This window comes from Bubalus bubalis, chromosome 3 (genome assembly GCF_019923935.1).
Source record: "Bubalus bubalis isolate 160015118507 breed Murrah chromosome 3, NDDB_SH_1, whole genome shotgun sequence".
In the NCBI taxonomy this organism is placed as follows: domain Eukaryota; kingdom Metazoa; phylum Chordata; class Mammalia; order Artiodactyla; family Bovidae; genus Bubalus; species Bubalus bubalis.
The window spans coordinates 43,758,768-43,880,663 of NC_059159.1; the positions used below are offsets into that span (position 1 = coordinate 43,758,768).

The window sequence follows — 121,896 nt, forward strand, 5'->3', positions numbered from 1 at the left end:
AGTTCATCAGGCACTCTATCAGATCTAAACCCTTAAATCTATTTCTCACTTCCACTGTATAATCATAAGGAATTTGATTCAGGTCATACCTGAATGGTTTAGTGGTTTTCCCTACTTTCTTCAATTTCAGTCTGAATTTGGCAATAAGGAGTTCATGATCCGAGCCACAGTCAGCTCCCGGTCTTGTTTTTGCTGACTGCATAGAGCTTCTCCATCTTTATCTGCCGCGCAGATAGCTCTGAGAGACCACACCAAAGTGGCAGTGGGAAAAGGTCAATATATAAGGTTTTGGTGAAGAGGGAGTTCAATACCATGAAACACTCATTTTACAAAAGGCTTTTTGTTAGTCATAAGGATCTGATGTCACCATGAAGGGATTTAGTGCTTCTGTAGATATGAAGAGATGCAAGCATTGAGATCATAAAATCTGTTCCTAAAAGCATCCAACTATCTAAAGACCTGTCCCGCCTGATTCCCTGGAGCACAGGGGGCCTCCCTCCACCCTGCACTCCCTCAGGGGGTGTTGCAGGTCAACAGCTGCAGCGTGGGGCTCACTCTCCGTAGAGGCAGATGGCAAACGCCTTTGTTGGTCAGTCGTTGGCAACGCTCTTGGTAAGTGCCCATTTGTGGTTGACAGCGGTGAGGTAACTGGGAGTCAATATCATCAAGCTTCTGGTTCCAGCCTGTTTGAGGTCTACACGCGTGTGGGTGGCATAGAGATAACTCCTTCCACCTAGTGGAGGTTTCTACATCTGCAAAACAACACAAAGGATTTGGCTCAGAAGATTATGTTTCGCCCCTGAGCAAGAACTAAAGGAACTAAACACATTGACCGTGTTCAATGGCTAAACTATTATCATTTTGACCTGTTCAACTGTTTTCCTTCATTTCTGCACTTTTTTCACTTCTCTGATTAAATTTTTTTCCTTGGACTTGGGGAAGGTCTAGGAGGCTAACTACAGACAGGGAGGTAGGGGTGGGGCTGTTACAGGAAGCCTCCATTGGCCCGGCTCCGTTACAAATGTCACGGAAATTAAACAAAAACATCATGACCACTAAATACCATATCAAAGGTCAACAAAGCTGTGGGGACTACAGATCAGTTACTGAGAGTAATGGCAATGCCTTTTCTCTTGGTTAACCTGAGAGTTTGCTCAAAAGTGGGGAATAGTTAAAGAGAAAACCACAGGGTCAAAATGAAGACACTTTTGCTAAAGTCTTTGATACCAAACCTGGATGTAATACCTGACCTAATTATAGCTTCCACCTTCCCCAGAAATGAAGTCTTAGTCAGCCAGTTTGGAATTTTCTGGTCAGCACCCTGGAGGTTATCTGCCTCCTGGGCTCTCTCCATCCTCAGGAGGAAGAAGCAATCTGTCTGACCTTTTTTTTTTCTTCCCCCCTAAATGGTGTTGAAATGCACACCACAAAGAATTGACCATCTTAAGTATTTTTAACTGTACATACAGTTTAGTGGTGTAGAGTTGACTCCCATAGATGGGGAGCCAACAAGCCACCATGCAGCTCTAGAATTTTTCATCTTGCAAAACAGCTCCTGACCTTTTCTTTTTTTAAAAAAAAATTATTTAATTTTAATTGGAGGATAATTCCTTTACAAGATTGTAAAGCAATATTGCTGGTTTCTGTGTTGATTTCTGCCATACATCAACAAGAATCAGCCATAGGTTTACATATGACCCCTCCCTCTTGAACCTCCCTCTCATCTCCCATGCCTCATTACTGTAAGTAAAATAGATAGCCCCTGGGAATTTGCTGTATGACTCAGGGAGCTCAACTCGATGCTCTGTGACATCCTGCCCTTTATGAATTTTAGACTTTCAAGAATTTGAAAACACAGAGAGGGTCAAATAGACTCAGCTGTGACCCAGACAGGCTATTCTGTGCCCCATGATGTAGAGTGCCTCATTGAACTCACATGAAAACCCCTGGGACAGCAGACCATGCTCCTTCCACAGGTGAGCAAACCGAGGCTGGAAGAGGTGAAGTCATTTCTAAGATCTCCCAGCCAATGAGAATGGCAGAACTGGAGATTCAAACTGGATTCAGTTTTATTTCCAAGCCTGGGTTCTTTCTAGTACCACACGGCCACCTAACCAGGATGGGGGATGGAGAATGATAAGAGACGAGTGGCCAGCTCCCCTCCCATCTCCCCAAGCCCAGAGACACCGCTCTGCTCGCAAAAGCAATGTGCAATGCCCTGCACAACTAAGCAACAATGTAACAGAAAAACAAATGTTCCCAGGGACCTGGAGTGGAAGAAGGGCTACAGCAGAGGAATGGAAATAGTTTGGACATTAAAGACTCCGGAGGCCAGAAAGCGCTATGGTGATTTATCTGGTGCTTATTTCCAGAGTAAAAAAAGGAACAGGTGAACCTGTAGATGCAGGTGAAGATGTGCAAGGGGACTGCAGCCTTACAAGGAAATGGTCCTCTTTTCTGTACAAAGGTGTTGCTCACGTGACTGTTTAAAGACTGCTCAATGGGCATGACTGAGCTGGGGCACAGGCAGCTGAAGCGAAGAGAGGAGAGTTCCAACTCACCTTGAACTCCGAGCTCTGTACGTGGAAGCAGAGCTCAAATGGACCTTCCCTCTGGAAAGGAATCTCCCAGATCCTCTCCTCAGTCCCCCGTTTTCCTTCTTGCCTTGTGTTGCAGACCACATACCTGTCACATTTAAACTGAGGGTTGAAGTGGAAGACAATGTCATTGTTGTTGGTTTGAAAGTCCCCAGCAAACCTAGATGGTGGGAAATCAGACAGCGTGCTGGCTGACTGCCGAGGGTGGGAACGGGAGATGCTCACACTTTGACTGACTGCATCGTCTGGGAACCCACGAGCAATCTACATGGCTGGTTGGTACCATGCCTAGTTCGTTGCCATCACTTTTGTCTACCTAATTTGCATTTAGTGTGTTTTGGGGCAGTTATCACAGTTTGCCCTTAAAGTGTGATTTTTGAAAAATAAGGAGGGAATGAGTAAAGAAATCTGTGTCCAAGATGGAAGGGGAGAAATGTGCCTGGTTATGAAGTCTTTGGGGACAAGTGGCAGTTCACTGGAGGCCAGCTCAGGTCTGCTCAGCTGGTAAAGAAGAGGACAAATAGAAAGAGCAGGTGCATGGATGAGACACCTACAGAGATGGTGTCTAAGGAGACACAGTAAACACGAGGTCTCCAGGTGTTGGGATCTCAGAGTGTGTGTCTGTCCTTCAGAGGAGGCTGTTGTGTGTCCACCTGACCTGAGTGAGGTCAGCAAGCCTGGACCCTGACCCCAGCTCTGCACTCTTGTCACTTGCAGTGACCTTGCTATCCTCAAGCTGCCCCACCCAGAGAGGCAGTGACTGCCTTCCTTCGGGAATGATGACTGAGGCAGCCTGAGTATGCTCCCAAGCAAGTAACATTTATTCTCAACTCTCCTCTGAGGAAGCCCCTCACATCTCAGTGTTCTCTGAGTACAGCCATGACTATAAGAAGCCTGAACACAAAAGGAGCTTCTGAGGGACCTGACGCACCAAGCATGCATAGTCGCTCAGTCATGTCCAACTCTTTGAGATCCTTTGGACCGTAGTCCGCCAGGATCCTCTGTCCATGGGATTTTTCAGGCAAGAATACTGGAGTGGGTTGCCATTTCCTCCTCCAGGGGCTCTCCCCAAGCAAGGGAAGGAACTCGTGTCTTTTGTGTCTCCCACATTGCAGGCGTAACCTTTATTTGCTGAGCTATCAGGGAGAGGGCACAATAAATGTTTGTTTTGCCTTTTTCCAGTTAGCGCTCGCTCATGTTCCCAAATCAAGTCCATCCGATCTGAGTTTCTCCAGGGAGTGAGGATCTGACTTCTACCACCTTGCCTGAACTCAGCACCTGTATATTTTGCAGCTTCCTGGGGTCACTCAGGCTCCCTAGCTAACACACGGAAGTCAGGCAGCATGCCTCACCCCCACGTCATCCCTACAGAGCTAGGTGCTGGACCACACCCATGGGTGGCCCTTGATGGATATTCTACCTGTAGATCCTGTGTTTTGTTTCGGTTTTTATTTTTTGTGGCTTGGCTTGTAAGAACTCAGTTTCCCAGTCAGGGATGGAACCTGCGCCCTCTCCATTGGGGGCGTGGAGTCTTAATCACTGGACCACCAGGGAATTCCTGAGAACCTGTTTGCTTTCTCACTTAAGGCAGCGAGTTCTGGGTGCTGAACTCAACACTGGGGCACTCTGTAAGCACTCAACCAGCAGGCCCCATGGGAGCCAGCTTAAAGCTGAGCCTAGCTGCTCCCTCTGGAAGCACCAAAAGGAAAGGAAGCTCTTGGTGATCCTAGAACAAGAACAAGAAGATCTAAGTTCCTTCTCCTCTTAAAATGAAGAGTGTTTCTGAAATATCTCTGGGGGTTTTCCCTTTACAGTCCCCCAGCTTCATTGCTGTGTTCCTTTGAAAATTCCATCCCCAGGAAGGAGAGAACAACAGCTCCCATCGGAAAGGGGACCCTCGGCGGTAGAGATAGGCTCTATTAGACAGAGTGGGAGTAAAAAGCCATCCTGTGCTGGGAGGAAGGGTCAGCAGAGGAAGAGGGAGAGAGAGGGATGGAAGTTCAGAGTCAAAGTGCGGATTCCCCTGCTGGGAGGGTTTCTGGGGAACTGGGTGCCTCACTTCCCTCTGAGTCCCATAGTCAGTGTGACTGTGTCACCTGGCAGGGGAAGCAATGGCAGAGGAAGTCATCCAGAATCCAGATGCAGAGGTAGGGCTTTGGGGGAGGGGCCTGGAGGGATCCAGAAGGTCCTGAGCCCCACGCAAAGTGATGAGAGGACCAGTGAGGGCAGAAGCCAGCTGAGATTGCACAGAGAGGCTTCCGAGATAGGCCACATGTACAGAGGGGCTCCTGTGGGTCCTGTGGACCTCAGGGTGCAGCCCATGAGAACCCCACCCAAACTAGGCACAGGTCCCAGGCCTCCCAGCCACCCAGAGCTCAGCAGAGCTCCTTGTGAACACCTGAGGACCCCTCCCACCTCTGAGAATATGTGCAAGTTCTTCTCTGTTCCCAGACGGCCCACCTTGGGAAGGAGGGAGATGGGAAACAGAGCTGAGATACTTGAGCGTGAGCTTCAGCAGCCCCCCAGCACTTGCTGCCTCCATCCCACCCCCACGCCTGTGAAGGGCTCCATCAGCCCACCTGGCCAGCCTCTCAGGAAGCTGAGGCTGGGAGAGGCTCCTACTGCAGGGCCGGGCCAGGACACAGGGAGCACAGCAACGTCCTGGGCCCCAGGCTGCTGCCACCTGCCTGCCTCCTCCTCTCCCAGGGCTCTCTGTGGGCACCTCCTTCCTTGCCATCTAGGGACCTTTGACAAGTGGCCTCTACCTCTATAAGATTCAGTTTTATGTATATGATATGGGGATGATAAGGATTTAAGCCAGCTGTCCCCAATCTTTGGTAGCAGGTTCTGGTATCATGGGAGACAATTTTTCTAAGCACGTGGGGATGGGAGTGATGGGGAGTGGCTGTAAATACAGATGAAATTTTTCTAACTCTCTTGCCACCCAACTCCTGCTGTGCAGCCTGGTTCCTAACAGGCCAGAGACCAATACCAGTCTGTGGGCTGGGGTTTGGGGAACCCTGGTTTAAGCAAGGCTGCCTAGGACAGTGCCTTCACAAAGGAAGCAAAAAGGCAGCCATTTGTGCCCCCGCGCAGGGGCACCTGCTTCCCTGACTCAGGCACCCTTGACCCGCCCTGCCTTGCTCTCAGCAGGCAGACACCTCCTCAGGAGGCCTTCCCTGCTGCCTGCAGACTCCTGACAATTCAAACACCTCCATAGTGTCCATGGTGGGGCAGACACCATTCAGGTTCTCTTAATGGACTAAGTCACTTATCTTCCCCCCAGCCCTGGGCAGTGACTGGAGGATTATCCCCATTATACAGATACAGAAACTGAGGCCCAGAGAGGGAAAGTTATTTGCTTGAGGTCACCCAGTTATTAAGTGGCTGAACCCAGGGAGGACTTCTTCAAGGTAAGTACCCTTTGCTGCTATGGTGACTTGTTACTCTCCCAGAGGCTCTGGTTACCTCTTCCTTCATGCAAAGCAATAATAAAAAAGAGCATCTCCTTCCTAGTTGTTACGTAGGTCCTTCTTGCTCCTCTGAGCACCTAGAACAGGAGAGGCACCTGGAGAGAGCTCAGTAAACATATGTCACATGCACAAACATGTGCTCCACACCCACTCCAACCCAGAGTGACACCTGGGAGGCGGGGGTGGGGCAGAAGTCGTGTACGGTTGCCATAGCTGGTGCATCTGTCCTTGCGTTTTCTTTAGGACGCCACCCTCACCCACCCCCCAGTCACCAGCAGGAGCTGTTTCCTCAGAGCCCCAGAGATGCTTCCTGCCCACTGAGGCTGCCCCCAGCCCCGGAACTCACTGGATTCACATAGGCAGCCTGGGTGTCAACGAAGGGCATCTCTCTACCACCTCTGTGCCCACGGCCGCTTTGCATGCTGAGTGATCAGGCCCTGCAAGGAGAGGACTTAACAAGATATAGAATCTAAAATAACTTAGCCGTTATTCAATGGGGAGGAGCCAAGAATAAGATAATGTGGGTTTAGAGAAGAGGAGAAAGGTAGGGAGGAGGGCTGAGGGTGGAAGTGGGTGCTCCTCACCCAGGACCTTTCTCTCTGCTCTCCTCCTGCTCTCTGATCTAAGACCAGATAGTTCATAGAGGTTCATGTATATTCAGAGATCCTCACCACACGCACACCACAGCGAGCTTCTAGAAGACACTGCCCCTGAGCATGTGGCTGTGTCATGAATGTCCAGACAACAAGCCCGAGTGATAGGACCTGCCTGTCTATGGGACGGCAGTGCTTCTGGGAAGGCCTGGTTATACCCATTTTGCAGACAGGGGAACTGAGGCTCAGAGACTCTATGGGTCATGTTCAAGGTCACACAGCTCATTAGTGGCAGCCTGAGCCATATGAGGCTACTTTGGTTCTTAAAGTGGTCTTCCTCCCCTTTAAAATTCTATTCCTCACATATAAACATTATCATGTAGAAAGAAATGTCTTGCAAATAGAAAACCTCGTACTGGAGGTTCCCTTATCCTTGTGTACAATGATGCTCCGGGAGCTTCTGATCCCTCCTCTCTATGAACTTCTCTCTTAAATCTGGGCTTTAGAATGGGGAGCAGAGAGGTCTCAGACATAATACAAAATTTCAAGTGACATGAAGGTGGGTGCAATGTGTTGAATAAACTGCTTTTAATGGGCACCAGCACCTTGTTAAAGGAAATGATTAACTGAAACAGAGACTCAGGATCAGCTGGGTAAGGATGCAGGGTGGGGAGGAAAGGCATGATGACAATAGACTTACGTGGTGTCAAGTGGGTCCCATCGTGTGCTAGAGACAGGGCCCTAGGGTCCAGCCTGGACAGGCAGCTGACATCCTGCAGGCACTGAGGGGGAGCAGGTGTTCCTAGGTCCGCATATGGGTCCGCACCTCTCTCCCTTCTTGCACTTACCTGGGTGCCCCAGAATTTGCAAAGACTGACTTCTTTGAGATGCTCCTATAGACTGAGCCCACTTGCTTCCTCTATCTACCCTCCATCCCCAGTAAATTCCTGGATCAACCAGAATTCAAATGGATTTAAGATGCAGAAGACACAGCTGGAGCAAAGAGGAGGAAAAGGATGCGTTCTTTGCAATCCTCTTTGACGCCAGGGAAGCAGGGACCATTTCCTCATTGACTGGGATACACAGCAACTGGAACTCATTCACTGCAGGTTGGAGTGTAAAATACAACAGCATTGAAAACATGTTGGTGGATCCTAATAAAGTCAAATCTCTACCACTCCTGTGTCCTGGCTCTTCTGCTCCTAGATATTGACCCAAGAGAGATGAGAACATACGCACATGTGCATAACAGCTTCACTCATCATAACCCCGCACTGGAAGCACACGACTGTTTACAAGTCAGAGAAAGGAAAAATGAATGGTGATATACCTACAATGTACTAGCCCTCTGCAATAAAAAGGGACTGGAGATACAGGCAAGGTCATCAACGAACCTCACAGTTGAGCACATGAGCGACACAGCTGAGCACAGGCTGGGAGCGTTTTGATTACATTAAATCCAACAACCAATCAGAAAAGTGATTACTCGTTGTGGGAGCCAACTATGAGAGACCTGAAAGAGTTATCTGGGTGCTGAAAATGTCTAGAGCTTGGTCCGGATGGTGGAGACACAGCTGTTTACAACATAAAATCTCATCCAGAAGCCTAGCTCCAGGAATGTTAAGTGGTGAGGCTGTGACGGGAAATGCAGTGCATATGCCTGATCCTAAGGGCCTCGCATTAAGCTTCTCTTTGCTAAAGCATCCTTTTCAAACAGCTGGAGACAGCTTCAATGCAAGGTGCCAGGCCAGCCCAGCCCATGAAGTTCTGGTTTCTAGAAAACCTTGGGGAACCTACATAATCATGTGAGAGAACCTGAATGTCTCTTCCTGCCCCCTGGCTCCTGCCTAAGCACCCCCACCCTTCAATTCATCTCAGTTCAGTTCAGTCACTCAGTCCAGCTTTTTGCAACCCCACAGACTACAGCTGGACAGGCTTCCCTGTCCATCACCAACTCCCAGAGCTTGCTCAAACTCTTGTCCATCGACTCAGTGATGCCATCCAACCATCTTATCCTCTGTCATCCCCTTCTCGTGCCTTCAATTTAGGACTAATTTCCTTTAGGATTGACTGGTTTGATCTCCTTGCAGTCCAAGGGACTCTCAAGAGTCTTCTCCAACACTACAGTTCAAAAGCATCAATTCTTCAGTGCTCAGCTTTCTTTGTAGTCCAACTCTCACATCCATAAATAACCACTGGAAATACCATAGCTTTGACTATGCAGACCTTTGTCAGCAAAGTAATGTCTCTGCTTTTAAATATGCTGTCTAGGTTTGTCCTAGCTTTTCTTCCAAGAAGCAAACGTCTTTTAATTTCATGGCTGCAGTCACCATCTGCAGTGATTTGGGAGCCCAAGAAAAGAAAATCTGTCAGTTTCCATCCTTTCCCCCTCTATTTGCCATGAAGTGATGGGACCAGATGCAATGATCTTCATTTTCTGAATGTTGAGATTTAAGCCAACTTTTTCACTCTCCTCTTTCACTTTCACCAAAAGGCTCTTTAGTTCCTCTTTGCTTTCTGCCTTAAGGGTGGTGTCATCTGCATGTATGATGTTACTGATATTTGGTTATTATTTGGGGTTCAAGGAACCCCACCCTTGGATCCCAATGAAGGCAGAACTCCAGGTCTGTACTCTCTGCCTCTCCTCTCCACTGGCCATTGTCACTGTGTGGCCCTCAGGCCCTGAGAGTAATAATCCTTGAGCCCCCTGATGATCGTTGCTAATCTGTGTCTTGCAACTGTAAAAAGAACTCCAAGGTCCTGTCCAGCCACAACTTTGTCTCCAGCTGGGGAGACGCTTTTGGGCGCTCCCACCAGTGGTAACGGCCCCCGTGAAGGCCCCAGGTATTCCTGAATGGTTAGCATCACAGTGCATAGGCTGAGATGGATATCAACAAACAGTATGAAGATTCCTCCAAAAACTAAACATAGAATTCCTGTATGATCCAAAAACTCCACTTCTGGGTATATACCCTGAAAAACTGAAAGCAGGGGCTTGAAGAGATATGTGTACACCCGTGTTCATGGTATTATTTACAGCAACCAAGCGATAGAAGCAACCCAAGAGTCTATCATGGATGACTCAATAAGCAAAATGTGGTCTGTACATGCAATGAGATATCATTCAGCCGTGAAAAGGAAGGGAATTCTGGGAATTACTTGCTGGTCAAGTGGTTAGCGGAGAAGGTGATGGCACCCCACTCCAGTACTCTTGCCGGGAAAATCCCATGGATGGAGGAGCCTGGTGGGCTGTAGTCCATGGGGTCGCTGGGAATCGGACACAACTGAGCCACTTCACTTTCACTTTTCACTTTGATGCATTGGAGAAGGAAATGGCAACCCACTCCAGTGTTCTTGCATGGAGAATCCCAGGGACGGGGGAGCCTGGTGGGCTGCCGTCTATGGGGTCACACAGAGTCGGACACGACTGAAGTGACTTAGCAGCAGCAAGTGGTTAGGACTCTGCGCACTTACCGCCAAGGGTATGAGTTTAATCCTTGATTAGGAAACTAAGATTTCACACTCTGTGCAGCACAGCCAGAAAAAAATAAAAATTAAAAAAGGGGAAGGAAATTCTGATACAACATGGATGTTGGGGAAGGAAGAAATTTTCCTGTACCTGACTAGCTTCTTCTGGCTGGTCTAAGAAATGAATTGATATGAGACAGATTAAGAGGAGAAAAATCTAACAAGGGTTTAATAACACATATACAAGAGAGAGATACAGGAGAACTAACCCAACAAAATAGTCAAAGCCCTCACCTTAAATGCCACTTTCAGCTAAAGACACCAGAGACTGTTAAGGGTAATGTTTAGGGACTTCAATGAGGAGGAATTCTATGCACAGAAAAACAAATGTTTGGTAAATAAGTGCTTGCTGGGCACAGAGTTGACGCCAATCTCGAGGCCCTTCCAGGTTCCCCCACCACACCTCGCCCAAGTTCTTCCATAGATATCACTGGTCATGGCTCTATTTCTGGAACAGACCCTTTATCTACATTCTTTCTGGCATTGAGTGCAAGAGGAGAAGGGGACAACAGATGATGAGAGAGTTGGATGGCATTGCCAACTCAATGGACATGAGTTTGAGCAAGCTCTGGGAGATGGTGAAGGACAGTGAAGCCTGGCATGCTGCATTCCTTGGGATCACAAAGAGTTGGACACAACTGAGTGGCTGAACAACAGCAGAAAAACTTTGGGTCTTCCATTTCTGAAAAAGAATCAGCCTGGGGACTTCCCTGGTTTTCCCGTGGCTAAGGCTGTGTGTTTCTGCGTTTCCACTGCAGGGTCACAGGTTTGATTCTTGGTCAGGGGAACTAAGATTCTGCTTGCCCTGAGGCAAAAAAAAAAAAAAATCAGTTTAAATGAATACCCATGGCAAAGCAAAAGCACATATTTTGGGGTGACAAAATTGCTCCCCTACATCTCTCTAAAGGTTTTCCAAGTGGCTCAGTATAAAGAATCTGCCTGCCAAACGGGTGACTCAGGTTCCATCCCTGGGTCAGGAAGATCACCTGAAGATCTGAATGCATTCCAATATTCTTGCCTGGGAATCCCAGGGACAGAGGAGCCTGGTGGGCTACAGTCCATGGGATCCCAAGAGTTGAACATCGCTTAGTGATTGAACAACAACAACACTCTCTAAGCCTCGGTATTTGCTCTTCTGTGAGAAGCAGCTAATCACGGGCCTTATTTTATATGATTGCTGGGAGCACTGAATGAGCTAAAGCTTCTAAGGCACTTAGTTGATGCCTGACACAAAGCAAGTACCCCATAGATTCCATCTGTATCCTCCAGTATCTGACCTGAGAGGCCCTGAGAGGTGTCTTTTCCTTGGATGGCAGGGGTAGGGGTAAGGAGTAGAAGAACTTGCAGCCCCAAGGGATGCAGCACCCTCGATGTCACAATCTGGTTACACTTCCTCCTTCGGGGAAGAATCTGTGTCATATTAGCTGATTAGCCAGGCACGCAGCTGCTTCTGCTTTCAGTCTTTGATGACTCCCTTGGGACCAATCAGCCTTACTTCCCAATTTCCTTTAAATGACTTATTATAGGCATTTTTTTTTTTAAAGGAACCCTGAGTCATGACCATAAATGAAAAACATTACTACTTCCATAAATAAAACTACTGGGGGCCAAAATTTGTGACAGTGGTCACGTGAATTGGATGGATGGTGGGGCACCATATTCAAGCCAAAGCTGTTGACAAATACCCTAAACATCACAAAAATCTGGGAAAATACTATTTTTATTAATTAATATCTTGGCACCATACGACTTTCTTTTTTTGGCCTCATACTCTGCTTCTTCATGTGATGAAGATTGGACATGTTCTCTACAGAGAAAGTAGAAAGATCATTCTGTCTTTCCAAGGACCTGCTTTTCTCCACTGCCCGTGTACTTTGGGTCCCAGGCAACATGGGACATATTCCTTCATGATGCCCCTCAGGCCCTACATCTTTGTACGGGACCCAGGTGAGTTGAGAGTCCCTTGGACTGCAAGGAGAAACCAGTCAATCCTAAAGGAAATCAGTCCTCAATATTCATTGGAAAGACTGATGCTGAAGCTGAAATTCCAATACTTTGGCCACCTGATGCAAAGAGCTGACTCACTGGAAAAGACCCTGATGCTAGGAAAGATTGAAGGCAGGAGAAGGGGACGCCAGAGGAAAAGATGGTTGGATGGCATCACCAACTTGGTGGACATGAGTTTGAGCAAGCTCTGGGAGTTGGTGACGGACAGGGAAGCCTAGGGTGCTGCAGTCCATGGGGTCGCAAAGCGTCGGACACAGCTGAGTGACTGAACTGACTGAACTGAACAGGCGAGTTGGCATAATGGGCAGGAGTATTCTGGAAGCCACTCCTAAGCTGGGGAAAGTGGACTGTTCATGCAATAATTATACTTGCACCTCTGTAGACCTTAGATTCTAGTGCTCTTAATTGTCTTTGTGGTTTTGTCTTATATCTGTAAACTAGACTGGATCCTGAATTCTAGTTTCTTCAAACATCTGACTACGACTCAACAAAGTAATGTTCCCAATTGTCTTTTACCATCTGCTTGGAATCACCAAGAGCAAACACTGCCCTTTAATCTCCTTGGAAGGAACTGGACCAGGTCCCCTCAGCTGCCCAGATGGCAGTTAAACTCTTGAACCTTGGATACACATCTCACAAGTGAAGATGACCCCACCTGCCACCTGTTCCTGACAAGTGCTGGAGACCTCCAAATCAGACAGATAAGGAAGAACAGTAGCTGACATTCAGATAGGCTGCCTTTGGTGGGGATAATGGATTAAGACTTCATATTTTAAATAAACATGAAACCCTTTCTCCTTCTCCTTCTCCTTTCCTTTCCTCTTCTAAGGGGTAAGCATCTTTTAATTTCACGGTGGCAGTCACCATCTGCAGTAATTTTGGAGCCCAAGAAAATAAAGTCTGTCACTGTTTCCATTGTTCCCCAAACTATTTGCCATGAAGTGATGGGACCAGATGCCATGATCTTCGTTTTCTGAATGTTGAGCTTTAAGACAACTTTTTCACTCTCCTCTTTCACTTTCATCAAGAGGCTCTTTAGTTCTTCTTCACTTTCTGCCATAAGGGTGGTGTCATCTGCATATCTGAGGTTATTGATATTTCTCCTGGAAATCTTGATTCCAGCCTGTGCTTCTTCCAGCCCAGCATTTATCATGATGTCCTCTGCATATAAGTTAAATAAGCAGGGTGACAATATACAGCCTTGACGTACTCCTTTTCCTGTTTGGAACCAGTCTGTTGTTCCATGTCCAGTTCTAACTGTTGCTTCCTGACCTGCACATAGGTTTCTCAAGAGGCAGGTCAGGTGGTCTGGTATTCCCATCTCTTTCAGAATTTTCCACAGTTTGTTGTGGTCCACATAGTCAAAGGCTTTGGCATAGTCAATAAAGCAGAAATAGATGTTTTTCTAGAACTCTCTTGCTTTTTCGATGATCCAGGGGATGTTGGCAATTTGATCTCTGGTTCCTCTGCCTTTTCTAACACCAGCTTGAACATCTGGAAGTTCACGGTTCATGTATTGCTGAAGCCTGACTTGGAGAATTCTGAGCATTACTTTACTAGCATATGAGATGAGTGCAATTGTGTGGTAGTTTGAGCATTCTTTGGCATTGCCTTTCTTTGGGATTGAAATGAAAACTGACCTTTCCCAGTCCTGTGGCCACTGCTGAGTTTTCCAAATTTGCTGGCATATTGAGTGCAGCACTTTCACAGCATCATCGTTCACGATTTGAAATAGCTCAACTGGAATTCTATCACCTCCACTAGCTTTGTTCGTTGTGAGGCTTCTTAAGGCCCACTTGACTTCATATTCCAGGATGTCTGGCTCTAGGTGAGTGATCGCACCATCATGATTAACTGGGTTGTGAAGATCTTTTTTTGTACAGTTCTTCTCTGTATTCTTGCCACCTCTTCTTAATATCTTCTGCTTCGGTTAGGTCCATATCATTTATGTCCTTTATTGAGCCCATCTTTGCATGAAATGTTCCCTTGGTATCACTAATTTTCTTGAAGATATTGCTAGTCTTTCCCATTCTATTGTTTTCCTCTCTTTCTTTGCACTGATCACTGAGGAAGGCTTTCTTATCTCTCCTTGCTGTTCTTTGGAATTCTGCATTCAGATGGGTATAGCTTTCCTTTTCCCCTTTGTTTTTTAACTTCTCTTCTTTTCACAGTAAGGCCTCCTCAGACAACCATTTTGTTTTTTTGCATTTCTTTTCCATGGGGATGGTCTTGATCCCTGTCTCCTGTACAATGTCACAAACCTCTGTCCATAGTTCATCAGGTACTCTGTCTATCAGATCTCGTCCCTTAAATCTATTTCTCACTTTCACTGTATAATCATAAGGGATTTGATTTAGCAGTACATGCATGGGATCTTTTGAAGGAGGTCACCATTATCTTCATTACCTCCACCATAGTTAGGCCCCAGGTAAATAGCACGGAGGGAACACAGCCCACCCAACAACAGAAAATTGGATTAAAGATTTACTGAGCATGGCCCCGCCCATTAGAACAAAACCCATTTTCTCCCTCAGTCAGTCTCTCCCATCAGGAAGCATCCATAAGCCTCTTATCCTTCTCCATCAGAGGGCAGACGGACTGAAAACCACAATCACAGAAAACTAACCAATCTAATCACATGGACCACAGCCTTGTCTAACTCAATGAAACTATGAGCCACGTGTCTATGGCCACCCAAGATGGACGGGTCATGGTGGAGAGGTCTGACAAAATGTGGTCCATTGGAGAAGGGAATGGCAAACCACTTCAGTATTCTTGCCTTGAGAACCCCATGAACAATATGAAAAGGCAAAAAGATAGGATACTGAAAGAGGAACTCCCTAGGTCGGTAGGTGCCCAATATGCTACTGGAGATCAGTGGAGAAATAACTCCAGAAAGAATGAAGAGATGGAGCCAAAGCAAAAACAACACCCAGTTGTGGATGTGACTGGAGATAGAAGCAAGGTCTGATGCTGTAAACAACAATATTGCATAGGAACCTGGAATGTTAGGTCCATGAATTGAGGCAAATTGGAAGTGGTCAAACAGGAGATGGTAAGAGTGAACATTGACATTTTAGGAATCAGCAAACTGAAATGGACTGGAATGGGTCAATTTAACTCAGATGACCATTATATCTACTACTGCGGGCAGGAATCCCTCAGAAGAAATGGAGTAGCCATCATGGTCAACAAAAGAGTCCGAAATGCAGTACTTGGATGCAATCTCACAAACGGCAGAATGCTCTCTGTTCATTTCCGAGGCAAACCATTCAATGTCATGGTAATCCAAGTCTATGCCCCGACCAGTAATGCTGAAGAAGCTGAAGTTGAACGGTTCTATGAAGACCTACAAGACCTTTTAGAACTAACACCCAAAAAAGATGTCCTTTTCATTATAAGGGACTAGAATGCAAAAGTAGAAAGTCAAGAAACACCTGGAGTAATAGGCAAATTTGGCTTTGGAATACAGAATGAAGCAGGGCAAAGGCTAACAGAGTTTTGCCAAGAGAACGCACTGGTCATAGCAAACACCCTTTTCCAGCAACACAAGAGAAGACTCTACACATAGACATCACCAGATGATCAACACCAAAACCAGATTGATTACATTCTTTGCAGCCAAAGAGGGAGAAGCTCTATACAGTCAGCAAAAACAAGACCGGGAGCTGACTGTGGCTCAGATCATGAACTCCTTATTGCCAAATTCAGACTTAAATTGAAGAAAGTAGGGAAAACCACTAGACCATTCAGGTATGACCTAAATCAAATCCCTTACGAAGTGGAGAATAGTGAAAGGGAAAACCACAGGCTCAAAATGGTGTCACTTTTGCTAAAGCCCATTATAGCAAACCTTATACTGACCTAACAATAGCTTTGATCTTCCCCAGGAGTGTAGGCTTAATTAGCCAGTCTGGAAATTCTGATAAGCACCCTGGAGGAAATCTGTATCCTGGGCCCTCTCCATACTCAGGAAGAAGAAGCAATCTGCCTGACCTGTTTTTTTTTGTTCTTCCTCTATATGGTGGTGAAATGCACATTACATAAAACTGACCATCTAAGTAGTTTTAACTGTGCAGTTTAATGGTATAGAGTCAACTCCCATAGTTGTAGAACCAACACCACCACCAGGCAGCTCCAGAACTCTTTCATCTTGCAAACGGCTCCTGACCTCCTGACCTTTTTGAATTGTAAATATTCAAAAATTTGAAAACACTGAGAGGGTCAGATAGACTCAGGTGGGGCCCAGACAGGCTATTCTGTGCCTCCTGACATGTATCGCCTCACTGAACTCATAAAAAGACCCACAAGACAGCAGAGACCATGCTCCTTCTACAGATAAGGAAACTGAGGCTGGGAGAGGTGAAGTCACTTGTCTAAGATCCCCCCAGCCGGTGAGAATGGCAGAGCTGGGGATTTGAGCAGGATTCAGTTTGATTCCCAAGCCTGGGTTCTTTCTACAACCACATGGCCTCCTAAGCAGAGTGGGGATAGAGAGAAACAGAGATTAGTGGCCAAGGAGTCCAGGAGACTGAGTGGGTGTCCCAGATAGAGACAGCGACACAAAGACAGGACCAGAGAGCTAGAGGCGTATCCCCAGAGTCACCTGGATAGGAGACTGGTTGACGTCTGTGGGTTCATGAAGCAGACCCTGGGCACAAAGAATGGGACCCCAAATCCAGCCCCAGGGACAGGTATCGGGTGGGCAGACTGACCTGGAAACTTCTGCAGGCCTGGCGCCCATGATGTAGATGGTGTTGACTTCATTGAAGGGCACGTGGTGAAGAGGTCCCCATACACCATCACCTATCGAGAAGTGAGCACATGCCAGGAAGGGTCCCCAGCCAGGTGGGAGGACACCTGAACCTCTGGGATGCCTGCTACTAGAACTTTAAACCTGAGTCTGGTTTTCATGTTTATTCCCTGTAGGTCCAGGTATCAGCCTTCAGAGCTGTGCCAGTTATAGGAACATGCTTGGGACCCAAAGGGCATCCAAATACAATCTCTACATGGATTTAGTTGTTGGCTTTTTAATTCTTCTGGTTGTTGGTTTATCACAGTAGGTTTATCTCTCTAGTCCTGGCTCACCTGGGTTCGACAAATGTTGCTGGGGAGCAGAGGAGAGGTGAGATCACATTGCATGATGAGAGGGTGGGCACATTCGTGTTCACACAAAGAAGCACAGACACAAATGGACTCACACCCCCAACCCCCCAAGCCCAGAGACAGTGCTCTGCTTGCAAAAGCAATGTGAAATGTCCTGTAAAGCTAAGCCGTGAATAACACCTGGATAAAGGCAGCAACAAGGTAACAGAAAAAGTAATGTTCCCAGGGACCTGGAGGGGAAGAAGGGCTACACAGAGGAATGGAAATAACTTGAACTTTGAACACCCAGGAGGCCAAAAAGCACCAGGGTGACTTATCTAGTGCTTATGTCTGGGGTAAAAGTAATAGGTGTGCCTGTAGATGCGGGTGAAGGTGTGTCAGGAGACTGCAGTCTTATAAGGAAATAGTTCTCTGTGCAAAGATATTGCTCATGTGACTAGTTAAAGGCTGCTCACTGGGTCTGATTGCATGGGACAAGCAGCTGAAGTGAAGAGAGGAGAGTTCCAACTCACCTTCAACTCTGAGCCCTCTACCTGGAAGCAGAGCTCAAACTTACTCCCTCCTCTGGAAGGGCATCTCACAAATCTCCTCCTCAGTACCCCATTTTCCTTCCTGCCTTGTGTTGCAGATCACATAGTCACTGCTCTCATCTTCAAACTGAGCGCAGAAGTAGAAGGCAATGTCATTGTCCCCAGTCAGTTTTGAGGTCCACAGCAAACCTGGGGGAGAGGGAAACAGACAGTACATCACCCAAGAGTGGCACTTCATAGACATTCTACCTGTAGATCATGTTTTTTGTTTCTGTGTTTTTGTGGATTGACTTGCAAGGTTTTAGTTTCCCTACCAGGGATCGAACCCTTGTACTCCGCAGTACAAGCATGGAATCCTGACCACTGGGCTTCAGGGAGGCTTCCAGAGCCCTTTGCTTTCTCGCCTAAGGGGATGAGGTTTCCCTCATAGCGCAGCTGGTAAAGAATCTGCCTGCAATGCGGGAGACCTGGGTTGGGAAAATCCCCTGGAGAAGGGAAAGGCTACCCACTCCAGTATTCTGACCTGGAGAATTCCATGGACTATACAGTCCATGGGGTCGCAAAGAGTCAGACACAACAGAGACTTTCACTTTCACTTTTTCACTAAGGGGGTGATTTATGGATGCATCTTGAACACCAGGGTGCTGTGTGAGCTCTCGGCCATCAGGGCCCTTGGGAACTGGTGTAAATTTGAACCTAACTGCTCCTTCTGGGAATACAGAAATGAAAGGAAACGCCAAGTGACTCTAGAGTGAGAAAATTTAAGTCCCTGTTCCTCTTAAAATTGCAGAATAGTGTTTCTGAAATCAGTCAGTTAGGTTGTTCAGTCGTGTCCGACTCTTTGTGACCCCATGGACTGCAGCACGCCAGGCCTCCCTGTCCATTACTAACTCCTGGAGTCCACCCAAACCCATGTCCATTGAGTCGGTGATGCCATCCAACCATCTCATCCTCTGTCGTCCCCTTCTCCACCTGCCCTCAATCTTTCCCAGCATCAGGGTCTTTTCAAATGAGTCAGCTCTTCGCATCAGGTGACTAAGTATTGGAGTTTCAGCCTCAGCATCAGTCCTTCCAATGAACACCCAGGACTGGTCTCCTTTAGCATGGACTGGTTGGATCTCCTTGCAGTCCAAGGGACTCACAAGAGTCTTCTCCAGCAACACAGTTCAGAGGCATCAATTCTTCAGCGCTCAGCTTTCTTCACAGTCCAACTCTCACATCCATACATGACCATTGGAAAAACCATAGCCTTGACTAGACGGACCTTTGTTTCTGAAATATCTGGGTGTAATTTTCCCTTTGCCATTCTCCAGTTTCATTTCTGTGTTCCTTTGAAAATTCCGCCCCAGGGAAGGAGAGAACAGCAGCTCCCATCGAAAGGGGGATCCTCGGAGGTAGAGATAGGCTCTACTAGACAGAGTGGGAGTAGAAAGCCATCCTGTGCTGGGAGGAAGGGTCAGCAGAGGGGAGAGGGAGAGAGAGGGATGGAAGTTCAGAGTCAAGGTGCTGGATTCCCCGGCTGGGAGGGTTTCTGGGGAACTGGGTGCCTCACTTCCCTCCAAGTCCCTGGGTGCACGCAGGGCTCTCAGAGTCCCAGGGTCAGTGTGGCTGTGTCACCTGGCAGAGGAGGCAGTGGCAGAGGAAGTTATTTAGAATGAACATGTGAAGGTCGGGTTATAGGAGGAGCGGCCTGGAAGGATCCAGAAGGTCCCGGACCCCATGCAAAGTGATGAGAGGACCAGCAGGGACGGAAGCCAGCTGGAATTGGACAGAGAGGCTTCAGAGAGAGACCATGTGTCCAGAGGGGCCTCAGTGGACAGTGTGGACCTCAGGGTGCAGCCCATGTGGACCCCACCCATATGGGGCACAGGTCTCAGGTCTCCCGGCCACCCAGAGCTCAGCAGAGTTCAGCCTGGGCTGCGTGAACACCTGAGCACCCTCCTGACTCTGAGAATATGCACAGGCCCTCCTCTGTTCCCAGATAGGTGCCTCGGGGAGGCGGGGGATGGGAAACAGAGCTGAGATATTTATATTTCGAATTGATTTTAAGGTCTTTCCAGCAAACACCTTAAAACTGAAAGAGATTAAATTGCAACTTTGATGACAAGTTTAATTATGTCCAGGTCACCTCAAATGAAGTTTCTGAAGTAGATGAGGGTGGGTATAGGAAACAGAACAAGTTGATGTTTCTGTCACTCTGGGTCATCTTGTACAAAGTTCAGCCCCAGAACTCCGCCTCTGGGCTGGCCTGCTTCCCTCCCTAACCGTGAGCCTCCATCCCTCCGTCTCTGGAGAGTCTGGTTAATAGTGCCCTGGATGCTATGGCGGGTGGCAAGGGTCTTGTTGGCAGGGCCGGCCCTTCCCATCCCCTGAGCCAGGCGCAGGTGCTCAGAGGATGCTGGGTGGACCCTCCTGAGCTGACAGCATTGTGGTTCACTCAGGGGTGAGGCTGAGAGACAACAATTTCCGGTGCCTGTTTCTGTCTGAGGGAAGAACAGTCCCGGCGATGGTGACCCTGTGTCCATCCAGGAGACCCCCTGCTATCCCTGTGAAGGACAGTGGCTGTGGGGAGAAGATGGTGGTCAGTGGGTGTTTTCCCGAAAATCTTCACTTCCATCTCAGGTTCAAAGGATTTGTTAACAAAATAAGCCACTCATTGAAAAGTGAAAGTGAAGTCGCTCAGTTGTGTCCGACTCTTTGTGACCCCATGGACTGTAGCCTACCAGGCTCCTCAGTCCATGGGATTTTCCAGGCAAGAATACTGGAGTGGGTTGCCATTTCCTTCTCCAGGGGATCTTCCAGACCCAGGGATCGAACCCGGGTCTTCTGCATTGTAGGCAGACACTTTACCATCTGAGCTACCAGGGAAGCCACTCATTATATACAATAAATAATACCAATATTTATTAGAGAATTATCTAGCTTACTTTCAATATACTAACATTAAGGGCAAAGAGAAACAGAAACAGCAGAAGATACATCACTCAATTGGGTTTTGACATCCAGACTCAAACAGCGCTGGCAAGTCCTGTGATACAGCACATCTGGAGTCCCAGTTGGGAAAGGGTCCCAGGCAGCATGTCTGCTCCATGGGTGAGAGTTCAAAGGTTGCAGTTTGGGGTTCTCACTTACAATCCCAGGACACAAACTGATACCATCATCAGTCTGTGAGCAAATTGCAGCTCTGGTTTCATGTTAATACTGTTGCTTTATCTTATAAAACTTAGAATATTGTTAAGCCTGTGGCTTGGTTGACCTGGGCTCCTCCAAGGGCTCAACAGTTTCAAGATTTGTCCACTATCTTATCTATGGTGCCACAGGTCTTGCATTCAGAGCAAACAGTCAGGGCACTCACAGTCAGAGCAGTGTCCAGGCAGCTTAGAAGCAAGGTCAGAGGCCTGTTCTGCTCTGTGTTTGAAGCCTGAACAAGACTACTTATATAATTTGCCTAAGGGTGGCCCTGCCTCCTTCTCTCCATCCCCTTCAGCCGCTGGCCTGGTTATTGGGTACCAGGCTAGGGCCCAAGTGCAGCTGTGAACAGAACAGGAGGCTCGGCTCCACGGACCTTCCAGGCCTGGAGTGAGGAAGTTACACAGATATTCTGAGGTTGGGAGAAGGAGCCCCTCAGGCTCTGAGAGGATGTGACAGGGTCAGATTTGTGTAGGGAATAGGCTATGCACAGGCCTGTACTATAATTAACAGGTCTTCTTTGAAAAATAAGAATGACTTTCTCATCACCCCCAGGTGAAGGGCTGGGAGCAGTAAAAAGTACAGCGTGGAAAGACATCTTGAAAACAAGGTGTTGGAGTACTAATGTGACTGATGGAAAACCCTTAGTGACTGTTCCCTTAACCAGAGCCTTGAGGGAATTGCTGAGAAAGGCTGTCACTAGCCAAAGGGCTAAACAAAGTCATGAAAGGCCTGAAGGTTTGACACTGAGGACTGTGCATTGTGTATCTTTATCCCCGATCTGAGATTGTAAAGAACAGATATCTCTAGAGCATGAACAAGGAAGTAGATGTTAACAATAAAAGGCATGCTAGCATTAGGATCTGGGGCTTTTGCCTGCGAATGGCATCGGCCCCCTGACCCCCACCTTATTTCCAAGTCTTCTTTTTCCTTATTCTTCTGTGGCACCGCTCCCTCAGGTCGGTTCGTTGTTGGACTGGTCCTGACATTTGGCAGCCAAACAGGGTCCTTAGGGCACAAGTAGCTTTTGAGGCTTTTTTTTGACAGTGCCAGAAGACACGGGGAATTCCAGCTGGGAGATCAGAGGACACTGGAAGCATTTGGTGAGTACACCCCCGTGGATTTGTCAATCAGGGACACAATTGGGCAATCACCTTCTAAGCATGCTGACTATATTGTGCTTCTAAAAACCTTTATTACGTAGCTCCGGAGTGAAAGTGAAAAAATAGAATTTTTTGGAAATTATTTCAGGCAATTCATAAGCACTGTTACTGGTTGGACCCAGAAAAAGGGACTTTGCGTCTTAATGAGTGGCAAGAAGTGATGTGTTGTTTGCGTAGAGTCTGTCAGTCTGGGGAACGCATTCCTGTAAGTGTGTGATCTCTGTGTAGCCTTATTTATATTCCTTTGGCTCCTTTACAATCTGAATGGTCTGACTCTTCTGACTGAGAACCTGATACTCCCGCTCCTCCTGTATCTCAGGAGTCACCTGTCTGGCTGTTTCATATTTATGAAAATCTGGATAAAGGGAAATATAATCCTTTGGAAGGGGAGAGAGGCTCAATTTTTGAGTCCTAAATCCCATGTTAAACTGGACACCATCTTGAAGCTTTCCCTTTATCACCAGTCTCATAGCCTTCGGCTCCTTGGCCGCAGCCCCTGTAGTTCAGGAACCTCCTCCACTAGACCCCAATACACCATGGGGAGATGGGGTATTTAGAGCCGTGGTCACAATACCAAAGACATTTGCACCTACTCTCTCATCTTTTCAGCAAGCTGTACAAGCAGCGAGGCGGGAAGGCGACCTTGATGCTTTGGATTTGCCTGTTATCATGACTGAGGTGCCCCCTAATGCTCAACTTCCACAAGGTGGAGTACAATATGAACATACTCCTCTCTCTCTTTCAAAACTATTAAGGAGATTAAACAGGCATGCACACAATATGGATCTACATCTCCTTATACCACAGGTCTTATTCAAGGGTTGGCTCAGTCTGGATGACTCATTCCATATGATTGGGAAATGATTGCTAGAACCTGCTTATCCACTTCAGAATTTTTACAATTCTGAACCTGGTGGCAAGATGAAGCCTCTCAACAGGCTCAAAGAAATGCAGCTGCTAATCCTCCTCTTAATATTACTGTGGAGCAATTAATGGGGTCAGGGGCATATCAAGGGATTCAGAGACAACTACAATTAGATGATCAACTTATAAGTCAAATTAGAGTTATTTGTCTTAGGGCATGGGAAAAGGTTAGCCCTCGGGACAGTCTTATTCTTCTTTTGTTAATGTAAAACAATCTAATGGAGAAATTTATACTGATTTTATTGTCCGATTAAAACAAAATCTGGTGAGAACTATTGCTCAAACTGAATTAAGGGATATGTTATTACCGATGCTTGCCTATGATAATGCAAATTCAGAATGTCAAAAGGTTTTACCCCCTCTCAAAGCACGAGGAAAGCTTTTAGAAGATTATATTAAGGTTTGTCATGATATTGGATCAGAAGCCTATAAGATTCAATTGTTGGCTCAAGCCATTACGGGCTTGAAACAACAAACGAATCAGCAAGTTAAATGTTTTAGTTGTGGTAAGAGAGGACATGTGCAGAAAAATTGCAAGACTAATAAAAATATACCTAATAAGCCTACTCCCTTGGAAGGAAAGTTATGACCAACCTAGACAGCATATTTGGAGAAGGCAATGGCACCCCACTCCAGTACTCTTGCCTGGAAAATCCCATGGACGGAGGAGCCTGGTGGGCTGCAGTCCATGGAGTCGCTAAGAGTCAGACACGACTGAAGTGACTTAGCAGCAGCAGCAGCAGCAGCAGTTTAACAAGTAAGAGAGTTCTAGTCCTATTGGGGATTATAGATGAAGATTATGAGGGCGAAATTTCTATTATGATGAAAACAGAGTATCCTTATCAAATAATAAAAGGAGATCGTATTGCTCAATTGTTATTATTACCTTATATCACTACTAGTAAATCTCATATTAAAAGAACTGGAGGATTTGGAAGTACAGGAAAACAGGTATATTGGCAAACTTTTGTATCTGATTCTAGACCTACATTATCTGTATATATTAATAACAAGCAATTTTCAGGACTTGTAGATTCTGGAGCTGATATTTCTATAATATATAAAAAACATTGCCCAATTTCTTGGCCTTTAACAGATGTTCCTATTATGTTAACTGGAATTGGAACTATGCAAAATATTCAAAAAAGTACTAATATTTTGACCTTTTCAGGTTCCAAAAAACAACTTGCAACTTTACAATCTTTAATTGCAGATATCCCTACTAATTTATGGGGACAAGATCTACTGATGCAGTGGGGAGCTTATGTAACAATGCCTACATATCCTGTCAAGCTAAACAAATTATGACAAATATGGGATACAATCCTGTTCAAAATACACAGGCTTTTTAGTGGAGGCCACTGCCGAACAACAAAAAACAGCACTTAAAATGACATGGAAATCTGATGAGCCTGTTTGGACAGAGCAGTGGCCCTTATCACATGAAAAGTTACAGGCTCTTGAACAGCTGCTAAGTCGCTTCAGTCATGTCCTACTCTGCGACCCCATAGACGGCAGCCCACCAGGCTCCCCCATCCCTGGGATTCTCCAGGCAAGAACACTGGAGTAGGTTGCCATTTCCTTCTCCAATCTTGAACAGCTAGTAGAGGAACAATTATCTCTTAATCATATTGCCTCAACTACTAGTCCTTGGTATTCTCCTGTCTCTGTTATTAAGAAGAAATCTGGGAAATGGAGAATGTTAACTGATTTAAGAAAAATTAATGTTGTAATCATACCTATGGGTGCTTTACAACCAGGCATTCCATCACCTTCTATGATACCACAAAATTGGAAAATAAAAATCATTGATTTTAAAGATTGTTTTTATACTATTCCTCTATAAGAATCAGATGCTCTCCATTTTGCTTTTACTGTACCATCAAGTAATAATAAAAAAGCAATGTCTTGATATTACTGGAAGGTACTGCCACAAGGAATGCTTAATAGTCCTCAGTTCAGTTCAGTTGCTCAATCGTGTCCAACTCTTGGCAATCCCATGAATTGCAACACGCCAGGCCTCCCTGTCCATCACCAACTCCCAGAGTTCACTCAGACTCATGTCCATTGAGTCAGTGATGTCATCCAGCCATCTCATCCTCTGTTATCCCCTTCTCCTCCTGCCCCCAATCCCTCCCAGCATCAGAGTCTTTTCCAATGAGTCAACTCTTTGCATGAGGTGGCCAAAGTACTGGAGTTTCAGCTTTAGCATCATTCCTTCCAAAGAAATCCCAGGGCTGATCTCCTTCAGAATGGACTGGTTGGATCTCCTTGTAGTCCAAGGGACTCTCAAGAGTCTTCTCCAACACCACAGTTCAAAAACATCAATTCTTCGGCACTCGGCTTTCTTCACAGTCCATCTCTTACATCCATACATGACCACAGGAAAAACCATAGCCTTGACTACACGGACCTTTGTTGGCAAAGTAATGTCTCTGCTTTTCAGTATGCTATCTAGGTTGGTCATAACTTTTCTTCCAAGGAGTAAGTGTCTTTTAACTTCATGGCTGATGTCTAATAGTCCTACATTATGTCAATTATATGTCTTCCATCCACTTGAATTTATTAGAAAACAATTCCCTCATGCTTATATTATTCATTGTATGGATGACATACTTTTAGCTTCTCCTTCTGCCAAGGAACTTCAACATATTTTCTTAAATACAGAGATTAAATTAAAAGAGTATGGGTTACATATTGCTGTTGATAAATTACCAGAGCAGGAACCATATACCTATTTAGGATATATATTGCAAAGAAATATTATTAAACCAAAAAAAATACAAATTCAAACTGATTCCTTAAAAACTTTAAATGATTCTCAGAAATTATTAGGAGATATAAATTGGTTATGACCATCTTTAGGAATTCTTAATCATTCCTTGACACGGCTATTTCAAATCCTACAAGGAGACTCTGATTTAAATACCCCCGGGGTACTAACCAGAGAAGGCAATGGCACCCCACTCCAGTACTCTTGCCTGGAAAATCCCATGGACGGAGGAGCCTGGTAGGCTGCAGTCCATGGGGTGGCTAAGAGTTGGGCACGACAGAGAGACTTCACTTTCACTTTTCACTTTCATGCGTTGGAGAAGGAAATGGCAACCCACTCCAGTGTTCTTGTCTGAGAATCCCAGGAACGGGGGAGCCTGGTGGGCTGCCGTCTATGGGGTTGCACAGAGTTGGACACAACTGAAGCGACTTAGCAGCAGCAGCAGCAGCATCAGGGGTACTAACAGAACAGGCTAAAGAGGGATTGGATCTTGTAAATCAAGCTATACAGAAAAGACAAATTAAATTAGTAGATTTGACTGTACCAATTTCTTTACTTATTCTTCCTACTTTAGATTCCCCTACAGGAATATTATGGCAACTGCAGGATTGAATGGGGATTTTTATCCCACACTCTTAAGAAAATAATGACTTCTTACATAATGCTTATTTCCTTTCTTGTTTCAAAAATGAGATCCAGATGTATACAACTTTCTGGTTATGATCCATATGAAATTTTTCTTCCTTTCATTAATGATCAAACCCGTAGATTACTTGTTACCAGAATGGATTGGCAAATTGCCATTACTGATTTCGTAGGTGAGGTTCATAACCATTTTCCAAAATCACCTTTGATTACTATTGCTGCTAAACACAAATGGATAATTCCTATTATTACTAAAAAAAATTCCTCTTGCTAACTCCCCTGTGTATTTTACTGACGCAAATAAAACTCTCAAAGCCGGTTATACTGGACCCACAACAAAGATCTGGCAATCTACCCTAGCCTCTGTTCAACAGAGGCTATTGCTACCTTATTACAGGGTATTTTCTGTAGGATTAAATATTGTATCAGATTCTCAATATGCTGTACGGATAACACAAATTTTTGAAACCATAACTCTACCAAGGTCTTCTTCTAAATCATCTATTATTATGCAATATTATCTCAATTACAAAATATAGTAAGGCTTCGTTCTGCCCCCTCTTACATTACACATATCAGATCTCATTCTAATTTGCCCGGACCATTGGCAAAGGGCAATGATTCCATCGACTCTTTGTTAATTGCTTGTCTTACTCCTCCTTATGAATTTCATCAAGTCACACATATAATACACATGGTTTGATGAATAAATTTCAATTATCCAGACAGGAAGCCCAAGGTATTGTTTCTGCCTGCCCCACATGTACTGTTACTCACCATGTTCCTACAACTACAGGTGTTAATCCCAGAAGCCTTTGTCCCAGTGATATTTGGCAGACTGATGTTACTCATGTCCCTTCTTTCAGACATATGGGAGCTGTTCATATTTCTGTGGATACTTATTTGGGCATAATCTATGTTTCTGCTCATCCTGGAGAAACATCTGCTCATGTTATCTCACATTTTTTGCAAGCCTTTTCTTACATGGACCTACCAAAACATGTTAAAACTGATAATGGCCCTGCATATGTGAGTCATGGTTTTGCAAAATTTTTACCTGATTGGAATATTTCTCATTCTACAGGTATTCCATATAATTTTCAAGGCCAGGCTTTTACACACTCATCGTACTCTTAAAAATATGCTATTTAAATAGAAAGGGGGAGAAAAGTATGGCATATTGATGACACCAAAAGAGAAATTAGCCCAAGCTTTATTTACTTTAAAGTTTTTGGATTTAAGATTGGATCATACAACACCAGCAGCAACATTGCATTTTCAGAACACCATTCTTAGTGAAAATTATACTCCTGGTCAAATGATTGCAGATAATACTCCAGTATGGTGGGAAAATGCTATAACAATTGGTGTAAGGGCCTTAGACTTAAGAAAGGACAAGGTTATGCTCGTCATTTCAGATGATGGACAACACCACTGAGTACCAGGAAGACATGTCAAAGAAAGGAAAGAAGAGGACATAGTTCGACATCAACCCTCCCGGAGAGCCGCCAGTGATGGGGAAAACAAGACTGATGATCAGCAACCACCCCAAACCGGTTCCAAGGACCAACAAAGCCAAACCACCCACTTGGGGTCAACTGAAGAAATTGACCATTGAAGGGGAAGAATTGGTCAAAGAACAGGGACAGCCTTTGACTTCGGCTACCTTGTTCCTGGCTGTATTATCTGTGGTAACCACCACATCTGGCAGCCAATCACCAAGAAAGTCGAGGGACAGGACATGGAAGCAACCTAGATGTCTATTGGCAGACGAATGGATAAGAAAGCTGTGGTACATATACACAATGGAATATTACGCAGCTATTAAAATGAATGCATTTGAGTCAATTCTAATGAGGTGGATGAAACTGGAGCCTATCATACAGAGCAAAGTAAGTCAGAAAGAAAAACACCAATACAGCATATTAACACATGTATATGGAATTTAGAAAGATGGTAACGATGACCCTATATGTGACAGCAAAAGAGACATAGATGTAAAGAACAGACTTTTAGACTGTGTGGGAGAAGGCGAGAGTGGGATGATTTGAGAGGATAGCATTGAAACATGTATATTACCATATGTGAAACAAATTGCCAGTCCAGGTTCGATGCATGAGACAGGGTGCTCAGGGCTGGTGCACTGGGATGACCCTGAGGGATGGGATGGGGAGGGAGGTGGGAGGGAGGGGCAGGATGGGGAACACATGTACACCCATGGCTGATTCATGTGGATGTATGGCAAAAACCACCACAATATTGTAAAGTAATTAGCCTCCAATTAAAATTTTTTTAAAAAGTTGAGGGACAACAACAGCAATTAGCAATTATCGCTTTGGTTTCTATGATCACCAATAATCACCAAAAATAAGCTTCAAAAAATAAAAAACGGAGATATATAGGGAATGTGCTATTCAGGCCTGTATTATAATTAACAGGGCTTCTTTGAAAAATAAGAATGACTTTCTCATCAACCCCAGGTGAAGGGCTGGGAGCAGTAAAAAGTATAGCGTAGAAAGACATCTTGAAAACAAGGTGTTGGAGTACTGATGTGACTGATGGAAAACCCTTAGTGACTGTTCCCATAACCAGAGCCTTGAGCGAGTTGCTGAGAAAGGGCGTCACTAGCCAAAGAGCTAAACAATATCCTGAAAGGCCTGAAGGTTTGACATTGAGGACTGTGCATTGTGTATCTTTATCCCCGATCTGAGATTGTAAGGACAGATATCTCTAGAGCACGAACAAGGAAGTAGATGTTAACAATAAAAGGCATGCTAGGATTAGGATCTGGGCTTTTGCCTGCAAATGGAACCAGCCCCCTGACCCCTACTTTATTTCTGAGTCTTCTTTTTCGTTACTCTTCTGTGGCACCGCTCCCTCAGGTTGGTTCGTTGTTGGGCTGGTCCTGACAGTTGGCAGCTTCTAAGAGGAAGAAGTTACAGGAATGGATTGGCAGCTGCTAAGAGGAAGAAGTGGCATGTGCATAGCCCTGAGACAGGAAGGAACCAGGGGAGTGAGGAGGGTGGCTGGACCCCAGCCCAAGCTCCTATGAAGTCCTCAAGCCCTGGCTGGGGATTCAGGGGGCCCCAGGTACCAAAGGGAATCCCACCTGTTCTCGAGGATAAACCTGCTCACCTGAGCAGGCCAAGAAGAAGTCATCCTCCCCCTCCTGCCTACCCCACCCAGAGAACAATGGTGACCTTGACCTTTGCCCCCCCCCACAGCCTCAGAAAGTGCCTCTTCCCGGGTGCTCTCTGCAGCCAGGGGGCAGCCCCCTCTTCTGCTCCTGCTTCTGGGCTCCCATCCTTCCTCCAGGCCCTGGGAAGCCTCCCAAGTCCTCACTGGCATCTCCACTCCTCCTGGGCCCCATCACTTTGTCATGTTCTCTTTCCTGAGCCTCTTGAAAGGACCCAGGCTTATGGTGAAGATGCTTCATTTTAGAGCCAGACAACCTCCAGGTTTGAATTCTAATCGTGCTGCTTGTTACCTGAGTGGCCTTGAGAAGCTTGTTTAACTTCTCTTTGTCTCAGTTTCCTCATCTGTGAGACAGGGATAAATCCCACCTTCTGGGTGAACTTGTGATTGAGAAAAATCTGTGGATAAGAATGACGTGTAGTAGGTTGTCTCTCTACCATCCGCTGCTTCCACCCTGGTCCCTCTAAACAAAATTTCCAAATTGATTACGTCTCTACTTGTCAAGCTTCCTTTCAGAATGCCTTTTATCTAACGTGGTTTGAAGGAGGAAATGGACAGAACAGGCTCCATCTTGAAAGCAGGACTCCATCTTGGGCTGGACGGTGGACTTTGAGCTAAATGCCCAGTATCTATGGAAATGACATACCAACTGGAAAACCAGACCCTCCTCCAGATGGGAGAGCCCCAGGTCTCGTACCTAGACTCTCCGTCACCTAAAAGAGTACCCTAATTATCTGTGTAACCAAATAGAATCATTAATTCTATTATGCTTATTGGGGTATGACCCCAGGCCTATTGATAATTGTCCACTGTTAACTATCTAGGCGTAAGGCATACGAATCATGGGTTAGCTTTGTATCTTTCTTTTCCTTTGTTCAGACCAGTTTCAGGGAATTTGGGGAGGTGGGTTTGGGCACCCACACTTAAGGTATATAAGGTTTTCACAAAAACTGGTTGGGGTCCTTGGCTAAAAGGACACTCTGCCTTGGGCCTGCTGGTGTAATAAACTGCACTCCACTATCTGCATTGTCCTTCTGAGTGAGTTTGTTTCCCAGAACGCGTGGCTACAACAGTTTTACAAACTGCCTTCAACACAGTTCTATCTCATAGTCGATTTTCACATTTTTCAAGTTGTTGAAGTCTTTCCTGCCTTCTCCTTTAAGTCAGTTTCATACAAAACTTAAATGCTTAGAGGAGCCAGGCAGGTGATATGTATAGGTGAGCTGGCCGGGTAGGGTACAGTAGGGAGTGGTGGGGACTGCAGCAAAGTAGGCATCATCATCCTTATCGAAAGAGCAGTGTCCACTCAGCTGTAACCCGTGATTACCTTCCAGTCCAGTTGTTGCAGGAAGGCGGACCCCTTCCAGGCCCCGAAACTGGGCTCTTGTCTAACACTTGGAAATGAATTGTCCGAGGAGACACATGTGCTGACAAAGCAAGAGACTTTATTGGGAAAGGGCACCCGGGTGGAGAGCAGTAGGGTAAGGGAACCCAGGAGAACTGCTCTGCCGTGTGGCTCGCAGTCTCGGGTTTTATGGTGATGGGATTAGTTTCCGGGTGGTCTTTGGCCAATCATTCTAATTCAGCGTCCTTCCTGGTGGTACACGCATCGCTCAGCCAAGATGGATGCTAGCGAGAGGGATTCTGGGAAGTGGACGGACAGGCGGTGTCTCCTTTTGACCTTTCCCGAACTCTTCCAGTTGGTGGTGGCTTATTCGTTCCATATTCCTTATCAGGATCTCCTGTCATAAAACAACTCATGCGAATGGTTACTATGGTGCCTGGCCAGGGTGGGCGGTTTCAATCAGTGTGCTTCCCCTAACACAGTGTGAGCAGTTTCCAAGTCTTTAGGAGGAGACAGAAATCTAGAATACTTTTTTGCTGTAAAACTTTCTAATTTGTGGGGCATAGCCTTTATAAGGAGAAGAAAATGGCAACCCACTGCAGTGATCTTGCGTGGAGAATCCTGTGGGCAGAGGAGCCTGGTGGGCGGCCATCTATGGGGTCGCACAGAGTCAGACATGACTGAAGTGACTTAGCAGCAGCAGCAAGCCTTTATAAAGGATTGTAGATGAGTTTCTTTGTGATAGAGACATATCAATATTTGCAATGAGATAATATATCTAGATTTGCTTCAAAATAATCCAGGGGTGGAAAGGGAAGGAGGGTTGGATAGAAGTAAAGCAGATAGGTCAAGAGTTGAAACTGAGGGGTGGGTGTGTGTTGTTTATGATACTGTTCTCTCCACATTATATATTTTCTTTGGCAGCAAATTAAAGTAAACGCTGTGACGGCCAAACAAAAAAGCACCCACAAGCCCAGTTCAGTCCTACCCTGTGTCCTTGAGCCATGCAACCACTCAGAGTCCAGGGAAGCCCCTCCGAGCCCGGTGTGCACAGCCCACCCTGGGAGATAACCAGTGACGCCAGGATCCCATTCAGACAGACTGTGCTCTCCATGCACCTTGGGCAGAGGTGTCTTTTGTGGCCCCCCAGTCAGGTCTGAACTCTGCCAGTAAATATTTTGGTGACCTTAAGCAAATCACAACGTCTCTGCACCTCTAAGTTCTTTCTGTTGTCTGTCCATGTCAGTGATTTTGGAGTTGAATCAGCCTGACACAGTGAGGCTGACCAGCATGGTGCTCTTCCCTGTAAAAGAATCCCCTCATTTGTTGCTTGAAATTCTCTTAAAAGCCTTTGAGAGACAAGGCTTGAAATGCATCCTTCTGGCAGCATGGGCACCTCCCTTAAGCATATTCACACGAAGGTATAAAGAACTGAAAGCACAGTGCGATGGGATGAGGTCCTCAGGGCACAGAAGCAAGGCGGGATGGAGGAAGCCCTGTGTAGATGGGGGCGAGCTGTAGAGGTTAATAAGGAGAGATTCCGCCTAAAAAGTTTTATGAGATTTTAATGTCTTAAAAGGTGCCTTAAAATTCTGAAACACAAAATGATTTCAAATCGAGTATAATCCTAAAGACAAGATTACTCATTGGTGCATTGTAATTGCAAAGAATTGGAAACAAATCCAAAGTTCACCAGGAAGAAATAGTGAAATTGATTATGATACCTGATCCAGTCAAAAATAAATAATTGTTTTTAAAAAGAAAGACAAGGAGGGAGCCACAAACCAAGGCAAGTGGGCAGCCTCTGGAAACTGGAAATGGCAAGGAAACATTCTCCCCTGAAGCCTTGCTAACACTTGATTTTAGATTTCTGACCTCAGAACTGTAACAGAGTAAATTTGTATTGTTTTAAGCCTGAGTGGCCCAGGACCCCTCTGTGCATGTGTGTGTGTGTGTGTGTGTGTGTGTGTGTGATCTTAACAAGAAACAGCAGCACCTGTAGGACTCAGGAGGACAGATTTTTTTTCCTTTCAAACTTTGTATTTTGTATCAGGGTAATGCCCATTAACAATGTTGATAGTTTCAGATGAACAGCAAAGAGACTCAGCCATACATATACATGTATCCATTCTCCCCCAAACCCTCGAAGAGGATGGGTTTTTATGTTGGATTTATGGTCCTACAGCGTGGACTCACCTCCCAGCTCCCCAAGCCGGCAGCTCCGATGTTGACCAAGTCACGTGAACTATCTGCGCCCTAGTTCCCTGCTCGGAACAGCGAGACACTAACGAGGCCAGCCTGGCAGTGTCCTTTAGAGGATTAGGTGAAAGGCTAAGTGGAACGTCCTTGGCTGGAAGGACGTGACAATATGGCAACTCTGCATCAGAAGGACTTAATCCTTCTGCTGGGTCCGAATTTGGTCTCAGCTCCTGGCCATGCCTGGAGGATGAGGATCTTTTCCTCCTCTTTATATCCTTCCAGAAAGAGGAACCAGGCCCTACCAGCCAGGGGTGGGCAGCCCCCTTCTGGAGACCCAGTGTCACAGAGGCTACCCAGCCATACCTGGCTAAGGGGCTCACCCACAGCGGGCAGCACCGCTACCCTTCTGGTGGCCTCCCTTCCGTGTCTGAGTTAGCTCATCTTCCCAACACTGCTGGTCATTATTAGTACCACGTTCACAGATGAGGAAACAGGAACAAGAAGTTTGCCTAACTTTCCCAAAATCACACAGCTGGGCAGTGATACAGACAGTTTAAATCACAGCACCACGCTTTTAGCTCTGACCCGGGCCACTTCTCTCAGTGAAGCCCAGGACATCCTCTCTCCCCTGGACCCAACAGCAAGACCTGTCCTGACTGTGAGGCCAGCTACCCTCCTGGCCCTCTGGGGGCTGGGCCAGATGGGGCTGGAGGGGGTGGTTGAGGAATTGGGGGGAGGTGCTCCTGAGGCAGGCCCTAGAGGCGTTGACTCAGCTGATCAGCTGAGCGGGTGACCTTCCTGACACGCTTTGGAGGAAGTGAGGTCCCAGGCACTGGGGGTCACTGGGTGCCCTGGGAGAATGTGACCATGTTGGGTGTACAGTGCTCTGGGCACCTATGGGGGCAGCACCAGCCTCTCTCTCATCTAGACTCCAAGGCCCTGTTTTGACTCTCTGCTGCCCATGGAAGGAGTTCCCCTCTGATTTCAAATCTTTGACTTTTGAATCCAAGGATTAGAAAGTCATGTCATCAGAATAATAAAGTGTCAGGGCCTAGAAGGGGCTCCGGGCCCCCCATCTGATGGAGAACAAGACCCAGGTGATGCATCCGGTGCCGAGGACACTGGAGGCACCCAGTGGGGAGCCCAGCTTCCTCCAGCCCCACCTGGGTGCCCCCACAGGGAGGATCAAGGAGCACTAGCAACTGCCCAGAGCAAAGAGGCCAAGCCAAGGCCCCTGGGGAGGTGGGCTCGGGTGAGAGCCTCAGCGGACCCCCAGCATCTGCTGCCTCTGCCCCCCTCCTGCCTGAGGTAGGGTTCCATCAGCCCACCTGCCCAGCCTTTCAGGAAGCAGAGCTGGGCCCAGGACATCATGACCATAGAAATGTCCTGGGACCCAGACTGCTGCCTGTCTGCTTCCTCCTCCCCCGGGGCTCACTCTATGGGCTCCTCCTTCCTCCAGGGTGGGGGAAATTTTTTTAATTTTATTTATTTTTAATTGGAGGATAATTGCTTTACAGCGTTGATTTCTGCCATACATCAGCATGAATTAGCCACAGGTATACATATGTGTCCTCCGTGAACCTCCCTCCCATATCCCACCCTTTCCCACCCCTCTAGGTTGTTACCGAGCCCCGTTTGAATTCCCTGAGTCATACAGCAAATTTCCATTGGCTGTCTATTTCACATATGGTATGTATATGTTTTCATGCCACTCTCTCCATGCATCTCACAGGGTTGGGGGATTTAAGGAACCTCCCTCCTCGGCCACTTGCCCTCTGGGGACTTTGGACAAGTGGCCTCCACCTCTCTATCAGTTTCACATGTATGACGTGGGGATGATAAGGGTTTAAGTCAGCTGCCCCCAACTTTTTGGCACTAGGGACAGGTTTCGTGGAAGAAAATTTTTCCAAGAACCAAAGAGGGGATGGGAGTGACGGGGTGTGGCTGTAAATACAGAAGAAGCTTCGCTCTCTCCCCACTCACCTCCTGCTGTGAGCCCGGTTCCTAACAGGCCTTGGATCAATACCGGTCCGCTGCCTGAGAGTTGGGGACCCCGGGTTTAAAGAAGACCCCCTATGACAGGGCCTCCATCCTGGAGGCAAAAAGCCACAGAAGGCAACCATTTGAACCCCACAGTTCAGGAGCACCCTGCTCCCCTTAAACTCCCGAGATGGTCCTTCTCAGACACCCTTGACCTGCCCTGCCTTGCTCTGTCAGCCCTCAGATGTTGGACCCCTGCTCGGGAGGTCTTCCCAGCTGTCCCCCAGACTCCTAACCATTTTAAACACTTTCTGAGCCCCCACAGTGGACCAGACACCATTCAAGCTCTCTTGCTGTGCTACCTCACTTAATCCCTCCCCCAGCCCTGGGTGGTGACTTGAGGATTATTCCCATTACACAGATACAGAAACTGAGGGGCACCTGGAGAGAGCTCCGTAAATGTGTGTCAGATGCACAAAACCTGGGGATGCTCACCTGCGCCAGGCCTGAGTGGCACCAGAGAGACGGGCGTGGAGCGGAAGTTGTGTCTGCCCTTCTATGTTCTCTTTGGAATACCGCCACCCTCCCCACCCTCTGGTCACCAGCAGGAGCTGTTTCCTCAGAGCCTCAGATATGCTTCCCGCCTGCTGAAGCCACCCCCAGCCCCGGAACTCATTGGATTCAGGAAGGGAGCCTGGGGGTTGACGAAGGGCATCTCTCCACCGCCTCTGTGCCCGCTGCCGCTTTGCACTCTGGCTAATCAGGCCCTGCACTGGAGAGGACTTAACAAGATATAGAATCCAAAATAACTTAGCCGTTATTCAATGGGGAGGAGCCAAGAATAAGATAATATGGGTTGAGAGAAGAGGAGAAAGGTAGGGAGGAGGGCTGAGGGTGGAAGTGGGTGCTCCTCACCCAGGACCCTTTCTCTCTGCTCTCCTCCTGCTCTCTGATCCAAGACTAGATAGTTCATAGAGGTTCATGTATATTCAGAGACCCTTACCACACGCACACCACAGTGAGCTTCTAGAAGACAATGCCCCTGAGTGTGTGGCTGTGTCATGAATGTCCAGGCAGCAATGGGGCTGCTTAGGAAAGGCTGTGCGGCAGGGCACTGCCTGTGAGTGGGGTTGTGGTGGTGCTGGGAAGGCCTGGTTATACCCATTTTGCAGACAGGGAAACTGAGGCTCAGAGACTCTATGGGTCATGCCTAAGGTCACACATGCCTAAGGTCAGTGGCAGCCTGAGCCATATGAGGCTACTTTGTTTCTTAAAATGGTATTCATCCCCTTTAAAATTCCATTCCTCACATACAAACATAATCATGTAGAAAGAAATGTCTTACAAATAGAAAACCTCGTACTGGAGGTTCCCTTATCCTTGTGTACAATGATGCCCTGGGAACTTCTGATCCTTCCTCTCTGTGAATTTCTCTCTCTCTCTTTTCTCTCTTGAATCTGGGTTATAGAATGGGGAGCAGAGTAGTCTCAAACATAATACAGAATTCCAAGTGACATGAAGGCGGGTGCAATAAGCTGTTTTAATTGGGACCAGCGCCTTGTTAAAGAAAATGATTGATTGAAAAAGAGACTAAGGATCGGCTGTGTGGGGAAGTGGGCTAGGGAGGAAAGACATAGCGACAATAGACTTCCGTGATATCAAGCCGTTCCCACTGTGCGTTACAGACAGGGTCCCTTCGGCAGAGCCTGGCCAAAAAGCTGGGAGTCGTACAGGCACCGAGTGGGGAGCAGGTGCCCCAGGGCTGCATATGGGTCTGCACCTCTCTCTCTTCTTGCACTTACCTGGGTGCCCCAGAATTCAAAGACTGACCTCTTTGAGATGTTCCTGTGGACTGAGCCCAATTGCCTCCTTTGTCCATACTTCATCCCCACCAGATTCCTGGATCAACCAAAATTTGACCGGATTTAAGAGGCAGAAGGCACAGCTATAGCAGAAAAGACGGTCCTCTTTGTAGTCCTCTTTGACACCAGGGACACAGGGACCATCTCCTCATTGGCCAGGATACAGAGCAACAGGAACTCTCATTCACTCCAGGTTGGAGTGTAAAATACAACAGCATTGAAAACATGTTGGTGGATCCTAATAAAGTCAAATCTCTACCACTCCTGTGTCCTGGCTCTTCTGCTCCTAGATATTTACCCAAGAGAGATGAGAACATACGCACATGTGCATAACAGCTTCACTCATCTAATGCCACACTGGAATGACACAGCTATTCATGAGCAGGAGAAAGGAAAAGCAAATGGAATGGTGATGTGCCTACAGTGGATGAGCCCTCAGCAATAAAAAAGGACCGAAGATATAGGCAAGGTCATCAGTGAACCTCAGAGTTGAGCACAGGAGACAGACACAGGCTGGGAGCATTCTGATTACATAAAATCCAACAATGGATCAGAAAAGCGAATACCTATGGGGAAGCCAACTAGGAGGGACCCTAAGGAGTCAGCTGGGTGCTGGAAATGTCCTGGAGCTTGATCTGGATGGTGGTCACACAACTGTTTACAATGTAAAAACTCATCCAGCAGACCAGACTCTGTGTGTTTAAGTGAAATGTATCTCAGTCAAGTACTGTTTTTTTTTTTTTTTTAAAAAAAAACCCAAATCTCCCAGAAGCCGAGGAGACACAGGCACAGCTAGAGTTCCAGCAAACACGCACTCTGGCATCGCCAGCCTCCTTGGGGCTGAGTCCCAAGGGGTCCAGTCCTAAAGGAGAGCCTAGTGCCCCTCCTCCTACCCTGTAGGGAGGAGCAACAGCCAAACCCAAAGGCCAATGGGTTTTGAGGTGAATAGAGACAGTAGGGAGGCATCTCCAAGACCCAGTGCCTGGCACAGTTGACCTCAGCAGCCTGGCATCACCGTGCAGTCACTGAGACCTGTTTCCAGGCCTGGCTCTGGTCTTAAGGAGGGCTCCTCACCACACCTCGTCCCACCACACCTTGTCTGTGTTCTTCTGTAGATCTCACAGGTCATGGCTCTATTTCTGGGACTGGCCTTTATCTACATCCTTCACAGCACTTGAGGGGGAATAACAAGAAAAACTTCAAGTCTTTAGTTTCTTCCTCCCCACTGAGCACCTAGACCAGTATTTGCAAAGACTGACTTCTCTGAGACGTTCTTATAGACGGAGCCCACTTGCCTCCTCCATCCACCCTCCATCCCTGCTAGATTCCTGGGTCAACTAGAATTTGACTGCATTTAAGGGGCAGATGGCACACTCGGAACAGAAAAGAGAAAAGAAGGAGAGATTCTTTGCAATCCTCTTGGACACTGGGGACATGGGGACTGTTTCCTCATTGATTGTGATCAGATCAGATCAGTCATTCAGTCGTGTCCGACTCTTTGCGACCCCATGAATCGCAGCATGCCAGGCCTCCCTGTCCATCACCAACTCCCGGAGTTCACTCAGACTCAAGTCCATCGAGTCAGTGATGCCATCCAGCCATCTCATCCTCTGTCATCCCCTTCTCCTCCTGCCCCCAATCCCTCCCAACATCAGAGTCTTTTCCAATGAGTCAACTCTTCTCATGAGGTGGCCAAAGTACTGGAGTTTCAGCTTTAGCATCATTCCCTCTAAAGGAATCCCAGGGCTGATCTCCTTCAAAATGGACTGGTTGGATCTCCTTGCAGTCCAAGGGACTCTCAAGAGTCTTCTCCAACACCACAGTTCAAAAGCATCAATTCTTCAGCGCTCAGCCTTCTTCACAGTCCAACTCTCACATCCATACATGACCACAGGAAAAACCACAGCCTTGACTAGACGGACCTTTGTTGGCAAAGTAATGTCTCTGCTTTTCAATATGCTATCTAGGTTGGTCATAACTTTTCTTCCAAGGAGTAAGCGTCTTTTAATTTCATGGCTGCAGTCACCATCTGCAGTGATTTTGGAGCCCAGAAAAATAAAGTCTGAAACTGTTTCCACTGTTTCTCCATCTATTTCCCATAAAGTGATGGGACCGGATGCCATGATCTTCGTTTTCTGAATGTTGAGCTTTAAGCCAACTTTTTCACTCTCCACTTTCACTTTCATCAAGAGGCTTTTTACTTCCTCTTCACTTTCTGCCATAAAGGTGGTGTCATCTGCATATCTGAGGTATTGATATTTCTCCCGGCAATCTTGATTCCAGCTTGTGTTTCTTCCAGTCCAGCGTTTCTTATGATGTACTCTGCATATAAGTTAAATAAACACGGTGACAATATACAGCCTTGACGTACTCCTTTTCCTATTTGGAACCAGTCTGTTGTTCCATGTCCAGTTCTAACTGTTGCTTCCTGCCCTGCATACAAATTTCTCAAGAGGCAGATCAGGTGGTCTGGTATTCCCATCTCTTTCAGAATTTTCCACAGTTTATTGTGATCCACACAGTCAAAGGCTTTGGCATAGTCAATAAAGCAGAAATAGATGTTTTTCTGGAACTCTCTTGCTTTTTTGATAATCCAACAGATGTTGGCAATTTGATCTCTGGTTCCTCTGCCTTTTCTAAAACCAGCTTGAACATCAGGAAGTTCACGGTTCACATATTGCTGAAGCCTGGCTTGGAGAATTTTGAGCATTACTTTATAGTGTGTGAGATGAGTGCAATTTTGCGGTAGTTTGAGCATTCTTTGGCATTGCATTTCTTTGGGATTGGAATGAAAACTGACCTTTTCCAGTCCTGTGGCCACTGCTGAGTTTTCCAAATTTGCTGGCATATTGAGTGCAGCACTTTCACAGCATCATCTTTCAGGATTGGGAATAGCTCAACAGGAATAGGGACAACTAACTGGAACTCTCTTTCACTGCAGGTTGGAGTGTAAAATACAACAGCACTGGAAATTTGTTGGTGGATTATAATAAAGTTAATCCTATACCTTTTCTGTATCCTGGCTCTTCTGCTCCTAGATATTTACCCAAGAGAGATGACATCATATGTACATGTGCATAACAGCTTCACTCATCATAGCCTCTCACTGGAAACAACACAACCATTCACCAGCAGAATAAAGGGGAAAGTGAATGCTCTTTGCAAACCCTTGGACTATAGCCCATCAGGCTCCTCTGTCCATGGATTTATCCAGGCAAGGCAAGAATATCGGAGTGGGTTAACATTTCTTCCTCCAGGGGATCTTTCCAGCTCAGAAGTCCAACCCATGCCCACTGGGTCTCCTGTACTGGCAGGCGGATTCTTTTTTTTTTTTTTTTTTTACCACTTTATTTATTTTTTTACTGAAGGATGATTGCTTTACAGAATTTTGTTGTTTTCTGTCAAACATCAATAAGAATAAGCTGTAGGTACACCCATGTCCCCTCTCTCTCATCTCCCTCCTCATCCCACCTTCTAGATTGTCACAGAGCCCCTGTTTGAGTTCCCTGAGTAATACAGCAAATTCCCATTAGCTATCTACTTTACCTACGGTATTTTAAGTTTCCATGTTATTCTCCCCACTCTCTGCCTCCTCCCCTCCCCACCGTGTCCATAGGTCTGTTCTCTATGCCTGTTTCTCTAGTGCTGCCCTGCAAATAAATTCATCAGTACCACCTTTCAAGGTTCCATATGTATGCGTCAGTGTATGATATTTATCTTTCTCTTTCTGACTTGCTTCACACTGTATAATAGGCTCTAGGTTCTTCCACCTCATCAGAACTGACTCAAATGCATCCCTTTTTATGGCTGAGTAATATTCCACTGTGGTATATATAACCACAAATTCTTTATTCGTTCATCTGTCGATGGACATCTAGGTTGCTTCCATGTTCTAGCTACTGTAAATAGTGCTGCAATGAACATTGGGGTACATGTGTCTTTTTCAATTTTGGTTTCCTCAGGGTATATGCCTAGGAGTGGGATTGCTGGGTCATATGATGATTTTATTCCTAGCTTTTTAAGGAATCTCCATATTGTCTTCCATAGTGACCATATCAATTTACATTTCTACCAGCAATGCAAGAGGGTTCCCTTTTCTCCACACCCTCTCCAGCATTTATTGTTTGTAGACTTTTTGATGATTGCTATTCTGACTGGTATGAAGAGATATCTCATTGTAGTTTTGATTTGCACTACTCTAATAATGAGCAATTTGAGCATCTTTTCATGTTTTTTGTTAGCCATATGTATGTCTTCTTTGGAGAAATGTCTGTTTAGGTCTTTTTCCCACTTTTTGATTGGGAAATACCACTTTCTGGTATTGAGTTGTATGAGCTGCTTGTTTATTTTGCCAATTAATTATTTGTCAGTTGTTTCTTTTGCTATTATTTTCTCCCATTCTGAGGGTTGTCTTTTCACCTTGTTGGTAGTTTCCTTTGCTGTGCAAAAGCTTTTAAGTTAAATTAGGTCCCACTTGTTTATTTTTGTTTTTATTTCCATTACTGTAGGAGGTGGGTCATAGAAGATCTTGCTTTGATTTATGTCATCGAGTGTTCTGCCTATGTTTTCCTCTAGAAGTCTTGTAGTTTCTGATCTTACATTTAGGTCTTAAATCCATTTTGAGTTTATCTTTGTGTATGGTGTTAAGAAGTGTTCTAATTTCATTCTTTTTCACATAGCTGTCCAGTTTTCCCATAACCAACCACTTATTGAAGAGGCTGTCTTTGCCCCATTGTATATTCTTGCCTCCATTGTCAAAAATAAGGTACCCATAGGTGTGTGGGTTTATCTCTGGGCTCTCTATCTTGTTCCACTGGTCTATATTTATGTTTTTGTGTCAATACCATACTATCTTGATGACTGTAGCTTTGTAGTATAGTCTGAAGTCAGGAAGGTTGATTTCTCCAGCTCCATTCTTCTTTCTCAAGACTGCTTTGGCTACTCAGGGTCTTTTGTGTTTCCATATGAATTGCAAAACTTTTTGTTTTAGTTCTGTGGAAAATGCCATTGGTAATTTGATAGGGATCATATTGAATCTTTAGATTGCATTTGGTAGTATAGTCATTTTTATAATATTGATTCTTCCTACCCAGGAACATGGAATATCTCTCCGTCTGTTTATGTCATCTTTGATTTCTTTCATCAGTGTCTTATAATTTTCCATATACAGTTCTTTTGTTTCCTTAGGTAGATTTATTCTTCAATATTTTATTCTTTTTGTTGTAATGGTGAATGGGATTGATTCCTTAATTTTGCTTTCTTATTTTTCATTGTTAATATATAGGAATGCAAATGATTTCTGTGTATTGACCTTGTATCCGCGACTTTGCTGAATTCACTGATTAGCCATAGTAACTTTCTGATAGTTTCTTTTGGGTGCAGGCAGATTCTTTACCAGTGAGCCACAAGGGAAGCCCCTGCAATGGACTAGCCCTCAGCAATAAAGAAAGACCAAAGATACAATCAAGGTCTTCAACGAACCTTACAGTTGAGCGAAAGAGCCAGACAAGTGAGCACAGGCTGGGAGCATTCTATCAGATAGAGTCCAATAATAAGTCTGAAAAGCAATGACCCATGGCAGGCACCAACTAGGAGGGACTCGAAGGAGTCATCTGGGTGCTATAAATGCCCTGGAGCTTGACCTGGATGGTGGTCATGCAGCTGTTTGCAACAAACTTGTACAGCCTACTACCATCTGTGTGTTTACATGAACATAAATAATATGTTCTCAATAAACATATTGAGATATGTACCATATCTCAAGAAAGAACTGTTTAGAAAACACCACAGAACTTCCGTGGTGGCACAGTGGGTGGGAATCCACCTGAGAATGTAGAGAACACAGGTTTGATCCTTGGTCCGGAAGACTCCACATGTGATAGAGCAACTAAGCCCACGAGCCACAACTACTGAGCCCATGGTCTAGAGCTCACGTGCTGTAAATGCTGAAGCCCACACCCCTAAAGCCTATGCTCAGCAACAAGAGAATCCACAGCGATGAGAAGCCCAGGCACTGCAATGAAGAATAGCCCCCGCTCGCTGCAACTAGAGAAAGTTAGTGCAAAGCAACGAAGAACCAGTACAGCCAAGTAAAATACATAAATTAGTAAATTAAAAAAAAAATTTGAAAACCACCCCTAAACTCCCAGAGTCCAGGCAGACACTGGGAAAGCTAGAGTTCTAGCAAACACACACCTTGGCATCACCAGGCTGCTTGGAGGTGAGTCACAAAGAGTCCAGTCCAACAAGGAGAGCCCATGGTCTCTCCCCACCTGCCGGGAGGGCAACAGCTAAACCCAAAGGCCAATGGGTTTCCAGATGAATGGAGACAATAGGGAGGCATCTTCAAGACCCAGTGCCAGGTACCGTTGACCTCAGCAGCCTGGCATCACTGTGCAGTCACTGTGATCTGTTCCTAGGGCCTGACTCTGGTCTTAAGGAGGTGAGAGGCAGCCCTCAAGTTTTATTATTCTAAGTCCAGACACTTGTCTGAGGGTATCTATTCTCTGCATTGTAGATCATAGGGTCTGTTCTAAAAGTGCTGGCCACCTCACACTCTCAAAAAGCCATTAACCAACAAGTGTTGATGAGGATGTGGCAAAAGGAGGCCTTTTGTTTTGTTGATAGGAATGTTAATTGGTGAGGCTGCAGTGGGAAATGCAGTGTGCCTGCCTGATCCTAAGGGCCTGGCATTAAGCTTCTGATTGCCAAAGCATCCATTTCAAAGATCCATATTGAATAAACACATCACCAACCGGATGACAGCTTATAAGAAAGCTCCCAGCTGGCCCAGCCCATGAAGTTTCCCTTTCTAGCAAACCTTGGGGAACCTAGATAACCATGTGAGTGATCTTCTTACCCCCTGGTTCCTGCCTAACCACCCTACCCTTGAACCCCAATAAAAGCAGAAACCCAGGTCTGTGCTCTCACCCCCTCCTTCTCACTGACCATTGTCCTGTGTGGCGGTCAGGACTTGAGAGTAATAATCCTTATTTTTTCAAAGCTTCCTGATGGTTGATGCTGACTATGTCTTGCAGTCATAATAAGAACCACAAGGATCTGTCCAGCCACAGCACTGGTTCCAGCTGGGCTAGTGTCTCTGGGGGCTCCCAGGAGTAGTAAATACCCATGTGAATGCCTTTAGGTGTTCCTGAATGGAGAGCGTCACTATGCATAGTCAGAGACGGACACTACAAAGTGGTGGATCCTCTAAAAACTAAACACAGAATTACTGTATGATCCAGCATTTCTACTTCTGCGTATATACCCCAAAGAACTGAAAGCAAGAACGTGAAGAGATATTTGTACCCTCATGTTCTTGGTATTAGTACAATAGCTAGACAAGAGCTATCCAAGTGTCCATCAAAGGATGACTAGATAAACAAAATGAGGTCTGTACATACAATAATATCGTTCAACCCTAAAAAGGAGGGGAATTCTGACACAGGTTAGAACATGGATGTTGGGGAATGAAGAAATTTTCCTCTAAGCTGCTAGATTCTTCTGTCTAGTCTAAGATTAAATTGAGATGAGACAGATTAGCAGGAGAAATATCTAATAAGGGTTTAGTAACACAAATACATGAGAGCAATCCAGGAGAACTAACTCACCAAAATGGTCAAAGCCCTCATCTTAAATACTACCTTCGGTCAAAGATGTTGAGGGTAATGGTTTGCAACTTCAAAGAGGAGGAAGGCAATTCACAGAAAAGCCAGTGTTTGGTAAATAAGAGCTTGGTGCACAGAATGGACTCTTATCTCTAGGCTCTGTCGGGTTTCCCTACCACATCTCCCCCAGGTTCTTCTGTAAATAGTACTGGTCAAGGCTCTTTTTCTATAAAGATGCTTTATCTTTATTCCTTGCTTCAGTTGAGGAGGAGGTAACAAGAAAAACTTCCAGTCTTCAGTTTCTTAAAAAGAATCAGCCTAAATGAATCCTCATGCTAAAGCAACACATTGTGGGGTAGCAAATTTTGCTCCCCTATACTCTAAGTTTCAGTCTTTCCTCATCTGTGAGATATAGTTAATCACAGGCCTTGTTTTATATGATTGTCATGAGCATTGAATGAGCTGAGGCTTGGAAGGCACTTAGCCTAGCTATGACTGGGCAAACTGAGTCCCAATTGCCTTCTATATTTGAAATCACTAAGAGCAAAGACTCCCATGTTATCTCCTTATAAGGAGATAACCATGTTCTCCCAACTCCCCAAAAGGAAGTCGAGCTCCAGAGACTTGAACCTTGGATGCACATCTCATGACTGAAGAAGATCCCAACTGACACCTGGTCCTATACAAGTGCTGGAGACCTTGAATCAAACTGATGAGGAACGGCAGTAGCTGACAGCCAGGTAGACTGCTTCTGCCTGAAAGGTGGCAGATGAAGTCTTCAACTTTAACTAAACATTAAACCCTTCCTCCTTCTTTTCCTTTCCTCTCCTCTGGCATTGACTTGGGAAGATGTTGCCCCAATTCCTTGCTAAGCAAGGCAATCAGTCTTTCAACCACATTTATCATTAGCAGTTCCAATCTATCCATAACTATCTAGATCAGATTTTTCTTCACTCATTAAGATTCATCCATGCACAGTGAAGCCAGTCTACTGACACCAGGCTGTGGTAAAGGAAAGTGCAGTGTTTATTACATGTATTAAGCAAGGGTGACTCAGCAATAAAGAATCCGCCTGCAATGCTGGAGATGCAGGTTCGATCCCTGAGTCAGGGAGATCCCCTGGAGGAGGAAATGGTAACCCACTCCAGTAATCTTGCCTGGGAAGTTCCCATGGACTGAGGAGCCTGGTGGGCTATAGTCCACGGGGTCAAAAAGAGTTGGACATGACTTAGCAACTGAAAACGAAACAAGGAGTTCAGACAGCTTGTGCTTAATAAAACCCAAACTCGCTGATGGCTTTTAGGGAAAGGTTTTTAAACACAGAGTGAGGGAGAGAATTGTGGGGTGGGTGATCAGCCCAAGGATATCTTCTAATTGGTAGGTGGTGAGGTAATCAGGAGTCAGCATCATCAAGCTTCCTGGTTCTATGTCCTTGTGGACAGCATACAGTTAACTCCTTCCACCTGGTGGGGATTTTTGTTTCTGTAAAACAAGACAAAGGATTTGGCTCAGAATATTATCTGAGTCAGACACAGCTGAGTTAAGAGAGCATGTCTTCATTATCTATAGCTCTTCAGGAGGAACTAAAGGTCTTTCTGTTTAACGGCTAACTATTATCATGTTGTCTTACTTGAACGTTTTCCTTTGTTTCTGCATTTTCTCACTTTTCTGATTAAAGTTTTTCCTTGAAACTTGGGGAAGGCCTAGGAGGCTAAAGGTTTATTATAGACATGGCGGTTAGGGCTCCCCCAGGAAGATGCTATAGGGTGCTGCTTGGTTATAAATGTGTCACAAGGATTAAGCAAAAACGTAATGGCTCTTGAAGGGCTTCCCAGGTGGCTCAGCAGTAAAGAATCCACTTGCAATACAGGATACATGGGTTCAAACCCTGGGTTGGGAAGGTCCCCTGGAGAAGGAAATGGCAACCCACTCCAGTATTCTTGCCTAGGAAATCCCATGGCAGATGACCCTGGTGGGCTATAGTCCATGGGGTCACAAGAGTTGGACACAACTTAGCAACTAAACCACCATCAAGGACTTCTAAATACCACACCAAGGGTCAAAAAGCTGTGGGGACTAGAGATTGGTAGCATGGAATGATATCAAAGCCTTAAATTCTGATTGCGTCTCTTGGTTAGGCTGACAGCGTGCTCAAGAGTAGCAGTGCTGTGCTGTGCATATCTCTCAGTTATGTGTGACTCCTTGCCACCCCATGGACTGTAGCCTACTAGGATCCTCTGTCCATGAGATTCTCCAGGCAAGAATACTGGAGTTTTTTACCATGCTCTCCTCTAGGGGATCTTCCCAACCCAGGGATCAAACCCAGGTCTCCTGCATTACAGGCGGATTCTTTACCATCTGAGCCACCAGGGAGCCCAAGAATACTGGAGTGGGTAGCCTATCCCTACTCCAGTGGATCTTCCCAACCCAGGAATCAAACTGAGGTCTCCTGGATAGAAGGTGGATTCTTTACCAGCTGAGCTATCAGAGAAGCCCGCTTAAGAATAGAGAATAGCTAAAAGATAAAACCACAGGCTCAAAACGGCTTCCGTTTTAAGGAAGTCCACGAAACCAAACCTGCATGTAACACCTGACTTAACTGGATCTCTGACCTTCCCCAGGAATGTAGTTTTAATCAGTCAGTCCGGAATTTTCTGGTCTGAACCATGGAGGTAATCCGTCTCCTAGGCCCTCTCCATCCTCGGGAGGAAGAAGCAATCTGCTTGACCTCTTCCCAAATAGTGGTGAAAAGCACATCACATAAAACTTACCATCTTAAGTGTAATACAGTTCAGTGGTATTAAGTCCATTCTCATAATTGTGCCAACTTCAGCACCATCCAGCCCCAGAGATTTTTCATCTTGCAAAACTACTCCTGACCTTATAGATGCTGGTTACACACTCAAAAAATTTAAAACACAGAGAGGGTCAGCCAGACCCAGGAGTGGCCCCAGCAGACTATTTTGTGCCCTGTGATGTGTATGGCCTCACTGAACTCACATACAAAGACCCATGGAGCTGCAAGCTGTGCTCATTTCAATGCGGAGGAAACCAAGGCTGGGAGAGGTGAAGTCACTTATCTCAGATCTCCCAGCCGATGAGAATGGCAGAGCTGGGGATTTGAGCTGGGTTCAGTTTGATTTCCAAGCCTGGGTTCTTTCTAGAACCACACAGCCCCCTAAGCAGAGTGGGGATAGAAAGTAACAGAGACGAGTGGCATAGGAAGGAAGAGACTGAGTGGGGGCCCCAGGCAGAAACAGCGGCGCAAGGAGGACAGGACGGGGAGCCAGAGGTGTGTCCCCAGAGCCATCTGGAAAGGAGACTGGCTGACACCTTTGGGTCCACACAGCAGGTCCCACACAGAGGCTGGGGCCCTGAGCCAGGGGCTGGGTTCCCTGGGGACAGTCTTACATGGAAGCTGATCTTGGACACATTCACAAGGCCAGCGACTGTGATGGTGTGGACACTGTGCAAGGGCATGCAGTGGGCATACTGCGTGAAGAGGTTCCCATTCACCATCACCTGTCAAGATGAATATACATGTCAAGAGAGTATCGCTGTTCAGGTCGGAACACACCCAAGCTTCTGCATCCCTGCCTCTGGAGTTTAGACCTGTGTCTAGTTATCACATCAATCCTCTGCAGGTCTGGGTGTCAGCTTTCAGAGCTGCAACAGTTATAGGAACATGCTTGGGACCCAAAACACATCCAATCTCTAGGTGGCTCTAGTTGTTGGATTTTTAGTTCTTCTCATTGTTTATTGCCATAGGTTTGTCTTTCTAATCTTAGCTCATGTGGGTGTTATTGAAATATGCATATTGAAATATACAAACAAATGTTGGTGAGGAGCAGAGGAGAGGTGACCTCAGGTTGCATGATGAGGGGTTGGGGACATCCATGTTCACACAGAGAAGCACAGACACAGGTGGACTCATCCCCCTTTCCCTCTCCCCAAGCTCAGAGACACTGCTCTGCTCGCAAAAGCAATGTGCAGTGCCCAGTAAAACTAAGCCATTAGTAAAACCTGGATAAAGGCAGCACGAAGATAACAGAACCAAAAATGTTCCCAGGGACGTGGAGTGGAAGAAGGGCTACAACAGAGGAATGGAAATAACTTGGACTTTAAAGACCCGGGAGACCAAAAAGGACAATGGTGACTTATCTGGTGCTTATTTCCAGGAAAAGAAGCAACAGGTGCACCTGTAGATGCAGGTGAAGGTGTGCAAGGAGACTGCAACCTTACGAGGAAATGGTCCTCTTCTCTGTACAAAGGTGTTACTCATCTGACTAGTTAAAGGCTATTCAGGGCACCTAATTGAGGTGAGGGACAGGCAGCTGAAGCAAACAGAGGAGAGCTCCTGCTCACCTTGAACCAGCTCTCTACCTGGAAGCAGAGCTCGAAGCGAATCCCCCTCTGGAAGGACATCTGCATCTTCCTCTCCTCTGGCCCCCAGCTTCTGTTCTGCCTTGTGTTGCAAACCACATAGCCATTGTCTTCAAACCGAGGGTTGAAGTGGAAGGCAATGTTGTTGATGTCACTGAAACCAATCTGAAAGTTTACTTCAAACCTAGGTCAAGGAAAATCAGACAGTATCCTGGCTTACTGCCAAGGGTGGGAACAGGAGGTGCTCACTCTTTGACATCCATCTGGGAACCTGCATACAACCTGTGTGGCTGGTTGGCACCCACCCCTACTCTCTTCCCATCCCTTTGGTTCACCTCATTCATCTTAGTGTGTTTTGTGCATTTACCACATTGTGCCCTTACAGTGTGGTTTTCTAAAAATAAGGAGGCCCATTTTTTGATTGGGTCATTTATTTTTCTGGAATTGAGCTGCAGGAGTTGCTTGTATATTTTTGAGATTAGTTCTTTGTCAGTTGCTTCATTTGCTATTATTTTCTCCCATTCTGAAGGCTGTCTTTTCACCTTGCTTATAGTTTCCTTTGTTGTGCAGAAGCTTTTAATTTTAATTAGGTTCCATTTGTTTATTTTCACTTTTATTTCCAATATTCTGGGAGGTGGGTCATAGAGGATCCTGCTGTGATTTATGTTGGAGAGTGTTTTGCCTATGTTCTCCTCTAGGAGTTTTATAGTTTCTGGTCTTACATTTAGATCTTTAATCCATTTTGAGTTTATTTTTGTGTATGGTGTTAGAAAGTGTTCTAGTTTCATTCTTTTACAAGTGGTTGACCAGTTTTCCCAGCACCACTTGTTAAAGAGATTGTCTTTTCTCCATTGTATATTCTTGCCTCCTTTGTCAAAGATAAGGTGTCTATAGGTGCATGGATTTATCTCTGGGCTTTCTATTTTGTTCCATTGGTCTATATTTCTGTCTTTGTGCCAGTACCATCGGAGAAGGCAATGGCACCCTACTCCAGTACTCTTGCCTGGAAAATCCCATGGGCGGAGGAGCCTGGTAGGCTGCAGTCCCTGGGGTCGCTAAGAGTCAGACGTGACTGAGGAACTTCACTTTCACTTTTCACTTTCATGCATTGGAGAAGGAAATGGCAACCCACTCCAGTGTTCTTGCCTGGAGAATCCCAGGAACGGGGGAGCCTGGTGGGCTGCCGTCTATGGGGTCGCACAGAGCCGGACACGACTGAAGTGACTTAGCAGCAGCAGCCAGCACAATACTGTCTTGATGACTGTGGCAAAGAACTAAACAGACATTCCTCCAAAGAAGACATACAGATGGCTAACAAACACATGAAAAGATGCTCAACATCACTCATTATCAGAGAAATGCAAATCAAAACCACAATGAGGTACCATTTCATGCCAGACAGAATGGCTGCTATCCAAAAGTCTACAAGCAATAAATGCTGGAGAGGGTGTGGAGAAAAGGGAACCCTCTTACACTGTTGGTGGGAATGCAAACTAGTACAGCTACTATGGAGAACAGTGTGGAGATTCCTTAAAAAACTGGCAATAGAATTGCCTTATGACCCAGCAATCCCACTGCTGGGCATACACACCGAGGAAACCAGAATTGAAAGAGACACGTGCACCCCAATGTTCATTGCAGCACTGTTTATAATAGCCAGGACATGGCAGCAACCTAGATGTCCATCAGCAGACGATTGGATAAGAAAGCTGTGGTACATATACACAATGGAATATTACTCAGCCATTAAAAAGAATACATTTGCATCAGTTCTAATGAGGTGGATGAAACTGGAGCCTATTATACAGAGTGAAGTAAGCCAGAAAGAAAAACACCAATACAGTATACTAACGCATATATATGGAATTTAGAAAGATGATAACGATAACCTTGTATGCAAGACAGCAAAAGAGACACAGATGTATAGAACAGTCTTTTGGACTCTGTGGGAGAGGGAGAGGGTGGGATGATTTGGGAGAATGGCATTGAAACATGTATAATATCATATATGAAACAAATCGCCAGTCCAGGTTCAATGTATGATACAGGATGCTTGGGGCTGGTGCACTGGGATGACCCAGAGGGATGGTACTGGGAGGGAGGTGGGAAGGGGGTTCAGGATGGGGAACACATGTACACCCGTGGCAGATTCATGTTGATGTATGGCAAAACCAATACAATATTGTAAAGTAATTAGCCTACAATTAAAATAAATAAATTTATATTAAAAAATAAAGACAATAAATAAACAAAAAAAATAAAAGTAAGGAGGAAATGGGTAAAGAAATTTGTGTCCAAGATGGAAGTGGAGAAACATCCCTAGAAGTGAGAGTTTTGGGGACCAAGTGGTGGCTCATTGGAGGCCAGCCTGTTTCTGCTCAGTTGGGAAAGAAGAGGACACATGGAAAGAACAGGTGACACCGATGGGAGACCACAGAGATGGTGTCTAAAGGGGAGACATAGAATAAGCACTAGGTCCAGGAGTGGGGACCTCACTGTGAGCCCGTGTCCCTCAGTGCAGGTTGGTGTGTGTCTAACTGTGGGGTCAGCAGGCCTGGATCCCAACCCCAGCTCTGAAGTTTTTGTCATTTGCAATGATCCTGGACTATGCTATCCTCAAGCTGCCCAGCCCAGAAATAGGGTGACTGCCTTCCTAGGAAACCCCCAAGTAAGTAACTCTTTTTGGAAGGACTATGAGTGGACAGCTGAAATTAACTCTTTTAAAATTTTTTAAATTTATTTTTAATTGGAGGATAATTGTTTTACAATATTGTGTTGGTTTCTCCCATGTATCAACATGGATCAGCCATAGGTATACAAATATCCTCTCCCTCTTGAACTTCCTTCCCACCTCCCCACCCCATCCCAGCCCTCTTAGGTGTTCCAGAGCACCAGATTTGAGTTCCCTGTGTCATACAGCAAATTTCCACTAGCTATCTAATTTTGCATATGGTAATGTGTATGTTACTTACTCAATTTGGCCCACCCTTTCCTTCCCCACTGTTTACACAAATCTGTTCTCTATGTCTGCATCTCCATTACTAACTACCCTGCAAAGAGGTTCATCAGTACCATCGTTCTAGATTCCATATACATATGCATTAATATATGATATTTGTTTTCCTCTTGTGACTTCATTCATCTACCTCATTTAACTGACTCAAATGTGTTCCTTTTTAAAGTGAGTAATATTCTGTTGTATGTATGTACCACAATCCTGGTACATCCAATCATCTGTTGATGGACATCTAGGTAGCTTCCACGTCCTAGCTATTGTAAATAGTGCTGTGATGTACACTATGGTACATGTGTCTTTTTCAATTATGCTTCTTCAGGGTATATGCCCAGGAGCCCTCTTATTTGCTGAGCCCATTTGCTTTCTCTGTGAAGGAGGTGATTTCTGGATGCTGTCCTCAACACTAGGGTGCTCTGTGAGGTTTAATCCAGCAGGGCCATGAGGAACTGGCATGGCCCTGAACCCAGCCATCCTCTATCCTAGGAAAAGGAAGCTCCAAGTGACTGAAATGGCAACATCTAAGTCCCTATTCCTAAAGTGGAGGAAAGTGTTTCTGAAATATCTCTGGAAGTAGTTTTCCTTTGGGGGTCCTCCAGCTTCATTGCTGTGTTCCTTTGAAAATTCTTCCCCAGGGAAGGCGAGAACAGCAGCTCCCATCGAAAGAGGGACCCTCAAAGGTAAAGACGGGTCCATCAGACAGAGCGGGAGTTGAAAGTGCTCCTGTGCTGGGAGGAAGGGTCAGCAGAGGAAGAGGGAGAGAGAGAGATGGGAGTTCAGGGACAAGGTCCCCGATTCTCCTGCTGACAGAGTTTCTGGGGAACTGGGTGCCTCGCTTCCCTCCAAGTCCCCTGGGGGCAGGCAGGGCTCTCAGAATCCATGGTCAATGTGGCTGTGTCACCTGGAAGGGGAGGCAGTGGCAGAGCAAGTCATCCAGAATCCAGATGCAGAGGTAGGGCTGTGGGGCGAGGGGCCTGGAGGGATCTAGAAGGTCCTGGACCCCATGCAAAGTGATGAGAGGACCAGCGAGAGCAGAAGCCAGCTGAGATTGGATAGAGAGGCTTCAGAGAGAGACCACGAGTCCTGAGGGGCCTCGGTGGACAGAGTGGACCTCAGGAGAGTTCTACCTGGGATTTGTGAACACCTGAGGACCCCTACTGCCTCTGAGAACATATGCAAGTTTCCCAATAGGCCCCCTTGAGCAGGAGGGGAACGGGAAACAGAAATGAGATATTAATATTTTGAATTGATTTGCATTTTCTAGAAAAGATCTTGAAACTGAAACAAATTACAGCTTTAAGGCAACTTTAAATATTTCCACATCCCCTCACATGAGGGTTCTGAAGTAGATGGGGGTGGCTATTAGAAATGGAGAAGGTTGACGTATCTGCAGCTCTGGGTCATTGTGCACAAAGTTCAGTCCTAGAACTTCTTCTCTGGGCTGGCCTGCTTCCCTCCCTAGACCGTGAGCCTCCATTCCCCCCGTCTCTAGGGAGTCTGGTTAATGGTGCCCCGTCTGCTACAGGTAGGTGGCAGGAGGGGCTTGAGAGAGTCATTTCCTAGGCAGGTTGATAAGGAGTCTAGGGGTCCCCAAGGAGAGAGGGGTCTGGAATTCTCAAGGAGGAAGAAAAGACAAACTTTTTTTCCTTCTCTACATTCCTTAGGATTATATAACAATAATGTATCCTGCCTGAGGACAGTCTCTGGATTCAGGACAGTCTCTGGATTAAACCTTCTGGCTAATTCTGTTATCCTAAAATGTAAATTATGGGAGTAGACCTGGTTTTTACAAGGATTATATAACAATAATGCATCCTGCCTGAGGACAGTCACTGGATTAAACCTTCTGGCTAATTCTGTTATCTTAAAATGTAAATTATGGGAGTAGGTCTGGTGAGGACTTTACAACCTCCAGACATTCTTTGGATTCACTGGAGAGTATATAACTTCATTGTTAACACTAGCAAGCGGGTATTCTTTCTGCCCCCTTCTGATGCCTATGTCAGAAGCTTTCTCTATCTCCTTTGCTGCTGCTGCTAAGTCGCTTCAGTCGTGTCTGACTCTGTGCGACACCATGGACGGCAGCCCAACAGGCTCCCCGTCCCTGGGATTCTCCAGGCAAGAACACTGGAGTGGGTTGCCATTTCCTTCTCCAATGCATGAAAGTGAAAAGTGAAAGTGACGTCACTCAGTCGAGTCTGACTCTTAGCGACCCCATGGACTATAGCCTACCAGGCTCCTCCGTCCATAGGATTTTCCAGGCAAGAGTACTGGAGTGGGGTGCCATTGCCTTCTCCGCTCTATATCCTTTATACTTTAATAATTAAACTTTATTACACAAAAGCTCTGAGCGATCAAGCCTCGTCTCTGGCCCCGGATTGAATTCTTCTCCTCCGGGGGCCAAGAATCCCGGTGTCTTTGCATGATTCAACAACAACCTTTCATCTTGGGGGCTCGTCCGGGATCCTTCAGGACAAGGTAAGGATGCTTGGAGCTTTAGTTCTTTGTTCTCTTAGCGAACACGTTTTCTGCTGTGCTTTACTAACTCTACAGTGTGCTTGTGTGAATGAATGACATGCCCTGCATGAAGCAAGTAAGGAGCCCTGCTCTGCAGTTCCACAGTGATCTCATATGGCTTATGGCAGAAACCTGTCAGGGAGTTATACCGACCTGCCAATGCCAACAGGTACCCAGTGTCTCCTTCGGGAACTGACCAGAAATGGGCAAAGCGTGTGGACCGAACTCTCCTTTCTTGGTCAAACTTTTCGGTCTCTTTGACCATTTCATAACTTCTTGGCAGTTAGAAGTACTAACCTAATCTATCCGATCATAGACTTTCAAGGGACTTGTGATCTATACTGTTACTGTGTACTGTGGCTTAGGTCCCAAACTTGGATTGGTAGTCAAGAAAGCACCTAGCCTCTCTAGGAATCAAAAGTTAGGAAGCTAGATGGAGCTCTGGCTCCAAGAGCATCTCTGAGGTTAAAGGTTACTCAGATTGGGACTGCAATGGGTTTTTTTCTTTGGTAACAACGGCTCTTAGTAGATCAGAGGAGGCTGTTATACTGGTGTGGTGATGCTTGGAAAGAACATCTCAGTTTTATGTTCATGTTGGTCTTATTGTAGTCAGGAAATACTCAGGGTCGTGCACAGGCACTCAGGTGACGAATGTTTCCCCCAGTAGTCTTAGCTTGGGAGGCATTCCGGAAGGTTACTCTGTTCACCCCGGGTGACATCAGAGGCAAGCAAGGTTAAAGGTGAAGAGCTGGACGTCAAGTAGGGATGCTATCAGGTCTACCCCTGGTACATCCTCACCCCATCTCAGTGGTAGAACCGGGAGGGACGCGGACTGCACCTGCGTCGGTAAGGGACAGACTAAGTCTGACCAGGAAGGAAAAGCTTTTGATGTAACATCTGTTTACACCCCCATCTAGAGCAGGGAGGGACGCCTCCGGTAGAAAAATGGCCTTGGTCGCTTTTTTTCTCTCTTACAGATGGGAGCTAACAATTTCAGCCTCACTCCTTTGAACTGTATCCTGAAAAACTGGGATAGATATGATTCCCAGGGCTTAAAGAAGACACACCTGGTCTTCCTATGTGATACTGCATGGCCACGGTATCCATTGGAGGCTGGTGAACGGTGGCCAGTTGGAGGGTCTCTTAAGTATAATACTGTTCTACAATTAGACTGGTTCTGTAAGGAACAATGGAAATGGGTAGAAGTAGCATATGTGTTGCCCCTTTTCTCTCTGCGAAATATGCCAGACTTATGTCCTAAGGGTATAGATTTGGGGGTGAAATCTTCAGTTCCCTCCTGTCCTCCTACTTTGCCCCCGTACCTGGGGCTCCAAGCTGAGCAAACTGAAAGCCAGAGAACCCCCCCTCAGAAGGGTTGCCTTGGTCTCAGTGGAAATCCAAACTGAGATTCAAACTGCCCACATGGAGGTTCAAACAACTCCTGTCTCAGTACGACCTCAGACTACTCTGGTTTCAGTAGAAACTCAGACCATCGAAGTAAGAAATGAGATGGAGGACAGGAGACAAAGAGAAAAAGAAAAACAGGTTTCTCCAGTCTATCCCTGGGATCATATGCACAGAACAGCCAGAGAGACTGAGGAACAGCCACACAAGCTGTTGCCTCTTTATGAAACACCCACTGGGAGAAATAATCAGTCTGTGAGAGTTAATAAGCCTTTTTCTTATCAAGAAATACAAAGAATCAAGGAGGATCTGGGAGACTATTTAGAGGACCCAGAAAAAATATATTAGAGCTTTTAAAGGTGTTACTCTGCTTTATGACCTCACTTGGAAGGATGTGATGTGTATCTTGGGACAAACACTGACTCCCGAGTCAAAGACTCGAGTTTTGGGAAAAGCGGTTGCTTATGGAGATGAATGGCTTGGTAATGAATCAGTAGGGAAGAGGGAGAATGAGATAGCGGCCCTCCCCTCTGGGAACACAGCTAAAGGAAGATGGGATCAGAGTCATTTTGTTAGATGTATTCTTGAAGGACTTAGGCAAGCGCGTTCTAAGCTTTTAAACTATGGCAAATTGGCAGACATAGAACAGGAGGAGAAGGAAGCTCCTGGTAAATTCCTAGATAGACTGAGAGAAAGCCTTCGCAAATTCAGAGATTGATCCCGGAAGTGAAGAGGTTTCCCTGTAAGTGATCTTTAAGTGATCCTTTAAGTGATCTTAAAGGACAGATTTCTCACTCAGTCGGCTCCAGATATCCGCCGTAAGCTATTAAAACGGGCGTATGGACCAAATCAGTCTTTAGATACTCTGTTACAGCTGGCTTAGTCTATTATGGTAGGGAATATGAGGAAAAGAGAGGCAAAAAAAGACAAAGGAAAAGGCAGAAGCCTTCGCCATGGCTATGAAAAACGTTCTTAAACAGCCTGAGAAAAATGCCCAGAAGGGCCCAGGTGAAAAGGGATGGGCTTGCTATTACTGTGGAAAGGAGGGGCATCTCAAGCGGGATTGCCCTCAGGCATCTAAGCTGCCCCGGCTCCATGTCCAGTCTGCAAAGGACCACACTGGAAGAGAGACTGCCCCCAGAGGCGTAGGTCCCCAGGGTCGGACTCTCAAGACAATCAGGACTGAAGGTGCCCAGGGATCCCCACACAAGCTCCCATCCTAATTACACCTGAGGAACCCCGGGTATTAATAATTGTGGGGGGCCAATCTGTCAATTTCCTTTTAGATACTGGGGCAACGTATTCTGTGCTTACTGAAGCTCCTGGCCCACTTTCTTCCCGATCCACTTCCGTAATGGGACTGTCTGGACGAGTGAAAAGGTATTATTTCAGTTATCCTTTATCTTGCAACTGGGATTCTGTGCTGTTTCCACACGAGTTTCTGATCGTGCCAGAATCTCCCTCACCCCTTTTGGGAAGGGATATACTGAGCAAGGTCCATGCCTCTGTTTTCATGAATATGGAGCCCTCCCTTTCTCTCCCTTTGGTTGAACAAAATGTAAATCCTAGAGTATGGGCTGATGGAAAATCTGTGGGTCGAGCACAAAATGCTATTCCTGTAGTTGTTAAGCTCAAAGACCCGCACGTATTTCCACATAAGAAGCAGTATCCACTGAAACCTGAAGTTAAGGAAGGGTTAAAACCCATCATGGGAAATTTAAAGGAGCAGGGACTATTAATTCCCTGTAACAGTCCTTGCAACACTTCTATTTTGGGTATAAAGAAATTGAATGGTAAATGGAGACTAGTTCAAGATTTACGAATAATAAATGAGGTGGCATAGTTCCTTTACACCCCGTGGTGCCTAATCCTTATACTCTATTGTCTGAAATTCCTGAACGAGCCAAATATTTCTCAGTAATTGATTTAAAGGGTGCCTTCTATTCAGTGCCTTTGGCGGAAGAAAGTCAATTTCTATTTGCCTTTGAAGACCCTACGCAGCCTGGACAGTTTTGCCCCAGGGATTTCATGACAGTCCTCACTTATTTGGACCAAGTTTGTCACAGGATCTACAAAACTTTAATAGCTCTGAAGCGGTGGTATTGCAATATGTAGATGATATTTTGCTCTGTGCTGAGACAGAGGAAGCTTGTTCGCGAGCCTCAGAAGATTTCTTAAACTTTCTGGCAGGCTGTGGTTACAAGGCATCAAGAGAAAAGGCTCAGCTTTGTCAACAGTTAAATATCTGGGCCTAATCATATCAGAAGGGACTAGGGCCATAGGCCCTGAGAGCATTAAACCTATACTAAATCATCCCCTACCTATGACTTTAAGACAATTGAGAGGATTTTTGGGAATCACAGGTTACTGTTGCATTTGGATTCCGGGTTATGGGGAACTTGCCCGGCCTTTATATAAACTTATAGCTGAAACTCAGCAGGCCCAAACCGACAAACTGGTTTGGTCTCCAGAAACTCAAAAGGCTTTTAAGGTTCTTCAGACTGCTCTCCTGCAAGCTCCAGCTCTGAGCTTGCCCACAGGGTCAGAATTCAATTTGTCACTGAAAGAAAAGGTATGGCATTGGGAGTTTTGACACAACCCTGAGGGCCTCACCAGCAACCTATTGCTTATCTAAGCAGAGAATTAGATGTAATTTCACGTGGGTGGCCCCACTGCCTAAGAGTAATTGGGACAGCGGCTTTATTAGCACCTGAAGCTTTAAAAATAATTAATGGATGAAACCTTACTGTACTGACTTCTCATGATGTGAATGGAATCTTAAATTCTAAGGTTAATATTTGGATGACAGAGAGTAGGCTTCTTAAATATCAGTCATTGTTGTTAGAAGGACCAGTAACTAAGCTTAAAGTTTGTGGAAATCTAAATCCTGCCATTTTCCTTCCTGAGAAGGAAAATGAAACACCTAATCACGATTGTTCTCAATTCCTAACTTTAAACTATGCAGCTCGGGAGGATCTAATGGATACCCCAGTAGACAATCCTGACATGGGGATATTTACAGATGGCAGTTCTTTTGTTCGGGATGGAAAGCATAAAGCAGGTTATGCTGTGGTGACTGTTGAACAGGTTTCGGAAGCAAAATCTCTCCCCTAGGGAACCAGTGCTCAGTTAGCGGAGCTTGTGGCTCTGACCCGAGCTCTAGAGTTAAGCAAAGGGCAGCGGATGGGCCTGATAATCTATGTGAGTCTACTTCTGCTGACTCCAAAAATCCTGAGTCTGATCCTCAAAACAATGCCTTCCTGTCCTGGGCTCACTCCTACGCTGCATTCCACAATCGGTCTAACTCCTGGGTCTGTGGAGCACTCCCCTCTTCATCAGTGGAAGGCTTCTGGAGGTGGACATCTCCACTTCAAGGAAAAGACTTTCTCCATGTCTGTGAATACCTTCGACAACAATCACATGCAATGCCTCTTCTTCATCTGATGACATTTACCAACCCTAAAATGGACTGGTGCAACACTTTGTACTTTAACTATGGACATAATGTGACTTTTAATTTTGATTATACATTTTCTCGGTTCAATGACTATTTTGCTACATATAAGGCAAATAGGTCTAGATCTAATGGTTTTTTACCTGACGTTTATCAAATATGGGATGAGGTTATATGGCTAACTCCTGAAAAAGGACGTTTAATATCTACTGCCCCTATATGCTGGGAACAAACAGAGCCATCCCCAAAAGTTAGCCAACAACTTAATTACAATGATTGGAAACAATTGGGATTTTTGTCTCAGGAAACATGCAATGTAATCATTCCCATGTTTTCCAATCCCAGTTCAGGTTCTCCCTTTGTCTGGCCAGGCACGAATTGGGACTGGATATCTCAGTCATGCTGGCTTGCTCCAAACGGGACTTATTGGATATGTGGCTCTTGCCTATAGGCATGGCTTCCCCCTGGTTGGATAGGGAGATGCACCCTGGGTCTCGCCTTTACTCACGGCTTTATATTTTCAGAGCTTCCAGAAAAGCCTGCTAATTTACCCCACCTTAAAACTCTGGGCAAGGTCTGTATTTCATTGGTAAGATTATTTGGCTGCAGAGTTTGTTCTTTCTTTGGGAACTACAGATGTTATGTTATGAGTGGATGCTTTGACTAATTTTACTCAACAGGCATTACAAGATTCTCAAAAGGCTATTTCAGCTCTTAATCCTGAACAAGCACAAATTAGAAAGGTGGTTTTACAAAACAGATTGGCTCTAGATATTCTGACAGCTGCACGAGGAGGAACTTGTGCCATTATTCATACCCAATGCTGTACATATATACCTGATATGAGCACGAATGTTACTCATTTTACTAACCACATGCACAAGATGATTAGGGCCGTGGATACTCCTGAAGCCTCAATTGCCTCACTTTGGGAGACGTTAACTAGTTCCCCATGGTGGACAACTATCTTAATTACAATAATTCTGATTGTTTTGTTCTTGCTGTTTGCTCCCTGCATCTGTAATTGTATAACTGGATTTGTTTCTAGCCGCATGAAAGCTTTTAAGTTACAAATGATTGCTCGAACTCCTGCTACTGTTGCAACTTCCTCCAGCTACTGTTTGGGGCCCCTGGATCAGATATCCTCAATATGAGGATTAGGAGAATATGTTGCCTCACCAATTTAGGGACAACGCCCCTTGTCAGCTAGGAAGCAGTTATGGAACAAGAACGACACCCCTTTTCCCTAGGCAACATAATTCTCCTAAAAGAAAAGGGGGGAATGAGAGTCATTTCCTAGGCAGGTTGATAAGGAGTCTAGGGGTCCCCAAGGAGAAAGGAGTCTGGAATTCTCAAGGAGGAAGAAAAGACAAACTTTTTTTCCTTCTCTACATTCCTTAGGATTATATAACAATAATGTATCCTGCCTGAGGACAGTCTCTGGATTCAGGACAGTCTCTGGATTAAACCTTCTGGCTAATTCTGTTATCCTAAAATGTAAATTATGGGAGTAGACCTGGTCTTTACAAGGATTATATAACAATAATGCATCCTGCCTGAGGACAGTCACTGGATTAAACCTTCTGGCTAATTCTGTTATCTTAAAATGTAAATTATGGGAGTAGGTCTGGTGAGGACTTTACAACCTCCAGACATTCTTTGGATTCACTGGAGAGTATATAACTTCATTGTTAACACTAGCAAGCGGGTACTCTTCCTGCCCCCTTCTGATGCCTATGTCAGAAGCTTTCTCTATCTCCTTTATACTTTAATAAAACTTTATTACACAAAAGCTCTGAGCGATCAAGCCTCGTCTCTGGCCCTGGATTGAATTCTTCTCCTCTGGGGGCCAAGAATCCCAGTGTCTTCACGTGATTCAACAACAACCTTTCAGGCTGCGCATTGCTGGTAGGGGCGTGGGGCCCTTCCCATCCCCTGAGCTGGTGTGGGCGCTCAGAAGGTGCTGTGTGGACCATCCTGAGCTGACAGCACCATGGTTCGCTCAGGGATGAGGCTGAGAGAGACGACCATTCCCAGTACCTGTTCCCACCTAAGGAATGAACACTCCCCATGACGGTGATCTTGTGTCTGAATGGAGACCCCCTTCTATCCTCCCAGCGAAGGGGATGTGCTTCGGGGAGGGAACAGTGGTCACTGGTCTGCCTCCTTCTCTCCATCCTCTTCAGCACTGGCCAGGGGCTGCCCTGGGTGTGGGGCAGCAGGCTAGGGGCCAAGCGCAGCCGTGAACAGGACAGAAGGAGGCTCAGCTCCACGGACCTTCCAGGCCTGGAGCGAGGAAGTTACACAGACAATCTGAGGTTGAGAGAAGGAGCCCCTACAGCTCTCAGAGGATGTGACAGGGACAGATTGGCAGCCTGGCATCACCGTGTGTCACTGCATCCCATTCCAGGGCCTGGTTCTGGTCTTGAGGAGGCAAGAGATGCCCCCAGAGCTCCATTATTCAAAGACCCAGACACTTGTCTGAGACTCTCGGTTCTCTGCACCCTACACCGTGGCATGTGTTCTGAATGTGTCAACCCCCCTCACACTCTCAAAAAACAAAAACTGACAAATGTTGATGATGACATGGAGGAAGGAAGAGGCCTTTTGCGCCCTTGGTGGGAATGTTAAAAGGTGAGGCTATGATGGGAAATGGAGTGAACATGTCTGATGCTAAGTGCCTGGCATTAAGCTTCTGATCGCTAAAGCATCCCTTTCAAACACCCATCTTGAATAAACACTTTGCCAGCTGTATGACAGCTTCTAGGTAAGCACCCAGGCCAGCCCTACCCATGACGTTCTCCTTTCTAGAAAGCCTTGGGGACCCTAGATAACCAAGTGAGGGATCCCACATGTCTCTTCCTGCCCTCTGATTCCTGCCTAACCACCCCACACTTGGACCTCAATAAATGTGGAACCCAGGTCTACGCTCTGAACCCTCCTCCCAGCTGGATGATCTGGCTGTGTGGTATTCAGGACTCGAGAGGAATATCCTTGTTTTTGCAAAGCTCTCTGATGGTCATTGCTAAGCTGTGTCTTGAAGTCATAATAAGAACCACAAGGGCCGCACCAGCCACCTCATTGGTTCCAGTTGGGGAAATGTCTCTGGGGATTCCCACGAGTAATAAAGGCTCACGTGTGTCTCAGGTGTTCCTAAACTGATCACATCACCATACATAGGCTGAGAAGGATACTACAAAACAGTCTGGAGTTTCCTCTACAAAGTAAATACAGAATTATCATATGATCCAGCAACTCAACTTCTGGGTGTATACCCTAAAGAACTGAAAACAGGGACTTTAGGAGATACTTGTACATCGTGTTCATGGTATTCTTTAAGATAGCCAAGAGATAGAAGCAACCCAGTGTCCATCAATGGATGACTAGATAAACAAAATGAGATCTATACATACAAAGCAGTATCATTAGTCTTAAAAAGGAAGGGAATTCTGACTCCGGTTATAACATGGATGAACTATGATGATGTTGAGGAAGGAAGAAATTTTCCTCCATCCCTCTAGGTTCTTCTGGCCAGTCTAAGAATTAAATTGACAGGAGACAGTTTAATGAGAGAAAAAGCTAACAAAAGTTTAATAGCATGTATACATGGGAGAGATGCAGGAGAGCTAACTCACCACAGTGGTCGAAGCCCTCTGCTTAAATACCACCTTCAGCTAAGACAGAAGACAATGTTGAGGGTGATGGTTTGGGACTTCAGAGAGGAGGAAGGCAACTCACATGGGACAGAAAAGCAAATGTTTGGTAAATAAGTGCTTGCTGGGTAGAAAGTAAACTCTGATCTCTAGGCCCTGCTGGGTTCTCCCACCACACCGCACCCAGAGTCTTCTGTACATATCACTGGTCACGGTTCTACTCCTGGAACAGGCCCCTTATCTACATTCTTTGCAGCAGTTGATACGGTGGTAACAAGAAAAATTGAAGTTTTTTAAATTTTTTCTTAAAAAGAATCAGCCTAGAGCTTCCCTGGTGGTCCAGTGGTTAAGAATCTGCCTTGCAATGCAGAGGGCTCAGGTTCGATTCCTGGTCTGGGAAGATCCCCCATGCGGTGGAGCAACTAAGCCAGTGTGCCACAGATACTGGACCCACGCTCTAGAGCCTGAGAGGTGCAACTACTGGAGCCCACGTGCCTAGGGCCCGTGCTCCGCAACAAGAGAAGCCACCACAGTGAGAAGCCCGAGTGCTGCAGCTAGAGCGTGGCTCCCACGTGCCGCAACCAGAGAAAGCTCGTGTGCAGCAACAAAGACCCACCACAGCCAAAATTAAAAAAGAATAATAAAAAAAAGAATCAGCTTAAATAAATCCTCGTGCCGGAGTGATACATTTTGGGGTGGCTAGTTTTGCTCCTCTGTATTCTCTAAGCCGCAGTCTTTCCTCATCTATGAAATGTATTAAATAGCTAATCACAGACCTTATTTTACAAGTTCATTGTGAGCACTGAATGAGCTAAGGCTTGTATGACACTTAGAGGATGCCAGGCACAGAGCGAGGACCCCATAGATTCCATCTGTGTCCCTGTGTATCTGACCTGTGTATGCTGAGGCCCTGAGAGAGTCCAGAGAGGAGGCTGCATCTTAAAGTGTCAGTGGCATCCCTTCCATGTATGGCAGGGGTAAGGATCAAGAATTATTGGGTTGGCCAAAAGGTTCATTCAGTTTCCTTTGTGAGATGGCTATAGTACCGCTTAGTGGTCTTTAACTTCATTATAAGCAATTTTATTAGATTATATTGTGACAGCTAGCATATCAGCATGCATTAAAAAAAAACATCAAAATGGGTGAATTTTTGTGTAGCCATTTAATATTGAAGTAAAAAAAGCAACATTTTTGGCATATTATGCTTTATTATTAATATTTCAAGAAAGGTAAAAACGCAACTGAAATGCAGAAAAGGATTTGTGTAGTGTATGGAGAAGGTGCTGTGACTGATTGAATGTGTCAAGAGTGGTTTGCAAAGTTTCGTGCTGGAGGTTTCTCTCTGGATGATGCTCCAGTGTCAAGTAGACCAGTTGAAGTTGATAGCGATCAAATCAGAACATTAATTGAGAAAAATCAACATTACACCACATGAGAGATAGCAGACATACTCAAAATATCCATATGACACATTGAAAACCATTTGCACCAGCTTGGTTATGTTAATTGCTTTGACGTTTGGGTTCCACATAAGTTCAGCAGAAAAAAAAAACCTTCTTGGCCATATTTTCACATGTGATTCTCTACTTAAAAGTAATGAAAATATTCCACTTTTAAAACAAATTGTGACAGGTGATGAAAAGTGGATACTGTAAAATCGTGTGGAATGGAAAGGATCGTGGGCCAAGCGAAATGAACCACCACACACATACCAAAGGCTGGTCTGCATCCAAAGAAGGTGATATTGTGTATATGGTGGGATTGGAAGGGAACCCTCTATTATGAGCTCCTTCCTGAAAACCAAGTAATTAATTCCAACAAGTACGGCTTCCAATGGTGGCTTCCCTGGTGGCTCAGAGGTTAAAGTATCTGCCTCTAATGCAGGAGACCTGGGTTCGATCCCTGGGTCAGGAAGATCCCCTGGAGAAGGAAACGGCAACCCACTACAGTATTCTTGCCTAGAGAATCCCATGGACGGAGGAGCCCGGTGGGCTACAGTCCACGGGGTCCCAAAGAGTTGGACACGACTGAGCAACTTCACTTTCACTTTCACTTTTCACTGCTTCTAATTACCCCAGCTGAAAGCAGTACTTGAGAAAAAGCGTCCAGAATTAGTCCACAGAAAACACACAATCTTCCATTAGGATGACACAAGATCACATGTTTCTTTGATGACCAGGTAAAAGCTTTTATAGCTTGGCTGTGAAGTTCTGATTCATCTGCCATTTTCACTAGACACTGTAACTTCAGATTTCCATTTATTTCAGTCTTTAAAAAATTATCTTAATGGAAAACAAATCTGATTCCCTGGAAGACTGTAAAAGGCATCTGTAACAGTTCTTTGCTCCAAAAGATAAAAACTTTGGGGAAGATGGAATTATGAAGTTGCCTGAAACATGGTGGAAGGTAGTGGAACAAAATGGTGACTATGTTGTTCAATAAAGTCCTTGGGGAAAATGAAAACTGTTGTCTCTCATTTTTACTTAAAAACAGAAGGATCTTTTGGGCAACCCAATACTTGTAGCCACAGGATGCAGCACACTCAGTCACTGGTCACACTTCCTCCTTAGGGAAGCCATGTGAGCAAACATTTAGTACCAGACATGAAAAGGATCAGCGTTGTATCAGGGGATAAATCAGACACACAGATGCTTCTGCCTTCAGTCTTTGTGTGACTTACTTCCCAATTTCCTATAAACAAACCTATACACATTTATTTAAAAAGCAAATGCTATGTCATGACCATAAATGAAAACCATTACCACATCCATATATAAAAACTGCTGATGGGGCTTCCCTGGGGATCCAGTGTTCAAGAATCCTCCTTGCAATGCAGGGGACACAGGTTCAATTCCTGGTCAGGAAACTAAGATTCCACATGCTGTGGAGCAAGTAAGCTCAAGGGCCACAACTACTGAGCCCTCCTCATGCCACAACTAGACTCCTATATGTGACAACAAAGATCTCACGTGCCAGAACTAAGACCCCAGGCAGTCAAATAAATAAATATTTTTTTTAAATGAAGGGCTTCCGTGGTAACTCAGCTTGTAAAGAATCCACCTGCAATGCAAGAGACCCCAATTCGATCCCCTGGAGAAGGGATAGGCTACCCATTCCAGTATTCTTGGGCTTCCCTGGTGGCTCAGCTGATAAAGAATCTGCCTGCAATGAGGGAGACCTGGGTTTGATCTTTGGGTCAGGATCCCTGGTTCAATCCCCTTGGAGAAGGGAATGGCTACCTACTCCAGTATTCTGGCTACCTACTCCAAAATTCCAGGGGCTGTATAGTCCATGGGGTCACAAAGAGTTGGATACAACTGAGCGACTTTCACTCAAGGGCCACAACTACTGAGCCCTCACGTCACAACTAGACTCCTATATGTCACAACAAACATCCCACGTGCCAGAACTAAGACCCCAGGCGGCCAAATAAATAAATATTTTTTAAAACAAAGATGAAAAACTACTTGTGGCTGAAATGGGTGATAGTGGTCATGTAAATTGGGGGGCAGGGGTGGATACACCATACTTGAACCATCAGTTCAGTTCAGTTCAGTCACTCAGTTGTGTCCAACTGTTTGTGACCCCATGAATCACAGAACGCCAGGCCTCCCTGTCCATCACCAACTCCCAGAGTTCACTCAGACTCACATCCATCGAGTCGACGATGCCATCCAGCCATCTCATCCTCTGTCGTCTCCTTCTCCTCCAATCCCTCCCAGCATCAGAGTCTTTTCCAATGAGTCAGTTCTCTGCATCAGGTGGCCAAAGTATTGGAGTTTCAGCTTCAGCATCAGTCCTTCCAATGAACACTCAGGACTGATCTCCTTCAGAATGGACTGGTTGGATCTCCTTGCAGTCCAAGGGACTCTTAAGAGTCTTCTTCAGTATCTCTATGGTAGAGTCAGTGTAGAGGCGGCAACGGCGGAGGCGGCTGCGGGGAGGAAGACCGAGGGCTCGAACTTTCTTACTGGCCTGAGAGCTTTAGGGCTCCTGGGGTCACGATATCAGAGAAAAAACAGCCGGTAGACTTGGGTCTCCCGGAGGAGGACGACGAGTTCGAGGAGTTCCCTGCGGAAGACTGGGCTGGTTTAGATGAAGATGAAGATGCACATGTCTGGGAGGATAATTGCGATGATGACAACGTAGAGGATGACTTCTCCAATCAGTTAAGAGCTGAACTAGAGAAACATGGTTATAAGATGGAGACTTCATAGCATCCAGAAGAAGTGTTGAAGCAACCTAAACCTGAACTGTTTACTAAATTCTAGAACAGAGAACCCAGGATGGGATACCTAAAAATGTTTATTTCATTACCTGCTTTGATTTATTTTTGTTTTTGTAATGCAAAAAAATAAATGTTTTGATCTAAAAAAAAAAAAAAAAAAAAAAAAAGAGTCTTCTTCAACACCACAGTTCAAAAGCATCAATTCTTCTGTGCTCAGCCTTCTTCACAGTCCAACTCTCACATCCATACATGACCACAGGAAAAACCATAGCCTTGACTAGACGGACCTTTGTTGGCAAAGTAATATCTCTGCTTTTCAATATGCCCTTGAACCATAGCAGTTAACAAATACCCCAAACATCACAAAATTCAGGAAAATAATACTTTTCTTCACAAATATCCTAGATATTTAATACTTTCCAGCTTTTTGGCTGCTCTTTGCTTCTTCATGTGATGAAGATTTGACATGTTCTCTACAGAGAAAGTAGAAAGATAATTCTGTCTTTCCAATGTTCTTTACTTCTCCACTGCTCTCGTACTTCGGGACCCACGCATGGGACTCATTCCTTCACAACACACCTCATCGAGTTTTTTCAATCGATCCATAACTATCTAGCTCAGATTTACCTCTACTCCTAAGAGCTGGTTCACACTCAGTGAAGCCAATCTACTGACACGAGGTTGTAGTGAGGGAAAGTGCAGCATTTATTGCATGCAGCAAGCAAGGGGTCCAGACAGTTAGTGCCTAAAGCACAGAAACTCCCAATGGCTTTCAGAGAAAGGTTTTTAAACAGAGGGTGAGGGAGAGGGTTGTAGGGTATGTGATCAGCTCATGGATATCTTCTGATTGGTGGGTGGTGAGGAATCAGGAATTAATATCATCAAGCTTCCAGGTTCTATGTCCTTGTGGGCAGCACACAGTTAATTTCTTCTACCTGGTGGGATTTTCTTTTTCTGCAAAACAGCACAAAGGATTTGGCTCAAAATATTATCAATAGCTCTTGAGGAGAAGTAAACGTCCTTGATTATGTTTAATGGTTTTCACTTTGTCTTGCTTGACTGTTTTCCTTTGTTTCTGCATTTTCTCACTTCTCTAATTAAATTTTTTCCTTGGAATTTGGGGATGGCCTAGGAAGTTAAAGGATTATTACAAACATGGATGGTAGGGCTGTCCCAGGAATCCCCCATAGGGTCCTGCTTGGTTACAAATGTCACAGGGGCTAAGCCAAAAGTCATGACCTCTGGATACCACATCAAGGGTCAACAAAGCTGTGGGTTCTATAGATTGGTAGCTGAGAGTGATGCTAATGCCTTAAATTCTTATTGCATTTCTTGGTTAGACTGAGAGTTTACTCAAAAGTGGGGACTAGTTAAAGAGAAAACCACAGGCATCACTTTTGATGCCTCAAAATGGTATCACTTTTGCTGAAGCCCATGACACCAAACCTAGGTGTAACACCTGACCTAACTGTAGCTTCCACCTTCTCCAGGAAAGTAGTCTTAATTAGCCAGCTTGGAATTTTCTAGTCAGCACCTGAGAGGTAATGAATCTCCTGGGCCCTCTCCATCCCAGGGAGGAAGAAGCAATCTGCCTGACCTCTTTTCCTAAACAGTGGTGAAATATATATCAGGTAAAATTGACCATATTAAGTATACAAAATTTCAGTGGTGTTAAATTCACTCTTATAATTGTCCAACCATCACAACCACCCAACTCCAGAACTTTTTCACTTTGTAAAACTGCTCCTGACCTTTTTAGGTGTTGTAGATTCAAGGGATTAGATCTGATAGACAAAGTGCCTGAAGAACTATGGATGGAGGTTTGTGATATTGTACAGGAGGCAGGGACCAAGACCATCCCCAAGAAAAAGAAATGCAAAAAGGCAAAATGGTTGTCTGAGGAGGCCTTACAATAGCTGTGAAAAGAAGTGATATGAAAGGCAAAGGGGAAAAGGAAAGGTATACCCATTTGAACTCTGATCAGTGCAAAGAAATAGAGGAAAACAATAGAATGGGAAAGACTAGAGATCTCTTCAAGAAAATTAGAGATACCAAGGGAACATTTCACGCAAAGGGAGGGAAGTCACTCAGTTGTGTCCGACTCTTTGCAACCCCATTGGCTGTAGCCTACCAGGCTCCTCCGTCCATGGAATTTTCCAGGCAAGAGTACTAGAGTGGATTGCCATTTCCTTCTCCAGGGGATCTTCCTGACCCAGGGATCGAACCTGGGTCTCCCACATTGCAGGCAGATGCTTAACCATCTGAGCCACCAGGGAAGCCCATGCAAAGATGGGCACAATAAAGGACAGAAATGGTATGGACCTAACAGAAGCAGAACATATTAAGAAGAGGTGGCAAGAATACATAGAAGAACTAAATGTTTGACTGAAACAGAGACCCAGGATCAGGTTTTGTAGAGAAGAGGGGTGGGGAGTAAACACAGCAACTACAGACTTAGCTGAAGTCATGTGGGTCCCTGCCACGTGCTAGAGACAGGGAGCCCAAGAACGTAAAATCAGGAGCCCAAGAAAATAAAGTCTGTCACTGTTTCCATTGTTTCCCCACCTATTTGCCATGAAGTGATGGGACCAGATGCCATGATCTTTGTTTTTTGAATGTTGAGTTTTAAGCCAGCTTTTTTCACTTTCCTCTTTCACTCTCATCAAGAGGCTCTTTAGTTTCTCTTCACTTTCTGCCATTAGAGTGGTATCATCAAGTTCTAAGGTTATTGATATTTTTCCCAGCAATCTTGATTTCAGCTTGTGCTTCACCCAGCCCTGAATTTCTCATAATGTACTTTGCATAGAAATTAAATAAGCAGGGTGGCAATATACAGCCTTGTCTTACTCCTTTCCCAATTTTAGTGCTTTTGAACTGTGGTGTTGGAGAAGACTCTTGAGAGTCCCTTGGACAGCAAAGAGGTCAAACCAGTCAATCCTAAAGGAAATCAATCCTGAATATTCATGGAAGGACTGATGCTGAAGCTGAAGCTCCAATACTTTGGCCACCTGATGTGAAAAGCTGACTCATTAGAAAAGACCCTGATGCTGGGAAGGATGGAAGGCAGGAAGGGGATGACAGAGGACAAGACTGCTGGATGGCAACACCGATTCAATGGACATGAGCTTGAGCCAGCTCCGAGAGATGGTGAAGGACAGGGAAGACTAGTGTGCTGTAGTCCATGGGGTCGAAAAGAGGTGGACGTGACTGAGTGACTGAATAACAGCAACAACAATGGACAGCCTTGTCTTACTCCTTTCCCAGTTTTAGCCGGTCAGTTGTTTCATGTCCAGTTCTAACTGCTGCTTCTTGACTCTTGTACAGGTTTCTCAGGAGACAGGTAAGGTGGGCTGGTACTTCCATATCTTTAAGAATTTTTCAGTTTGTGGTGATCCACGTAGCTAAAGGTCATAGTGTTGTCAGTGAAGCAGAAGATATTTTTCTGGAATTTCTTTACTTTATCTATGATCAACAACTGTTGGAAATTTGATCTCTGGTTCCTCTGCATTTTCTAAACCTGACTATACATCTGGAAGTTGTCAGTTCACATACTGCTGAAGCCTAGCTTGAAGGATTTTGCTCATAACCTTGCTAGCATGTGAAATGAGCACAGCTGAGTCACAGGGAATCCAGTCCAAAAAGAAGAGCCCACAGCCCTCTGCTCCCACCCTGTAGGGAGGGGCAACAGCCAAGTCTGAGGGCAAATGCATTTTCAGATGAATGGAGACAGCAGGGAGGCATCTTCAAGACCCAGGGCCTGGTACAGTTGACCTCAGCAGCCTAGCATCCCCATGCCATCACCACGACCAGTTCCCAGGCCCTGGCTCTGGTCTTAAGGAGGCGAGAGGTGGCCCTCAGAGCTGCATTATTCAAATTCTAGACATTTGTCTGAGGGTCTCTGTTCTCTGCCCTGTAGAGCACAGCATCTGTTCTAAATGTGTCAGCCACCTCACACTCTATGAAAACTGACAAGTGTTGATGAGGACGTGGAGAAAGGAGGCCTTTTGCACTTTGGTGGGAATATTAAATGGTGAGGCATGATGGAAAATGCCTGATCCTAAGGGCCTGGCGTTAAACTTCTGATTGCCAAAGTTTGCATTTCAAAGACCCATCTTGCATAAATACATCACCAGCTGTATGACAGCTTCTAGGGAAGCTCTTAGACCAGCCCTCTCTGCACCCTCTGCCATGAAGTTCTCCTTTCTAGAAAGCCTTAGGGAATCTAGATAACTACATTTCTCTTCCTGCCTCCTGGTTCCTGCCTACCACAGCACCCTTGGACTCTAATAAAGGCAGAACTCCAGGTCTGTGCTCCCTCTCCCTCCTTCCCACTGGCCATTGTCCTGTTAGGCCACAGGACATGAGACTAATAATCCTTATTGTTTCAAAGCTCCAAGATGGTTGCTGCTCAGATGCATTCTATAATAGTAATAAGAACCACAAGGGCCCATCCAACATTTGCACCAGCTGAGGAAATATTGGCACAAGGGGTTAGCGAGGTAAGGGTCTCCCATGGGTAGTAATGGCTAAATTGTTATTTATCTTCCTTGAATGTTTTCCATTGTTTCTGCATTTTTTTCACATCTCTGATTAAATTTATTCCTTGGAACTTTGGGAAGACCTAGTACTTTGGCCACCTCATGCAAAGAGTTGACTCATTGGAAAAGACTCTGATGCTGGGAGGGATTGGGGGCAGGAGGAGAAAGGGATGACAGAGGATGAGATGGCTGGATGGCATCACCAACTCGATGGACGTGAATTTGAGTGAACTCAGGGAGTTGGTGATGGACAGGGAGGCCTGGCGTGCTGTGATTCATGGGGTCGCAAAGAGTTGGACATGACTGAGCGACTGAACTGAACTGAACTGAACTGAGAAGGCTATGAGCTTCCTTGGTGGCTCAGATGGTAAAGAATTTGCCTTCAATCCTTGGATTGGGAAGATCCCCTACAGAAGGAAATGGAAACCCACTCCAGTATTCTTGCCTAGAGAATCCATGGTCAGAGGAGCCTGGCAGGCTACAGTCCATGGAGTCACATAGAGTCAAACATGACTGAGCAACTAACTCTTCATTTTGCTTAGGAGGCTAAAGTTTTACTACAGTTATGGAGATGGGGATATGGATGTCCCAGGAAGCCCCTATACAGTCCTGCTCTCTTACAAATGTCACAGTGATTAAGCAAAAACACTATCATATTACCATGAGTCCATGCTCACTCTGCTCACCACATGACAGCCCAATAAATTTGAGAGACGAGGTACTGAGGCAAGGAATATTACTATTCAGAAAGCCAGCTGACCAAGAAGATGGCAGACTAATGTCTCAAAATGACCATCTTGTTGGGTCTGGATGCCAGGTTCTTTTATAGAACCAAAGAGAAGCAGGGAGGAACCAAAGTCAAAAGGCAGAATAGAGCGGGAGAGGCAATGAGGAAGTAAAGTAAAAGGGACCATAAGTCTTGCAAAATTTCTCTGGGAAGGGCCAACCTTTGGAAGGAGTGTGTTAATCTCTTCTTTTCTTTGTAGCAATTCACAGATGGGCAGGGTCAGGTTATTTCTCTATAAGCTGAACAAAGTCACTTTAGTTTAACAATCAGGCAGAGGGGCAGGGTCCTTTGAGGCAGACCATTATGTATGCTTATAAAAACAACAGCAATGAAAAGCAGGTCAAAGAAACAGTTCCAACATGGAGTCAGAATTGGTTCTTCTCTGCAACAATTCTCCACTGTCAAAGTTCATTCCACAATCTTGTGGAAAAAGGGAGTAATGAGCATTCTGCTTAATCAGATGGATCTTTCTGGGAGTGTCTGCCATTAGTGCCTCTGTTCCAAATGTTTATATTTGTCTTCTTTTTGTTCCTCTTTGGAAAGTGCCTACTTGACACCTGTAGACTTAGAAATACTGAACTTCAAACCCAAGAGGCAGCATTTCAAGTTAAGGAGTTTGGCACTTTTCTATATGTGGGAAGATTTAAGAGTCAGGGCTCATTAAAATTTTGTCCTTGGTATGTGCCTCAGCTCTTTGTGGGCCTGTAATCCTGTATTCTCAGAATTTCCTCAAGGTTCACCACAGGGAGTGGCTGCAATCTGATGCCTGCTAGATGGCAGGTATTCCCCTTCCTTGGGGCTCACTGTCTCACGTTGAAGGGCTGCAATCGCTGATTCCACTTCTCAGGGCTTCTTCTCTTGGTCAGGAAGTTGACCAATATTTGGGACACATTTCACAATCACCTTTGTCCCATGGCACTGGGAGGCTCATCCCAGATCTGGCAAAAATTTTTCATATGCACTCAGGTGCTAAATTTTTGAACAGGCCTCATCAATAATTAAAGATTCTCTGGATTCTGCCTAATTTAATCCAAGAGTCATTTTTCCTTGTTGCTTCTCCCCATATCTAGAATCACACTATTGCAATTATTTTATGTTATAAATGAGATTTTATCAAAGTGTTTAGCCATAGAAGTTCTGTTGGAAGCCTGATTACACACTGGTTACTGTAATCTTATAAATTAGACAGGATATAAGCAATGCTGCTAGTAACATTGATAACGACATAGTGCATCAGGGAGACAAAAAGCACGATTTGAAAACAAAGAATAAATTTAAGTAACGATTATTATAACTAACTATAATCCAGTTGCAATAATCAAGCAACCAAAGGAGCCACACAGATTTTATGAGCTATCTGCAGTTTCATTGTGCCATCCATTCACACTTTATGCACAGCTTAACCTTTGAGACAGCGTATATATTAGCGGCAGGATCAACCAGGTAGAGAGAATAAAACAAATCTATTCATAACTATCTAGATTAGATTAGCCTCCACTTACTAATAACTCATCCATGTGCAATAAAGCCAACCTACGGACAGCAGTGGGCAGTGAAGGAAAGTACAGGATTTATTACAGGCACCAAGCAAGGAGTCCAGACAGCTAGTGCTTAAAAAACCCAAATGAAACCCTGATGGCTTTCAGGGAAAGGTTTTTAAAGACAGTGAAGGAGAGGGTTGCAGCGTGTGTGATCAGCTCATGGATGTCTTCTGATTGGTTGGTGGTGAGGTAACTGGGAGTCAACATCATCAAGGTTCCAGGTTCTATGTCCTTGTGGGGAGCATACAGTTAACTCCTTCCACCTGGAGGGTGTTTCTGTACCTGCAAACAGCACAAAGGATTTGGCTCAGAATATTTTCTATAGTTCTTGAGGAAGAACTAAAGGTCCTTGAGTATTGAATGGATAAACTAGTATTATTTTGTCTTGCTTGACTGTTTTCCTTTGTTTATGCATTTTCTCACTTTGCTGATTAAATTTTTTCCTTGGAACTGGGGAAAGCCTAGGAGGCTAAAGGTTTATTACAAACACGGGGTGTAAGGATGTCTTAGGAAGCCCCCACGGTCCTGCTCAGTTACAAACATCACAGGGATTTAGGTAAAAAGTCATGACCTCTAGATACCACACATGGTGTCAACAAAGCTACAGTGACTATAGATTGGTAGCTGACAGTGATCATAAGACTGCAAATTATTTTTTTTAATTAATGTATTTATTTTAATTGGAGGCTAATTACTTTACCATATTGTAGTGGGTTTTGCAATACATTGACATGAATCAGCCATGGGTGTACATGTGTTCCCCATCCTGAACACCCCCTCCCACCTCCCTCCCCATCCCATCCCTCAGGGTCATCCCAGTACACTGGCTCTGAGCACCCTGTCTTATGCATTGAACCTGAACTGGTGATCTATTTCACATATGGTAATATACGTTTCAATGCTATCGTCTCAAATCATCCCACCCTCGCCTTTTTAAACAGAGTCCAAAAGTCTGTTCTTTACATCTGTGTCTCTTTTGCTGTCTCACATATAGGGTCATTGTTACCATCTTTCTAAATTCCATAATAATATACTGTATTGGTATTTTTCTTTCTGACTTACTTCGCTATGTATGATAGGCTCCAGTTTCATCTACCTCATTCTTTTTAATATCTGTGTAATATTCCATTGTGTATATGTACCACAGCTTTCCTATCCATTCATCTGCTGATGGACATCTAGGTTGCTTCCATGTCCTAGCTATTGTAAACAGTGCTGTGATGAACTTTGGGGTACAGGTGTCTCTTTCAATTCTGAAGACCTCAGATTCTGATTGATCTCTTGGTTAGGCTGAAAGTTTGCTAAATAAGTGGGGAATAGTTAAAGAGAAAACCACAGGCTCAAAATGGCATCACTTTCACTGAAGCCCATGATACCAAACCTAGGTGTGACACCTGACCTAGCTGGTAGCTTCCACCTTCCCCGGGAATGAAGACTTAGTTAGCCAGTCTGGAAATTTCTGGTGAGCCCCCTGGAGGTAATCTGTCTCCTAGGGCCTTTCCATCCTCAGGAGGAAGAGCACTATGCCTGATCTCTTTTCCTAAACAGTGCTGAAATGCATATCACTGAAAACTGACCATACTAAGAGTAAACACATTTCAACCGTGTTAAATTCACTCCCATCACCACTGTCTAGTTCCAGAAAATTTTCATCTTGCAAAATTACAATTGACCTTTTAGATGTTGGTGAAACATTCAAAAATTGTAAAACACAGAGATGATCAAATAGACCTGAGTGTCCCCAGCAGGCTACCTTGTGCTCTTTGATCTGTCACTTCATGAACTCACACAGTGAGCTGTGGGGCTGCAGACTGCTCATTCCACAGGTGAGAAAACCAAGGCTTCGAAAGGTAAAGTCACGTGTCTAAGATCCCCCAGCCGATGAGAATGGCAGAGCTGGGGATCTGAGCAGGATTCAGTTTGATTCCCAAGCCCAGTTTTTTTTAAGTATCCCACGGCCTCCTAAGCAGGGTGGGGACAGAGAGTGACAGAGACAAGTGCCCTTCTAGTCCAGCAGACTGAGCAGATATCCCAAAGAGAGACGGGACACAAGAAGGGCAGGACAAGGGAGCCAGAGGTGTCCCCAGAGCCCCTGGGTAGAAGACTGGCTGGCGAATTTGGGTCCACGTAGCAGGGCCCAGACACAGAGGACAGGGCCCTACACCCAGCCCCAGGTAGGGGACAGCCTGACCTGGAAGCTGATGGAGGAGAGCTGCACAGATTCCGTGACTCAGATGGTGGTGACTTGACCAAAGGGCACACAGCGTTCATATTGCGTGAAGCTCTTCCCGTTGACTATCACTTGCCGAGATGAGAGCACACACCAGTAGTGGTCCCTGGCCAGGTGGGAGCACACCCGAGACTCTGGGACCCCTGCCTCTAGAAGTTTTGACCTCTGTCTATAGTTTTCACATCAATCCTCTGTAGGTCTGGGCATCGGTCTTCAGAGCTGTATCAGTTACAAGAACATGCTTGGGTCCCGAAATGCATCCAAACACAACCTCTACACTTATGTCAGGTAGCAGGATGAGGGGGACATCCACGTTCACACAGAGAAGCAGGGACACGGATGTACTCACTCCCACTCCCATCTCCCCAAGCCCAGAGATACTGCTCTACTTCCAGAAGCAATGTGCAATGCCCTGCAAAACAAAGCCATTAATAACATCTGGATAAAGGCCAGTACTTTGGCCACCTCATGCGAAGGGTTGGCTCATTGGAAAAGACTCTGATGCTGGGAGGGATTGGGGGCAGGAGGAGAAAGGGACGACAGAGGATGAGATGGCTGGATGGCATCATCAACTTGATGGACGTGAGTCTGAGTGAACTCCGGGAGTTGGTGATGGACAGGGAGGCCTGGCGTGCTGCAATTCATGGGGTCGCAAAGAGTCGGACACAACTGAGCGACTGAGCAACTGAACTGAACTGAAAGGCAGCAACAGCGTAACAAAAACTCAGATGTTCCCAGGGACCTAGAGCAGAAGAAGAGCCAGAGCAGAAGATTAAAATTAACTCGGATTTAAGGACCCAGGAGGCCAAAAAAGCACCATGGTGACTTATCTAGTGCTTATTTCCAGAGTAAAAGAAGCAAGAGGTGCACCTGGAGTTGCAGGTGAAGGTGTGGAAGGAGACTGCAGCCTTAGCCTCACAAGGAAATGGTCCTCTTCTCTGTACAAAGGTGTTGCTCACGTGACTGTTTAAAGACCGTCCACGGCACCAGGTGGGGCTGGGGGACAGGCAGCTGAAGGGACATGAGTTCCTGCTCACCTTGAACTCTGAGCTCTGTATCTGGAAGCAGAGCTCAAATTGGCTCCCCCTCCGGGAAGGCATCTGCATCTTCCACTCCTCAGGCTCCAGCTTCTTTTCTGCTTCCTGTTGCAGACCACATACCTGGTGTTTTCCAGCCGAGGGTTGAAGTGGAAGGCAATGTTACTGTCACTGCACCTGGTCTGAAAGTTCCCAGCAAACCTTTGTGGAGGGAAGTCAGACAGGGCTCGGTGTCCTGGCTTACTGCCAAGGGTGGAACAGGAGGTGCTCGCCCACTTTGACTGACACCCATCCGGGAATCTGCATACAACCTGTGTGGCTGGCTGGTACCCGTCTCTAGTTTGTTGCCATCGCTTTTGTTCACCTAATTTGCACTTAGTGTGCTTTTGTGCAATTACCACATTTTGCCCTTAGAGTATCATTTTCTAAAAATAAGGAGAAAATAGGTAAAGAAATTTGTGTCCAAGATGGAAGCGGAGAAATGTGCCTAGAAGTGAGAGGCTTTGGGGTCAAGTAGTGGCTCCTTAGAGGCCAGCCTGTGTCTGCTCAGTTGGGAAAGAAGAGGACAATTGGAAAGGACAGGTGACATTGATGGCACATGAACAGATTTGGTGTCTAAAAGGGAGACAGAATAAACAGTAGCTCTCCAAGGATAGGGCCCTCAGTGTGCGAGTCTTTCCCTCAGTGGAGGCTGGTGTGTGTCTAGGAAGCCCTCTTCTTTCCCACGCCCAGGAAGCCCTCAGTCAGCCCACTTGCCCAGCCTCTTGGGACGCTGAGGCAGGAAGAGGCTCCTACCGCAGCGTCAGGCCCAGCACACGGTGAGCACAGAAACCGCCTGCCCTGGGGCCGTCCCCTCTTTGCCTGTGTCTTCCCACAGGGCTCTCTCTGTGGGCACCTCCTTTCTCCAGGTCCGGGGAATTAAGGCACCTCCCTCCTTGGCCACTTTCCATCCAGGGGCCTTGAACAAGTGGCCTCCACCTCTGTGAGGCTCAATTTTACATGTATGACATGGAGTGATAAGGGTTTGAACCAGCTGGCCCCAACCTGTGTGGCAAAGGGACCGGTTTTGTGGAAGATTATTTTTCCAAGGACAAGGGGATGCGAGTGATGGGGAGTGGCTGTAAATACAGATGAATCTTCACTAACCTGCCTGCCATTCACTGCCTGCCGTGGGGCCCAGTTCCTAAGAAGCCCTGGACCAACACTAGTATGTGGCCTAGAGGTGGGGACCCTGGTTTAAACAAGGCATCCTGTGATGGGGCCTCCACACAGGAAGCCAAAAGGCTCAGAAGGAAGCCCTCTGCACCCCACAGTGCAGGGGCACCCAGCTCCCCCCAACTCCTGAGATGGCCCCTTCTCATACTCCCTTGACCTGCCCTGCCTTGCTCTTTTGCCCCTCAGAGAGCAGACACCTCCTCAGGAGGCCTTCCCTGCTGCGCCCAGTCTCCTAACAACTCTAAACACTTTCAGAGCTCGTGCAGTGGGCCAGACACCATTCAAGATCTCTCAATCTTCATTCAAGCTCGCTTAGTCTTTCCCGCAGATCTGGGCAGTGACTCCAGGATTAACCCCATTATATAGGTGCAGAAACTGAGGCCCAGAGGTAAAGTAACTTGCTTGAGGCCATCCAACTAGTAAATGGTTCAGCACAGAGAGGCCATCTTTAAAGTATGTCCCTTGATGCCATGCTTGCTTGTTACCCAGCCCAGAAGCCCTGCTTCCTTCATGCAAAACAACCATCATTTTTCTAGTTATTACTTAGAACAGTATAGTCACCCACAGTGAGCTCAGTAAACATTTGTCAGATGCAGGAATTCTGGGGATGCTTACCCACTGCAGTCCTAAGCAGCACCCAAGAGATGGTCGTGGAGAAGAAGTTGTGTCTGCCCTTCCGTGTTCTTTTTAGGTTGCTGCTCCCCTCCTCTGTCACCTACAGGAGTTGTTTTCTTAGAACCCCAGAGCTGCTTCCTGTCCACTGAAACACACCCCACCCCCAAGCCCTGGAACTCACTGGGTTTCTGTAAGGAGACTGGGTGTCCACGAAGGCCATCTCTCCACCACCTCTGTGGCCATTGTCGCTTTACACACTGGCCAGGAAGATCACTGCACCCGGAGAACTTAAAAATGTATAGAAACCAAAGCAACTGGACTGTTACTCAATGGGGGAGGATCCAGGAGATGATGTAGGTTTAGAAAAAGGGAGAAAGGTAGGGAGGAGAGGAGAGGGTAGAAGTGGGTGCTCCTCACCTAGGGCTCTTTCCCCTCTGCTCGCCTCCTGTGATCTGCACTGAGATCCAATAGTGCATAGAGGTTCACGTCGGCTCAGAGATCCTGACCACACTCATACTGCAGCAAGCTTCTAGACGTCACTGTTCCTGAGAATGTGGCTGTCTCTTTTGGGTCCAAACAGAAACAGAGCTGCTTGTTGGGGCCCGGGCAGCTGGGTGCTACTGGTGCACGGGGTGGAGGTTGTGCTGGGAAGGCCTGGTTATACCCATTTTCCAGATAGGGAAACTGAGGCTCAGAGTGTTTAAAGGTCATTCCAAAAGTCACACAGCTCATTAGTGATAGCCTGAGCCATATGAGGCTTCTTGGGGCCTCAAAAAGGGGTATGTTCCCTCTAAAATTCTATTCCTCACATAAAAACCTAGTCATGGAGGGATTTCCCTGGTGGTTTAGTGGTGAGGACTCTGTGCTTCCACTGCAGGGGGGATGGGTTCAATACTTGGTCAGGGAACTAAGACATGCATATAGCATGGTCCAGTCAAAATTAAAAAAAGAGAGAAACAAAACAATATATGATCAGATGGAAAGAAATGTTTTATAAATATCAATAGAAAACCTTATCATGAAGGTTACCTTATCATTGTGTTTAATGATGCCCCAGGAGCTTCTGATCCCTCCTCTCTAAGAATTTCTCTCTCCCTTCTTTTCTCTTTTCTCCCTTCCTTCTGGGCTGTAGCTGGGGAGCAGAGAAGATTTAGACATACTAGAACTTTCTGACAGAGAAGGCAATGGCACCCCACTCCAGTACTCTTGCCTGGAAAATCCCAGGACAGAGGAGCCTGGTAGGCTGCAGTCCATGGGGTCGCTAAGAGTCGGACACGACTGAGCAACTTCACTTTGACTTTTCACTTTCATGCCTTGGAGAAGGAAATGGCAACCCACTCCAGTATTCTTGCCTGGAGAATCCCAGGGACGGCGGAACCTGGAGGGCTGCCGTCTGTGGGGTTGCACAGAGTCAGACACGACTGAAGCGACTTAGCAGCAGCAGCAGCAGCAGAACTTTCTAAATGACATGGAGGTGGGTCACTATGTTAAATAAATGTCTTTAATTGGCTCCAGCACCTAGTTAAAGGAAATGATTGACTAAAACAGAGACTAGGATCAGCTGGGTAGCAAAGTGGGGTAGGGAGGAAACGCATAGCAACAACACACTTACCTGAAGTCAAGCGGTACCCTGCCGTGTGCTCGACACAGGACCCTGGGGTCCAGCCTGGATGAGCAGCTGAGGGTCCTACAGGCACCAAGTGGGGAGCAAGTGAGCAGGTGCCCCAGGGCCACACACAGGTCTGCACCTCTCTCCCTTCTGGCACTTGCCTGGGTCCTCAGAATTTGCAAAGACTGACTTCTCTGAGACGTTCTCATTGACGGAGCCCACTTGCCTCCTCCATCCACCCTCCATCCCCACTAGATTCCTGAATCAACTAGAATATGACTGGATTTAAGGGGAAGATGACACACTTGGAACAGAAAGGAGGAAAAGAAGGAGAGATTCTTTGAAGATATCCTCTTCAACACCAGGGATACAGGAAATTTTTCCTCATTGACTGAAATAGGAAGCGACTGGAACTCATTTACCGCAGGTTGGAGTGTAAAATACAACAGCGTTGGAAACTTGGTGGATTATAATAAAGTTAATCCTCTACCTCTCCTATGTCCTGGCTCTTGTGCTCCTAGATATTCACCAAAGAGAGATAAGAACAGATGTACATGTGCTTAACAGTTTCACTCATCACAGCCCCTCACTGGAAACAACACCACTGTTTAAACAGGACAAGGGGAACAGTGAATGCTCTTTGCAAACCCCTGGGCTATAGCCCACCAGGCTCCTCTGTCTGTGGATTTATCCAGGCAAGAATATTGGTACAGGTTGCCATTCTCTCCTCCAGGGGATCTTCCCAACTCAGAGATCCAACCCATGTCTCCTGAGTCTCCTGCATTGGCAGGCAGATGCTTTACTACTGAGCCACCTGGGAATTGCCTGCTATGGACTAGCCCTCAGCAAGAAAATGGGACTGAAGATAAAGGCAAGGTCTTCAGTGAACCCCAGCGTTGAGCACAAGAGCCAGACACAAGTGAGCACACACTGGGAGCATTCTGATGACATAAAATCCAGAAACAGGTCAGAAAAGCAATGGCTTATGAGGGGCACCAAATGGGAGGGACCTGGAGGAGTCATCTGGGTGCTGGGAATGTCCTGGAGCTTGACCTGGATGGTGGTCATACAGCTGTTTACAGCATAAAAACTCATCCAGCAGACTAGGGTCTGTGTGTTTACATGGACCATACCTCAATAAAGTACTGTTTAAAAAACACTGCAGGCCACGTACAGTGGCACCATGCGTGAGAATCCACCTCACCATGCAGAGAATGTGGGTTTGATCCTTGGTCCCACATGCGGTAGAGCAACTAAGTCCATTTGCCATGATTATTGAGCCCAGGTCCTAGAGGCCACCTGCTATAAATACTGAATCCCACACCCCTATAGCCTGGCTCAGCAATGAGAAACCATACATGGCACTGAAGAAGCCCCCCACTTGCTGCAACTAGAGAAAGCCACTGCAAAGTAATGAAGAATAAGCACAGCCAAAGGAAAATAAAATAAGTAAGTGAATTTTTAAAAATTTAGAAACCACCCCAAAACTCTCAGAGCCCAGGGAGAAACAAGGACAGCTAGAGTTCAAGCGGACATGCACTTTGACATCTCCAGGTGATTTGGAAGTGAGTCACAGAGAGTCCAGCCCAAAAAGGAGAGCCCAGGTTCCTCTGCTCCAGCCCTGTAGGGAGGGCCTACTGCCAAACCCAAAGGCCAGTGGGTTTTTGGGTGAATAAAGACCGTAAGGAGGTGTCTCCGAGACCCAGTGGCTGGCACAGCTGACCTCAGCAACCTGGGGTCCCCGTGTGTGCAGTCACTGAGACCCTTTTCCAGGACCTGGCTTGAGGTGAGAGGCAGCCCTCGAGCTCCGTTATTTAAAGTCCAGACACTTGGCTGAGGTTCTCTGTTCTCTGCACTGTAGACCATAGGATCTGTTCTAAATGTGTCGGCCACCTCACCCTCTCAAAAAGCCAGAAACTGACGAGTGTGGATGAGGACAAGGAGAAAGGAGGCCTTTTGTGCTGTTGGTGGGATGCTAAATGGTGAGGCTGTGATGGGAAAAATAGTGTATGTGCTTGACCCTAAGAGACTGGCATTAAGCTTCTGATTGCTAAAGCGTCCATTTCAAAGATACTCATCTTTCATAAACATGGTACCAGCTGTGTGACAGCTTCTAGATAAGCCACCACGCTTGCCCCACCCATCAAGTTCTCCTTTCTAGGAAACACTGGGCAACCTAGATAACTGTTTGAGTGACCCCACATGTCTCTTCCTGCCCCCTGCGTAACCACCCTACCTTTGGACCCCAATAAAAGTGGAACCCCAACCTGTGCTCTCACCCCCTCCTTCCCACTGGCCATTGGGCTATGTGGCCCTCAGGACTTGAGAGTAATAATCCTCTTTTTTTTCAAAGCTACCTGATGGTTGTTGCTGAGCTGTGTCTTGAAGTCATGATAAGAACCACAGGGGCCCATCTGGCCACAGTACTAGCTCCAGCTGGGCTGATGTCTTTGGGGCTCCCATGAGTAATAAAGACCCATGTGAGTGCCCCCGGTGTTCCTGAACAGAGAGCATCACTATGCATAGTCTGAGACCGACCCTACAAAACAGTATGGATGTTCCTTTAACAACTAAACACAGAATTACCATCTGGTCCAGCAATTCCATGTCTGGGTCAAATGGTAAAGAATCTGCCTGTAATGCAGGACACCTGGGTTTGATCCCTGGGTCAGGAAGATACCCTGGAGAAGATCATGGCAACCCACTCCAGTACTCTTGCCAGGAGAATCCCATGGACAGAAGAGCCTGGCAGGCTACAGGCTATAGGGTCGCAAAAAGTCAGACACAATGGAAGCAACTTACCACTGCCAGCAATTCCATGTCTGGCTATATACCCTAAAGAACTGAAAGCAGAGGCTTGAAGAGATATGTGTACACCCATGTACCTGGTATTATTTACAACAGCCAAAAGTAGAAGCAACACGGGTGTCCATCGATGGATGACTAGATAAACAAAATGAGGTCTATACATACAATGCAATATTGTTCAGCCCTAAAAAGGAAGTGAATTCTGCCACAAGTTACAACATGAATGTTGGGGAATGAAGAAATTTTCCTCTACCCTTCTAGGTTCTTCTGGCTGGTCTAAGATTAAATTGACATGAGACATATTAAAAGGAAAAAAATCTAACAAAGTTAGATTTGCATACATAGGACAGACCCAGGAGAACTACCCACCAAAATGGTCAAAACCATCACTTTAAATACCACCTTCAGCTAAAATCACAAGAGGACGTTGAGGGCAATGGTTTGGGACTTCAAAGATAAGGAAGGCTATTCACAGAAAAGTCAGTGTTTGGTATGTAAGTGTTTGCTGGGTGCAGAGTGGACTCTGATCTCCACACCTCGCCTGAGTTCTTCTGTAAGTATCACTGCTCAGCTCTATTTCTATAACAGGTCCTTCATCTGCATTCTTTGCTGCAGTTGTTCAGTTCAGTCACTCAGTCGTATCCGACTCTTTGCAACCCCATGTTGAGGAGGAGGTAAAAGAAAAACTTTGAGTCTTCAGTTTCTTAAGAAGAATCAGCCTAAATGAATACTCATGCCGAAGTGACACATTTAGGGGTGGCAAATTTTGCTCCCCTATACTCTCTAAGTTTCGGTCTTTCCTCATCTGTAAGTTGTAACTAATCACGGAGCTCCTTTGATAACGATTGTCGTGAGCACTAAAAGAGCTGAGGCTTGGAGGGCACTTAGTCTGGCTACAACTCACCAAACTCAGTCCCAGTTGTCTTCTACCGTCTGATTTGGAATCACTAAGAGCAAAAACTTCCCTTAAATCTTGAAAGGGACTGTACCAGATCATCCCAACTACATGGATGACAGTCAAGCTCTTGAATCTTGGATATATGTCTCAGGACTGAAGAAGACCCCACATGGCACCTGGTCCTGTCCAAGTGATGGAGACTTCAGAATCAAAGTGAGGGGGAAGAGCAGTAGATGACGTTCAGGTAGGCTGCTTTGGCCCGAGAGAATGGATCAAGTCTTCACACTTTAACTAAACATGACACCCTTTCTCCTTCCTTTCCTTTCTTTTTCTCTGCCACTGACTAGGAAAGATAAAGCCCCACTCTATAACCCCCAATACATTGCTAAAGAAAGTAATCTTTCAACTGAACTTATCATCAGAATTTCCAATCCATCCATCCCTATCTAGATCCGATTTACCTCCACTCAGTACGATGCATCCATGCACAGTAAAACCAATCTACTGACACAGGGTTATGAGAAGGAAAGTGAAGTATTTATTGCAGGAACCAAGCAGGAGTCCAGGCAAGCTTAAAAAACCCAAACTCCACGATGACGTTCAGGGAAATGGTCTTAAACACAGGGTGAGCGAGAGGGTGAGGGGTGTGCGATCAGCGCATGGATGTCTTCTGATTGGTTGGTGGTGAGGTAATCGGGAGCCAATATCCTCAAGCTTCTGGGTTCTATGACCATGTGAGTACCATAGACTGAACGTCTTCCACACGGTAGGGATTTCTATTTCTGTAAAACAGCACAAAGAATTTGGTTCAGAATACTGTCCATAGCTCTTGAGGAGGAACTAAAGGTCCTTGATGGTGTTTATGGTTGACCTATTATCACTTTGTTTTGCTTGACTGTTAACGCTTTGCTTCTGCATTTTCTTACTTAAATTTTATCCTTGGAGCTTGGGGAAGGCCTAGGAGGCTAAAGGTTTATAACACTCATGGGTCATAGGGCTGTCCCAGGATGCCCCCATAGGGTCCTGCTGGGTTACAAATGTCAGAGGGATTAAGCAAAACAGTCATGGCCATGGAGACCACACCAAGAGTGAACAAAGCTGTGGGGACTGTATATCGGTAGCTGAGAGTGATGCTAATGCCTTACATTCTGATGATATCTTTTGGTTAGGCTGAGAGTTTGCTACAACGTGGGGCATACTTAAAGAGAAAACCACAGGTTTAAAATGGCCTCACTTTTGTTGAAGCCCATGATACCAACCCTAGGTTTAACACCTGACCTAACTGTAGCTTTGCCCTTCCCCAGGAATGTAGTCTTAATCAGCCAGTCTGGACTTTTCCAGTCAGCATCCTGAGGTGATCAGTCTCCTGGGACCTCTCCATCTTCAAGAGGAAGAAATCTACCTGACCTCTTTTGCTAAACAGTGGTGAAATGCGCATCACATAAAATTGACCATCTTAAGTGTACTAGCTCAGACTGTAAAGAATCCACCTACAATGTGGGAGACCTGGGTTTGATCCCTGGGTTGGGAAGATCCGCTGGAGGAGGGCCTGGCAACCCACTCCAGTATTTTTGCCTGGAGAAGCGCCATGGACAGAGGAGCCTGGCGGGCTCCAGTCTATGGGGTCTCAAAGAGTCGGACATGACTGAGCAACCAAGCACACACACAAGTGTACCTACAGTTCAGTGGTCCACTCCTATGGTTGTGCAAAAGTCACCACCATCCAATTCCAGAACTTTTTCATTTTGCAAAATTGGTCCTGACCTTTTAGATGTTGCTAACACAAACTCAAGTACTTTGGCCACCTCTTGCGAAGAGTTGACTCATTGGAAAAGACACTGATGCTGGGAAGGATTGGAGGCAGGAGGAGAAGGGGATGACAGAGGATGAGATGGCTGGATGGCATCACTGACTCGATGGATGTGAGTCTGAGTGAATTCCGGGAGTTGGTCTGGTGTGCTGCGATTCATGGGGTCGCAAAGAGTCAGACACGACTGAGCAACTGAACTGAACTGAATAGAACACATTCAAAAATTATAATACACAGAGAGGGTCAAATAAACCCAGGAATGGCCATGGAAAGGATATACTGTGCACTTCGATGTGTATGGTCTCATTGAACTCACACAACGACCTGTGGGTTGGCTGATCATGCTCATTCCACAGGTGAAGAGACTAAGGCTAGGAGAGGTGAAGTCGCTCGTCTAAGATTCCCCAGCTGATGAAAATGGCAGAGCCGGGGATCTGAGCTGGATTCAGTTTGATTCCAAGTTCTTTCTAGAAGCACAGGGCCTCCTCACCAGGGGGATGACAGAGAGTGACAGAGACAAGAAACCTACTAGTCCAGGAGCCTGAGCAGATGTCCCAGACAGAGACAGCGACACAAGAAGGACAGACTGGGGAACCCAGAACCACCTGGAGGCGAGACTGGCTGGCACTTTTGGGTTCACACAGCAGGACCCACACAGGGGATGGGGCCCCACACCCAGCCCCTGGGGACGGTGCTGGGTGGAGTCTGACCTGGAAGCTGATGTAGGACAGATGCACACCGCCCTTGATGGAGATGGCGTTGACTTGGTAGAAGGGCACACGGTGTGCATAATCCAGGAAGATATTCTTGTCCACCATCACCTGTTGAGATAATTGCACATGGCAGGAGGGGGTCCAGGACCAGGTGGGAGCACACCCGTGCCTCTGAGAGCCCTGCTTCCAGACGTTCAGACCTGTATCTAGTTCTTACATCAATCCCCGTTGGTCAGGGCAACAGCCTTCAGAGCTGTGCCAGTCACAGGAACATGCTTGGGACCCTAAGTGCATCGAAGGGCAACCTCTACCTGACTCTAGTCCTTGGCTTCTTCATTCTTCTGGTGTAGGTTTGTCTTTTAGTCTTAGCTCTCCTGTGGTGTTATTGAATTATACATGCAAATGTTCACGGGGAGCAGAGAAGAAGTGATGTCAGGTTGTATGATGAGGGAGTGGGGACATTCATGTTCACACAGAGAAAAAAGACACAGATATACTCAGCTCCCCTCCCATCTCCCCAAGCCCAGAGACACCGCTCTGCTTGCAAAACCAATGTGCAATCCCAGGCAGAACTAAGTCTTTAATAACACCGGGATAAATGCAGCAATAAGGTAACAGAAAAACAAATATTCCCAGGGGCCTGGAGTGGAAGAAGGGCTACAACAGAGAAATGGAAATAACTTGGACTGAAGGACCCAGGAGGCCAAAAGGCATCACGGTGACTTCTCCAGTGCTTACTTCCAGAGTAAAAGAAGCAACAGGTGCACCTGTAGATGCAGGTGAAGGGGTGTAAGGAGACAGCGGCCTTACAAGGAAATAGTCCTCTTCTCTGTACAAAGTGATGCTCACGTAGCTATTTAAAGGCTGCTTGCAGCACCTTATGGGGCTGGGGAACAGACAGCTGAAGAGAGGAGCGCTCCCACTTACCTTGAACGCGGAGCTGTCTACCTCGAAGCAGATCTCAAACGAACTCCCCTTCTGGAAGGGCATCTGCATCTTCTTCTCCTCCGGTCCCCAGTTTCCTAGCTGCTTCGTGTTGCAGACCACATACCCGCTTCCTTCAAGCCGAGGGTTGAAGTGGAAGGCAATTTCATGGTCGTTGTAGTCCATCTGAAAGTTCACTGCAAACCTAGGTCAAGGAAAATCAGACACTATCCTGGCTTACTGCCAAGGGTGGGGACAGGAGGTGCTCACTCTTTGACTGACATCCGTCTGGGAGCCTGCGTACAACCTGCGTGGCTGGTTGGTACCCATCCCTCGTCTCGTCCCATCCCTTTGGTTCCCCGACTTTGCACTGTGTTTTGTGCAGTTACCACATTTTGCCCTTACAGTATGGTTTTATAAAAATAAGGAGGAAATGGGTAAAGAAATTTGTGTCCAAGGTGGAAGTAGAGGAATGTGCCTAGAAGTGAGTCTTTGGGGCCAAGTGGTGGCTCCCTGGAGGTCAGCCTGTGTCTGCTCAGTTGGGAAAGAGGACAAATGGAAAGAACAAGCTCATTGATGGGACACCTACAGAGATGGTGTTTTAAGGGGAGACACAGAAAAAACCCTAGGTCTCTGGGCATGGGGACCTCAGAGTGTGAGTCTGTCTCTCTTCCGAGGTTGTCCCATGTCCACCTGACCTAAGTGAGGTCAGCAGGCCTGGACCCTGACCCCAGATCGGCCCTGTTTGTCATTTGCAATGACCCAGGACCATGCTATCCTCAAACTGCCCCACATAGAAAAGGGGTGACTGCCTTCCTTCAGGGATGACAACTGAAACGGCCCAAGGGCACCCCTAAATAAGTATCTCTTGTTCCCATCTCACCTCAGGGAAGCCCCTCACCATCTCCACCTCTTTTGGATATAGCTGAAACTATAGGCTGAGGAGGGAAGACAAAGGAGCTTCCAAGGGGCCTAGCTCACAAAAGGGGTGCGATAAATCCTTGTTCTGCTTTTTCCTAGATGGAGGTCATGCATGTCCCCTAACCAAGGTCCAGCCCAAATTATCCAATGGGCATCTCTCTCCCAACACCTTGCCTGAACTCGGTGCCAGTGTGGTTCCCAGTCTGCTGCTTGGGGTCACTCAGGCTCCCAGCTAGCACACAACAGTCAGACAGCACGTGTGGCTCCCATGTCATCACCACAGAACCGGGCACTGCCCCACACCCACGGGTGGCCTTCAGTGGACATTCTACCTGCAGAGTGCTCTGTTTTGCTTGTTTATCTGGGGTTTCTTTTGGCTTCATGGCTCGAGTATCTTAGTTCTCTGATCAGGGATCCAATCCATGACCTCTGCAGTGGACGACTGGAGTCCTGACCACTGGACCACCAGGAAACCCCCAGGGCCCATCTGCTTTCTTGGATAAGGGTGTGAGTTCTGAATGCCATCCTAAATACCAGGATGCTCTGTGTTCCTCTTGCCCCTCAGCCATCAGGGGCAAGAGGAACTGGTGTGTTTCTGAACCCAGCAGCCCTCCCTCCAATGAAAACGAAGCTCCAAGTGACCCTGAAATGATAAATTTTAAGTTCCTATTTCTCTTAAAGTGGAGAATAGTTTTTCTGACATGTCTCTGGGTGTCGTTTTCCCTTTGCAGTCCCCCAGCTTCATTCCTGTGTTCCTTTGTAAATTCTGCCCCAGGGAAGGAGAGAACAGCAGCTCCCATCGGAAGGGGGACCTACTCGGAGGTAGAGACAGGCTCTATTGGACAGAGTGGGAGTAGAAAGCCCTCCTGTGCTGGAAGGAAGGGTTAGCACAGGGAGGGGGAGAGAGGGGTGGAGTTCATAGTCAAGGTCCCGGGTTCCCCTGCGGGCAGGGTTTCAGAACTGGGTGCCTCATTTCCCTCACAGTCCCCTGCAGGCACTGAGGGCCTCAGAGTCCCACATCACTGTGGCCGGGTCACCTGGTAGGAGAGGCAGAGGCAGTGGCAGAGGAAGTCATCTAGAAGCCAGGTGTAGAAGTAGGGCTGTAGGGTGAGGGGCCTGGAGGGATCCAGAACGTCCCCAGGCCCCATACAAAGTAATGAGAGGAACAGAGCGGGTAGAAGTCAGCTGGGATTGGACAGAGAGGCTTCTGAGAGAGGCCACGTGTGCAGAGGGGCCCCGTGGGCACGGCAGACCTCAGGGTGCACAGGCCCCAGGCCTCCATGCCACCCGGAACTAAATATAGTTCAGCCAGGGCTGCATGAACTCCTGAGGACCTCCCACCTCTGGAATATGTGCAAGTTCTTCTCTGTTCCCAGACAGTCCCACTCGGGAGAAAGGGAATGGGAAACAGGGCTGAGTTATCTATATTTTGAATTGACTTTAGTGGGAAAAACCTTGAGACTGAAAGAGACCGAATACAACTTTGATGGCAAGTTTAAATATTTCCAGGTCACTCAAATGAAGTTTCCAAAGTAGATGAGACTGGCTAGAGGAAATGAAGGGAGTTGATGCATCTGTAGCTCTGGGTCATTGTATACAAAGTCCAGTCCCAGAACTCCACCTCTGGGCTGGCCTGCTTCCCTCCCTAGACCGTGACCCTCCATTCCCCCTGTCTCTGAGGAGTCTGGTTAATGGTGCCCCGGATGCTACAGGTAGGTGGTAGGGGGCGCTGAGCATTGTTGGCAGGGCCAGGCCCTTCCCATCCCCTGAACTGGGTGTGGGCAGCTTGGAGGATGCTGTGTGGACCATCCTGAGCTGACAGCACCCTGGTTCACTCAGGGGTGAGGCCGAGAGCGACAACAATTCCCGGTACCTGTTTTCGCCTGTGGAAAGAACACGCCCCATGACGGTGATCTTGTGTCCATCCTGGAGACCCCCTTCGATCTTCCCAGTGAAGGGAACAGGCTGTGGAGAGGAGAGAGTGGTCAGTTGGCCTGCCTCCTTCTCTCCATAGCCTAGGGACCAAGTGCAGCCACGGACAGAACAGAAGGAGCCTCAGCTCCACGGACCTTCCAGCCCTGGAGCGAGGAAGTTACACAGATATTCTGAGATTGGGAGAAGGAGCCCCTCAGGCTCTGAGAGGATGTGACAAGGTCAGATTGGCAGCTGGCAAAGGAAGAAGTGGCTTGAGTACACAGCCCTGAGACGGGAAAGAACCAGAGGAGTGAGGGGGGTGGCTGGACCCCAAGCCAAGCTGCTAGTAAAGACCCAAGTTCTAGCTGGGGACTCAGGGGTCCACCATGGACCAAAGAGACCCACCCACCTATCCTCTAGGATAAACCTTCTGCTCACCTGAGCAGGCCAAGAAGTCATCCTCCCCCTCCTGCCCACTCCATCCAGAGAACTATGGTGACCTTGACCTTTGTCCCCCCACAGCCTCAGAAAGTGCCTCTTTCCCAGGTGCTCTCTGCAGCCAGGGGGCAGCCCCCTCTTCTACTTCTGCTCCTGGGCTCCCATCCTTCCTCCAGGCCCTGGGAAGCCTCCCAAGTCCTCACGTGGCATCACCACCCCTTCTGGGCCCCATCACTTTGTCATGTTCTCTTTCCTGAGCCTTTTTAAAGGACCCAGTGTTATGGTGAAGATGCTTCATTTTACAGTCAGGCATCCTGCAGGTTTGAATCCTAATTCTGCTGCTCATTACCTGAGTGGTCTTGGGAAGCTTATTTAAGTTCTCTTTGCCTCAATTTCTTCATCCATGAAATGAGAACAAGTCCCAGCTTCTGGGTGACATTGATGATTAGTGAGAAAATATCTGTGGGGAGAGATTGGCGCATCCTTCCAGAATGCTTTTTATCTACTGTGGTTCTACAAACTGCCTTCAACACAGCTCTGTCTCCAAGTCAATTTTCACGTATTCACACTGTTGAAGAATTTTCTACCTTCTCCTCTAAGTAACATTTTACAAAGATTAAATGCTTGCAGGAACCAGGCAGGTGATTTGCATAGTTGAACTGGCCAGGTGGGGGACAGTCGGGAGTGGTGGGGACTGCAGCAAAGTAGGCATCATCTTCCTTATCTAAAGAGCAGTGTCCGCTCAGCTGTAACCTGATTACCTTTCAGGCTGTGTTGTCAGAGCTTCCAAGTCTTTAGGAGAAGACAGAAATTTGAGATTTTTCTTCTGTAAAACTTTCTAATTTGGGGGGGCGAAATGCTTTGAAAAGGATTGTAGTAGGTTTCCTTTGCTATAAGAGACATATAATGAAATATTTGCATTGAATTGATATGTCTAAATTTGCTTCAAAACAATCCAGGGGTGGAAAGGAAAGTAGAGCTGGGCAGAGATAAAGCAGATAGTTCATGAGTTGAAGCTGAGTGACTGGTGTGTGTTGTTTATGATACTAATATCTCTGTATTATACTTTCTCTTTGGCAATGAGTTAAAACAAACAGTCTGCAGGCCAAACAACAAAAAATACGCACCAGCTCAATTCAGTCCTAGCCCATGTCCTTCAGTGGTAGAACCACCCAGAATCCAGGGAAACCCCTCCGAGCCCAGTGTGCACAGCTGGCCCTGGGAGATAACCAGTGATGCCAGAACCCCATTCAGACAGACTGTGCTCCTGGACATTGGGCAGAGGTCTTTGATGGCCCCCAGGTCTGGTCTGAATTCTGCCATTAAAAACTTTGGTGGCATTAAGCAAATCACAACATCTCTGCATCTCTGAGTTCTTTCTGTCAAAATCCATGTCGGTGATTTTGGAGAAGTAGAATCAGCCTAACACAGGCTGACTAGCATGGTGCTCTTCCCTGAAAAAGAATCCCTCATTTGTTGGAGTTTGAAATCCTCCGAAGAGCCTTTCTCACCATCAGGAGAGACGAGGCTTAAAATGTATCCGCCTGGCAGCATGGGCTCCTCCCTTAAGCATATTCACACTGGTATAGAGTGGTAGGAGGGGTCCTCAGGGCACAGAAGGAAGGTAGGATGGAGGAAGCCCTGTGTGGATCATGGGGGCGGGCAGTACAGGTTAATCTTAAGGAATGATTCCCCCAAAAAAACTTCATGAGATTTTAATGTCTTAAATGGTGCCCTCACATTCTGAAACACAAGATGATTTCAAATTGAGTATAATCTGAAGACAAGATTACTCATTACTGCGTTATAATAGCAAAGAATTGGAAATGAATCTAGAAGTCCACTAGGAAGAAAATGGTGAAATTAATTATGGTATTTCCATACAACAGATTCTAGGGAGACTTAACAAGAAAAGAGGAAGAAGGGACCACTTGGAAAACTGATAAGTAACATTGCCCTCTGTATTATTTTTCAAATAGGTAGGAATGGCTATATACATATATTTACTTATTATAAATAAAACTTTTCTGGAAAGATTCAAAGAAACAGCTAATATTTATTGACTCCAAGAAGGTTATGGTAGACTGAGTAATTATACCCTCCCCCTTTTCCCACCAAAAATGTCTACATTATAATCCCCAGAAGTTGTGAATATGTTACTTTACCCAGCAAAAGGGACTTTGCAAGTATGATTAAGAATCTCGAGATTGTGGGGGGTTATCTGGAATATCTGCGTGGGCCCAATAGTCACAGGGTCTGCAAAGAGGGAGGCAGAGGAGGAGAGTCAGTTGTTGGAGATGTGACAACAGAAGCAAGAAGCTGCTGCCTTTAGAGAAGGAGAAAGTGAAGAGTTCCCTGGTGGTCCAGCAGTGGTTAAGTATCTGCCTTCCAATGCAGCCACTGAGGGTTAGATCCCTGGTTGTGGAACTAAGATCCCACATGGGCCACAGCTAGAGAGCCCATGGGCCACACTGAAGATCGCTTGTGCCACAATTGAGACCTGACACAGTCAAAAAAGAAAAAAAAAAAAAATCACAGGAGGAGGAAGGGGCCACAAGCCAAGGCAAGCAGGCAGCCTCTGGAAGTTGGAAAAAACAACACATTCTCCCCTGAAGGCTCCAGAAGGAAACAGCTTTGCTGACATTTGATTTTAGATTTCTAACCTCAGAACTGTAAGGAAATACATTTGTATGGTTTAAGCCTGGTGTGGCTGAAGACCCCTCTGTGTGTGTGTTTGTGTGTGATCTTAGCAGGAAAGAGTAGCATAGGCTTTTGCTTCCTATGACCCAGGAAGATGGATTTTTATGTTGGACTTATAGCCTCACAGATTAGGCTGGGCTCCCAACTCCCTGTGCTGGCAGCTCTGATGTCACCAAGTCACGTGACCTGTCTATTCAAAAGCTGGGCTTTTGAATCCTAGGATTAGAGAGTAAAAACATGTCATCAGAATAATAAAATGGCTGAACCTGGAAGCAGCTCCAGGTCCCCCATCTGATGGAGAACGAGACCCAGGTGACACATCCTGACTCAGACCACTGTGGAGGCGCCCACCAGGCAGCCCAGCTTCCTCCAGCCCCACCCGGGAGCCCTCACTAGACGGGCTGAAGGGCATTGGCCATTGCACAGAGCACACAGACCACACCAGGGCTCCTGGGGAGGTGGGCTTGAGTGGGGATCAAGCAGCTCCCCAGCACCTGATGCCCCATGCACCCCCTCCCCATGAAGGGCTCCGTCAGCCCACCTGCCCAGCCTGCCAGGAAGTTGAGCCCGGGAGAGGCTCCTACTGCAGGGCTGGGCCAGGACGCAGTGAGCTCAGAAAGTTCCTTGGACCCAGGCTGCCGCCTGCCTGCCTCCTCCTGCCCCAGGGGACTCTCTGTGGACACCTCCTTCCCCCAGGATGCGGGAAATCAAGACACCTCCCTCCTCAGCCCTTATCACCTGGGGACCTTACAAGTGGCCTCTACCTCTGTGAGCCTCAGTAATACATTTAGGTTGTGGAGATGATTAGGGTTTAAACCAGCTGTCCCAATCTTTCTGGCACCAGGGACTAGTTGCACGGGAGACAATTTTTCCAAGGCTGGGAAGATGTGAGCGATGGGGAGTGGCTATAAATACAGATGGAGAGTCACTAGCTCACAAGCTGCTCACCTCCTGCTGTGCAGCCCAGTTCCTACCGGGCACAAACACCAGCCCATGCCTGGAGGTGGGGGACCGCTGGTTTAAACAAGGCTACCTATGACAGGGTCTACCTAAGACCTCCACACAGAGGGTAAAAATGCCCAGAAGAGAGCCCTTTGCACCCCACAGTACAGGGGCAGCCCCCTCCACCCTCCTGGGACAGTCTTTCTCAGATACCCTTGACCTGCCGTGCCTAGCTCTCTCAACCCTCAGATGCCAGACACCTGTTCGGGAGGCCTTTCCTCCTGCGCCCAGACTCCTAACAATTCTAAACACTTTCAGAGCCCCCCACAGTGGCCCAGATACCTTTCAAACTCTCTCAACATGCTACTTTGCTAAATCCTTACCCGAGCTCTGGGTGGTGACTTGATTATTCCCATTATAGCCAAGCAGCACCTGAGGCCCAGAGAGGTAAAGTAACTCGCTTGAGGTCATCCAGCTAGTAAATGGCTGAACCCAGGGAGGTCATCTTCCAAGTAAGTGCCCTTAAGTGCCATGCTCCATTGTTATCCTCCCCAGAAGACGTTTACCTTCCTTCATGTTAAAGAAAAAAATGGAAATTCACTTTTCTATTTATCACTTAGACTCTTCTTCCCCCACTGAGCACCTAGAACAGGAGAGAGATCAGGAGAAGGCTCAGTAAACATTTATCACACACACAAATCCTGGGGACCCTCAGCCTTGAGCGGCACCGAGGAGACGGGCACAGGCAGAAGTTGTGGCAGGGCCGCCCTGGTTGGTGTGTCTGCCCTTCGTCTGTTCTCTTTGGAACGAGGCCTCCCCGGCCCCCTGTCACCCCAGCAGGAGCTGTTTCCTCGGAGCCCCAGAGCTGCGTCCCTCTGGCCGAGGCCTCTCCCAGCCCTGGAACTCACTGGGTTTATGTAGGGAGGCTGGGTGTCCGTGAAGGCCAGCTCTTCATCGCCTACGTGACCACTGCCGCTTTGCATGCTGTCCAGGCAGACCTCTGCAACAGGAATGACTCACCAAGATACAGAATTCAATGCAGTTTGTCTGTTATTCAATGGGGAGGAGCCAGGAGCAGGAGGAAGTCAGTTTAGAGGAAGGGAGAAAGGTAGGGAGGAAGATGGAGGTCAGAAGTGCCCACTCCTCTCCCAGGGCCTTCTCCCCTCTGCTCTCCTCCTACCCTCCACCCCAAGTCAGAATAGTTCACGTAGGCTCAGACATTCTCACCACGTGCACAGCTTCTAGAAGACACTGCCCCTGAGCGTGTGGCTGTGTCATGTCCAGACAACAGTGTGTGTGATGGGCCACTGCCTGGGCATGGGGTGGCAGTGCTGCAGAAAGGCCTAGTTATACCCATTTTGCAGACCGGGAAACTAAGGCTCAGACAATCTACGGGTCATATCCAAGGTCACACAGCTCACTAGCGGCAGCTTGAGCCATATAAGGCTACTCCACTTCTTAAAAAGGTATTCCTCCCCTTTAAAATTCTACTCCTCACATAAAAGCATAATCATGTAAAAAGAAATGTTTTGAAAATAGAAAACCTGGTGATGGAGGTTCCCTTATCCTTGTGCATAATGATGCCCCCGGGAACTTCTGACCCCTCCTCTCTGTGAATTTCTCTCTCTCTTCTCTCTCTTGATTCTGGGCTTTAGAATGGGGAGCAGAGACATCTCAGACATAATAGAATATTCCAAGTGACATTGAGTTGGAGGCAATATATTGAATAACTGTCTTTAATTGGTTCCAGTACCTTGTTAATGGAAATGTTTGACAGAAACAGAGACTCAGAATCGGCTTTTATCAGAAAGGGGTTTGGGGAGGAAACACACAGCAACAGACTCACCGGAGATTCAGTAGGCCCCCGCCGTGTGCTAGAGACGGGACCCCATGTCCAGCCAGGACAAGCAGCTGGGGGTCCTATAGGTACTCAGTGTGGAGCAGGTGCCCTGGGGCTGAGAACTTGTCTGTACCTCTCTCTATTCTTGCGCTTGCCTCGGTGCCCCAGAATTTGCAAAGACTGACTTATTTGAGATGATCCCATAGATTGAGCACACATGCCTCCTCTGTCCACCCTCCGTCCCCACTACATTTCTAGATCAACCACAATGTGACTGAATTTAAGGGGCAGATGGCACAGTTGAAGCATCAAGGAGGAAAAGAAAGGGAAATGCTTTGCAATCCTGTTTGACACCAGGAACACGGGGACCATTTCCTCATCTACTGGGATAAAGATCATGGAACTCTCATTCACTGAAGGTTGAGTGTAAAACACAGGAGTGTTGGAAAGTTGTTGGTGGGTCTTCTGTCTCTACTGTGTCCAGGCTCTTCTGCTTCTAGATATTTACCCAAGAGAGATGAAAACATATGCATGCATGCATAACAGCTTCACTCACCGTAGCCCCACACTGGAATCACGCTGTTCATGAGCAACAGAAAGGAAAAATGAATGATGATGTGACTACTGTGGACTAGCCCTTGGCAATAAAAAGGGACCAAAGATATAGGCAAGATCATCAGTGACACAGTTGTGTACAGGAGCCAGGCACGAGTGAGCAGAGGCTGGGAGTCTTTTATTAGATAAAAGCCAACAATCAGTCAGAAAAGTGATGACCCATGGAGGGCTCCAACTGGGAGGAACCCGAAGGAATCATCTGGGTGCTGGAAATGTCCTGGAGCTTGACCTGGATGATGGTCACACAGCTGTTTACAACATAAAAATTCATCCAACAGACTAGGGTCTATGTGTTTACCTGAACCATAACTCAATAAAATACTGTTTTGTTTTGTTTTTTTAATTCTCAGAGCCCAGGGAGACACAGAGACAGCTACAGTTCCAGCAAACACACTTTGGCATCACCAGACAACTTGGAAGCTGTCGTTCAGTCGTCAAGTCATGTCTGACTCTTTGCAACTCCATGGACTGAAGTGTGCCAGGCTCCTCTGTCCTACACTATCTCCTGGAGTTTGCTCAAATTCATGTCCATTGAGTCGGTGATACTATCTAACCATCTCATTCTCTGTCGTCCCCTTCTCCTCCTGCCTCCAATCTTTCCCAGCATCAGGGCCTTTTCCAATGAATAGGCTCTTTGCATCAGGTGGCCAAAGTACTGGAGCTTCAGCCTCAGCACAAGTTCTTCCAATGCATATCCCAGGTCGATTTCCTTTAGGTTTGATTGGTTTGATTCCCTTGCTGTCCAAGGGACTCTCAAAGAGTCTGCTCCAGCGCCACAATTCAAAAGCAACAATTCTTGGGTGTCAACCTTCTTTATGGTCCAACATTCACAACTGTACATAACTACTGGAAAGACCATAGCTTTGACTATGAATATTTGTGGCAAAGTGGTGTCTCTGCTTTTTAAAATGCTGTCTGGGTTTTTCATAGCTTTCCTTCCAAGGAGCAAGCATCTTTTAACTTCATAGCTGCAGTCACCACCTGCAGTGATTTTGGATCCCAAGAAAACGAAATCTGTCGCTGTTTTCACATTTTCACCTTCTATTTGCCATGAAGTGATGGGACCAGATGCCATGATCTCAAGTTTGTTCTTTTTTTGTTTTTTTTTAATGTTGGATTTTAAGCCGTCTTTCTCACTCTCTTCTTTTACTTTCATCAAGAGGCTCTTTAGTTCCTCTTCACTTTCTGCCATTAGAGTGGTACCATCTGCCTTTCTGAGGTTGTTGATATTTCTCCCAGCAATCTTGATCCCAGATTATAATTCACCCAGCCTGGCATTTCTCATAATGTACTTTGCATAAAGTTAAATAAGCAGGGTGACAACATACAGCCTTGTCATACTCCTTTCCCAATTTTGAGCAGGTCAGTTGTTCCATGTCCAATTCTAACTGTTGCTTCTTGACCCTCATACAGGTTTTTCGGGAGACAGGTAAGGTGGTCTGGTGAGTAAGTGAAAGTTGCTCACTCGTGTCGAACTCTTTACCACCCCATGGATTATACAGTCCATGGAATTCTCCAGGCCAGAATACTAGAGTGGGTAATCTTTCCCTTCAGGAATCTTCCCAACCCAGGGATCGAACCCAGGTCTCTCGCATTGCAGGTGGATTCTTTACCAGCTGAGCCACAAGAGAAGCCCTAGAATACTGGTGTGGGGAGCCTATTCCTTTTCCAGCGGATCTTCCCGACCCAGGAATCGAACCGGGGTCTCCTGGATTGTCGGTAGATTCTTTACCAACTGAGCTATCAGGGAAGCCCAAGATGATCTGGTACTCTTTAAGAATTTTCCAATTTGTTTTGTTCTACACAGTCAAAGGCTGTAGTGTCAAAGGGGAGTCAATGAAGCCAAAGTAGGTGTTTTTTTCTGGAATTTCCTTGCCTTCTCTATGATCCAACAAATGTTGGCAATTTGATCTCTGGTTCCTCAGCCTTTTCTAAACCCAGCTTATACATCTGGAAGTTCTCAGTTCATGTACTGCTAAAGCCTAGCTTGAAGGATTTTGAGCATACCCTTGCTGGCATGTGAAATGAGCACAACGGAGTCACAGTGAGTCCAACGCAAAAAGAAGAGTCCACGGCCCTGCTCCCACTCCACAGAGAGAGGCAACAACCAAATTTGAGGGTCAGTGTATTTTCAGATGAATGGAGACAGTAAGGAGGCATCTCCAAGACCCAGTGCCTGGCACAGTTGACCTCAGCAGCCTGGCATCACCGTGCAGTCACAGAGATCCTTTCCCAGGGCCTGGTTCTTGTCTTAAGGAGGTGAGAGGCACCCCTCAGAGCTCTGTTATTCAAAGTTGCAGACACTTATCTGAGGCTATCCGTTCTCTGCCCTGTAGACCATAGGATCTGTTCTAAATGTGTTGGCCACCTCACACTCTCAAAAACCTGACAAATATTGACGAGGTCTTGGAGAAAGGAGGCCTTTGGCACTGTTGGAACCTCAGTGAACATGCCTGATCCTAAGGGACTGGTATTAAGCTTCTGATTGCTCAAGCTTCTGTTTCAAACACCCATTTTGCATGAACACATTGTCAGCTGTATACCGGCTTCTAGGTAAGCCCCCACGCCTGCCTCACCCATCAAGTTCTCCTTTCTAGAAAACCTTGGGCAACCTAGATAACCATGTGAGTGACCCCACATGTCTCTTCCTGCCCCTGGTTCTTGCTTAACCACCCCACCCTAAGACTCCAATAAAGGCAGAAGCCCAGATCTGTGCTCCCTCCCCCCTCCACACTGGCCACTGTCCTGTGTGGCCCTCAAGATGTGAGAGTAAGAATCTTGTTTTATCAGAGCTCCCTCTTGGTTGTTGCTGAGCTGCATCTTTCAATTGTAGTAGGAACCATAACATTTGCACCAGCTGAGGAAATGCCTGTGGGGACTCCCGCAAGCAGTAAAGGCCCATGTGAGGGCCCCCAGGTATTCCTGAACTGACAGCATCTCCATGCACAGTCAGAGACAGATGCCACACAGATTACAACACGGATGTGGGGGGATGAAGAAACTGTCCTGTATCCTTCTATGTTCTTCTGGACAGTTTAAGAACTAAATTGACATGAGACAGATTAACAGGAGATCAATCTAAGAAGAGTTTATTAACACATATATATGGGAGACACCCAGGAGAATTAACCCACCAAAATGCTCAAAGCCCTCAGCTTAAATAATACCTGCAGCTAAAGACAGAAGAGAATGTTGAGGGTAATGGTTTGAGACTTCATAGAGGAGGAAGGGGATTCACAGACAAGCAAATGTTTGGTGAATAAGTGCTTGCTGGGCTCAGAGTGGACTCTGATCTCTAGGTTCTGCCGGGTTTCCCCACCACACCTCCCCCAGGGTCTTTTGGAGATATCACTGGTCAAGGCTCTATTTCTGGAACAGACTTGTTTCTTAAAAAAGAATCAGTTTAGGAACTTCCCTGACAGTCCAGTGGTTAAGACTTCCATTGCAGGGAATGTGGTTTTAATCCCTGGTAGGAGCACTAAGATCCCTCAAGCCACGTACCAACCCCCGCCCCCCCACCCCACCAAAAAAAAAGAATCAGCCTAAATGAATCCTCCTGGCAAAACTGGAAAGTCACATTAATGTGACTTCCTAGTCCCATTAGACCTGTGACCTTTCTCCAAAGGGCCAGAGTTTTCCTTCACAGGGGGAGCTCCCCAAACTGGAGCTGAAGCTTCCAACTGTCAAAGTTACCTGGGGCTCCTGTAGGGAAATTAGAATCAGGCACCTCAAGCTCATAGGAGCCTCTGGGACTCTTCATTTATTATCACTGTGTCCCTCTCCTTTGCAAAGCATTTCTGACTTCAAGATTGTATAAATGTGAGCCATTAAGGGGCCATTGCTCTCCTTATCTTAACATAGCTAATATATACCTCAAAGAGCTTTCCTTCAGGACAGATGAAATACTTCCCGTTTTTAAAAGTTTGATAACACCAAAACACAAAAAGCATAGGAGAATTCCAACAAAGATGGCACAAATTCCATCGTTGGTGCACAGATCAACCATTTCCCAAACCCGGTAAATAAATTTACCCTACAAAACAAATGAGCTAGTTCTTACCAGGCTGTTCCTACCCCCACAAGAACAAGTTCCCCCATGAACTGGTTCCGACTCAGAAACAGTCCAACCACAATTCCCCTTCTTCAAGGTTCAGTTCAGTTCAGTTCAGCCGCTCAGTCATGTCCGACTCTTTGCGACTCCATGAATCACAGCACACCAGGCCTCCCTGTCCATCATCATCTCCTGGAGTTCATTCAGACTCACGTCCATCGAGTCAGTGATGCCATCCAGCCATCTCATCCTCTGTCGTTCCCTTCTCCTCCTGCCCCCAATCCCTCCCAGCATCAGTCTTTTCCAATGAGTCAACTCTTCACATGAGGTGGCCAAAGTTTCAGCTTTAGCATCATTCCTTCCAAAGAACACCCAGGACTGATCTCCTTTAGGATGGACTGGTTGGATCTCCTTGCAGTCCAAGGGACTCTCAAGAGTCTTCTCCAACACCACAGTTCAAAAGCATCAATTCTTCAGCGCTCAGCTTTCTTCACAGTCCAACTCTCACGTCCATATATGACCACTGGAAAAACCATAGCCTTGACTAGACGGACTTTTGTTGGCAAAGTAATGTCTCTGCTTTTCAATATGCCATCTAGGTTGGTTACCCCAATCAAATTGGCTTGTCTTGTAGAGGAAAAGCCTAAACTGAGGGGGGAATATGTTTCCAGAGGGCACACTGGAGCGACTTACCCTGCAAAATCTAGTCCATCGATCGGTAATACAAAATGGCACACAGCACAGATGAACCAGTTCCCAACTCAGGCAAATAAATTTACCCCAGAAACAAATGAACCAATTTCAACAAGGGTAGGATTATCCCCACAAGAACTAGTTCCCCAGTGAACTGGTTCCAACCCAAGTAGAGTCCAACAATTCCTCTCTCCACAAATGGAGGCGGGAATACATCGACTCACAACACAAAAGGGCACATAGACTTACCAACAAAATCTAGTTTGTCGGTTCCTTGCTTCAGCTGCCGAGTGCTGGGGCAGCTGGTGCCACTTCAGGGAATCTTGAGCGAAAGATCTTCAGGGCAAACGGTCCCAGCAGCTGCTAGAGCCTTGCTCCAATGTTCCCTGACTGGGGCCAGCTAACCATGAGCAGCAAGGCTCCTGCCTGGCTAAGCCCAATTTCTTACCAAGTCCAAGCTTGCTGTGCCTGCTGCACAGCTGGCCAATGAATCTGAGAGACAAGGTGTGTTGAGGCGAGGAATACCGTTGCAGGGAGAAGCCAATTCTGACTCCATGTTGGAACTGTTTCTTTAACTTGTTTTACATTGCTTTTGTCATAATCTTATAGACTGCCTTGGAGAATCCTACCCCTCTGCCAGACTGTTAAACTAAAGAGCCTTTGTTCAGAACCCTGTCTACCTGTAGAAGATGGCAGGAAGGAAGAAATTAACACATTCCCTGCCTGAGGCTTGCCATTCGAGGAGATATTTGCAAGGTTAATGGTCTTTTTACTTTGTTTCCTCACCACCCCCCACCCCTGATCTATAGAAGAACCTAGCATCCAGACCCCAGTAAGATGGTTATTTTGAGACATTAATCTGCCATCTTCTTCAGTCAGCCAGCTCTCCAAACAAAGTCATATTCCTTGAGTCAATTCCATGTCTGGCTATATACCCTAAAGAACTGAAAGCAGAGGCTTGAAGAGATATGTGTACACCCATGTACCTGGTATTATTTACAACAGCCAAAAGATAGAAGCAACACGGGTGTCCATTGATGGATGACTAGATAAACAAAATGAGGTCTATACATACAATGCAATATCATTCAGCCCCAAACAGGAAGTGAATTCTACCACAAGTTACAACATGAATGTTGGGGAATGAAGAAATTTTCTTCTGCCCTTCTAGGTTCTTCTGGCTGGTCTAATATTAAATTGACATGAGACACATTAAAAGGAAAAAAATCGAACAAAGGTATAGTAACACTCGCATACGTAGGAGAGACCCAGGAGAACTACCCACCAAAATAGTCAAAACCATCACTTTAAATACCACCTTCAGCTAAAATCACAAGAGGACGTTGAGGGCAATGGTTTGGGACTTCAAAGATGAGGAAGGCTATTCACAGAGAAGTCAGTGTTTGGTATATAAGTGTTTGCTGGGTGCAGAGTGGACTCTGATCTCCACACCTCGCTTGAGTTCTTCTGTAAGTATCACTGCTCACAGCTCTATTTCTATAACAGGTCCTTCATCTGCATTCTTTGCTGCAGTTGTTCAGTTCAGTCACTCAGTCGTATCCGACTCTTTGCGACCCTGTGTTGAGGAGGAGGTAAAAGAAAAACTTTGAATCTTCAGTTTCTTAAGAAGAATCAGCCTAAATGAATACTCATGCCAAAGTGATACATTTAGGGGTGGCAAATTTTGCTCTCCTACACTGTCTAAGTTTCAGTCTTTCCTCATCTGTGAGATGTAGCTAATCACGGGCCTCCTTTGATATGATTGTCATGAGCAGTAAAAGAGCTGAGGTTTGGAGGGCACTTACTCTGGCTACAACTCACCGAACTCAGTCCCAGTTGTCTTCTACCGTCTGATTTGGAATCACTAAGAGCAAAAACCCAAGATGGGCAGGTCACGGTGGAGAGATCTGACAGAATGTGGTCCACTGGAGAAGGGAATGGCAAACCACTTCAGTATTCTTGCCTTGAGAACCCCATGAACAGTATGAAAAGGCAAAATGATAGGATACTGAAAGAGAAACTCCCCAGGTCAGTAGGTGCCCAATATGCTACTGGAGATCAATGGAGAAATAACTCCAGAAAGAATGAAGGGATGGAGCCAAAGCAAAAAGAATACCCAGCTGTGGATGTGACTGGTGATAGAAGCAAGGTCCAATGCTGTAAAGAGCAATATTGCATAGGAACCTGGAATGTCAGGTCCATGAATCAAGGCAAATTGGAAGTGGTCAAACAAGAGATGGCAAGAGTGAATGTCGACATTCTAGGAATCAGCGAACTGAAATGGACTGGAATGGGTCAATTTAACTCAGATGACCATTATATCTACTACTGCGGGCAGGAATCCCTCAGAAGAAATGGAGTGGCCATCATGGTCAACAAAAGAGTCCGAAATGCAGTACTTGGATGCAATCTCAAAAACGACAGAATGATCTCTGGTCGTTTCCAAGGCAAACCATTCAATATCACAGTAATCCAAGTCTATGCCCCAATCAGTAACGCTGAAGAAGCTGAAGTTGAATGGTTCTATGAAGACCTACAAGACCTTTTAGAACTAACACCCAAAAAAGATGTCCTTTTCATTATAGGGGACTGGAATGCAAAAGTAGGAAGTCAGGAAACACCAGGAGTAACAGGCAAATTTGGCCTTGGAATACGGAATGAAGCAGGGCAAAGACTAATAGAGTTTGGCCAAGAAAATGCACTGGTCATAACAAACACCCTCTTCCAACAACACAAGAGAAGACTCTATACATGGACATCACCAGATGCTCAACACCGAAATCAGATTGATTATATTCTTTGCAGCCAGAGATGGAGAAGCTCTATACAGTCAGCAAAAACAAGACCAGGAGCTGACTGTGGCTCAGACCATGAACTCCTTATTGCCAAATTCAGACTGAAATTGAAGAAAGTAGGGAAAACCACTAGACCATTCAGGTATGACCTAAATCAAATCCCTTATGATTATACAGTAGAAGTGAGAAATAGATTTAAGGGCCTAGATCTGATAGATAGAGTGCCTGATGAACTATGGAATGAAGTTCATGACATTGTACAGGAGACAAGGATCAAGACCATCCCCATGGAAAAGAAATGCAAAAAAGCAAAATGGCTGTCTGGGGAGGCCTTACAAATAGCTGTGAAAAGAAGAGAAGCGAAAAGCAAAGGAGAGAAGGAAAGATATAAACATCTGAATGCAGAGTTCCAAAGAATAGCAAGAAGAGATAAGAAAGCCTTCTTCAGCGATCAATGCAAAGAAATAGAGGAGAACAACAGAATGGGAAAGACTAGAGATGTCTTCAAGAAAATCAGAGATACCAAAGGCACATTTCATGCAAAGATGGGCTCGATAAAGGACAGAAATGGTATGTACCTAACAGAAGCAGAAGATATTAAGAAGAGATGGCAAGAATACACAGAAGAACTGTACAAAAAAGATCTTCACAACCCAGATAATCACGATGGTGTGATCACTGACCTAGAGCCAGACATCCTGAAATGTGAAGTCAAGTGGGCCTTAGAAAGCATCACTACGAACAAAGCTAGTGGAGGTGATAGATTTCCAATTCAGCTATTCCAAATCCTGAAAGATGATGCTGTGAAAGTGCTGCACTCAATATGACAGCAAGTTTGGAAAACTCAGCAGTGGCCACAGGACTGGAAAAGGTCAGTTTCATTCCAATGTCAAAGAAAGGCAATGCCAAAGAATGCTCAAACTACCACACAATTGCACTCATCTCACACGCTAGTAAAGTAATGCTCAAAATTCTCCAAGCCAGGCTTCAGCAATATGTGAACCGTGAACTTCCTGATGTTCAAGCTGGTTTTAGAAAAGGCAGAGGAACCAGAGATCAAATTGCCAACATCCGCTGGATCATGGAAAAAACAAGGGAGTTCCAGAAAAACATCGATTTCTGCTTTCTTGACTATGCCAAAGCCTTTGACTGTGTGGATCACAATAAACTGTGGAAAATTCTGAAAGAGATGGGAATACCAGACCACCTGATCTGCCTCTGGAGAAATTTGTATGCGGTCAGGAAGCAACAGTTAGAACTGGACCTGGAACAACAGACTGGTTCCAAATAGGAAAAGGAGTACATCAAGGCTGTATATTGTCACCCTGTTTATGTAACTTATACGCAGAGTGCATCCTGAGAAACGCTGGGCTGGAAGAATCACAAGCTGGAATCAAGATTGCCGGGAAAAATATCAATAACCTCAGATATGCAGATGACACCACTTTTATGGCAGAAAGTGAAGAGGAACTAAAAAGCCTCTTGATGAAAGTGAAAGTGGAGAGTGAAAAAGTTGGCTTAAAGCTCAACATTGAGAAAACGAAGATCATGGAATCCGGTCCCATCACTTTATGGGAAATAGATGGGGAAACAGTGTCAGACTTTATTTTCTTGGGCTCCAAAATCACTGCAGATGGTGACTGCAGCCATGAAATTAAAAGACGCTTACTCCTTGGAAGGAAAGTTATGACCAACCTAGATAGCATATTCAAAAGCAGAGACATTACTTTGCCAACAAAGGTTCATCTAGTCAAGGCTATGGTTTTTCCTGTGGTCATGTATGGATGTGAGAGTTGGACTGTGAAGAAGGCTGAGTGCCGAAGAATTGATTCTTTTGAACTGTGGTGTTGGAGAAGACTCTTGAGAGTCCCTTGGACTGCAAGGAGATCCAACCAGTCCATTCTGAAGGAGATCAGCCCTGGGATTTCTTTGGAAGGAATGATGCTAAAGCTGAAACTCCAGTACTTTGGCCACCTCATGTGAAGAGTTGACTCATTGGAAAAGACTCTGATGCTGGAAGGGATTGGGGGCAAGAGGAGAAGGGGACGACAGAGGATGAGATGGCTGGATGGCATCACGGACTCGATGGACGTGAGTCTCAGTGAACTCCGGGAGCTGGTGATGGTTAGGGAGGCCTGGTGTGCTGCGATTTATGGGGTCGCAAAGAGTCAGACACGACTGAGCAACTGATCTGATCTTATCTGAAGAGCAAAAACTTCCCTTTAATCTTGAAAGGAACTCTACCAGATCATCCCGACTACAAGGATGACAGTCAAGCTCTTGAATCTTGGATATATGTCTCAGGACTGAAGAAGACCCCACATGGCACCTGGTCCTGTCCAAGTGATGGAGACTTCAGAGTCAAAGTGAGGGGGAAGAGCAGTAGATGACGTTCAGGTAGGCTGCTCTGGCCCGAGAGAATGGATCAAGTCTTCACACTTTAACTAAACATGACACCCTTTCTCCTTCCTTTCCTTTCTTTTTCTCTGCCACTGACTAGGAAAGATAAAGCCCCACTCTATAACCCCCAATACATTGCTAAAGAAAGTAATCTTTCAACTGAACTTATCATCAGAATTTCCAATCCATCCATCCCTATCTAGATCCGATTTACCTCCACTCAGTACGATGCATCCATGCACAGTAAAACCAATTTACTGACACAGGGTTAGAGAAGGAAAGTGAAGTATTTATTGCAGGAACCAAGCAGGAGTCCAGGCAAGCTTAAAAAACCCAAACTCCACGATGACGTTCAGGGAAATGGTCTTAAACACAGGGTGAGCGAGAGGGTGAGGGGTGTGTGATCAGCGCATGGATGTCTTCTGATTGGTTGGTGGTGAGGTAATCGGGAGCCAATATCCTCAAGCTTCTGGGTTCTATGACCATGTGAGCACCATAGACTGAACATCTTCCACACGGTAGGGATTTCTATTTCTGTAAAACAGCACAAAGAATTTGGTTCAGAATACTGTCCATAGCTCTTGAGGAGGAACTAAAGGTCCTTGATGGTGTTTATGGTTGACCTATTATCACTTTGTTTTGCTTGACTGTTACGCTTTGCTTCTGCATTTTCTTACTTAAATTTTATCCTTGGAGCTTGGGGAAGGCCTAGGAGGCTAAAGGTTTATAACACTCATGGGTCATAGGGCTGTCCCAGGATGCCCCCATAGGGTCCTGCTGGGTTACAAATGTCAGAGGGATTAAGCAAAACAGTCATGGCCATGGAGACCACACCAAGAGTGAACAAAGCTGTGGGGACTGTATATCAGTAGCTGAGAGTGATGCTAATGCCTTACATTCTGATGATATCTTTTGGTTAGGCTGAGAGTTTGCTACAACGTGGGGCATAGTTAAAGAGAAAACCACAGGTTTAAAATGGCCTCACTTTTGTTGAAGCCCATGATACCAACCCTAGGTTTAACACCTGACCTAACTGTAGCTTTGCCCTTCCCCAGGAATGTAGTCTTAATCAGCCAGTCTGGACTTTTCCAGTCAGCATCCTGAGGTGATCAGTCTCCTGGGACCTCTCCATCTTCAAGAGGAAGAAATCTACCTGACCTCTTTTGCTAAACAGTGGTGAAATGCGCATCACGTAAAATTGACCATCTTAAGTGTACTAGCTCAGACTGTAAAGAATCCACCTACAATGTGGGAGACCTGGGTTTGATCCCTGGGTTGGGAAGATCTGCTGGAGGAGGGCCTGGCAACCCACTCCAGTATTTTTGCCTGGAGAAGCGCCATGGACAGAGGAGCCTGGCGGGCTCCAGTCTATGGGGTCTCAAAGAGTCGGACATGACTGAGCAACCAAGCACACACACAAGTGTACCTACAGTTCAGTGGTCCACTCCTATTGTTGTGCAAAAGTCACCACCATCCAATTCCAGAACTTTTTCATTTTGCAAAATTGGTCCTGACCTTTTAGATGTTGCTAACACAAACTCAAGTACTTTGGCCACCTCTTGCGAAGAGTTGACTCATTGGAAAAGACACTGATGCTGGGAAGGATTGGAGGCAGGAGGAGAAGGGGATGACAGAGGATGAGATGGCTGGATGGCATCACTGACTCGATGGATGTGAGTCTGAGTGAATTCCGGGAGTTGGTCTGGCGTGCTGCGATTCATGGGGTCGCAAAGAGTCAGACACGACTGAGCAACTGAACTGAACTGAATAGAACACATTCAAAAATTATAATACACAGAGAGGGTCAAATAAACCCAGGAATGGCCATGGAAAGGATATACTGTGCACTTCGATGTGTATGGTCTCATTGAACTCACACAACGACCTGTGGGTTGGCTGATCATGCTCATTCCACAGGTGAAGAGACTAAGGCTAGGAGAGGTGAAGTCGCTCGTCTAAGATTCCCCAGCTGATGAAAATGGCAGAGCCGGGGATCTGAGCTGGATTCAGTTTGATTCCAAGTTCTTTCTAGAAGCACAGGGCCTCCTCACCAGGGGGATGACAGAGAGTGACAGAGACAAGAAACCTACTAGTCCAGGAGCCTGAGTGGGTGTCCCAGACAGAGACAGCGACACAAGAAGGACAGACTGGGGAACCCAGAACCACCTGGAGACGAGACTGGCTGGCACTTTTGGGTTCACACAGCAGGACCCACACAGGGGATGGGGCCCCACACCCAGCCCCTGGGGACGAGTGCTGGGTGGAGTCTGACCTGGAAGCTGATGTAGGACAGATGCACACCGCCCTTGACGGAGATGGCATTGACTTGGTAGAAGGGCACACGGTGTGCATAATCCAGGAAGATATTCTTGTCCACCATCACCTGTTGAGATAATTGCACATGGCAGGAGGGGGTCCAGGACCAGGTGGGAGCACACCCGTGCCTCTGGGAGCCCTGCTTCCAGACGTTCAGACCTGTATCTGGTTCTTACATCAATCCCCTGTAGGTCAGGGTAACAGCCTTCAGAGCTGTGCCAGTCACAGGAACATGCTTGGGACCCTAAGTGCATCGAAGGGCAACCTCTACCTGACTCTAGTCCTTGGCTTCTTCATTCTTCTGGTGTAGGTTTGTCTTTTAGTCTTAGCTCTCCTGTGGTGTTATTGAATTATACATGCAAATGTTCACGGGGAGCAGAGAAGAAGTGATGTCAAGTTGTATGATGAGGGAGTGGGGACATTCATGTTCACACAGAGAAAAAAGACACAGATGTACTCAGCTCCCCTCCCATCTCCCCAAGCCCAGAGACACCGCTCTGCTTGCAAAACCAATGTGCAATCCCAGGCAGAACTAAGTCTTTAATAACACCGGGATAAATGCAGCAATAAGGTAACAGAAAAACAAATATTCCCAGGGGCCTGGAGTGGAAGAAGGGCTACAACAGAGAAATGGAAATAACTTGGACTGAAGGACCCAGGAGGCCAAAAGGCATCACGGTGACTTCTCCAGTGCTTACTTCCAGAGTAAAAGAAGCAACAGGTGCACCTGTAGATGCAGGTGAAGGGGTGTAAGGAGACAGCAGCCTTACAAGGAAATAGTCCTCTTCTCTGTACAAAGTGATGCTCACATGGCTATTTAAAGGCTGCTCGCAGCACCTTATGGGGCTGGGGAGCAGAGAGCTGAAGAGAGGAGCGCTCCCACTCACCTTGAATGTGGAGCTGTCTACCTCGAAGCAGATCTCAAATGAACTCCCCTTCTGGAAGGGCATCTGCATCTTCCTCTCCTCCGGCCCCCACTTTCCTAGCTGCTTCGTGTTGCAGACCACATATCTGCCTTCTTCAAACCGAGGGATGAAGTGGAAGGCAATTTCATGGTCGTTGTAGTCCATCTGAAAGTTCACTTCAAACCGAGGTCAAGGAAAATAGGACAGTATCCCGGCTTACTGCCAAATTAGCTTACTGCCAATTTCATGGTCGTTGTAGTCCATCTGAAAGTTCACTTCAAACCTAGGTCAAGGAAAATCAGACAGTATCCCGGCTTACTGCCAATGGGAACAGGAGGTGCTCACTCTTTGACTGACATCTGTCTGGGAGCCTGCATACAACCTGCATGGCTGGTTGGTACCCATTCCTAGTCTCGTCCCATCCCTTTGGTTCACTGAATTTGCACTGTGTTTTGTGCAGTTACCACATTTTGCCCTTACAGTGTGGTTTTCTAAAAGTAAGGAGGAAATGGGTAAAGAAATTTGCGTCCAAGATGGAAGTAGAGGAATGTGCCTAGAAGTGAGAGTCTTTGGGGCCAAGTGGTGGCTCCCTGGAGGTCAGCCTGTGTCTGCTCAGTTGGGAAAGAGGACAAATGGAAAGAACAAGCTCATTGATGGGACACCTACAGAGATAGTGTCTAAATGGGAGACACAGAAAAAACCCTAGGTCTCTGGGCATGGGGACCTCAGAGTGTGCGTCTGTCCCTCTTCAGAGGGTGTCGTGTGTCCACCTGACCTAAGTGAGGTCAGCAGGCCTGGACCCTGATCCCAGATCAGCCCTGTTTGTCATTTGCAATGACCTAGGACCATGCTATCCTCAAACTGCCCCACACAGAAAAGGGGTGACTGCCTTCCTTCAGGGATGACAACTGAAACGGCCCAAGGGCACCCCTAAATAAGTATCTCTTGTTCCCATCTCACCTCAGAGGAAGCCCCTCACCATCTCCCCCTCTTTTGGATATAGCTGAAACTATAGGCTGAGGAGGGAAGACAAAGGAGCTTCCAAGGGGCCTAGCTCACAAAAGCGGTGCGATAAATTCTTGTTCTGCTTTTTCCCAGATGGAGCTCATGCATGTCCCCTAACCAAGGTCCAGCCCAAATTATCCAATGAGCATCTCTCTCCCAACACCTTGCCTGAACTCGGTGCCAGTGTGGTTCCCAGTCTGCTGCTTGGGGTCACTCAGGCTCCCAGCTAGCACACAACAGTCAGACAGCACGTGTGGCTCCCATGTCATCACCACAGAACCGGGCACTGCCCCACACCCACGGGTGGCCCTCAGTGGACGTTCTACCTGCAGAGTGCTCTGTTTTGCTTGTTTATCTGGGGTTTCTTTTGGCTTCATGGCTCGAGTATCTTAGTTCTCTGATCAGGGATCCAATCCATGACCTCTGCAGTGGACGACTGGAGTCCTGACCACTGGACCACCAGGAAACCCCCAGGGCCCATCTGCTTTCTTGGATAAGGGTGTGAGTTCTGAATGCCATCCTAAATACCAGGATGCTCTGTGTTCCTCTTGCCCCTCAGCCATCAGGGGCAAGAGGAACTGGTGTGTTTCTGAACCCAGCAGCCCTCCCTCCAATGAAAACGAAGCTCCAAGTGACCCTGAAATGAGAAATTTTAGTTCTTATTTCTCTTAAAGGGGAGAGTAGTGTTTCTGACATGTCTCTGGGTGTCGTTTTCCCTTTGCAGTCCCCCAGCTTCATTCCTGTGTTCCTTTGTAAATTCTGCCCCAGGGAAGGAGAGAATAGCAGCTCCCATCAGAAGGGGGACCTACTTGGAGGTAGAGACAGGCTCTATGGGACAGAGTGGGAGTAGAAAGCCCTCCTGTGCTGGAAGGAAGGGTTAGCACAGGGAAGGGGAGAGAGGGGTGGAGTTCATAGTCAAGGTCCCGGGTTCCCCTGCGGGCAGGGTTTCAGAACTGGGTGCCTCATTTCCCTCACAGTCCCCTGCAGGCACTGAGGGCCTCAGAGTCCCACATCACTGTGGCCGGGTCACCTGGTAGGAGAGGCAGAGGCAGTGGCAGAGGAAGTCATCTAGAAGCCAGGTGTAGAAGTAGGGCTGTAGGGGGAGGGGCCTGGAGGGATCCAGAACGTCCCCAGGCCCCATACAAAGTAATGAGAGGAACAGAGCAGGTAGAAGTCAGCTGGGATTGGACAGAGAGGCTTCTGAGAGAGGCCACGTGTGCAGAGGGGCCCCGTGGGCACGGCAGACCTCAGGGTGCACAGGCCCCAGGCCTCCATGCCACCCGGAACTAAATATAGTTCAGCCAGGGCTGCATGAACTCCTGAGGACCTCCCACCTCTGGAATATGTGCAAGTTCTTCTCTGTTCCCAGACAGTCCCACTCAGGAGAAAGGGAATGGGAAACAGGGCTGAGTTATCTATATTTTGAATTGACTTTAGTGGGAAAAACCTTGAGACTGAAAGAGACCGAATACAACTTTGATGGCAAGTTTAAACATTTCCAGGTCACCTCAAATGAAGTTTCCAAAGTAGATGAGACTGGCTAGAGGAAATGAAGGGAGTTGACGTATCTGCAGCTCTGGGTCATTGTATACGAAGTTCAGTCCCAGAACTCCACCTCTGGGCTGGCCTGCTTCCCTCCCTAGACCGTGACCCTCCATTCCCCCTGTCTCTGGGGAGTCTGGTTAATGGTGCCCCGGATGCTACAGGTAGGTGGTAGGGGGCGCTGAGCATTGTTGGCAGGGCCAGGCCCTTCCCATCCCCTGAACTGGGTGTAGGCAGCTTGGAGGATGCTGTGTGGACCATCCTGAGCTGACAGCACCCTGGTTCACTCAGGAATGAGGCCGAGAGCGACAACAATTCCCGGTACCTGTTTTCACATGTGGAAAGAACACGCCCCATGACGGTGATCTTGTGTCCATCCTGGAGACCCCCTTCAATCCTCCCAGTGAAGGGAACAGGCTGTGGAGAGGAGACAGTGGTCAGCTGGCCTGCCTCCTTCTCTCCATAGCCTAGGGACCAAGTGCAGCCACGAATAGGACAGAAGGAGCCTCAGCTCCGCGGAGCTTGCAGCCCTGGAACGAGGAAGTTACACAGATATTCTGAGGTTTGGAGAAGGAGCCCCTCAGGCTCTGAGAGGATGTGACAAGGTCAGATTGGCAGCTGGCAAAGGAAGAAGTGGCGAGTACACAGCCCTGAGATGGGAAGGAACCAGGGGAATGAGGAGGGTGGCTGGACCCCAAGCCAAGCTGCTAGTAAAGACCCAAGTCCTGGCTGGGCACTCAGGGGTCCACCATGGACCAAAGAGACCCACCCACCTATCCTCTAGGATAAACCTTCTGCTCACCTGAGCAGGCCAAGAAGTCATCCTCCCCATCCTGCCCACCCCACACAGAGAACAATGGTGACCTTGACCTTTGTCCCCCCACAGCCTCAGAAAGTGCCTCTTTCCCAGGTGCTCTCTGTAGCCAGGGGGCAGCCCCCTCTTCTACTTCTGCTCCTGGGCTCCCATCCTTCCTCCAGGCCCTGGGAAGCCTCCCAAGTCCTCACGTGGCATCACCACCCCTTCTGGGCCCCATCACTTTGTCATGTTCTCTTTCCTGAGCCTTTTTAAAGGACCCAGTGTTATGGTGAAGATGCTTCATTTTACAGTCAGGCATCCTGCAGGTTTGAATCCTAATTCTGCTGCTCATTACCTGAGTGGTCTTGGGAAGCTTATTTAAGTTCTCTTTGCCTCAGTTTCTTCATCCATGAAATGAGAACAAGCCCCAGCTTCTGGGTGACATTGATGATTAGTGAGAAAATGTCTGTGGGGAGAGACTCGCACATCTTTCCAGAATGCTTTTTATCTAACGTGGTTCTATAAACTGCCTTCAACACAGCTCTGTCTCCAAGTCAGTTTTCACATTTTCAGTGTTGAAGTATTTTCTACCTTCTCCTCTAAGTAACATTTTACAAAGATTAAATGCTTGCAGGAACCAGGCAGGTGATTTGCATAGTTGAACTGGCCAGGTGGGGGAGAGTCGGGAGTAGTGGGGACTGCAGCAAAGTAGGCATCATCTTCCTTATCTAAAGAGCAGTGTCCGCTCAGCTGTAACCTGATTACCTTTCAGGCTGTGTTGTCAGAGCTTCCAAGTCTTTAGGAGAAGACAGAAATTTGAGATTTTTCTTCTGTAAAACTTTCTAATTTGGGGGGGCGAAATGCTTTGAAAAAGATTGTAGTAGGTTTCCTTTGCTATAAGAGACATATAATGAAATATTTGCATTGAATTGATATATCTAAATTTGCTTCAAAACAATCCAGGGGTGGAAAGGAAAGTAGAGCTGGGCAGAGATAAAGCAGATAGTTCATGAGTTGAAACTGAGTGACTGGTATGTGTTGTTTATGATACTAATATCTCTGTATTATACTTTCTCTTTGGCAATGAGTTAAAACAAACAGTCTGCAGGCCAAACAACAACAAAAAAATACACACCAGCTCAATTCAGTCCTAGTCCATGTCCTTCAGTTGTAGGACCACCCAGAATCCAGGGAAGCCCCTCCGAGCCCAGTGTGCACAGCTGGCCCTGGGAGATAACCAGTGATGCCAGAACCCCATTCAGACAGACTGTGCTCCCGGACCTTGGGCAGAGGTGTCTTTTGTGGCCCCCAGGTCTGGTCTGAATTCTGCCATTAAAAACTTTGGTGACATTAAGCAAATCACAACATCTCTGCGTCTCTGAGTTCTTTCTGTCAAAATCCATGTCGGTGATTTTGGAGAAGTAGAATCAGCCTAACACAGGCTGACTAGCATGGTGCTCTTCCCTGAAAAAGAATCTCCTTATTTGTTGGAGTTTGAAATCCTCCGAAGAGCCTTTCTCTCCATCAGGAGAGACAAGGCTTAAAATGTATCCGCCTGGCAGCATGGGCTCCTCCCTTAAGCATATTCACACTAAGGTATAGAGTGGTAGGAGGGGTCCTCAGGGCACAGAAGGAAGGCAGGTTGGAGGAAGCCATGTGTGGATCATGGGGGCGGGCAGTACAGGTTAATCTTAAGGAATGATTCCCCAAAAAAAACTTCATGAGATTTTAATGTCTTAAATGGTGCCCTCACATTCTGAAACACAAGATGATTTCAAATTGAGTATAGTCCAAAGACAAGATTACTCATTACTGTGTTATAATAGCAAAGAATTGGAAATGAATCCAGAAGTCCACTAGGAAGAAAATGGTGAAATTAATTATGGTATTTCCATACAACAGATTCTAGGGAGACTTAACAAAAAAAGAGGAAGAAGGGACCACTTTGAAAACTGATAAGTAACATTGCCCTCTGTATTATTTTTTAAATGGGTAGGAATGGCTATATACATGTATTTACTTACCATAAATAAAACTTTTCTGGAAAGATTCAAAGAAACAGCTAATATTTATTGACTCCAAGAAGGTTATGGTAGACTGAGTAATTATACCCTCCCCCTTTTCCCCACCAAAAATGTCTACATTATAATCCCTAGAAGTTGTGAATATGTTACTTTACCCAGCAAAAGGGACTTTGTAAGAATGATTAAGAATCTCGAAATTGTGGGGGGTTATCTGGAATATCTGCGTGGGCCCAATAGTCACAGGGTCTGCAAAGAGGGAGGCAGAGGAGGAGAGTCAGTTGTCGGAGATGTGACAACAGAAGCAAGAAGCTGCTGCCTTTAGAGAAGGAGAAAGTGAAGAGGTCCCTGGTGGTCCAGCAGTGGTTAAGTATCTGCCGTCCAATGCAGCCACTGAGGGTTAGATCCCTGGTTGTGGAACTAAGATCCCACATGGGCCACAGCTAGAGAGCCCATGGGCCACACTGAAGATCGCTTGTGCCACAATTGAGACCTGACACAGTCACACACACACACACACACACAAATCACAGGAGGAGGAAGGGGCCACAAGCCAAGGCAAGCAGGCAGCCTCTGAAAGATGGAAAAAACAAGGACACATTCCCCCCTGAAGGCTCCAGAAGGGAACAGTTATGCTGACATTTGATTTTAGATTTCTAACCTCAGAACTGTAAGGAAATACATTTGTATGGTTAAGCCTGGTGTGGCCGAAGACCCCTCTGTGCGTGCATGTGTGTGTGATCTTAGCAGGAAAGAGCAGCACAGGCCTTTGCTTCCTATGACCCAGGAAGATGGATTTTTATGTTGGATTTATAGCCTCACAGATTAGGTTGGCCACCCCACTCCCTGTGCTGGAAGCTCTGATGTCACCAAGTCACGTGACCTGTCTACAGTTGGGCTTTTGAATCCAAGGATTAGAGAGTAAAAACATGTCATCAGAATAATAAAATGGCTGAACCTGGAATCGGCTCCAGGTCCTCCATCTGATGGAGAACAAGACCCAGGTGACACATCCTGACTCAGACCACTGTGGAGGCGCCCACCAGGCAGCCCAGCTTCCTCCAGCCCCACCCGGGAGCCCTCACTAGATGGGCTGAAGGGCATTGGCCATTGCACAGAGCACACAGACCACACCAGGGCTCCTGGGAGGTGGGCTTGAGTGGGGATCAAGTAGCTCCCCAGCACCTGATGCCCCATGCACCCCCTCCCCATGAAGGGCTCCATCAGCCCACCTGCCCAACCTCTCAGGAAGCTGAGCCCGAGAGAGGCTCCTACTGCAGGGCTGGGCCAGGACGCAGTGAGCTCAGAAAGTTCCTTGGACCCAGGCTGCCGCCTGCCTGCCTCCTCCTGCCCCAGGAGACTCTCTGTGGACACCTCCTTCCCCCAGGATGCGGGAAATCAAGACACCTCCCTCCTCAGCCCTTATCACCTGGGGACCTTACAAGTGGCCTCCACCTCTGTGAGCCTCAGTAATACATTTATGTTGTGGAGATGATTAGGGTTTAAACCAGCTGTCCCAATCTTTCTGGCACCAGGGACTAGTTGCACGGGAGATAATATTTCCAAGGCTGGGAAGATGTGAGCGATGGGGAGTGGCTATAAATACAGAGGGAGCGTCACTAGCTCACAAGCTGCTCACCTCCTGCTGTGCAGCCCAGTTCCTACCGGGCACAAACACCAGCCCATGCCTGGAGGTGGGGGACCGCTGGTTTAAACAAGGCTACCTATGACAGGGTCTACCTAAGACCTCCACACAGACGGTAAAAATGCCCAGAAGAGAGCCCTTTGCACCCCACAGTACAGGGGCAGCCCCCTCTACCCTCCGGGGACAGTCTTTCTCAGATACCCTTGACCTGCCGTGCCTAGCTCTCTCAACCCTCAGATGCCAGACACCTGTTCGGGAGGCCTTTCCTCCTGCGCCCAGACTCCTAACAATTCTAAACACTTTCAGAGCCCCCCACAGTGGCCCAGATACCTTTCAAACTCTCTCAACATGCTACTTTGCTAAATCCTTACCCGAGCTCTGGGTGGTGACTTGATTATTCCCATTATAGCCAAGCAGCACCTGAGGCCCAGAGAGGTAAAGTAACTCGCTTGAGGTCATCCAGCTAGTAAATGGCTGAACCCAGGGAGGTCATCTTCCAAGTAAGTGCCCTTAAGTGCCATGCTCCATTGTTATCCTCCCCAGAAGACGTTTACCTTCCTTCATGTTAAAGAAAAAAATGGAAATTCACTTTTCTATTTATCACTTAGACTCTTCTTCCCCCACTGAGCACCTAGAACAGGAGAGCGATCAGGAGAAGGCTCAGTGAACATTTGTCACACGCACAGATCCTGGCGACCCTCAGCCTTGAGCGGCACCGAGGAGACGGGCACAGGCAGAAGTTGTGGCAGGGCCGCCCTGGTTGGTGTGTCTGCCCTTCGTCTGTTCTCTTTGGAACGAGGCCTCCCCGGCCCCCTGTCACCCCAGCAGGAGCTGTTTCCTCGGAGCCCCAGAGCTGCGTCCCCCTGGCCGAGGCCTCTCCCAGCCCTGGAACTCACTGGGTTTATGTAGGGAGGCTGGGTGTCCGTGAAGGCCAGCTCTTCATCGCCTACGTGACCACTGCCGCTTTGCATGCTGTCCAGGCAGACCTCTGCAACAGGAATGACTCACCAAGATACAGAATTCAATGCAGTTTGTCTGTTATTCAATGGGGAGGAGCCAGGAGCAGGAGGAAGTCAGTTTAGAGGAAGGGAGAAAGGTAGGGAGGAAGATGGAGGTCAGAAGTGCCCACTCCTCTCCCAGGGCCTTCTCCCCTCTGCTCTCCTCCTACCCTCCACCCCAAGTCAGAATAGTTCACGTAGGCTCAGACATTCTCACCACGTGCACAGCTTCTAGAAGACACTGCCCCTGAGCGTGTGGCTGTGTCATGTCCAGACAACAGTGTGTGTGATGGGCCACTGCCTGGGCATGGGGTGGCAGTGCTGCAGAAAGGCCTAGTTATACCCATTTTGCAGACCGGGAAACTAAGGCTCAGACAATCTACGGGTCATATCCAAGGTCACACAGCTCACTAGCGGCAGCTTGAGCCATATAAGGCTACTCCACTTCTTAAAAAGGTATTCCTCCCCTTTAAAATTCTACTCCTCACATAAAAGCATAATCATGTAAAAAGAAATGTTTTGAAAATAGAAAACCTGGTGATGGAGGTTCCCTTATCCTTGTGCATAATGATGCCCCCGGGAACTTCTGACCCCTCCTCTCTGTGAATTTCTCTCTCTCTTCTCTCTCTTGATTCTGGGCTTTAGAATGGGGAGCAGAGACATCTCAGACATAATAGAATATTCCAAGTGACATTGAGTTGGAGGCAATATATTGAATAACTGTCTTTAATTGGTTCCAGTACCTTGTTAATGGAAATGTTTGACAGAAACAGAGACTCAGAATCGGCTTTTATCAGAAAGGGGTTTGGGGAGGAAACACACAGCAACAGACTCACCGGAGATTCAGTAGGCCCCCGCCGTGTGCTAGAGACGGGACCCCATGTCCAGCCAGGACAAGCAGCTGGGGGTCCTATAGGTACTCAGTGTGGAGCAGGTGCCCTGGGGCTGAGAACTTGTCTGTACCTCTCTCTATTCTTGCGCTTGCCTCGGTGCCCCAGAATTTGCAAAGACTGACTTATTTGAGATGATCCCATAGATTGAGCACACATGCCTCCTCTGTCCACCCTCCGTCCCCACTACATTTCTAGATCAACCACAATGTGACTGAATTTAAGGGGCAGATGGCACAGTTGAAGCATCAAGGAGGAAAAGAAAGGGAAATGCTTTGCAATCCTGTTTGACACCAGGAACACGGGGACCATTTCCTCATCTACTGGGATAAAGATCATGGAACTCTCATTCACTGAAGGTTGAGTGTAAAACACAGGAGTGTTGGAAAGTTGTTGGTGGGTCTTCTGTCTCTACTGTGTCCAGGCTCTTCTGCTTCTAGATATTTACCCAAGAGAGATGAAAACATATGCATGCATGCATAACAGCTTCACTCACCGTAGCCCCACACTGGAATCACGCTGTTCATGAGCAACAGAAAGGAAAAATGAATGATGATGTGACTACTGTGGACTAGCCCTTGGCAATAAAAAGGGACCAAAGATATAGGCAAGATCATCAGTGACACAGTTGTGTACAGGAGCCAGGCACGAGTGAGCAGAGGCTGGGAGTCTTTTATTAGATAAAAGCCAACAATCAGTCAGAAAAGTGATGACCCATGGAGGGCTCCAACTGGGAGGAACCCGAAGGAATCATCTGGGTGCTGGAAATGTCCTGGAGCTTGACCTGGATGATGGTCACACAGCTGTTTACAACATAAAAATTCATCCAACAGACTAGGGTCTATGTGTTTACCTGAACCATAACTCAATAAAATACTGTTTTGTTTTGTTTTTTTAATTCTCAGAGCCCAGGGAGACACAGAGACAGCTACAGTTCCAGCAAACACACTTTGGCATCACCAGACAACTTGGAAGCTGTCGTTCAGTCGTCAAGTCATGTCTGACTCTTTGCAACTCCATGGACTGAAGTGTGCCAGGCTCCTCTGTCCTACACTATCTCCTGGAGTTTGCTCAAATTCATGTCCATTGAGTCGGTGATACTATCTAACCATCTCATTCTCTGTCGTCCCCTTCTCCTCCTGCCTCCAATCTTTCCCAGCATCAGGGCCTTTTCCAATGAATAGGCTCTTTGCATCAGGTGGCCAAAGTACTGGAGCTTCAGCCTCAGCACAAGTTCTTCCAATGCATATCCCAGGTCGATTTCCTTTCGGTTTGATTGGTTTGATTCCCCTGCTGTCCAAGGGACTCTCAAAGAGTCTGCTCCAGTGCCACAATTCAAAAGCATCAATTCTCGGGTGTCAACCTTCTTTATGGTCCAACATTCACAACTGTACATAACTACTGGAAAGACCATAGCTTTGACTATGAATATTTGTGGCAAAGTGGTGTCTCTGCTTTTTAAAATGCTGTCTGGGTTTTTCATAGCTTTCCTTCCAAGGAGCAAGCATCTTTTAACTTCATAGCTGCAGTCACCACCTGCAGTGATTTTGGATCCCAAGAAAACGAAATCTGTCGCTGTTTTCACATTTTCACCTTCTATTTGCCATGAAGTGATGGGACCAGATGCCATGATCTCAAGTTTGTTCTTTTTTTGTTTTTTTTTAATGTTGGATTTTAAGCCGTCTTTCTCACTCTCTTCTTTTACTTTCATCAAGAGGCTCTTTAGTTCCTCTTCACTTTCTGCCATTAGAGTGGTACCATCTGCCTTTCTGAGGTTGTTGATATTTCTCCCAGCAATCTTGATTCCAGATTATAATTCACCCAGCCTGGCATTTCTCATAATGTACTTTGCATAAAGTTAAATAAGCAGGGTGACAACATACAGCCTTGTCATACTCCTTTCCCAATTTTGAGCAGGTCAGTTGTTCCATGTCCAATTCTAACTGTTGCTTCTTGACCCTTGCCGAGGTCCAGCCCCGGCTGATCCAGGGTATTCGAAGGGGAGACGGCGTCGGCGACCTATTTATTTATTCAGAGATATAAAGAGTAATAGAATGAGGATAGCTCAGTAGGAAAATTCAGTGGAGAAAAGAAGCTGAGTAGCTTGGTTTACGCGGAAAATCAAGATAACCCGTGACACCAGGTTAGCTCTGACCACGGAGGCCGCAGGTGCCCTCTCGAATAGCGGAAGGTGCCCCACCTTAGACACCTTCTCGAGTGGGTCTTAGAAGCCCAGGCAAATAAATGGTCGCAGAGGATATCCGCGCTTTAGATAGAGACTCAGCTGGAGGTTGAGGGGAAGAATGACATGGGGAGACCAAGCTTTGGTGAGCAAGGCCCGTAGCTTTATTTTCAACAGGGGCTTATATACCCTAA

General features: G+C 46.5%; 4 protein-coding genes and 2 long non-coding RNA genes across 6 annotated transcripts; 2 read left to right on the top strand and 4 right to left on the bottom strand.

Moving 5' to 3' along the window:
- The first annotated feature begins 21,844 nt into the window (after positions 1 to 21,844).
- LOC123332690 lies at positions 21,845 to 28,376 on the top strand. Its single transcript, XR_006549650.2, has 2 exons — positions 21,845 to 22,126; positions 27,613 to 28,376. It is a non-coding gene; the product is annotated as an uncharacterized LOC123332690 (long non-coding RNA).
- Positions 28,377 to 29,406: 1,030 nt separating this feature from the next.
- LOC123332462 (galectin-9-like) lies at positions 29,407 to 52,174 on the bottom strand. The gene is made up of 4 exons (XM_044938435.2): positions 52,149 to 52,174; positions 49,082 to 49,283; positions 48,128 to 48,238; positions 29,407 to 29,487 (listed from the first exon to the last, which is right to left on the bottom strand). The coding sequence occupies exons 1-4, from the start codon at positions 52,172 to 52,174 to the stop codon at positions 29,407 to 29,409; spliced, it is 420 nt and encodes a 139-aa protein (XP_044794370.2).
- Positions 52,175 to 52,998: 824 nt separating this feature from the next.
- Positions 52,999 to 67,410, top strand: SEM1 (SEM1 26S proteasome subunit). Its single transcript, XM_044938436.2, has 3 exons — positions 52,999 to 53,064; positions 53,605 to 53,637; positions 67,043 to 67,410. The coding sequence occupies exons 1-3, from the start codon at positions 52,999 to 53,001 to the stop codon at positions 67,355 to 67,357; spliced, it is 414 nt and encodes a 137-aa protein (XP_044794371.2). The 3' UTR covers positions 67,358 to 67,410.
- Positions 67,411 to 74,239: 6,829 nt separating this feature from the next.
- LOC102400049 lies at positions 74,240 to 80,568 on the bottom strand. Its single transcript, XR_003107993.3, has 5 exons — positions 79,513 to 80,568; positions 79,332 to 79,431; positions 77,502 to 77,702; positions 76,426 to 76,683; positions 74,240 to 74,516 (listed from the first exon to the last, which is right to left on the bottom strand). It is a non-coding gene; the product is annotated as an uncharacterized LOC102400049 (long non-coding RNA).
- Positions 80,569 to 85,161: 4,593 nt separating this feature from the next.
- On the bottom strand, positions 85,162 to 96,052 carry LOC102401883 (galectin-9). Its single transcript, XM_025281016.3, has 5 exons — positions 95,917 to 96,052; positions 90,888 to 90,979; positions 88,097 to 88,298; positions 87,167 to 87,277; positions 85,162 to 85,428 (listed from the first exon to the last, which is right to left on the bottom strand). The coding sequence occupies exons 1-5, from the start codon at positions 95,989 to 95,991 to the stop codon at positions 85,423 to 85,425; spliced, it is 486 nt and encodes a 161-aa protein (XP_025136801.3). The 5' UTR covers positions 95,992 to 96,052; the 3' UTR covers positions 85,162 to 85,422.
- An 11,621-nt stretch (positions 96,053 to 107,673) lies between these two features.
- LOC123465578 (galectin-9-like) lies at positions 107,674 to 118,681 on the bottom strand. Its single transcript, XM_045164950.1, has 5 exons — positions 118,529 to 118,681; positions 113,496 to 113,587; positions 110,606 to 110,906; positions 109,675 to 109,785; positions 107,674 to 107,936 (listed from the first exon to the last, which is right to left on the bottom strand). The coding sequence occupies exons 3-5, from the start codon at positions 110,786 to 110,788 to the stop codon at positions 107,931 to 107,933; spliced, it is 300 nt and encodes a 99-aa protein (XP_045020885.1). The 5' UTR covers positions 110,789 to 110,906; positions 113,496 to 113,587; positions 118,529 to 118,681; the 3' UTR covers positions 107,674 to 107,930.
- Between the last annotated feature and the right edge of the window lie 3,215 nt (positions 118,682 to 121,896).

What these genes read in the sequence shown, in the direction of transcription:
- LOC123465578 (XM_045164950.1), bottom strand. Translation starts at nt 110,788, where the DNA reads ATGGACTACAACGACCATGAAATTGCCTTCCACTTCATCCCTCGGTTT. An exon ending in TAGACAGCTCCACATTCAAG is followed by an intron (nt 109,786 to 110,605) that starts GTGAGTGGGAGC and finishes TTATCTCAACAG; the next exon opens with GTGATGGTGGACAAGAATAT.
- SEM1 (XM_044938436.2), top strand. Translation starts at nt 52,999, where the DNA reads ATGTGGCTGTGTCACCTGGAAGGGGAGGCAGTGGCAGAGCAAGTCATC. An exon ending in TCCAGAATCCAGATGCAGAG is followed by an intron (nt 53,065 to 53,604) that starts GTAGGGCTGTGG and finishes CCCCGTCTCTAG; the next exon opens with GGAGTCTGGTTAATGGTGCC. An exon ending in TGGTGCCCCGTCTGCTACAG is followed by an intron (nt 53,638 to 67,042) that starts GTAGGTGGCAGG and finishes TCTCTATGGTAG; the next exon opens with AGTCAGTGTAGAGGCGGCAA.
- LOC102401883 (XM_025281016.3), bottom strand. Translation starts at nt 95,991, where the DNA reads ATGCAAAGCGGCAGTGGTCACGTAGGCGATGAAGAGCTGGCCTTCACG. An exon ending in AGCCTCCCTACATAAACCCA is followed by an intron (nt 90,980 to 95,916) that starts GTGAGTTCCAGG and finishes TCCTCTCCACAG; the next exon opens with CCTGTTCCCTTCACTGGGAA. An exon ending in TAGACAGCTCCGCGTTCAAG is followed by an intron (nt 87,278 to 88,096) that starts GTAAGTGGGAGC and finishes TTATCTCAACAG; the next exon opens with GTGATGGTGGACAAGAATAT.
- LOC123332462 (XM_044938435.2), bottom strand. Translation starts at nt 52,174, where the DNA reads ATGGTACTGATGAACCTCTTTGCAGG. An exon ending in CTGATGAACCTCTTTGCAGG is followed by an intron (nt 49,284 to 52,148) that starts GTAGTTAGTAAT and finishes TCCTTGACCTAG; the next exon opens with GTTTGAAGTAAACTTTCAGA. An exon ending in AGGTAGAGAGCTGGTTCAAG is followed by an intron (nt 48,239 to 49,081) that starts GTGAGCAGGAGC and finishes TCATCTTGACAG; the next exon opens with GTGATGGTGAATGGGAACCT.